Source organism: Anabrus simplex, chromosome 5, assembly GCF_040414725.1.
Source record: "Anabrus simplex isolate iqAnaSimp1 chromosome 5, ASM4041472v1, whole genome shotgun sequence".
NCBI classification, from domain to species: domain Eukaryota; kingdom Metazoa; phylum Arthropoda; class Insecta; order Orthoptera; family Tettigoniidae; genus Anabrus; species Anabrus simplex.
The window spans coordinates 183479612-183623790 of NC_090269.1; the positions used below are offsets into that span (position 1 = coordinate 183479612).

The window sequence follows — 144179 nt, forward strand, 5'->3', positions numbered from 1 at the left end:
ATTCAATAGGGTTTACACCATAGTCGTAGAAATGAAATTCTCAAACGCTGAACTCATTAGGCAACCCAATATACCGTACTAACCTTTATGTAAGTGATTCACTCTGTACATGCGTAATGTTGTATGTTTCATCACAACAAATGTTCAAGATAGTCCCCCTTGCTGTCCCACACACACTCACGCAATACTACTCCTCCCATTATGTTATTCTTATACCATGAGCAATGCAGAGGGTCCTCACCCGGCGTTTCAGCATATAAAATTCCCAATTAGTCTGTAGCCCCTGTAACATTCAGCAACTTCTCGACAGTACGTTGTTGCGGGTAGCCGCTTCGTGCATCACAATGAAAGCTCCTACAGCGCACCAAGTAGACCACCCATTATACTGCAGATTTTGTATCTGAAACGCCCGGTACTGTTTCCCCAGACAATATTTACAGGTATATTTACAATCATTTGACGGTAATTTGTCCACCAGAAATAAATTATCCCAACACAATTGAGCTAGTAGGGCCTACACCGTTGAGACACAAGTGCAAGCCTCCTTGGTGGCTATTTCTAGCCTAGTGAGCGGCGCTTGTCGTGTATAAAAGACTGCGTGGAAGGTTAGGTTTACCAGGTCTGCCTTATGTAAGGGATGACCCGTATATGAAGCTAGAAAAGCTTGCCCCTTATGGACCCCATACCGGATGGCCAATACATGTACTGGTGGATCAGTAATAAAATTAAACATTTTATTATTTGCTTTCCTTATTTGGTTAGAACCCTACTGTCGGAAGACTTGAAGATGGTTTTCCGTGATTTCCCATATTCACACCAAGCAAATGCTGTGGCTGTACCTTAATTAAGCCACGGCCGCTCTTCTTTCCACACTCCTAGCCCTTTCCTGTTCCATCGTCGCTGTAAGACCTATCTGTATCGGTGCGACTCAATGCCAATAATACTGTAAGTTTCCTCATTTCATTCATTTGAATCAAAATGACAGTGTTTAGTTGAAGGAGAGGATACTCCATTCCTCGAAATATTTCGATTTTAAATGTGAAAATTATAGCTCCAAAACATGCCATTAAAGGTGAGTCCTCCCGAAAATATGTTCAGCTAAAGCGCTGAAAATAAGAGATTCCCCTCCGCGTAAAACAAGGAGAATTATATAGAACCTACAATATACTTTTAGAGAAGTGGGATAAGATATATTCTTGGCTTGCACCCACCCAAGCGACTCAATCCCTATAAAGACTAATAATAATAATGTTATTTGCTTTACGTCCCACTAACTACTTTTTAAGGTCTTCGGAGACGCCGAGGTGCCGGAATTTAGTCCCGCAGGAGTTCTTTAACGTGCCAGTAAATCTACCAACACGGAGCTGTCGTATTTGAGCACCTTCAAATACCACCGGACTGAGCCAGGATCGAACCTGCCAAGTTGGGGTTAGAAGGCCAGAGCCTAAACTGTCTGAGCCACTCAGCCCGGCCCTATAAAGACTAATAATTAGTCTGTGACAAGGACTTTTTATTCTTCAGAGAGCAGCGAGATGAAACATCGTTTAACCTGTTCGCTGTTTAAACACAATACCTAGGACATATCATGAGAGGTGAGAGGTATCAGTTATTACAGCTTATTATCGAAGGAAAAATACAGGGGAAGAGATCTGTTGGGAGAAGAAGAAATTCATGGCTGAAAGACCTTCGATGATGGCACTGCTGTACTTCAGAAGTGGCATTCCATTCGGCGCTGTCAATATCAGATCGACAACCTCCGTGTTTTAAGAAGAAGAGTTTCAATCAGGGATTTTTCGGACATATTTAGATTTAGGATGGAGGATCAAGCACGTACCGTATTGTAGGCCTACACTTTAAAAGTTGTCAGTCCTGGAGGGTAATGTTCTAAGTGAGGTGTGGGAGTTGCAGGAATGTTGGAAACAATACAAATACCCAGTCCCTGAGCCAAGGAAATTAAGCACTTACGATTAAAGTCCCAAAACTCAACGTGATTATTACCCGGGATCTCGAGGCCTGAAAGCCAAGACGCTGACCAGTTAACCACGAAGTAGGACATCTCTGAATATGTACTTGAGAGTGAAGTAAGGAAGAAATATTCTCTTGGCCAAAGTCAAAGCCATATCCATTATCAATTGTTTTTATTGCTAGCTACTTTTGCCTTGTACTTATGCCCGTTGTTATATCTTGACGGATGCAGTATTTTTATAGCCGTCTCTTAGCACAGGCCCGAGCAAAAGTCTCAGTCTCATTTATGGCTGTCTCCGAAAACCGTAAAAGTAGTTAGTGGGACGTAAAACAAATAGCATTATTATTTATGGCTGTGACAGTATGGCAGTATGGAAGCTGTTAAGGTGTGGCTGAGCAATGGCAGTCGGAGCTCGACTAGTGCGTCTCAATTTATGACAGGTGCTACTTGGAGGGATTTTCTTTATAATTTATTTTACGACGCACCGACACAGACAGGTCTTAGGCAACGATGGGATAGGAAAGGGCTAGAAGAGTGAAAAAAGTGGCCGTGACCGTAACTAAGGACCGAGCTCGATAGCTGCAGTCGCTTACGTGCGGCCAGTATCCAGTATTCGGGAGATAGTAGGTTCGAACCCCACTGTCGGCAGCCCTGAAGATGGTTTTCCGTGGTTTCCCATTTTCACACCAGGCAAATGCTGGGGCTGTGCCTTAATTAAGACCACGGCTGCTTCCTTCCCACTCCTAGCTCCTCCCTGTCCCATCGTCGCCATAAGACTATATGTGTCGATGCGACGTAAAGCAAATAGCAAAGGCGTAATTAAGGTACAGACCCAGCATCTGCCTAATGTGAAAATGGGAAACCACGGAAAACCATCCTCAGGGCTTCCGACAGTGGGGTTCGAACCCACTACCTCGCGAATATAGGCTCACTTAAAGCTGTGTTCGTACTGTAATAGCACTTTCTGGCCCATAGAAGAAAGCAATGGCAAACTACCTCATTCCTCGTGTATTTCTCAATGTGACTCAGCCGTCAGTTTTTGCAGCTTTTCTATAACTTCTTAACCTTTGCTGGTTATATTTTAATGATTCAACAAACCTGTGTGCAGATGATTTAACCAACAGATGTTGTACTAACATAGATGATGCTACAGGAAGGCTTTCGACAACCCTGGGATAAAAGGGCTAGGTCTTCGATGGGACAATCTCAGCATTTACCTGGTGTAAAAGTGGATAAACTACAGAAAACTATTTCGAGGCAGCCGACCGAAGAATTCGAACTCACCTTACCCAAATGCAAGCTTGCAGCTATATGACCCGTATCACGAGAGCCAACTCATTCGGTATTATTATTTTGATTGATACGAGCATTGAACTTTCTTTGAATGTTAACCTTCAGGTCACTCTCTAAGGATCTAGTAAATAATAATAATAATAATAATAATAATAATAATAATAATAATAATAATAATAATAATAATAATAATAATAATAATAATAATAATAATAATAATAATTTATGACTCATTAAATTCTTTTCCGCTTTCCGGACACACGTAAGTATAGGGCAATTTGTCCCGCAAGTGTTGTTTTGTGTCTCGTACCGATAAATCTACTGACACGAGGCAGCCGTATCTGAGCACCTTCGAATTCCACGGGACTGAGCCGGGATCGAATCTGCCAATTTGACTCAGAAAGCCAGTACTCTACGTTCTGAACCACTCATCCTGGAAGAAAAATAGATTGTTATCGCGTGGTATATTACGAAAGAAAGTTTATTTTAAAATGTGACAAACTAATCATAGTACTTAGTAGATATAGGTAGTACCGAAACACCTAAGTTTGACCTTTGAGGGGAAGGGGATTTAAAAAAATAACCATTGTTAATGGAGTATATCCTACTGGAGTGTCTCAAAGCACCGTTGATCATTCCTCATCTCGAATGAGAACACGTCAGGCTAATGGGACGGAGGTGCAGGCCACGTCTTTACAAATAAAAGAGACGAACATGATTAAGCGAATCTAAGGCCTATTGTTGGGGAAGAAACAGCCTCACGGCGACCAATCTCTTGGCCGTACAGTTCTTACAGGACCAATAGCAGTTATGCTAATGGTTACTTACGGTCAATGTCCCTCATATATAGGAACGACCTAGACCTTAAGTTAAGTTCAGAAGTCTGAAGGAAGATCATCCGAGACACGCCAGGTAAGACAAGTAACATTCTGTGCGTTGATTAACGACTTTGATAATCGCTTTATTTCAATTTCCTCATCAATGAGTGTCCTTAATTTAGGGAGAAGAATTTCACCTTCATAGGTCCAAAAAAGTGCGTTTTTATTTATATATCTTTGTTTATAGAATATCAACAATAATACCATTTGTTTTTTACGTCGCACGGACACAGATGGATAGGATAGGAAGAGGCTAGAAGCGGGAAGGGAGCAAGCGACCATAGTTAAGGTATAGTCCCAGCATTTGACTGGCGTGTAAATGGGAAACTACGGAAAACCATCTTCAGGACTGCCGACAGTGGGGATCGAACCCGCTATCTCCGAATGCAAGCTGATAGCTAGCTGAGCCAAATCACGCAGGTACTCGCTCGGCCTTTATAGAATATGCTTTCTTCTATTTCGAAATGCAGTCAGACCTCTTTAAGCTGGCCAAATAAGTAAAGATCGATCTTTTAGAGGGGTGGCCTCCTTAAAGGGAATATCAAACTATCAACTATTAGTACTAATGTACTATATATCACAATATTCCGCAAGCTGTTCGCAAGATGGCAATTGTGTCGGAGACGAAATCTATCCAACCATCCGTTAATTGCGGAGAAACTGACTATACGGTACTTAGCTCAGAAGCAAATCTGAGGGCTTTTCCTTTCAACATAATTCGACTGGCATTGCCCACTTATTCAGATGGCTGCCACCGTCTTTTCTCAATGTCTTTATTCGCATTTTCTTCCTGTTCATGTTACAATTTGCAATACAATTCTGTTACATCCCACTCATCATAATATATATTTGTCACTCATTTTCCGTAACATCCACTTTTATAACAGAATAGAATAGAAAAAAAATCAGGGGCGTAACGTTAGGGCCGCAACGTCAGGGCCGCATTGCAGGCTAGGCTGGCCCGGGCCTTTAAAGGGCTTCTAAAACTCCTCGCAGTATATGTAACGCTTAATGTCACTCTGCACGAAAAGGATCAGGGCGGTTTTGTACATTCAGTCGAAAGAGTTTCCTTTTTTTCTTTTACATTTTGTAAGTAGAGGAATTGCCACTTGGTTGCACCTAGCTGCAGTTTATTGTACTGAGTGTAACACAGCACACGCCTGTCACCCGGCGGGCCCGGGTTCGATTGCCGGCCGGGTCAGGGTTTTTTATTGTAATGATTAATATCCCTGGCCTGGGGACTGGATGTTTGTGATGTCCTTAATCTTCCTTTCCTCACACACCACATTTCACACTACCGTAATTCCAATTACACGCAGGTTCATACAATTATGGTGCCAGTAGGGACAAAAGATCCACATGGGTCGACGCCGCGAAAAAAAAAAAAACACAGCACAACAGTAAACGAGCTTGCCATCTCTCGTAACATCGCAAAACACTCCTCACAAAAGAACTGTGCCAAATTATTAAAAAATAATTACAGCAATGAAAATTGATACCAAAATAACGTATTTTAGATTTTTAAAATGATATTTTCTTAATTTGTTGCGCATCTGAGTTCATATTATGCACAAATTTTGTTGGAGATTTCACTTTTACTACACACTAGCTGATGTACCCTTGCTTCGCTACGGGATCCTCAGAAAGAATGTCTGTGGTTTTCCTAACTGACGTCAACTTAGGTCATTAAAAATCGTCAGTAGGAATGTAGCGATTAAAAGCAATGTTATCATGTGAAATACTCGATCAAATGAAAAACCGCACACATTCTCACTTTTAACGAATGTTATTACGGTGCCGATCTAACAGTCCAAAGTTCCAGTGCTGGAATGACCAGGCCGCAGACAGCCGTGAACACTGCTCTGCCATTATTCCATTAAATATTCACACTGCTCATTCCAATCGGTACTTCAGAGTAGGGAGTGAATAGCTCGAATGCTATGATGAACCAGTTTGTTACGTACCAGTAGTATCAGAAAATTTATGAACCAGAGGAATGGCATGCTAAAGAAGATAGTTACCTAACTCCCCAGCTACTTCTCGCCAATATTCAGGCAAGCTGTTATACTCCGTACGACCGGGCGAGTTGGCCGTGCTGTTAGGGGCGCGCAGCTGTGAGCTTACATCCGAGGGTTAGTGGGTTCGAACCCCACTGTCGACAGCCCTGAAGATGGTTTTCCGTGGTTTCCCATTTTCACACCCGGCAAATGCTGGGGTTGTACCGTAATTAAGACCAGGGCCGCTTCCTTCCCACTCCTAGCCCTTTCTTATCCCGTCGTCGCCATAAGACCTATCTGTGTCGTTGCGACGTAAAGCAATTTTAAAAAAAAACGGTATACAGCAGCTATCCCATCCATCGGACATGAGTGGAAACAGAGACACAAAGCACATCACAACAATGGTCAATGTAATGTTATTGTTGATCAATGTTATGAGAGGCCTTCACATTTAGTTTTCTTTCGACTCTGTGATATTAGGGCGTCTTGCAATATTATTTATAGCGTAAAGTCGTAGACTGTAGTTCCTTATTCCTCGACTTTGCATACCGTACCGATTTTCATTAAATTTTGTATAGGGCCTACCCATTTTCTCGTGACTCGGCGCTTATATGGACTTAGCAACAAAAAATCAAATTCATGAATATCTCTGTTATCATAGTCGGCACGGAAAAAATGTATATCATAAATGATCGGAAATTTTATACTATATAACTTCAGTTATGTAGTATTTGTCGATAGGACCACTAATAACAGAAATATTTTAGAATTACATTTTAGGCCTTCCCCTAAACTACTATTTCACTCATCGTGAATAAGTATTCATGGCCTAGATTATAGCGACTTATTCTCCGGCTTGGCATACCGATTTTCATTAAGATAGGACCAATAATAACATAAAATATTTGAAAATTACATTTTAGGCCTTCCCCTAAACTACCATTTCTCTCAGCATGAATAAGATTATTTATGGCCTAGATTGTAGCAACTTATTCTCTGACGTGGCATACCGATTTTTATTACGATAGGATAGTAATAACATAAATATTAGATAAACAAACTTTAAAAACTTTTCACTAGGTGAGATAACAATATTATAGCAATTTAGAACCAAGACTCAGAAGGATCCAAGATTTCAAAATTTAAAGACTCTCGGGGCTACAAGCCCTAATTTTACAATAATTAGCTCCTAGCTCAACATTAACAAAGTACCAATTTATTCAAAGGGCAGAAAACCCCTAATACCTGGAGCACTTGCTCCCAAATTTACAATATCAAGCCTCCTAGAGACACTTTTCTAACACATGAAAAGAGCTGACACGCTCTCAGTTTTTTTTTTTTTTTTTAGCCTATTCCCGGCAATACCAGAACTTACAATTATTTGCCAACAAGGCACAACTTATGAAAAATGAAACAGGGGTATCTAGTACCCAACCTACAGGAGCCTTCATGTAAAAGAAATGACAGTTAAATAAATGGTCCGAATACAAAATGAAAGGAGGCGAATACTTGCACTGCTCTATTTAGCTTCTTAAAACCTAACAGGCACTAGGCCGATGAAACAGGGGCTATTCCCAAACTATGGAGGTGACCCGTATAAGAAGGAAATTTAAAACATTAAGGAAGAGAAGAAAATCAGTTACCAAAACATAGTCACCTCAAACCAAAGTGAAGGGGAGCTCGAAAGGGTGCATCACTCTCTATCCCTGAATTACGGTTACAAATTTTACAAAGTCTTTACATACACCGGCAGAAAATTACATGTTTAGAAAGGTAGGTTACATTGTAAAGGTTTCGGACCTTTCCCGCGGGTTAAACTGCTGAGCTAGCAAGAAATAAAGATGTTAAACGGCCATTACCTTGCTGAAGACCTGCTGCCTGATGAAAGAGGCGCTTCCCGTCTCCTGCTTCATGTCCACACACTTAGTTAGATGTTGATCAAGTGGCCAAGATACGTGAAAATCAGCAGTTTATAAACCCTCGGGGAAAGTTCGAGACCTTTCATGAAGAAAACAGCCACACCCACTCAATTTTATTGGGTAGCTTAAAGTTACACACCAAATCGAAGAAGAAGAAGAAGAAGAAGCCTGTGATTGGTAGGAAATTAATTACAGAAATTCTGGATTGGCTAAATTCAAAACTGGCGGAAGGAAAAGATAAATATTGCCAACCCCCAAAAGAATGAACGAAATTTAGTAAAGAAAAAACTTATGAATACAAAATTTCTTCAAAAAAACTCCTTCACTTCGCACCAGGGTGCATGATCATAGTTTTGTAGTGACATCTATGAGAGAATGTCCAAACTTCTTGATGAATGGAAAACAAAAACAAGTAGAATTTCATACAGCTCAGGAAACTTCACCATTTAAAAAATTACGGTAGTGACATCTTCTGAGTTGGTCCAGTTTCAAGTCCACTGTTTCTCCTGCAGAGGAGTTCTTTAAGGCGCAAGATTTAAATGTGCGGTGTACAGGTGTATCTCCTGGTACAACAATAATAATTATAATCACCTTTGTTGACTTCAAAAAGTTGTATGATTCCATAGATCGGCAGACCCTGTTCAACATACTAGAGGAATTTCAAGTTGACAGGAAAACGAGGGAATTGATTAAACAAACTCTGACCAACACAACATCAAAAGTTAAGTTCTTGGGAGAAATTTCTGAACTGTTCGAAATCAGAACTGGTGTCCGACAGGGAGATGGACTATCCCCACTACTATTCAATTTAGTTTTGGAAAAAGTGATTTGTGAATGGAGAAAAGAAATTAAAGGTATAAACATTGGCAGACTTCTTAAAGACAAAATTCACCTTGATTGCTTAGATTTCGCAGATGACCTTACGATCTTTTTGAACAACAGAAAAGAAGCAATCCACTCCATAGATAAATTGCATGAAATAGTCGCAAAAAACCGGACTTCAAATTTCATTTGAAAAGACACAGTTTACGGAAGGAACTAAATCAAGATTCGACAATCAACCATTAATCACCAGATGTGGAATAATTTCCCAAGTAGACAAATTCAAGTATCTAGGTGAAATTATTCAGCCAGCAGGGTTAAATCAGGAAGCTAACAAAGAAAGAACTGCTAAACTGCAAAGGGCTTACAAAATCACATGGAACAGACACAACAAAAGATGTATATCAAAAAATGCACAATTACGACACTACAATACAATCATCAAACCAGAGGCACTTTATGCATCTGAAACACTAATCGTTGGCGGCAGGTCACAAATGAAAAGCATTGAGAAACAAGAGAGGAAAATTCTCAGAAAAATCCTAGGACCAAAGTTCGAAAATGGAATTTGGGTGAAAAAGAAACCACACAAAATTTTTCAATTCACAGAAAAAAATCACAGATACCATCAGAAAGAGACGATTAAAACTACGGACACCTACACAGAATGGATAACAACAGGCTGACAAAGAAAATTCTAAATCTAGCTCTAACCCTGAAAATCCGCAACAATTGTTTAGCAGAAATTCATGAAGATCTACAAGAAATGGGTATTGAGGACGAAACCATTCAAGATAGAATGAAATTTAGAAGCTTAGTAAACAAACATAAATTTGCAGAGAAACCAACAAGAAAAAATACAGGCTGGACAGAAACATGCAGAAAGGAACACATTGAAAAAATGAAGAGATATTGGGAAGGAAAGAAGAAGAAGCATTGTGCATAATAAGTTCAAACGCGCTCCACAGTTGGGCACAATGAATCAAAAAAATAATAATAATAGAAAGACCTTAAAGACCTTCAAGGAATCAACTTAATGGACAGAGTTACATTGGGATAGGCCTGGGTTTAGAACATTGGCCAACAAACATCATTTTGCTGAAAAACCCAAGGTGAGAACCAACACTCCATAAACGGAAGAACGGAAGAAAAATCGCAGCAAGATGATGAAGATATTCTGGGAAGAGAGAAAGACAAATTAATCTAATCGTGCTCCTTAGTTTGGCACAATGTTGCGGCACTATTATGATAATATGACTACAGTTCTCACAAAATTATTATTAACTTAGTTTATTTCTATGATCCTTAATGGTAACTATTTGGGTACATACACAGCTTGAAGAAAGGCATAACGTACGATAGCAGCTTCAATAGCAATCCAGAACTGCTAGGCTAAACCTAAAATATATTGATGGCAATGTTGGAGGCCCCACTGACAGAGAGAGGCAGTGTATTCCACTGTCGTGCTTAAGACATTGTCTCACCATTGTAATTTTAAAAAAACATTGAAGATAACTGCATGGAATTTAACATGGCAGTGTTAATATGAGCACCATGCCTTGGACTCATTTATCTGATGCAAGTAATTTAATTTGTTTTAATAATGACTCCATGACACTTTAGCCTTGGTCTACTAAGTGACCGCTGCTAAGGCCTGTAGATTACGAGATGATGCATGGGCAGCGTGACGAATCCTCTCAGCCGTTACTCTTGGTTTTCTAGACCGAGGCCGCTATTTCACCATCTGATAACTCCTCACTCATTCGCACATAGGCTGAGTGGACCTCGCACTAACTCTCAATCCAGGTAAAAATCCATGGCTTGGTCGGTAATCGAACCCAGAGCCTCCGGGTAAGAGGTAGGATAGGCTTGTTGCACCTAGATCGCGAAGCCCCCTTTTAAATAGTGGTATTTATATGGAAGGTAACGATTAGGAAAAGTAATACACTTACTACACGAATGAATAACATACAAGAGACACTAGACAAACTGTACAGTCCGATTTTAATGAAACTAGTGTCACTGAAAATACTTTCAGAATGATTAACAGTGACATCTGTATTGTTGGCCATCATCAGTTTTCAAGTGAAAAGTGACACCTAAATTGTCTCATTATAATAAACGCCAAATTGAATAAAAATATTTGATTTCCTAACGTTACTCATCAATTAATATATCGTACGTTAAATTGATTAGTATCATACTGTTTATCTGAAATCTCAACACTAATCTTCAGAAAGCCTACCATACTTTTTCTAAGTTGTTATTATTTACAGCTATAACTGACATCTATATTGTGATCTAGACTTCAAAGATTAATAACGAGTCCATCGTCTAAAAGGCGAAATTTGTAACTGTAAAGATGGTTAAAATAAATCCTATTAATGTATTAACCATGGTCATCGATTTACAGTTCCATAATTCTCTGATCTTGGATATAAATCTAGCCCACTCATTCGTTTTTTATTGATTATCCATTCACTTGGCTTAAGAGAGCAAGACCAACAAGGCCAACTACAACACTACAGGTTGCAGTTGGTCTTAAAGAGAGCCCTAACTGAGACTATATCACTAGGATCACTAAGCAGGCTATATGGGTCAGGCGGTTATTAACTTACATCATCCACTCGCCCAGACCCACACTGTACACGAACCTGTTTTGATTCGTCGCTATGACGAAAATGAACGTTCAGCTAAACTGTTGAAATCTTGGGGTACGGTACACAAACACGAATGTAGGTAAACTTATGTCCACAAATGAGTAGACGTTACCTTATATACTGCACTTTAAATTTTTCAACAAATCAAAATGTATAAAACACGTGTTGATTGACTTTGAAGTAATATGATTGCGTCGTACAGTGAATATAAGAAAGTTACAAGTGTTAATTCAGCGATGTACATGACGTGACAATACAGTATGGTCTGACATCAAACATCAGTAGGCTATATGTATTTGAAGTTAACACATTCTTTAATTAACTGACAATTATTTGAGTAAAAGAAGTTTATCAAGACCGTGAATACTACATTTATAATTTTCCTACTTATGAGGTACCGGTACTGTACCGTACTAAAGAATCTTGATTTGAAAAGAAATTGCCACCCGGGCCACGGCCCATGTTGGCCCAAGCACAAATATGACCAGGGTGCCTGGTTTAAATGTTACTATATGAAAGAAATGCTTTTAAGTTTCGAAAATATAGTTCAGATCTGTTTCTCCAACAGATAAACTAAATGTCATGAACTCATGAGGGTAAGAATTTTCACTTCTTAATCTGCCATTGGTGTCAAAATTCTCTTTGATCCTCTCATTTCTATATTACTTATCATTATTGTCAACATAATGCAGATTGCCAGCTTCATCAGTTAATTATTAATCCATTTTCTTATGTTCCTTGGTATTTACTAGATTAAAACGAAAGTTCTAGCCTATATATTCGCAATTGAGCATTGATGATTGCTGACAAAATTGGTACCGGTATAGTTGTTCATCATTTTGAAAGTGTTTTCAGTGAAAACTAGTTTCATCAAAATCAGAGTGTAAACTTTGGGTACCGTACTGGTAATGTTCCTTGTCAGATATTCTTGACTTACTTGACTTGACTTATTTCCTGTGGCTCCTTCAGGAGCATAGGGCTTCGATGAATTTTCGCCAGCGAACTCTGCTGCGGGCCATTCGACGTAGTTCTCCCCAGGTTTTACCTGCCTCACTTGCCTCCTCCAATATGGATCTCTTCCAATTCTGCCATGGTCAACCCCGCTTTCACTGTCCCTGAGGATTCCATTCCAGGGCTTGCTTTGTCAGATATTCTGAAGTACCGGTATGTCGTTGACATAAGGGTTCAAATCATTTTGACATAATAATTAAGTAACCATTCAATGTGTTGTTGTAGTCAGGGCTGTACCCAGGAGGGGTTCAAACCCCTCCTCCCAAATATAGTGGAACTTGACAATAATGTAAACAGTGCATATGGTTTTTAAAAATTTAAGCCATTAAATTAATACTATAAGGAAGTCAAGCACTTGGAAAATAAAGCTGTTACAATGTTTTGTGGATTTGCAGAGGTGAAAGAAGGTGCTGGATGGAATAGGTCTCAACTTACGAAATTAAAGTTAATTTAAAACTTTAACCAAGGTTATATTTTCTTTTCAAAATCAACAGATAACAACAATAGAGTAACAGGTACCAAGTAGCAGGACAACAATTTAAGAAATTACAATAGTTACAAGGCTTGGGCTTCGAGCCCCAAGATTAATTTCTGAGCTCTCAGCTCACCACCACAATAGCTCAAGGGCAGAAAACCCCTAAGTACAAGGAGCACTTGCTCCTAATTACAACGTTAAGAAAAAAAGAGCAGACCCGCTCTCAATTTGACAAGCCTCTCAAAGACTACAACAAACTTCATTTCTATCTGCCCTTAAGGCACACCAAGAAACAGGGGTATTTGATACCCAACCTACAGGGCCTTTACATGAGGAAAATAAAACATCAGGTTAAGTTACTGGTCCATAATACAAAATAGAATGGAGGCGAAGCTTGCACTCCTAATACACTTTTGAAACCTACTTGGCACTAGGCTGCTTACGCAAGGGCTAATCCCATACTAAGGAGTTGACATGATAAGAAAACTTTATTACATTACGAAGAGAAGAAAAACGGTTATGAAAACGTAGTCACCTCAAAACAATATGAGTGGGAGCTTGAGAGGGTTAGGCACTCTCTATCCCAATTTATAGTTAAAGAGACGAAATTTTACCAAGTGTCTATTACATTTTAAAGATAGGTTACATGAGAAAAGTTTTCGAACCTGCCCCGAGAGTTAAACTGCTGAGCTAGCAAGAAATAAAGTTATTGAACGGTCATTACCTTGTGGATGAACTGCTGCCCGAAGAAAGAGGCGCTTCCCGCCCCCTGCTACATAATCACACACTAAGCAAGATGTCGATGAAGTGGCACCGAGACAAGAAAATCAACAGTTTATATACCCTCGTGGAACATTCGAGACCTTTCAAGAATGAGTACACACACACCCCCCCCTCAACTTTATTGGATAGCTTAAAGCAACATATCCATATCGGAGAAGACATACTTTATTGGTCAAAAATTAATTAGAGAAATTCGGGATTGGCTAAATTCAAAACAAGCGGAAAGAGAAGGGTTATACTGCCAACCCACAAACCACAGAACAAAATTTAGTAAAGACAAAACTTATGAATACAAAACTTCTTCAAAAAAAAAAAAAACAGTTCCTTCACTTCGCACTAGGGTGCACAATTATAGTTCTTAAGTAGTGCCATCTAGAAGAGAATGTCCACACTGCTTGCTACAGAGCAAACAAATACAAATCGAAACAGACATAGTTCAGAACACTTCAAAATTTACAGTAGAGACATCTTCCGAGAAACCTTTGATGTAATACAGATTTTAAAGTTCAGAGTTTCTCCTGTAGAGAGGTTTCAACTGGCGCAATATTTGAATTCGCGGCGTGGAGGTGTACCGCCCGGTACAAAAGCAATTGAATTTAACCTGTAAAAACTGTGCCGTCTATAAATATTTCTCTATGAAAGAAGTTAACAGTAACATTTTTACTGAAGAAAGTACTTTTTTAAACATTTTCATGAGAAATATGGACTGTTGAGTTTTCATCGCATTTCAGGTTCTCCTTGCAAGCCTTATTTTTATGCTTCTGAGTCAGGATTAAGTCTTAGGATTTGGCTGACTCTGGCAAGGGTTTTACATATGCAGTTCAAACCCCATGGCATTACAGCCCTTGAAGGGCCTTGGCCTGCCAAGCGATCGTTGCTCAGCCCAAAGGCCTGCAGATTACGAGGTGTCATGTGGTCACCACGACAAATCCTCTCGGTCATTATTCTTGGCTTTCTAGACCGCGGACGCCATCTCACCATCTGATAGCTCCTCAATTCTAATTGCATAGGCTGAGTGGACGTCAAACCAGCCCTCAGGTCCAGGTAAAAATCCCTGACCTGGCCGGGAATCGAACCCGGGTCCTCCGGGTAAGAGGCAGGCATGCTTCCCCTACACCACGGGGCCGGCACAAATCAGTTACTCAAAGGAAAATTCAAAATGATGACATAATTTGCTTTAGTGACCATAATAATAATAATAATAATAATAATAATAATAATAATAATAATAATCGTATGGCCTCAGCTACCGTGTGCAGACATTTCGATTTGACGCCATCTGGCTGTCTGCTCGTCAATTTCGACGTTCCGTTTTACTCTAGGTCCGCTAGATGGCAGACAGAGTAAACCGGATCTCTCTTGGGCGTCTATGGCTGAGATTTAATTAATTTTGTCGGGTAAATACCAAATGTATCACCAGAGATCTTTTACATGCCGACATCGTATGACATGGAGTGTCGAATGGACTTTTTTCCGCCCTTCAAAAATCCGACTACCTCTGCCGGGTTTGAACCCGCTATGTTGGGATTCGGAGGCCGACACTCTACCACGGATCCACAGAGGCAGCTTTTAGTGACCATCATGAATTATTAAAAACTAAACACGTGTGCGACAGCTATTTGGGACGACGTCCTGTAGGACACTGAAGAATTGGAGACTACAAACTGCATTACGGTACTGGGCAATACAAATGGAATTCAGAGATTTCTCAGCTTTACTATTTTTTAAGAGAGAGAGTTTTAAATATTGATTTCATTTAAATTCTCTTTTCATGACTTAGCGTAAATTAGTGATGGGAAAATCAAATACTTTTAATAATCGAATAACCTCTATCCAATTATTTATGTAATCAAATAAATAATTGAATGAAATAATCAGATGAGCTTCAAATATCATTCAGTTGTATCACATAGAATAATCAGATACGTCATGAGTAAAATTTTGGTTTAAGTGTGTCGGATGGATAATCAATTGAAATAAACAAATATATAAAATCTTACAAAAAATGAATGAATCTCTAATGAATCTCCAAATGTTGAAACTAAATGAGTGAATGAACTGTCGTAATCAGTGGTAGAGTGTCAGCTTCCGGATCCCAAGATAGCGGGTTCAAATCCAGCAGAGGTAGTTGGATTTTTGAAGGGCAGAAAAAAGTCTATTCGACTCCATGTCTTACGATGTTGGCATGTAAAAGATCTCAGGTGACAAATTTGGTATTTATCTGACAAAATTAATTAAAACTCAGCCATAGACGCCCAAGAGAGAGTCAGTTGACTCTGACATCAAGTAAGCCTAGAGTAAAACAGAACATCAAAATTGACGAGCAGACAGCCAGATGGTGCCGAATTAAAATATCCGCACACAGTAGCTGATGCCATATGATAATAATAATAATTATTATTATTATAATTGTTATTCAACTCTGTCTCATTCACCAACCATTATTTTCCCCTCTGGGTTGGGGCAGTAGATTAACATCCACGGTATCCGTTGCCTGTCGCAAGAGGCGACTAAAGGGGGCCCCAGGAGCTTTTAATTATAGAAGAAAAGTCAAGGTAAATACGTGATAGGTAATCTGCCACCTGAGTGACAGCCCTAAATGGATATTAGTAGCGATTTACTGATCGATTAAGTGAGTATGGGTTGGCGACCACAGGGTCCTTAGCTGAATCCAGGCATTGCTTCCACTCATTTGTGCCAGGTTCCTTACTTTCAGCTATCCTAACCCACCTTCTTTAGTCAACTCTTCTTCTTTTCTGAGCCTGACGGTATTAGATTTCCGAGGCCAAGGCAGTCTTCATTTTCACACTCTGCGTGGCCCTTGTCTTTCTTTGGCCAATACCTCCATTTTTTTAAGTATGTGACACCTTCCATTTTTTCCCTCTGATTAGTATTGTACTTGCTCTTAAAACATTAATCACCACTGCCACCTTTTCCTTTATGTTTTCAACCCTTATTGATTTGTATCGACCATTTACACATTTACTTGTCTGGGGAAAGAATCACTTTCTCAAAATCATCATCATCAGCAGCAGCAGCGTTGACACCTCTAATGATCTGGAGTCTTCTTGAAGTCATTTATTTCTGCCGTCATTGAGAGAACCGAAACTGATGTAAACAAAGAAATCATGTATCCATCTGTGGTCCCCATACTGATTGGCGAATCACCGGGCTACTTCCAAGCACATGGTAAGAGCCATATGCGATTGTCTAGGAACTGTCGTTACCTTGCCTGATTGCTGCGATTACATCAGACTGTTGCCTAATGTCACTGACGCCACTCAAAGATAGCAACTAGCAACTTCCCCATTTAGAGAAAATTCTGGTGAATTTTAACTTGATAAATTTGGTGAGCCAAGTAGTCAACACTAGCATTGAACTTTGTGTAATTGCATGGGCACGTGATGCAATATATTACATAGAGGAATATTGCCCAGATGTACGTCCTCTTAAAACAATAATCACCACCACCACCACCTGCAATATATTAATCTATGCATGTTAAGTAATGGCATCTGAGTGCATGATCATAGCTGCTTCTAGTCTAGAACATGAATTTGTATTATTTTTGGAAGGCTTATCGGAGACAGATCCTCCAACCACACACTTTCTGTAAGGGTATAAAGATGGGTAATTTTAATTACCCTCTGATAAGATTGATGACTTAAAATGACAACATTTAGAGTACTTTTCACTCATTTTTTTAAAAAGTATTTACTATTCGATTGCCTCATTCATTTGAATTGAGTTTTAAATGAATAATAGAAAAATAATCGAATGGAAAAATTAATCAAATAACAAAAAAAAAATTGAACAGAAAAAAATAATTGAATCATTGAATAAAATGAAATACTCAAATAAACAATTATTTTGTATTCTATTATCCCATCACTAGTGTGAATCAGTATATCTATTTTTAGACATCCACTTTTAGCACCAGGCCCCCTTAACCAATTCTAATCAATACAATATAAATACAATACAATACAAAATACTGGTGTGGTATATTACTTATTTTATTCATTTCACTTTCATCATAGTATTTACACAACAACAAGTTATTTGTTTACGCAGTACAGGCCGTGTAGCTGTAAGCATACATTGAGGAGATGGTAGGCTGTCAGCAGCTGCAAAAAATTGTTCCCTGTTTTTACACCAGGCAAAAGCGGGGGTGTATCCTAATTCCATGTCTCACTACTACAGCATTAATTTGATTTTAAAATGCCAGCTATAAAAAAGGAAAATCCTAACAAATAATTTTGAATTTAAGTTAGACACTTAAGCCTAATACTTTCTGTTACATTCTAAATGCAAATATTGTATGGACCACCATTCTTCATGTGACAAACAGGCAATTTTTATTGCAAAAAAAGAAGGTACACTAATTACCTAATAGAAGTCTCCTCCCTCAGTTTTTGAGAAAGTTATGGATAAATACATGTTGACCTTCTACCTTGCACATGTTTTCTTCAGGTTGTACTTCCACCCCTCTTATACTGCAGTGGTCTCAACTAACTGGCTATGGAACCAACAATAATATCATATCGGTATTTCAATGAGAGCTACAAGAAATCAAAGAATACAATATAGAGTAATATAGGAACAGATCCAAATTCACAAACCCGTAACTGCAGTGTAAATATTGCCTGCAACAATTTTACTGACAGGAGGTACAGCAAAGGATAATGAACACTCCTTATACCTATTTTAGCTTAAAATCACCTTTACTCATCGCACTTGGTACCTTAGAGAAGCAAGACCTATCTTTGCATGACTGCAGTTACTCCAGGGGCTCTCAGCACGGGAATGTGGTTTAGTTACCATGAGACCCTTACCTAAGTCTGGCTTTGCTTCTATTTACTTGTGCCAGCCTCCTCACTTTCATTTTTTCTATCCATCTTCCTTGGTCTCATTCTCTTCTGACCCCACTGGTTTTAGGTTTATGAAGCCTATTGAATCTTTCAATTTCTTGTCCTTTGTGGCACTTTTGTTTCTTTGTTCCTTTCTTTCATCAATACCTTAATTATTGAAGGGATGGAACTCTTCCTCTAATTAGTGTTAAGAGAGGGTGGTTGTACAATTCCTCTTAAAACACCACCACCACGGCATGACTCTAGTAAAACTAATAATATGGGCAACTTAAAAAAAAACTTGAAGAGTAAGTTGATGCATTCAAAGGAAAAGTGCTGAGTAAGATCTATGGTCTGACATACACTGCTGAGGCTGGGAGATGGGAAAGAAAATCTTTGCTTGCTGATGATGCTTGTTGTTTAAAGAGGCCTAACATCTAAGGTCATCAGCCCCAAGGAAATCTTTATCAATACTTTTGAAAACCTTCAAATACTACTGGACTCAGCCAGAAATGAAACCACCACCTCAGGCTCAGAAAACCTGTGCTCTACCATCCAAACCACTAACCCTGGCTCTATAGTATTCATCTGGGTACTGGCTCAAATTACATTTTAACAGTTTTTGGCAGTACAATAGTCAAACACCCAATATACACTCCAGTCCAAAGTTCATCAGTAATTGCTGGCAGACTGTTGTAATACTAGTATTTTTGCTCACACTGGGGCAGGTCTACTATCCATAAAAGTACAGGATGTTATAGGGAATGTTTTCTCAGTCCTGAATCCCAAAATAAGAATATCCTGGACATTATTATTGCTAGATATGAAAAATTTTTCAGCAACAATAATGCAGTACCAAATTTCAGTTTGATTAGAAATTATTCATAGTAGTAGTATCTATTTCATAGAATTTGTGATACTCATGAAACTGTTGTATAATACAGTACATCAATTAGCCATTTGAATAACTGCATGGTTAGGGGTGCGCATCTGTGAGCTTGCATTCGGGAGATAGTGGGTTCAAACTCTACTGTCAGCAGCCCTGAATATGGTTTTCTGTCATTTCCCATTTTCACCATGAGACCTATCTGTGTTGGTGCAACATAAAGCAACTTGTAAATTAATAATGATATAGTATTTCTTATTACAACCTGCTTGGCAGAAGTACCAGATTTCTCTAAACGAAGACAAAAGTGCTACAACAATGTCTGCCATTCTAAAATTGTCTGGAAGAATCAAATAACAGTCTAACAGTCTTCAGCAATACAATAGTCATACCCTCAGTATGCAGCTCACCATACACTCTTGAATTTTATTTTTATGTGTACGTAACATTTCTGTCATTACTATAATTTGTACTTCTATATATTAGGTCTTCATAATTCTTGAGGATACATTAATGTTGGCATTACACACATATAAAGTATAATCACTTTGTTTATAAATAAGTAAATTCAGTATCTTGGATTCAAAATTATTCTAACCATTTTCAGAATGCTGATTCACAGAATGCTGCTAATCCTGTACCTTGGTGTAGGTGTACTGGGAGCAGAGCTCATCAGTAATTCCACACAGAGGAAAGAGAAAAGTAAGTAATGCTTTATGACTGAAGGTTTTAAGCTGAATACAGAACGCTTTCTAACTTCAATCAATCAATACAATCAATCAATACTGATCTGCATTTAGGGCAGTCGCCCAGGTGGCAGATTCCCTATTTGTTGTTTTCCTAGCCTTTTCCTAAATGATTTCAAAGAAATTGGAAATTTATTGAACGTCTCCCTTGGTAAGTTATTCCAATCCCTAACTCCCCTTCCTATAAATGAATATTTGCCCCAATTTAACCTCTTGAATTCCAACTTTATCTTCATATTGTGATCTTTCCTACTTTTATTAACGCCACTCAAACTTATTCGTCTACTAATGTCATTCCACACCATCTCTCCACTGACAGCTCGGAACATACCACTTATTACATGTTATAAACCTCATTTTAGGTCCGTATTGAAAATTTACAGTTCAACAACAATAAAGGTGTTTTAATTTGTTCCACCTATTCAATACTTTTATTTTCACTTATAGTGGTTACATAAATAGACTCTTAGTTAAATGGGACATGTTTTGCCCTCAATTAAGGGCATCATCAGCCTAAAAACAATCATCAAGAATACAACTAATATTAAAAGTGAAAGCTAAAAGTTTAGCCAGTTAATAAAATTCAGAACATAAAAATGTGAAAAATGATACAATATATAAAGATGCTAATGGACAAATGTCTATGATTAAACTATAATCTTGTCAGAGACTAAAACTTCTTCCATTAAAATTCTAATTAAAAAGAGTTCATAAAAAACTAAGCCTCTGCAGCACAGTTACAACACCAGACTCAGAGCCAACAGACGGGCAGCAACCAACACAACAGTAGATAACAAATAACAACTTCCACTAACATAAAACATTATTTCTGCATCTACTGACATTTCCTGGCAAGGTTCCAGCCAATTGTATTACCTACCGGTGCTAAGGGCCACTTACAATTTTTCAACGGATGCTTCTATCTCACTTTATGCTGACGAATTTCATCAGCGGCCTTGGAAAGATTGTATTTATGACAATCATGCTTATGCTTGTGTTCACACCCTCATGTCATTGGCTTTATATTATTACCACTTTGGTTTTCCACTAAATTTTTAAATGAACTGTTTTTAATTAGAATTTTAATGGAAGAAGTTTTAGTCTCCGATAAGATTAATCATAGACATTTTTCCACTAGCATCTTTATATATTGTATCATTTTTCACATTTTTATGTTCTGAATTTTAATAACTGGCTAAACTTTTAGCTTTCACTTTTATTATTAGTTGTATTCTTGATGATTGTTTTTAGGCTGATGATGCCCTTAATTGAGGGCGAAAAATCTCCCATTTAACTAAGAGTCTATTTATGTAACCACTATAAGTGAAAATAAAAGTATTGAATAGGTGGAACAAATTAAAACACCTTTATTGTTGTCGAAACATACCACTTAGTCGAGCAGCTCTTCTTCTTTCTCTCAATTCCTCCCAACCGAAACTTTGCAACATTTTTGTAACGCTACTCTTTTGTCGGAAATCACCCAGAACAAATCGAGCTGCTTTTCTTTGGATTTTTTCCAGTTCTTGAATCAGGTAATCCTGGTGAGGGTCCCATACACTGGAACCATACTCTAGTGGGGGGTCTTACCAGAGACTTATATACCCTCTCCTTTACATCCTTACTACAACCCCTAAACACCCTCATAACCATGTGCAGAGATCTGTACCCTTTATTTACAATCCCATTTATGTGATTACCCCAATGAAGATCATTCCTTATATTAACACCTAGATACTTACAATGATCCCCAAAAGAAACTTTCACCCCATCAATGCAGTAATTAAAACTGAGAGGACTTTTCTTATTTGTGAAACTCACAACCTGACTTTTAACCCCGTTTATCAACACAACATTGCCTGCTGTCCATCTCACAACATTTTTGAGGTCACATTGCAGATGCTCACAATCTTGTAACTTATTTATTACTCTATAGAGAATAACATTCGCAAAAATCCTTACCTCCGATTCCACTCCTTTACTCATATCATTTATATATATAAGAAAACATAAAGGTCCGATAATACTGCCTTGAGGAATTCCTCTCTTAATTATTACAGGGTCAGATAAAGCTTCACCTACTCTAATTCTCTGAGATCTATTTTCTAGAAATATAGCAACCCATTCAGTCACTCTTTTGTCTAGTCCAATTGCACTAATTTTTGCCAGTAGTCTCCCATGATCCACCCTATCAAATGCTTTAGACAGGTCAATCGCGATACAGTCCATTTGACCTCCAGAATCCAAGATATCTGCTATATCTTGCTGGAATCCTACAAGTTGAGCTTCAGTGAAATAACCTTTCCTAAAACCGAACTTCCTTCTATCGAACCAGTTATTAATTTCACAAACATGTCTAATATAATCAGAAAGAATGCCTTCCCAAAGCTTACATACAATGCACATCAAACTTACTGGCCTGTAATTTTCAGCTTTATGTCTGTCACCCTTTCCTTTATACACAGGGCTTACTATAGCAACTCTCCATTCATCTGGTATAGCTCCTCTGACCAAACAATAATCAAATAAGTACCTCAGATACGGTACTATATCCCAACCCATTGTCTTTAGTATATCCCCAGAAATCTTATCTATTCCAGCTGCTTTTCTAGTTTTCAACTTTTGTATCTTATTGTAAATGTCATTGTTATCATATGTAAATTTTATTACTTCTTTGGCCTTAGTCTCCTCCTCTATCTTGACATTATCCTTGTAACCAACAATCTTTACATACTGCTGACTGAATACTTCTGCCTTTTGAAGATACTCACATACACACTCTCCTTGTTCATTAATTATTCCTGGAATGTCCTTTTTGGAACCTGTTTCTGCCTTAAAATACCTATACATACCCTTCCATTTTTCACTAAAATTTGTATGATTGCCAATTATGCTTGCCATCTTCTTATCCTTAGCTGCCTTCTTTGTTAGATTCAATTTTCTAGTAAGTTCCTTCAATTTCTCCTTACTTCCATAGCCATTTCTAACTCTATTTCTTTCCAGTCTGCACCTCCTTCTTAGTCTCTTTATTTCTCTATTATAATAAGGTGGGTCTTTACCATTCCTAACCACCCTTAAAGGTACAAACCTGTTTTCGCATTCCTCAACAATTTCTTTAAACCCATCCCAGAGTCTGCTTACATTTTTATTTACTGTTTTCCACCGATCATAGTAACTTTTTAGAAACTGCCTCATGCTTGCTTTATCAGCCATACGGTACTGCCTAATAGTCCTACTTTTAAGACCTTCCTTTCTATCACATTTATTTTTAACTACCACAAAAACAGCTTCATGTTCACTAATACCATCTATTACTTCAGTTTCCCTATAGAGCTCATCCGGTTTTATCAGCACCATGTCCAGGATATTTTTCCCTCTGGTTGGTTCCATCACTTTCTGAATCAGCTGTCCTTCCCATATTGACTTATTTGCCATTTGTTGGTCATGCTTCCTGTCGCTCGCATTTCCTTCCCAATTGACATCTGGAAAATTCAAATCTCCTGCTACAATCACATTTCTTTCCATGTCGTTTCCCACATAGCCGACTATCCCATCAAATAATTCCGAATCCGCATCAGTGCTACCCTTTCCCAGTCTGTACACTCCAAATATATCAAGTTGCCTATTATCTTTAGAAATGAGCCTTACATCTAGAATTTCATGTGTCTCATCTTTAACTTTTTCATAGCTTACAAATTCTCCTTTCACCAGAATGAACACTCCCCCTCCCACCATTCCTATCCTATCTCTACGATACACACTCCAGTGCCGTGAGAAAATTTCTGCATCCATTATATCATTTCTCAGCCATGATTCAACTCCTATTACAATATCTGGTAAATATATATCTATTAGTTTTTTTCCTTTCTTTACAACATGAAAAGCGATTAGCTGAAAATGTTTAAGTCCATGAATACAAGTATCAGTCACTACTGATCTGCATTTAGGGTAATTGCCCAGGTGGCAGATTCCTTATCTGCTGTTTTCCTAGCCTTTTCTTGAATGATTTCAAAGAAATTTGAAATTTATTGAATATCTCCCTTGGTAAGTTATTCCAATCCCTAACTCCCCTTCCTATAAACGAATATGTGTCCCAATTTGTCCTCTTGAATTCCAACTACTTTTAAAGACACCACCCAAACTTATTTGTCTACTAATGTCATGACTGAAGGAAAGAAGTAAATTCTCATACAGGTTTTTCTGTAATGAAAAAATGTATATTAAATAATGTTGATGTTGTTGCTCTTGTTCTTGTTTGGGTCGTTAGTCCATAGACAGGTTTGATGCAGCTCGCTATGCCACCCTAGCATATACTAACCCCTGTAACTACTACACTCTACATTACTCTAATGTGTTTGTCATATTCATGCCTCAGTCTACCCTGACCTGTTCTTACCAGATACACTTTCCTAAGAGATACTAACTGAACAAATCCTAGTGATCTCAAGATGTGTCCAGTCAATCTATCCCTTCTTCTGGTCAAATTTAGTCAACTCATTTTTCCTCTCACCAATTATATTCAGTATTACTTCATTCATGATCTGATCTATCTATCTATCTCACTTCCAGCATCCTTTTGAAACATCATATTTCAAGAACTTCTATTCTCCTTCTTCCTGCACTTGCTATTGTCCATGTTTCTCTTCTATATAATCCTACAAAACAAAACAAAACAAAACAAAACAAAACAAAACAAAACAAAAAATCTCCATGGCACTACAACCCTGATGGATGTTGGCCTACCAGTTGACCACTGCTCAGCCCAATAGCCTCCAAATTATGAGGATAAGCATGGCCAGCATGAAGAATCCTCTCAGCCATTGTTGTTGGCTCTTCAGACCGAGGCCACCATCAGATAGTTTCTCAATTTTAATCACATGAGTTGAGTGGACCTCAAACCAGCCCTCAGATCAAGGTAAAAAAATCTCCAACCTGGCCAAGAATCGAATCTAGAGCCCAATATCTGGTAGATATATATCTATTAAATTAGTTCTATTCCTTTCTTTACAACATGAAAAGCGATTAGCAGAAAATGTATCTTACTGCCTTGGGGACTCCTCTCTTTGTAATTAGAGGATCAGATAATGCTTCACCTATTCTAATTCTCTGAGATCTGTTCGCTAGAAATTTAGCCACCCATTCTACCACTCTTTTGTCTAGTCTAATAGCCCTCATTTTCACTAGTAGCCTCCCATGATCTACCCTATCAACAGCTCTGGATAGGTATATAGCAATGACTGAATCTAAAATATCTGCTATATCTTACTGGAATCCTGCTTATGAGGCAGCAGTTCACGTGAAGCAATCAGGGCAACATCAGCATTGGCCTTGGTCATATGCAAATTCGAGCAAAGCGAGCAAGGATGGGCCACTCTGTAGAAGGAGAGAAGTATTTCAATGTGTCCATATAAGCAGTGGAAGGGAACAAACAAGTGGCAAATCAAATCATACATAGAAAAAAAAATGGAACATGGGAAGAAATCCGTAAGAGGATAACACATATTATTAGACAATGACAGGTCAGTGTGGAAAGAGGCACCAGAAAGAGGAGACAAGAACAAACTAACATGGATAATCTCCATATCAGCATACACTGCTATTTTCAAATACAGGATCTGTCATACAAACTACGACCACAGAAGCAGTGTTTCTACTCTGCGGTATGTGAGCTGCAGTATTGGGAGGCACCCACATAGCTCTTGACTTTGCAAGCAGCCTGAACATGTTCAACCTGACAAGCATCAGTTGCCAGTCTCAATCTCAGCCGTTAACATGGTGAGACAGTTAGCATTGCAACACCGTATTTTCATATGTAAAAGTTCTGGTTTAATTTCAATGGTTGTATGAACAGTCATAACTCTTGTTATTGGTGTGCAGGAAATCCTAATGGTGTTTATGAAGTCTCTCATTATGATAGGAAGATTGGTGTTTGGTGTACTGTTAGTGCAAGACAAATAATTGGGTCTATTTTGTTCGAGACAATAGTAAATGCAGAGAGGTACCAAGATGACATTTTGATGCCATTCTTCCAGTTAACGGAAGAAGAAAAATTGCATTGGTGGTTTTGACAAGATTCAGCCCCTGCTCATACAGCAAAAGATTCACTTCTTACAATCTCAGAAGTGTTTGCAGACAGAGTGATTGGTGCTGGTCTACTTCTCCCTTGTTCCCCAGATCTAACAGTGTGTGATTTTTACTTGTGGGGTAAACTGGAAGAAAAAGTGTATCGAACTAATTTTCAAGAAAACTTTATGAATGAAATCAGAAACACTACAGTGACAGAACTCACTCGTGTCAGCCAGAATGTGGTTACCAGATACAATGCCTGTATAACCCAGGAGATGACATTTTCAACACCTTTTCTAAGGTAAGGTTTAAAGCAGGGCGGCCGCATGTGACGTAAGTTTGGCTGAGGCAGCTGCTGTAACTCAGAGTACAAACACTGCGTTCGGTCTTAGTTTATATTGGAGACCCTGTAAAAGGGTTCTTTTCTCATCAGTCCAAATTCCTCTACATGTATTTCTTCTCAGCCTCAGGTGAACTAATTTCTGCTTTGCAGTTCCATCAGGAGGCCAAACGTCAGCACTCATTTAGTTTGGTTAATGTAGTTTAATAAACAATAGCAATGAATTGAGTTATGTAAGAATTGCACCACGAGTGTGAAGTTGAACAATCCTGACTTCAATTCCCACTAATAATGCAAGAGGTATGTTTCAGATCTCATATTATACCAGTCGCTGTTCTCACCACCACAGAATGAGAAGACCAACAAGAACAATGTCAATTGGTCATCTCGCAATGACAATCTACTATGCGACTCTCCAGATGGTACCACAGGGCTATGTTACACGTCTCAAGAGTGTGAGGACCTGGGAGGAATGAGTCTTGCCTCATGTGCTGATGGTGAAGGAGTGTGTTGTTTGGGTAAGTATTTGACATAGCTTCCAGTGTAAATACTGTATTATAAGTATTGTTCTGTTACAGAAGCAACTCTAGAAGGTGAAGCATACAGTATTAAAAATATCTTTATGGATAATTTGCTACCATTCACCCCAGTAGGCCTTAAGGCAATATATCCGTGAAAATCCAAAAATCTATAATTTTCATCCTTTCACCTTAGAATTTTGAACATTTTATTTCAGCATCAGTATAACATCACATACAAAGTTTCAAGTTTCTATCAATAACAGTTTTTGAGATGTTCATAACTTTATCTAAATTTTTAAAACTTTTTGATGTATTTATAAAATGCTCCTCAGGCCAAATGGCTCAACAGATCTGGCTGAAAATTTTATCTCAGTTTAAAAATACTAATATAAAAGAAGTGATTTATGGGTTTTGAAAAATTTTAATTACACTAAAAGAAAATTATTTCACATAGCCATAACTCAATTTTTATATTTTATGATGATCATGATGAGAACAAAACAATTGCTCCTAAACTATTGCATATATTGTAAAATTTGAAAATCAGTTTGTTATTCTGTTGTATCTAAGACTATCTTAAGAGTTTCAAGCAGACTGGTTGAAAATTACACAATCCAGCATTTAAAATTATTTCTTTGCGGCAAGAGATGTGGTAGGTGATCTTAACTGATTTTGGGTCACTGAACACTAATCTGTTATCCGTTTCTATGTATCATGCCATGATTTTTCACGATAGGTTTATCAAAATAAGAGATAGACCTGAATATTGCATATAAAAAGTACAAAAGTTTTAGAGTTGTAAAAGTGCTGACCAATGTTGATAATTTTGTAAATATTTATAATTATTTATATTATTTATATTTTGAAATAATTGAATATTGTCTTGAACTATTATATACAATGAATAATTATGAGTATACAATTACAATGAAATATTTAACATCTATTGTAATATAATACTGATTTACACAAAAACAAACAACTCTGAGGCAATGATACTTCAGCAATTTATTTTGACAATTCAGTGTGATTTACAAGCAAAAAATATAACTTCTATTCAGTATTTTTATGAATTCATAAATGTAAAAAAATAATTAGCGGTCCTAGATGTCTCCTTGTTTATCACTTTGTAAATTACATCCTTCCCTTGTACATGCAGCCTTTTGCTTTTTATTTCGGAGTTCACAGGTGGTACTGTCTTAAATATAACTAAATCACCAAATCTATTCACCGAACCTGCACTAAATGACTGTACTTCTCACACTATCACTCATCGTAACATGATAACTTCATAGGTTGTCCAGGTTAGCTATACATAGGGGAATTTAACATTCTTTCAGCTGAAAATTAACCCTTTATCAACATCATCAGTAAAGCACGGTGAACAATTTTCAATTCCTCATCTCCTTGTGAATCAAATCACTTGAACAAAGCTACAATTACCAGGCACGGTGAAGTCGTTTGCTTGTCAACTAGCGCTGGCTCATTCTGGGATAAGAGTTTTGCTGTGTGATGAGAACGATGACAAAGTTAGCAGAGTGATCACTCAGAGATGTACTGCAGTAAGAAAGATAGTAACAGAGGTACTTTGCTGTTCCACGCATACACCGAATCTCTCTGTCTCCTTCTTCACTCAGTTGCCTACCTCGCACAATAACTGTCACGAGTTGCACAGTTACCTTGGCTCATCTTTACCAAAAGTGCCAACATATTACGCTGTCCGTGAACAGCAACTAGGCAGCAAGCAATGAGTGTGAAGGTCACTCAAAACCTTACCTTTTATCTGATTGCTCCTGGCATCTGGTGACTCTACCAGTAGCTACAGACTTCCAAGAAAATCGCAAAATATCATGAAGTTCAAACTCCTCCAGCAGTCTACCATAGGAAAACATAGAGAAGCTGAACAAACACTTGACTGTTACAGCAGTTCACCAGCCATGCAACATCACTCCCATACAATTGAATCGTTTATTGTCAAAAGGCACTAAGTCCACATTTTTGACAAATTCATTTTACAGCGATTTTGCATTCTAAGAAACAAGAAGCATGTTTTGGTGTTGAAAGGAACCATGTCCTGGCAGCGCTTGTGCCATTACCACAGCCATCAGGTTAGTTATTCCGTGTTGAAAGGAACTTAGTCCTGCAATTAGTGCGTTTCAACATGGAATGTCTACCAGCGCCAACCAACCTATGCAGAGAGTGCTGCTATGTCTTGGATGTCAAGATTGGCATGCTTGTTTCATTTGTTTACATAGATGTTGAATGTTGTCACTGACAATATACGCTACATGGTTTTTGTGCTCTGCATATTATTAATCTTTTTCTTGCTGTGTTCTTAATTTCATCATGGACAACGAAGTTATGGCAGGAAAGAAACATAAACGTAAAGAAGAAAATTATGCCAGGAATAAAGTAAAGCAATCAAGGGTACTGCATACACAAGCTATGCAGGAAAGGAAGTTCCTCAGAAAAGTATTGGACCTCCCTGCAGGTATGATGGAAGTTATCGTTTTTACCTAAATATTATCTGTTGAACCATTTCACTTCCATAAAAGGGATTCGAATGATTATTGATACTGAAGTTATGATTACTTAATGGATATCTGACAAAGATATTGCCTAGGTAACTTGTTTGTTTTAGGTGCAAGCATCAATGCTTCAATATATTGCAAGAAGAAGAGGGGCTGCTTTTTATGATTATGAAACCAAAAATGAACAGGAAATCCACTTACAGAGACTGATTGAATGGCATCCCATTAAATGGCGAAGACCTAGGGCTGTTAATAAAGACGGAGAATGATCAAAAGTGGAACGTGAATCACCATATACATATTTTGTTCTTAGAAATCAGGAGCATCTGCAGGTCAGTAGGAATGCATTCATTAGTTTACATGGAGTAACGCAGAAGTGTGTATTCAGGATTGCTAAGCTGGTGGCAAAAGGCAAAAGCCCAGTGGACAAGATAGGATTCAATAAGAAGACGCATGTTATATCACATGAAATCTGCACTGAAATTCGGGGCCACATTCTCAAGTTTCCAGTCAAAATGTCTCATCATAGGGGTAACGAAGTAAATTATTTGGATGCAAAGCTGAACCTTAAAAAAATGCATGATTTATTTTTGTGAGGAAGGTCCTAATCTTGAAGTAAAATATACATTTTATGTTGATTATTTCAATAAGAACTTCGGCTACAGATTTGATAGACCCCAAATAGATGTGTGCAGTATCTGCGAAGAACTTCAAGTCAAAATGAATTCTCTGCATTTGTCACAAAATGTTAAATCAACAGCAGCAAGTGAGCTAAATATTCACAAGCGCAAGGGTCACAAATTTTATTCTTCTATGAAATCATGCTCAGAATCCTGCCAGTCTGATGATACAATCTGTGTTGCCTTTGACTACATGCGAAATTTACCTGTAACTCATATACCTGTTCAGGAAATATTCTACCTAAGGCAGCTATGGGTACATGTAGTTACAATACACAACTTCCAAGACAATAGTTCCAAAGTATACATGTATCATGAGGGGCAGGCCAAGAAAGGGGCCAATGAAGTGTGCACATTCATATTGGACTATTTCACCAATGAGATTAAACCAGGCACGAAGAAACTTCACTTGTACTCGGATGTGTGTCCGGGCCAAAATAGGAATCATTCATTTATTCATTTCTGCATGGGCTTGGTCAAAGATAAATGATTAGAGGATTCACTGCTTCCCTATTAGAGGTCATTCCTTCCTGCCATGCGATTGGTATTTTGGTGTTTCAAGAAACAAATTAAGTGCTGCGACAGAATCTACACTCCAAAAGAATATTGTACAATTATTGCTAACACAAAAAAATGATGTTACAATAAAAATGGTAGAAGGAACTGACATCATTGATGTGGATGCGTGTTGGCCTAAGCATTATAGGAAAACAACTCTAAGTGATGAATCAACAGGGAAGGACGTTCCTAGAAGTGCGAAGGTGGTGTTTGCTCCTGTATCGTTTTCCAAGTTCCAGTATTCTGCAGATCATCCTGGCAGAGTGATTGCTCATCCCTTCATTGAGAGCATAGTCCATCACACATTCCATTTGTCCCAGCCTCGGCCAAGAAATGGTCCTCTTATGAATCAGTTGCTAAAGGCCTATGAGAAAGGATGAGTACCAATCAAATCAACAAAAAAAGGATGATCTCAAAAAGGTTCATCGTTATGTCATGACTTCTGAGGTGAGTAAAGCATTCTTTGATGAATTACTAGAATGGCCGTGTTAATGAAAAAGGTTTACCTGTCTTTTCTAACAGTATTATTTGTTTTACTAATATGCTTTTGTTTTTTAATGTCTGTAACTACAGTGCATGCCTTTGCTGGCGGGACCTAGTGTTTACAGTGCACTATGTCTTCTGGTATGGGCTAGAGCAATCTTGTTACTTTCATTGATCTGTCTCAGCTTTATCCTTGGCTTTGACAAAATGAAAGTGACTGAGGTATGAGTGATGCTAGTAATGCCATTCCTTCTGCAGCCAGTCCCTGCTATGAATGGTGTGAAAATATTGCTCATAGGGTCGGTTGGTGCGTGCATTTCATTGGGCTTGGCAGACTGATATGTAATAGCAACTTCTGGCTCAGTGAGGAAAGCAACGGGAAACTACCTCACTCCTCATTTCCCTAGTACGCCTCTTCAGTGATGCCTAGGCCATCTATGACAGCTGATGGCGGAGCTGTTGAGGATCCAACCAGCCTTCGGGCTGAGGACTAAACATACATACATACATACAACTACAGTGCAGCTGTTTTATTAATAATGGGGTTATATAAACATACCACATAACAAAATAATAAACAATTCCATGTGTTGTTTGAAGAAAATAGCTGTTATTCCATTTAAGTTACCTTTATTTTCATACTTGCATATACATAGATTCATTTAGAAATAAAGGAAATAAACCAAGAACGTAAATGTTATTACTCGTTTACAGGTTCTGTTCATTCCATGTTGAAAGGAACTAAGTCCAGTTACGTATTTTGTCAGTAAAAGTGTTAGTAAGATACAGAACAATACAATTTTTACTTTATTATAACAGTGTGTGTATGTGCGTGCGCGCACTTTACATGCACAGACAATTACATTATAAGAGCGGAAAAATAGTTTTTTGTGTTTATCTCAAAACTTTAAAAATTGGACTTAGTGCCTTTCAACAACAAGCTATTCAATTGCTGGAGCACTCCACTGGCTACCCAGCAAGGCTCTCTCCTGACTGCTAAAGCAGTGTGCTAGAGTGTAACGATTAAATAAGGGAAACATTAGGTTGTTCATACATAAATTACTGAACTAGTACACAATGTCCTCTCTGCCTCCTCTTGTGTGGGACAAATGGAACCATGATTAATAAAAACTGAAGGTCATTGTGCATTATGCAGTGAAGCTACAGGTGTCATAGGATGTCTTAAAGTGCTCTTTGCAATATATTGAGACAGCACGATTTTGCTACTTGAACATATGGCAAAATAAATGAATAGTAAGGTGTTAAATGTTAACTTCAGAATGACAGTGCATTGCTGATTTAAACAATAATTACTCTCATGCTGGGGACCAGATTTTCCATGATAAGGAAAGCAGAGGATACCCATCAAAAGTGGAAAACGGGTTTGAAGGTAGATCCACACATCACCGTTTGGAAACTTGTATGACAGTTAAATATTTCCAAACATTTACAGCAAATAAAGCTACCTAGTGAAAAAAAATAGACATTTGGATATTGCATGAACTGACTGAGTGTGATGAATATAGTGGACATCTGCAATAACCTATCTATTCATTACTAAAGCTGCAACTTGATTATATAGTTATTGGTGATGGAAGGTGGATCCTGCAAAAAATCACAAGCAAAGTGGGTAGTTGGCAAAACTCCCAAATCCTAAACCAAAGTTGATTTCACTGAAGTTTTTGTTGTCAGTGTGTTGCACAGCACTAGGTGTTGACCATTACAAGTCTTTCCTCTACTGCTCTCAAATACTGTGCATGAGCCAGTAGTTGAGGAAAGAGTAGCTGTTTAGGGATAATAGGAACGGACCTCATAAGGCAATCATAGCTACACAAAAAATTGAGTGATCTGAAGAATGCAGTACTCTCACATTGGCATAACACCAACAGACTACCACATGTTTATGCATTCAAGTCACTTCCTGAAAAATAGAGAAGGACACAGAGATTTTGCAGAAAGTGTCTTTCAGGACTGCAGTGCCTTGAAGGAGCCAGATTCTTTGAGGAATTGAGTTTCTAGTCTTGTGAAACATTGACAGAGATTGTACTGCCTGACAGAGAAACTGAAGCACCAAGAAGAAATGATCAGATGTCAATGTAACTTCGTACACGTACACGTCATTGGCAGGTATGTGAATGATTAGAGTTGCAATTCTCTGTGACAGGTAGAATGGCCATCAGAGTTCATTAGTGTTGTCCGTGTTTAGTGTTGTTACCATGCCTGGTAGGGTATATAAGGGGCACAATCAGCACTTGACAGAGTCGGAAATGAGCCTCAATGTGTCTTAATTTGGACAGCTGGTTGAATCATGTAATGTCCAGATTTGTGGGGCGTTCGGATGTGACAGCCAACGGCTGTAGCCATGTTGAAACACCGGATCCCATGAGATCTCTGAAGTTAAGCAACATTGGGCATGGTCAGGAGTTGGATAGGTTGCCATGCGCTATTGGTCGGGGTAATGTAATGGAGAAGTGGAAAGGAACTGGCCACCCTACCATACGTAAACTCCGGCTCAGGCACACCTCTACAGAGGCTCGGACCTGCCTTTGGGCAGAATACACCCTTACTTACCGGATGTAACAGTGGCCCAATGTTGGACTGTATGGGAACGTGAGGGCAGGCATACTTGTCATCAAGTTTCCAGTCGATTACAGTTGACCACCACAAGGGAGGACCGCTGTATCAAGGCCGCACTAGATAGACAGGCCACAAGGCTCGGACTGTGACGTCATGCTAGTGGCTGGCGTTCAGCATGGCAGTGTAGGGCCCGCTCTCACTTTCACCATGATATTGTTCATTTATTCAACCTTAACGATAAAATTGATCACTACTTCAATTGTGGCTTCACTTAGGCTTGTATACTACACGAGTTTTATGCGGGGAGAAAACTGGAAGGGCAGTACATGTACATTTCTTTACGTAAAATTATGATGACATCTGTCACTTGTAACTCAACACGGTATCTTTAAAAGATTAGAACGCATAATACGTATACAAAAAGTTTTAATGTTACTAGGAAAATGCATGATGGCAATTCACAACAAAAGTCTGAAACCTTTCTTAGAAATTAAGCTGCAACTTAAAACTTACCTAGGAATACCTAAGGTTTCAGTTTGTACATTTTTATTTTCCTGAGGATTTCTTCTTCTCAGCGATGAGTTTATCTACGGTAACTTTTCTATTGTTATTCAATAATATATTACAAAAGATGTATATACATCTGTCAACGAAATGTTTAAAACTATTTATTTAATCACAGCATGTTTAAACATTTTCGTTTTCCAGAACATTGTTGACAAGCGAAGTCAGAATTTTTCTCTGAGAATCCTCATGTAAAAACATTAGTATACAGGTTTACGTTTTGTAGCTCTAAAAGAGTCTGGTACACCTTTTGGTAACAGGGCAGGAGCAAGCCAAGGCCGCACTAGATAGACTCAGACATTTTTTTGTCTGACTCAGAGTTGTCAAAGTCAGGATAAGTTTTCAGCTTGATTAAGCCAGTTATTTATTAAGATTTTAAATAAATGACCAGTATCAAACAATTTTGTGTGTGTGTGTGTTTCGTCAAATGGATTTTGAAAAGTGGTTTGTAAATTGCTTTTGCACAGCTTTTCAAACATTTTCCTGTTATTATTAGAAATTATGCATGCTACCTTATAAGCTATAGGACTATCTGTTAATACTTTAAAGACTTGCAAAGTTAGTTCTTCTAAGAAATGTCACATTAGGTTCTTACATGGAAACAAATCAACAACGTCTTTATTTTTTTAAAGACTGGATGACAACATAAAAGTTTGTGCAGTTATAGCTAATGTAGTGTTATTTTCTCCGCTTTTACTACTAAAAGCAACTCCCTCTACCTTTCCTCCTAGCGGGCGATCTGGCCGTGCGGTTAAGGGCGTGCGGCTGTGAACGTGCATCGGGAGATAGTGGGTTCGAATCCCACTGTCGGCAGCCCTGAAGAAGGTTTTCCGTAGTTTCCCCATTTTCACACCAGGCAAATGCTGGGGCTGTACCTTAATTAAGGCCACGGCCGCTTCCCTTCAGCTGTTATGCCTCTCCTATCCCATCGTCGCCATAAGACCTATCTGTGTCGGTGCAACGTAAAGCCACTGGCAAAAACAAAAATAAAACCTTTCCTCCTTTATAGTTCAGCTCATGTTTTATGTAGACTCCATTCAACAAGTTACAAAATATTTCATGCTCCTTTAACAATTTTAGTTTCTTTTTTCAAGTAATTCCAATGTGAATCATCAATACCCGAATTTCCCGTGCCTAGTTTTGCAGTAAAAGACTGTGAATAACCAAGTGGGGCATTGTAAGAAACGTTGACTGTCTTATCTTCGTTTACGCCCCAGGAAATGCGAAAAATATTGAAGTGAACCATGTTATTAGAATACAGGAGTAAGATACTTTCTTTGCAAAGGCTATATTTAACTGTTCCTTAAAAAAAAAAAAAATATCAGTAATGATACACTCATTAACTTCACTTTCAATTTCATCGATTATTTTGTGTACAGATTCTATTTTGTCGTGGACAGTCACTTTTGAGTTACGAGCAGGTCTAAACAGGAAGTTATACATACTTTTCTAATTTGACCATTTTAATATCTTGCCCCCATCACCTAATGCACGTATATCAGGGTTATAACTCATGAAAATATCATGTTTAATGGATTTAAAATCAAGAGCCTCGTTTAATGTTAAGGAAGTACCAATTTTCGGAATATTTTCCTCAGTCACATACATTTTGAAAATACAGACTTTGGCTGTTAAAGTTGACGGAAACTTTGTCCAAATCTAATTTGCGTTTAATACTGAAATTACCCTGAACGTCGTCGAAGTCCTTGATCCTGTCATATTCTTCCTCAGCTTTCTTTCTTTCCTTCCTCTTCCCGTTTTTCAATTTCTTCTTGTCTTTGAATAGGATTTTTGCTCGTTGTTGGAAGATTTTTTATACAGATAGGCAGGCACATTTTAAAACTTAGGAATAGCATCGTTTGAGAGTTTTAAATGGTTAGGTTTTACAGTTAAAAGAGACTCATCAGGTCTTTTAACGGAATCGTCCCTAATTACGAAACTTCGTCGAAGTGTTTTATGCACACAACTGAGCTTGCTGAAGGGATGAATTCGGTTTGATGGATAGCTATGATCCACTTTTGTTTCCGAAACACGCCAGTAGGAAATTTAAACACTGAAATATTAGGCTGTTTTGAACTGTATTTTATTCTACAACCAGGTATACAACACGACGTGGCCATAATTCACAATGTTCACACACGTTTAAATCATTCAACACCATCAATAGCCTCACTGCTGCGAAGTTCAGATCAGCTTATAAGTCACTGGCGAGAAGTGAAGCGGCTGGCGACTAGTGTGACGTAGCGCCCGAAGTGGAGGGGGAGCCTTATGGCCTGTATATCTAGTTGGCCTTGGCTGTATTGTGCACCCCTTCATATCCGCACTTACCATCTGAGAACAACTAACGAACTCCCTGCAACATTCTGTATCATGTAATTAATTGTTGTTGTTTGAGTCATCAGTCCATAGACTGGTTTGATGCAGCTCTCCATGCCACCCTATCCTGTGCTAACCTTTTCATTTCTACTAACTACTGCATCCTACATCTGCTCTAATCTGCTTTTCATATTCATACCTTGGTCTACCCCTACCATTCATACCACCTACACTTCCTTCAAAAACCAACTGAACAAGTCCTGGGTGTCTTAAGATGTGTTCGATCATTCTATCCCTTCTTCTCGTCAAATTTAGCCAAATTGATCTCCTCTCGCCAATTTGATTCAGTATCTCTTAATTTGAAATTTGATCTATCCATCTCACCTTCAGCATTTTTCTGTAACACCACATTTCAAAAGCTTTATTCTCTTTCTTTCTGAGATAGTTATCGTCCATGTTTCACTTCCATACAATGCCATGCTCCACACGAAAGTCTTCAAAAACATCTTTCTAATTCCTATATCAATGTTTGAAGTGAGCAGATTTCTTTTCTTAAGAAAGCTCTTCCTTGCTTGTGCTAGTCTGCATTTGATGTCCTCCTTACTTCTGCCATTGTTAGTTATTTTACTACCCAAGTAACAATATTCATCTACTTCCTTTAAGGCTTCATTTCCTAATCTAATATTTCCTACATCACCTGCCTTCGTTCGACTGCACTCCATTACTTTTGTTTTGGACTTATTTATTTTCATCTTGTACTCCTTACCCAAGACTTCATCCATACCATTCCGCAACTTCTCGAGATCTTCCGCAGTCTCAGATAAAATAACAATATCATCGGCAAATCTCAAGGTTTTGATTTCCTCTCCTTGGACTGTGATTCCCTTTCCAAATTTTTCTTTGATTTACTTTACTGCCTGTTCTATGTAAACACTGAAAAGGAGAGGGGACAAACTGCAGCCTTGCCTCACTCCTTTCTGGATTACTGCTTCTTTTTCAAAGCCCTCGATTCTTATCACTGCAGGCTGATTTTTATACAGATTGTAGATAATTCTTCGTTCTCGGTATCTGATCCCTATCATCTTCAGAATCATAAATAGCTTGGTCCAATCAACATTATCGAATGCCTTTTCTAGATCTACGAATGCCATGTACGTGGGCTTGTCCTTCTTGATTCTATCCTCTAAGATCAGACGTAAAGTCAGGATTGCTTCACATGTTCCTACATTTCTTCTGAAGCCAAATTGATCTTCTCCCAACTCAACTTCAACTTGTTTTTCCATTCTTCTGTAAACAATATGTATTAAAATTTTGCAGGCATGAGATACTAAACTAATGGTGCAATAGTTTTCACACCTGTCAGCACCGGCTTTCTTGGGAATAAGTATAACAACTTTCTGCCGAAAATTGGATGGGATTTCTCCTGTCTCATATATCTTACACACTAAATGGAATAACCTTGCCATGCTGGTTTCTCCTAAGGCGGTCAGTAATTCAGAGGAAATGTCATCAATTCCAGGTGCCTTGGTCCTATTTGGGTCTCTCACTGCTCTGTCAAATTCTGACCTCAAAATTGGGTCTCCCATTTCATCAGCATCAACAGCCTCTTCTTGTTCCAGAACCAAATTATCTACATCTTCACCTTGATACAACTGTTGGATATGTTCCTGCCATCTTTCTGCTTTGTCTTCTTTCCCTAGAAGTGGCTTTCCATCTGAGCTCTTAATATTCATACACCTAGATTTCCTTTCTCCAAAGATTTCCTTGATTTTCCTGTATGCAGCATCTACCTTTCCTAGGACCATACAACCTTCGACATCCGTGCACTTCTCTTTCAGCCAGTCTTCCTTAGCTACCTTGCACTTTCTATCCACTTCATTCTTTAAATGCCTGTATTCTTTTCTGCCTTCTTCATTTCTAGCATTCTTGTATTTTCGTCGTTCATCAATCAGGTCTAGTATCTCCTGAGTTATCCACTGATTCTTAGTTGATCTTTTCTTCCTTCCTAAAATTTCTTCAGCAACCCTACTGACTTCATGACTCTCCACTCTTCCTCTATTGTGTTTCCTTCAGCCTTTTCGTTTAGTCCTTTTGCAACATGTTCTTTGAAACAATCCCTCACACTCTTTTCTTTCAACTTGTCTAGACCCTATCTTTTTGTATTCTTTCCTTTCTTCAATTTCTTCAGCTTCAGATGGCATTTCATGACCAACAAGTTGTGTTCAGAGTCCACGTCTGCTCCTGGGAAAGTTTTACAATCCAACACGTGGTTTCTGAATCTCTGCCTTAAACATAATGAAGTCTATTTGATACCTTCCAGTGTCTCCAGGTCTCGTCCACGTATAAAGCCATCGTTTGTGGTGTTTGAACCAAGTATTGGCAAGGACTAAATTATGATCAGTGCAGAATTCAACCAGCCAACTTCCTCTTTCGTTCCTTTGTCCCAATCCGAATTCTCGTACTGTATTACCTTCTCTTCCTTGGCCTACCACTCCATTCCAGTCTCCCATCACAATTAGATTCTCGTCACCTTTTACATATTATATTAAAGCTTCTATCTCTTCATATGTTCTTTCGATTTCCTCACCATCTGCTGAGCTAGTAGGCATATAGACCTGCACTATTATGGTGGGCATTGGTTTGGTGTCTATCTTGACGACAATAATTCTTTCACTATGCTGGTCATAGTAGCTTACCTGCTGTCCTATTCTCTTATTCATTATTAAACCAACTCCTGCATTTTCTCTGTTTGATTGTGTGTTGATAATTCAGAAGTCGTCTGACCAGAAATCCTGTTCTTCCTGGCAACGTACTTCACTTATACTAACTACATCTAACTTTAGTCTATCCATCTCCCTTTTCAGATTCTCCAATCTACCACAACGATTCAAACTTCTAACATTCCACGCTCAACATTCCACGCTCCTACTCGCAGAATGTTAGTATCCATCTTTCTGATTATCGCCCCCTCTCGTGTAGTCCCCACCCGGAGATCCAAATGGGGGACAAGTTTACCTCCCATCCCGTACCATTCGTTGGAGACTAGCAGCAGCCAGACTAGTGAATTACCATCCCATGCGTAGGCTGCCGTTAACATCACAACACAAACAGCTGTGTTTGGAGTGGTGCCATGATTGGGAAGTATCGACTGCTGATGAATGGCGTCACATTGTGTTCAGCGATGAATCGCGGTTCTGCACTATCCTGAATGACCATAATCTACATGTATTGCAGCAACCTGGGGAGAGGTCTCATTCTTCCAATGTTTTGGAGAGGCACAGCGGTGTTACTCGTGGCATCGTGGTGTGGGGAGCCATTGGGTATGACTTCAGGTCACAGCTGGTAGTGATTGAGGGAACTCTTGACGCCACATTGGTACATCATGAACATCCTGCGTCCTCATGTGTTACCTCTCATGCGACAATATCGTGGTGCCAATTCTCAATAGGTCAATGCTTGTCCACACACGGCAAATGTCTCTATAAACTCTCTGCATGATGTTAAGATACACCCGTGGCCAGAGAGATCCCCAGAACTGTCCCCAATAGAACATGTGCGGGGCCAGCTCCAAAGTCAACTCGTCCCAGTGCCAGTATCCAGGATATCAAGGACCAGTTACAACAGTTGTGGGCCAGTTTGCCTCAGGAGAGAATACAACTGCTTTATGGCAGCCTTCCCAACAGAATCAGTCCATGCATCCAGACCAGAAGGGGTGGAACATCATACTGATAAATGGGCTCATACTGCCAAATTCTTTGTAAAATCTGACTCGATTTTGCACTCACTGAAATAACATCACATACCCCCTCAACACTTGAAGTTTCATTTTGTTTGTTTCTCCCCTTCTGGCTGCTTCAATTTTTTGGTCAGGCAGTGTATATTGAATGAAATAGCTATACCTCCTCTACTCAATAATTCAGTAATAATAATAATAATAATAATAATAATAATAATAATAATAATAATAATAATAATAATAATAATAATAATAATAATAATAATAATAATAATAATAATAATAATAATAATAATAATAATACCGGGGGTACACCTTCTCCGTCCCGTTGAACTGTGCACCTTCTAGAAGGCCATCTGTGCTATGAACCTTGAACTAATGTAAGACAAGATACTTGGACCTTTAACCATTAGATGTCTCTACCATCGGCCTTTGTGCCCCCTCTGGCGGGATTAAAGATAATTAATTCTAAAGGGAATTTCATTTTTTTGTAGGTGGCAAAACTCAAGCTTTTGTAGATTGTATTTTTTTAATATATCAATGTTGTCAACACTCCTACGGCTTCCTTCTTCATTAAGTTATTAACCAATCAGGAATATTTGGAATATTTGCTCTAGCCAATTAAAATTGGAGGTGTGTACAGGCATCCAGGCTATCTATAAAGAGTTCTGGAACTTTCCCCTCTGAGATGCTATAAAACCTGGGTGCTTTAGGGCCATATTGTCATCTTCATCGCTCCGGTCTAGTGTGTGTGCGGCATAATTAGGAGACAGGCTGAAGGCCGGCATTCGGAAGGCCCAACAGCTCAAGGTAATGGCAGACATCTCTTAACATATGATAGATCCAGGCAGATAACTTTGGGGAAAGGTTTCAAGCTCCTTTTGTTAATGTAAAGTTCTAAAGTCATAGTTTAACTGTAAGATTTCAGGAAGTCTGAGGACTCCATTCAAATCCCTGCTGGGAAACATGTAAATTAAAGGAACAAAGAATGTTTATCCTCTGTTGATTCCCACTCAACTTGGTATGGGGTGACTAAAACGTTCTAGACTCTTAAATTCTTCACTCTACTTTAGGGTTTCAAAGCATTTTTCTAAAAGGAGTGCAAGAGTTTTGCCTCCTAGCCTTTTGTCCATAGCCTTTCATGTTAAACCTTTTATTTTTAATTTAAGGACATTTAGAATGGGCACTCATTGCCCCTGTTTATTTGGTAATTGTTCATAGACGAGTGTGTAACAGACTGTTGAGCAGAAGTGATTGTAACCAAAGTATTTGAAGTTTATAAGGCATAATTTTGGTAGAAGCTGGACTTTTTGGAGCTCAGTCTCCTAGAATATAAATGAGTGGAGCAAGCATGCTCTTGTAAAAGTGTCCCTGTGTAGAGCTATATTGCTCATCCCTTGTAAATTATTGTGTCAGTAATTTTCTCTATTTTACCTGATTTTGGACTTACAGTCTGCTGTTGTTAACAGAGCTGATGAGCTCTTTTGTTATCCTATTAAACTATTATTTATTCCAAATCACATTTTAAAATGAGAAAGAAAAGTAAAGAAAGAAATAAAATTTTAAAGATTTAGTGCTTTAACTAATGCTCTGGTCATTTCCTTGTTGACCCATTCACCCCAGCACCTTCTTAGACCTCTGCATTCCAGGAAATCACCAGAATAATATTATTGCTTTTATTGTAGCCTCCATAGCTCAGACAGCAGAGCGTCGGCCTCTCACCGCTGAGTTCCGTGGTTCAAATCCCAGTCACTCCATGTGAGATTTGTGGTGGACAAAGCAGAGGCAGGACAGGGTTTTCTCCGGGTACTCCAGTTTTCTCTGTCATCTTTCATTCCAGCAACACTCTCCAATATTGTTTCATTTCATCTGCCAGTCATTAATCATTGCCCTCGAGGAGTGTGACAGGCTTCGGCAGCCAGCACAATTCCTATTCTCGCCACAAGATGAGGGCTTCATTCATTCATTCCATCCCTGACCTGGTCACTGACTGGAAAACAGGTTGTAGGTTTTCATTTTCATTATATTATTATTGTTGTACCGGGGGTATACCAACTCCGTTCATTTAAAGTGAGCGCCTTTTAGAAGGCCAGCTGGAATGTGTACTTCAAACTGTGTAGTGGAAGAAGTTTGAACGTTTATCTTCAGATGTCTCTACTGTCAACTTATGTGCCCCCCTGGTAGGAGGATCGACAATTAATTTTCAAGAGAATTTTGGTATTCATAAGTTTTCTAAACTGAATTGTTTGTAGATTGTTTTTGGTGTTCTAAGGTTACTAGCACTTCTGTCTCTTTCCTCCTTCTTAAAACTGTAGCCAATCAAAATTTTGGGATATTTATTAAATTAACCAATAGAAATTGTGGGCGTGTACAGGGCTTCAGCCCAGAGACTTCTGAAACCTTCCTCTCCGCTATAAAAGCTGGGACCTTTTGCGACATGTTGTCTTTCTATCGCTCCAATCAAGCGGTTTAGAGTGTGTTCATAGAGGAAGCAGGGGGGCAAGTGTTGCCCATCACTGGAAGGCCCACCAGCTCAAGGTAATGGCAGACATCTCTTAATCATGTAATAGTTACAGAAAGCTAACTTGAGGGGAAGGTTTCAAAATTCTGTCTTAATGTAAAACTCAATCTTTCCATGTAAACTTTCAAACAAGTCTAAAGACTTTATTCTAACTTAGGAAATAAAGAGTGTGAACCCTCTTTTCATTCCCATTAACTTGGTATTGGGGTGACTATGATTTTGTAAACCTTAAAATGTATCTCTTCCGTTGGTAATTTTAAATTTTCTTTCCATCTAGTCACCTCTGAATATAGGCTTAGCCTCTGTAACTTCGGGCCATAAGCCCTCCTAGGGTTTTAAGAATTTTCAAGTGAACTTCAAAGGAGTGCAAGTGTTCGCCTCCTAACATTTTGATTTACAGCCAATAATTTTAACCTTTTCTTTTTCACTAAAGCCATGTAGAATGGGCACTTACTCCCTCTGTTAAACTATTATTTAATTTTCTATTTGATTGAAACTTAGACAGTCGAGCAAGTAAGACAGTGAAGACTGCTTATATTGAATCTAATGTAAAATAGAGAATTGAGCCTTGGAGAGGTTGGAATGTTGTAAATTTTGGAGCCCAGTCTCCTAACTTGTAATCAATTGGAGCATTAGTGCTCTTTGTAATAGTGTAACATTTGAGCTGCCATACTCATCTCTTAAAAATCATTGTCTATTGTACCTGATTATTCTTAGGTTTCAAATAATTATTGTTCTAGAGGTGACTAGCTCGCCTTTTGTCTATCCAAACTGTTATTTGGTGTTGTTCAATTAGATCTGAATTGGAAAAAAACAAGGAAAGAAATAAAATTTCTAATTTTAGAGTTTTAAATTAAGATTTGATCCTTTTTCCTGTCCACCCATTCACGTCCGCAACTTCTTACACCTCTGTGGTCTATGGAAAGTCCATAACAATTTTTTTTTTTTTTTTGATTCGTTATGCCCAACTAAGGAGAATGTGTGAACTTATTTAGCATAGCGTTTCTTCTTGTCTTCCCAAAAGCTCTTCATCCTTCTTCTTTTTATTATTATTATTTTGATTTGACATCATCTAGGCTGCCTGTGTATCAGTTTTTATGTTCTGTTTAACTCAAACAGATGGCAGAGTAAACTGGATCTCTTTGCCTGAGTTTTAATTAATTTTGTCAAGTAAACACAAGGTGTTTGTCCCATTTAAATATCTGTCTGCTTCTGCTGGGTTTGAACCCATAATTTTAAGATCTGGAGACTGAAAATTGACCACTGATCCACAGATGGAGCTTAACTCAATAATAGCATGTGGTAAAAAGTGGCATATATTTCATTGGAATCAGGAGAGTGGTCTTATTTTCTGACCTGTTGAAGAGAGGGAACAACATGTGCATAGTTATGTATTCTTAAGTGTTCTTCATTTTCAATTGTTGAGTTAATGGAAGTTATTTTATTGTGATATCATTGTACAGAAATTCTTTTCAAGTCAATATACTCATCATGAAAATTCATTTTTTTAAATGTTCTTAAAATCTATGAAAGTGTGCTATAGTGAATGGTATGGCTGAACAAGGCATTTATACACTTTACAGTAGGAGGAATCTTGACAAAAAAAAGTAAAGGTACATAGGAATAGACAAGTCAGATCGAGAAAATGTAATTGTTTACAAATTTGATTCCACTCATGGGCTATCAAATAGATATTTCATTTAAAATGTTTTGTAACGTATTGAAGTCTTTATGAGAATCATAGTATCATGTGCCCCATATTTGTTGCAGTTGAGAAAAGCTGCAGGAATATAACACAACAGATGGTGTCTTATTTTGTTAATCCAAGCTATCCAAATCAGGACACAGTGGGCTCATTTTGTGACTACCGCATCGATATCACAAATACAAACGTATGTCAGATCAGGTAAGTTTCTGTCTCCGAGAAGTAACAGTATAACCCCTAATCTCATAATATACTTCTTGACCCAAAAGCTGAATGGACTCTTGTTTGGATGAACAGGCACCAAGTTTTATATACTGTACCTCCTCCCCTGCTATGGTCTTTTATAAGTGTTTCTTATCAACAATTAAGTTACCAATAAGAAACCATAATTTAATATCAACAAGAATTGCTCTTTAGGCAGGTAATTTCATCTGGTATTCAAGACGACAGCATATATGAAAGCTATTGGAAGGCATTTTGAACATTTCATGTAAGAAAGAGTTTCACGTGGTATGCTGGTACATTCTGTTTCTGTGTGTTTCCTATTATTAATGTACTATTTACAGTTGTAGCAAATGAGTTCTAACATGGAAATGAAGCGTTGTGTTCTTGGCCTATCTTGTTGTTATATTTTTAAAATTTTGTTTTACAATTTTGCTTTACGTTGCACCGACACAAATAGACCTTGTGGGGACAATGCGATAGGAGAGGGCTACGAGTGGGAAGGAAGCGGCCGTGGCCTTAATTAAGGTTGGATGTCTCCGCCACTTGAATACCTTTTCAGCTGTATGTCAATATGTTGCTCTTGGATGCCTGCGTCCTCCCCTTGATTCTTCGATTGAAGGAGCTCTCTTAAAGGGATGATCTTCATTGGCATAGTGTGAAAATGGGAAACCATGGAAAATCATCTTCAGGGCTGCCGACAGTAGGGTTCGAACCCACTATCTCCCTAATGAAGGCTGATAGCTACTTGACCCAAACTGCACATCCACTTGCTTGGATTGTTGTTAAAACCTGCATTTCTAACTTTATTTTAATTTTATTTAGGTTAGTTTTAATATATTATCTTCTTTCCTGGCTGTATGTGTGCCCAATATGGATACCTCAAAGCACCATTCAGGGTCAGCTCTTCTGATCCTCAGAGAGTAATCCCTACAGTTGGATGTCTCCGCCACTTGAATACCTTTTCAGCTGTATGTCAATATGTTGCTCTTGGATGTCTGCGTCCTCCCCTTGGTTCTTCGATTGAAGGAGCTCTCTTAAAGGGATGATCTTCATCTGGACGTTGTACGTGTCTGTACCAGCGCAACTGCTGCTCCTCCAATTTCTCACTGAAAGGGACTGTATTAAATGATCCTCGTATATGCTTATTGTGCACTCGGTCCAAGAGGGTGACACCTGCTGACCATCACAGCATCCGCATTTTCGTTACATGCATTTGCTGATCATGCTTCTTTTGCCTTGTCTAACACTCAGAGCAATAAGTGAGGGCAGGCCTAACAACAGTCTTGTATATCTTGTCTTTCAGCTTTGTAGACATCCGCCTGTCACATAAGATGCCTGTCTGAAAGTGCCATTTGGTCCATCTAACGTTGATGCGATGCTTTTTTTGTTCGTTTTGCAAGTTGCTTTACGTTGCACCGACACAGATGGGTCTTATGCGATGATGGGACAGGAAAGGGATATGAGTGGGAAGGAAGTGGCCGTCGCCTTAATTAAGGTACAGCCCCAGCATTTGCCTGGTGTGAAAATGGAAAACCACGGAAAACCATCTTCAGGGCTGCCAACAGTGGGGTTCGAACCAACTATCTCTCGAATACTGGTTACTGGCTGCACTTAAGCGACTGCAGCTATCCAGCTTGGTGGTGCAATGTTTAACGTCATCAATCTTCATATCTGTGGTAATAACTGAGCCCAGTTACTTGAATTTATTTGTTACTGCCAATGGTTCACCCGCTAAGAAAATTGTATTGAATAGACCTTGAACTTCTGCCTTGGCGAAGTTACAGAACATATACTCTGTCTTCTTATGGCTTATTCTGGGTCCATTTGTCTCCAAAGCTTTAGTAAGTTTTAAGTTTTAATAATTACCTGTAGGAAAGTATTCTGTGTCCCCATTTTTTTTAGCATTTCATACCACCCTTCCCCCCCGATCCCCTGAGAGTTCCACCCCACAGATTGAAAACCACTCACTTTCATTTGAGTCACTTATACATCTGACTATAGAAGAAATTTAGCACCAGATACACAAATTGACACTTTCCATATAAAGTGAGTTCAAAAAGTAGAGCCATGATTAGTGGATGTGCAGACTGTACTTTTAAATTATAAGCAAATGTATTTTTACTTTAAAAATTGTAATTCAGCCAAATCCCAAGGAAATGATAGAGGCCTTCTGGATTTCAGATTGGATTTGGAGCAGTTTTCTCTGGTAGGACCACACCGCACAATGGGCATTTGTAGAAATGACCGTTTCATGGCAATGACCTCTCTACCAAATGGCATTGGATTATCTGACCTATGTGGTGAAAATAGTGGTCAACACAGTGAGTATCTTCAGTAATAATTTTCATTCTTTTTCCATGTCGGATACATCAACAGCCCATGTAAAATATATTTTGCAGCTGAATCACCTGCATATTTGCTAGACCATGGAACAGAGTATCCTCAATGGTCTGTCAATACACAAGTAATCATTCACTCATGGGTAGGGTGAAAGTTCCTTATGGTGATCATTGTAAGTACCTAGGTGTTAATATAAGGAAAGAACTTCACTGGGGTAATCATATAAATGGGATTGTAAATAAAGGGTATAGATCTCTGCATATGATTATGAAGGTATTTAGGGGTTGTAGTAAGGATGTAAAGGAGAGGGTATGAAAGTTTCTGGCAAGACCCCGACTAGAGTATGGTTCCAGTGTATGAGGTCCTCACCAGGATTACCTGATTCGAGAACTGGATAAAATGTTAAATACAAGCAGCCCAATTTGTTCTGGGTGATTCTGACAAAAGAGTAGTGTCACAAAAAAGTTGCAAAGTTTGGGCTGGGAAGACTCGGGAGAAAGAAGACAAACTATGTACTTGACTAAAAGGTATGTTTTGCAAGAAATCAGCTTCATTTCCCGTATCAAATCTTATTTACATTAAATCAATAAAAGTAAACTTCCATCTGTTTGATACTATGTATCTACTTTAAGCAAATTAATTATTTGTACAACATGTTTCATTCCTTAGGAATATTTTCAGCTACATAACATTGCTGAGGTGAAATTACAGAGAATTTTCTTCTTCTAAAAAAGTCTTAAAATAGTACCTTTGTTTGCTATTTGCTTTATGTTGCACCGACACAGATAGGTCTTATGGCGACGATGGGAGAGGAAAGGTTTAGGAATGGGAAGGAAGTGGGTTTCGAACCCACTATCTCCCGGATGCAAGCTCACAGCTGCGTGTCCCTAACCACACGGCCAACTTACTCAGTGGTAGTACCTTTGTTATGCTTAAAAAAACTAATTTAAAAAAAAGATTAATTAAAATATGTGGTGAGGGCTGAGTGAGGCGGTAAAATGAGAAGGGAAGATGAATCTTATGTTCTAATCTAATTTAAAACAATTTCCTATTCACTTAAATAGATGTTAAATATTTGTTAGTGTACAGCATTTTTGTTCATGTGTGATATGTATGTTTTTCCTAGTTATTCAGTTTTAATAAGCAGCTGAAGAGAACAGTTTTTTAATTAAGACGGATCATCGACATGAAACAGACCTTAAATGCGGTCCTGAGTATAGGCATTTCAGAAATATTTATAAAATCAATCCTTGCTATATATTCTAAAGGAGTTTTGCACAAGATTCTACCGTGTCATTTCTTTCCAGTCTATGTGCCAGTGGATGCAGCTGTGGGCAGTGCTTCTGTATCCCTCATGGTTATGACCTCAGGTACCAAACCATATCATTGGCGAATCCGTACCACACAGATTGACTGTAAGGAACAGCCAGAACTTGTAGGTGAGTTTGATTTTTAAAACATATATAATATTGCAGTTTTTCTACATCATTGTAAGTATAGGTACATGTCAAAATAGTCTGTTAATATGTACTAATGTTAAACCAGTTATATGAGTGCAAGTTTTCATTCCTATAAAATAAAATATGATGGTGGGTTGTGATTAAAGAGAGGAGGATGACGTGGTATGCACACATAATGCATCAAGAAGGTAAGATAATCAGGCAGGTGGTGATGGAAGAAAACATCCGAAGCAAAAGACCAAAGGGAAGACCATGACTGAAATGGATAGATGGGGTCAGAGAGGATATGAGCAGAATGGGACTAACCAAAGAAGAATACATGGATCAAAAATGGAGTAGGCTAATTGGCAAGGCCAAAAACTGACTAGGGTTTGTGTGGCCAACCTAGTAAGTAAGTAAGTGGGTTAATTTCCTGTGTACATCAAGTAGATAACATTTTTTTACATGTACTGCATAACAATGTTAATAGTATCGAGCTCTGTTTATATACATACTAGCTGATGTATCCGTGCTTCGCTATGGAATTCTACGCTAAGTATTCAGAATTCTAGGTTAAGTAGTGTACATGTTGTAAGATTGTATTAAACTGCATAGCTATTAACATTACCCCAGAAACATGGCAGGGAGACACAATACGTCTTTTCTCATGTGAAAACTGGGTTAGAGAATTTTCAGTGTAATGGCAGGCCCTCTTGCCTTCTCTGTCACAATCAAGTTGGAGTGTTTTCATTATGATGACAGGCCCACTTGCCTACTGCCAGTCAGAATCGAGTTGGGCATTTTTCATTATAACAGAAGACACTCACTCCCCACCTTCCTTTTTACATCCTCAGAAATGCTGTCATTGTGGTTTTCCCAACTGAAGTCAATATAGATCATTACAAAGGTCGCGATTAACAGCAATGCTATCGTATGAAATACTCAATCCAATGAAAAATCACACATTTTCTGACTTTTAACGAACAGTACTACACTGCTGATCTAACAGACCAAATTCCCAGATCTGGAATTACCAGGCCACGAACAGCCGTGAACACTCATCTGCTATTATTCCGTTAAGTGTGCACGCTGCTCATTCAAATCAGTGCCTCAGAGTAGGGATCGGATAGCTGGAATACTATGAAGAAAGAGTGTGTTATGTACCAGTCATTATCAGCAAATTTATGAACCAGAAGAATGGCATGCTAAAGAAGAGAGTTACAGTATCTAACTCCCCAGCTACTTTCTGCCAGTATTCAGGCACGCTGTTATACTCGGTACACAGAAGAAATCCCATCTATCTGAGATGAGTGGCAGCAGAAGACACAAAGCACATTACAACAAACAATGGTCAATATAATGTTATTTTTGATCAATTTTATGAGCTTTCTGTATTGTAGGCCTTCACATTTAGTTTTCTTCAGACTCTGTGATATTAGGGCATCTTTCAAAGTGTCGCACCCCTTCCACTTTTCTCTCTGATTAGTGTTATATAGAGGATGGTTGCCTAGCTGTACTTCTTCTTAAAACAACCACTACCACCAGTCTTATCATAGTCGGTACGGTAAAACAGAATAAGGCATAAATGATTGGAAATTGTATTCTTTATGACTTATGTTATGTAGTACTTGTCGATAGGATCAATAAGATAGGTATTTAAAAATTAAATTATCGGCGCCTTCCCCTAAACTACCATTTCAACCAAGGTGGATAAAATTATTTATAGCGTAGACTGGAGTTCCTTATTTCCTGACTTTGCATACCGATTTTCATTAAATTCTGTTTACCGGCGCCCATTTTTTTTGTGGCTCGGCGTTGATATGGACTTAGCAACAAAAATCCAAATTCATGAATATCTCTGTTATCATAACCAGTATGGTAAAAATATAGAAGACATAAAGATCGGAAATATAATACTATATAACTACAGTTATGTATTTATCGATAGGCCTCCAAGAAGGGCAGATGGGTGGGTATAGTGTAGGGCACTCTCTTGTCCTTGGAATAGGAAACTGCTCCTAATGGAGGATGAACCAGCATGATCAATGGTATAGGATGCAGAAGGCAAGAGGGAAAACACTCCATTAAAGATCCACAGGATATCCCTTGTTTTGCACCAATGATGGTGGGCTTCGGAACTAAATGTAATTCCGGAGGTAAAACAGTCCCCAGTTCAGAGTTCGTGAACCATAGGCAACAGCTGAGTGCCCTAGTAAGTGGTCCTGAGAGTTGGGATACCAGTTGCTATTGAATGGGAATCTCGGACATATTGTGAGTCATGCCCTCCTTGTGCTCAAGCATCTAGGACTATACAGTCCACTGTGATCCGTAACCCGTTAGAGGAGAGATCCTCACTTGGACTATGTGTAAGTAGGGTAGCATTCTGCTTCATGAATTTACTGAGCAAAAACATTTTAAGCAAGCCTCGGACCTATGGGAGTAACGGAGTCCCACTCTCATTTGACAGCCAAGGGACTCCTTGAAAACAACTTGGCGAATGAAATGGAATTCGATGGGGAGCTATCAATATTAATGGGGCTTATGGAAGAAAGAAAGTAGAACTGGCTGAGTCAGCAAAAAGAATGCATCTGGATGTACTAGGAGTAAGTGATATTTGGGTAAGGGAAGATAACGAGGAAGAGATAGGAGATTATAAATTGTACTTGATGGGTGTTAAAAAGGGAAGAGCAGAGTATGGGATAGGACTGTTTATCAGGAATACTATTGCATGCAACATAGTTTCTGTTAGACACGTAAATGAGTGAATGATGTGGGTAGATTTGGCAGTTGGAGGAATTAGGGCGAGAATTGTCTCAATGTATTCACCATGTGAGGGTGCAGATGGGGAAGAAGTTGACAAGTTTCATGAAGCATTGTGTGACATTGTAGTCAGGGTCAACAGCAAGGATAGGATAGTACTAATGGGCTATTTCAATGCGGAAATAGAACTGAAGGATACGAAAGTGTGATTGGTAAATGTGGGGAAGATAGGAAGCTAATGGGAATGGGAAGCATTTGCTGGACTTCTGGGCTAGTATGGGTTTAGCAATAACAAATACATTCTTCAAGCATAAGGCTATTCACCACTACACATGAGAGGCTAGGGGTACCAAATCTATAACAGACTATATCTTAACCGGCTTCGAATTCAGGAAGTCTGTTAGGAATGTACAGGTTTTTTGAGGAGTTTTTGATGATACAGACCACTATCTGATCTGTAATGAACTAAGTATCTCTAGGCCTAGGATAGAGAAAGTGAAATCTGTCTGCAAACGAATAAGGGTAGAAAATCTCCAGGACGAGTAAATTAGACAGAAGTACATGGATATGATTAGTAAGAAGTTTCGAACAGTGGACTGTAAGCAGGTTCAGTATATAGAAAGAGAACGAGTGGCATACAGAGATGCTGTAGTAGAAACAGCAAGGGAATGCCTAGGAACGACTGTGTGTAAAGATGGGGAAAAGTGAACATCTTGGTGGAATGATGAAGTGAGAGCACCTTGTAAATGTAAAACAAAGGCTTATCAGAAATGGCTCAAACAAGGGCTGATGCAGACAGGGAATTGTACGTAGACGAAACAAACACAGCGAAACAAATAATTGTTGAATCCAAAAAGAAGTCATAGGAAGATTTTGGTAATAACCTGGAAAGGCTAGGTCAAGTAGCAGGGAATCCTTTCTGGACAGTAATACAGAATCTTAGGAAGGGAGAGAAAAAAGAAATGAAGTGTTTTGGGTAATTCAGGTGAACTCATAATTGATCCCAGGGAAGCACTGAACAGGTGGAGGGAAGATTTTGAAAATCTTCTCAATGTAAAAGGAAGTCTTCCTGGCGGTGTCATGAACAACCAAGCTCATGGGGAGGAGGAAAATGATGTTGGTGAAATTACGCTTGAGGAAGTGGAAAGAATGGTAAATAAACTTCATTGACATAAAGCAGCAGGAATAGATGAAATTAGACCTGAAATGGTGAAGTATAGTGGGAGGGCTCTATGAAATGGCTTCATACAGGCCAGGTAGAATGGGCACTTATTGCTTCTGTTAAAGATAACTACTCTTATTTTATTTAAATGTAACTTAGACTGTTGAGTGGATAAGGCAGTAACTACTGTTTGTTTTTGTAAAAATTAGATTGTCCCTTAGAGAGGCTTGAATGTGGTAAATTTTGGAGGGTAGTCTCCTGATTAATTGTGTGGAGCAAAGATGCTCTTTCTAATGTAAATTTTGGATTTGATTTGAATAACTATTTGTATAAAGGCTGAAGAGCTCCCCTTCTGATTATCCAACTCTTATTTGTTTAACAAAGTTTAAAATCCAAAAAGAAACAAAAAAACAAGGAAAGAAATAAAATTTCAAATTTTAGGGTTTTAATTTATTTGATCTTTTCTCTGTCCACCCATTCATGCCCGCACCTTCTTACACTTCTGCGTTCCACAGAGTCCATGTAATAATAATAATAATAATAATAATAATAATAATAATAATAATAATAATAATAATAATAATAATAATAATAATAATAATAATAATAATAATAATAATAATAATAATTGTTCCGAGGTGTCTGTAGAACAGCAGAGGTGAAAGAAGGTGCTGGGTGGAACAGGTCTCAACTACGAAATTAAAGTTAATTTAAAATTTAACAAAGGTTATATTTTCTTTTCAAGATCAAGAAATAACAAGTATAACAGGTACTCAGTAGCGTATCAACAAATTAAGGATGTACAATTGCAACTGGTTAATGGATTTGGGCTTCGAGCCCCCAGACACGCAATCCTTGAGCAATGAACCCAACTTTACCTATGTACAAAGTTCAACAAAGGGGCAGAAAACCCCAATCATGCCAAGGAGCACTAGCTCCCAATAACCCAGTAAAGCCTGCTCGAGGCACACAGAAAACACATTTTTAAGAAAGAGCAAACCGCTCTCAAAGATCAAGCCAATTCAAAGGCCACACCAAACTCCACCTTTAAGCTGCCCTCCGGGCACACAACAACAGGGGTAATGATACCCAACCTACTGAGGCCTATTCAGAAAAAAAAAAAAAAAAAAAAAAAAAAAAAAAAAAAAAAAAAAAGGATAATTATATGGCCCAAAATTCCAACTTGACTGGAGGCATAACTTGCACTCCTAATACACTTTTACCTATTTGGCACTAGGCCGTATACACAAGGGCTAATCCCATACTAAAGAGGTGACTTGTATAAGAAGACTTTATTACATTAAGAAAGGAAGAAACGGTTGTGAAAACAAAGTCACCTCAAAACAATAGGAGTGGGAGCTCGAGAGGGTTTAGCACTCTCTATCCCAATTTATAGTTAAAGAGATGAAGTTTTACCAATAGTATATTACATTTTAAGGATAGGTTACATGAGAAAAGTTTTGAACCTGCCCCGAGGGTTAAACTGCTGAGCTAGCAAGAAATAAAGTTATTAAACGGCCATTACCTTGTGGATGAACTGCTGCCCGAAGAAAGAGGTGCTTCCCGCCCCCTGCTACATAATCACACTAGGAGAGATGTTACAGAAGTGACCAGGAGACCAGAAAATCAGCAGTTTATATACCCTCGTGGAAAATTCAAGACGTTTCATGAATGATTACAACCTGCCCACAAAATTGTATCGGATAATGGCAAAAACTAATACACCAGACGAAGAAGAAACACCTTATTGGTGGAAAATTAATTACAGAAATTCCTTATTGGTCAGATTCAAAACTGGCAGAAAGAGAAGGGTTATACTGCCAACCCAAACAATGACTGAAAGAAATTTAACAAAGAACAAACTTATGAATAGCAAATTTCTTCAAAAAAAAAGTTCCTTCACTTCGCACTAGGGTGCACAATAGTAGTTCTTAAGTAGTGCCATCTAGAAGAGAATGTTCACACTTCTTACTACAGAGAAAACAAAAACAAATTGAAACCGACATAGTTCAGAACACTTCAAAATTTACAGTAAAGACATCTTCTGAGAAACCTTAGAATTAATGTGGTTGTTAAAGTTCAGGCTTTCTCCAGTAGAGGAGTTTCAGTGGCGCAATGTTTGAATTAGCGGCGTGGAGGTGTACCGCCCAATACAATAATAATAATTGTTCCGAGGACTGTAAAGAAAACAGAGATGAAAGATGATGCGGGCATGAATGGGTGGATATAAGACGGTCAGAAGATAAATTTAAAACTTTAAAATTAGAGCTATATTTCTTTCTCTTCTTTTTTTTTTTTCTTTTCAAAAGTTAGACTTTACAAATTCAGGTACCAAAATTTAGCTCACAAGCTAGGTAACAACTTTTAAAATCAGAACAATCACCCAATAATAAATTAGCAAGCTTGAGCTTGCAGCTCCATAATTACCAATTTTACATAAGTACAACTTCTCCCACCAACAAACAGTCAAGGAGATGGGTCTCCCAATTTCTTTTACATCGACGGGAAGAGCATTATTACTCTATCAATTTACACTAGGAAATCATTTTCAAAAATTTCCAGGCCCATCAAAGGCACAACCTACATTTTACAAAATCAAACAGTATTCACTGTTTTAAATGCTCAACAGTCTGATATCTTTAACATGAAAAGAATGAAATAGAGTTTAACAGTGGTAGCGAGTACCCATTCTACAAGACCTTTGGTAAAAACAAAAGGTTAAAGTTGCTGGCCCAGAAATCAAAATGGTGAGGAGGCGGACACTTGCACTCCTTAAAATTTACATTTCTGGGCGAGTTGGCTGTGCGGTTAGAAGTGTGCAGCTGTGAGCTTGCATCCAGGAGATAGTGGGTTCGAATCCCACTATCGGCAGCCCTGAAGATGGTTTTCCATGGTTTCTCATTTTCACACCAGGGGCTGTACCTTAATAAAGACCATGGCCGCTTCCTTCCAACTCCTAGCCCTTTCCTATCCCATTGTCGCCATAAGACCTATCAGTGTCAGTGCAATGTAAAGCCACAAGCAAAAAAAAAAAAAATTGACATTAGGTGCATAAAATCGTATTTTGGCTTGTGGCCTGATGTTACAGAGGCTAAGCCTATACTACAGAGGTGATTAGATGGAGAAAAATATTTAAGTTGCAGAAATTACAAGACAGAAAATGTTACAAAGGCATACTCACCTCAAAATCAAGTTGAGAAGGAATACGAGAGGGTACCTCACTCTCTATTCCCTGATTTCGGATAAGTTCTTTTGACTAGTTTGAAATTACATGTAGAGTTTGAAATTTACATTTTAGAAAATAAATGTTACATCACTATAGATTTGAAACCTTCCCCTCGAGCTAGCTTTGAGTGACTACCAGATTTTAATCAGGTTCTGCCATTACCTTGAGCTGGTGGACCTCTTGAAGATGGACGAGGTGCCCCCGCCTCCTTTATAAACACACTCTAGACCGGAGCGATCACTAAGACAACCTGGTCTGAAAATGTGCCAGCTTTTATAGCCGAGGGGAAGTTCCGGAAAACTCTGGGCTATGGCCCTGACACACCCCCAATTCTCAGTGGATAATCAAATAAATACCAAACTTTTCTCATCTCTATATATATATATAAAATAAGAGCTTCGTCTGTACATTGCTCAGAATTCGAAAATAATGGTACTTCTGTATAGGTCATGTCCATAGCAACAAGGAAATGAACTTTTTACTTTTCCTTCATTTCTGCCTATTTGTCTGTATGTATGTATGTACATGCATCATAAGAAAATGGCTGAAGAGAATTGAATGAAAATTGGTATGTGAAGTCGAGGGATGAGCCACTACAATCTAGCCTATAAATCATTTTACTCATGCTGAGTGAAATAGTAGTTTAGCAGAAGGCCTACAATTTAATTCTCAAATATTTATATTATTAGCGGTCCTATCGATAAATACTACATAACAAAAGATATATATAATTAAATTTCCAATCATTTATGTCATACTTTGTTACCGTATCAGCTTTGATAACACAGATATTCACGAATTCGTATTTTTGTTGCCAAGTCCACATCAATGCCAAGCCACAAGAAAATGGGTTAACAGAATTTAATGAAAATTGGTATATACAGTCGGGGAATAAGAAACTACAGTCTAAGCTATTAACATTTTTATTCACCCTGGATGAAATTAGGGGAAGGCGCTTAAAATTCAATTTTTAAATACCCATGTTATTGATCCTGTTGAACAGTACTACATGACAAAAGTTATAGAGAATACAATTTCCGACCATGTATGTTTTATTCGGTTTTACCGTACCAACTATAAGAGTGGTATTTCAGAGTCGGAAGAAAACGAAATGTGAAGGCCTACAATACTGAAAGCGCATAACATTGATCAACAATAACATAACATTTGTCTCCTATTCTGCCGCTTAACTCAGATAGATGGGATTACTTCTGTGTACCGAGTATAACAGCCTGACTGAATATTGGCGGGAAATAGCTAGGGAGTTAGATAACTTTCTTCTTTAGCATGACATTCCTCAGGTTTATACATTTTCTGATACTGTTGATACATAATACACTGGTTCATCATAGTATTCCAGCTATCCAATCCCTACTCTGATGCGCTGTTTTGAATGAGCAGTGTGCACACTTCAGGCAGAGGCTCTCTTAGTAGTAGTAGTAGTAGTAGTAGTAGTAGTAGTAGTAGTATATACTGGTCTAGAATTACAATTTAGGCCTATTCCAAATTATAGCACCACAATTCTCTAAATAACTCAAAATTCAACCCTGAAAAGAGTTGTTTCTTAAGAAAAGCTTCTTTGTCTTCACTTTTATTAAATTCTACATTCATTTTATTCCAAATTAGCAGTGAAGTGGGGCTTTCTCCTCTGGCCTGGAGGGAAAATTTGTCTCCAAGTCTAGATTTTTTCAAGGCCTGTGTAGGGAACTGAGATTTTCCGACTCATCGGGTACTCCTAGGAAACAGATTTTTAAAAGGGCATAGCTTTTGCCCTGGGAGTCTCCACTATTCGGCACCTCCACACGGTGTGTGTTTACGGATCACAGCTCTCTGCAGCTTGGTCATTTCAGCTCTGGAAATTTGGACTGTCAGATCGGCAGCGTAGTACTTATAATACCAATATAAATGGTCCGTTATTGGACATTATAAATTTTCCAGCTAGCTCATTCTTGGTTGCCAGCGTTTCGCCCTCATGTGCTAAGGTGGGCTCATCAGTTGGTACCTAGCACACTTACCAATACGCTGGCTAGTGCATACCGTGGAGGCCACTACGTAGGCTAACTGGAGCCACCGGCAGTGCCAATGCACTAAGAGACTTTGTCTCATCACTAAAAATTGATGCCTGCTTGGCCATCAGATGATATAGATGTTGATTCCCATAGGGAATCTGAAATATTTGTCCTGAATGAGCAAATTTATAATACCAATATAAATGGTCCGTTATTGGACATTATAAATTTTCCAGCTAGCTCATTCTTGGTTGCCAGCGTTTCGCCCTCATGTGCTAGGGAGGGCTCATCAGTTGGTACCTAGCACACTTACCAATACGCTGGCTAGTGCATACCGTGGAGGCCACTACGTAGGCTAACTGGAGCCACCGGCAGTGCCAATGCACTAAGAGACTTTGTCTCATCACTAAAAATTGATGCCTGCTTGGCCATCAGATGATATAGATGTTGATTCCCATAGGGAATCTGAAATATTTGTCCTGAATGAGCAAATTTATAATACCAATATAAATGGTCCGTTATTGGACATTATAAATTTTCCAGCTAGCTCATTCTTGGTTGCCAGCGTTTCGCCCTCATGTGCTAGGGTGGGCTCATCAGTTGGTACCTAGCACACTTACCAATACGCTGGCTAGTGCATACCGTGGAGGCCACTACGTAGGCTAACTGGAGCCACCGGCAGTGCCAATGCACTAAGAGACTTTGTCTCATCACTAAAAATTGATGCCTGCTTGGCCATCAGATGATATAGATGTTGATTCCCATAGGGAATCTGAAATATTTGTCCTGAATGAGCAAATTTATAATACCAATATAAATGGTCCGTTATTGGACATTATAAATTTTCCAGCTAGCTCATTCTTGGTTGCCAGCGTTTCGCCCTCATGTGCTAGGGTGGGCTCATCAGTTGGTACCTAGCACACTTACCAATACGCTGGCTAGTGCATACCGTGGAGGCCACTACGTAGGCTAACTGGAGCCACCGGCAGTGCCAATGCACTAAGAGACTTTGTCTCATCACTAAAAATTGATGCCTGCTTGGCCATCAGATGATATAGATGTTGATTCCCATAGGGAATCTGAAATATTTGTCCTGAATGAGCAAATTTATAATACCAATATAAATGGTCCGTTATTGGACATTATAAATTTTCCAGCTAGCTCATTCTTGGTTGCCAGCGTTTCGCCCTCATGTGCTAGGTTGGGCTCATCAGTTGGTACCTAGCACACTTACCAATACGCTGGCTAGTGCATACCGTGGAGGCCACAACGTAGGCTAACTGGAGCCACCGGCAGTGCCAATGCACTAAGAGACTTTGTCTCATCACTAAAAATTGATGCCTGCTTGGCCATCAGATGATATAGATGTTGATTCCCATAGGGAATCTGAAATATTTGTCCTGAATGAGCAAATTTATAATACCAATATAAATGGTCCGTTATTGGACATTATAAATTTTCCAGCTAGCTCATTCTTGGTTGCCAGCGTTTCGCCCTCATGTGCTAGGGTGGGCTCATCAGTTGGTACCTAGCACACTTACCAATACGCTGGCTAGTGCATACCGTGGAGGCCACTACGTAGGCTAACTGGAGCCACCGGCAGTGCCAATGCACTAAGAGACTTTGTCTCATCACTAAAAATTGATGCCTGCTTGGCCATCAGATGATATAGATGTTGATTCCCATAGGGAATCTGAAATATTTGTCCTGAATGAGCAAATTTATAATACCAATATAAATGGTCCGTGATTGGACATTATAAATTTTCCAGCTAGCTCATTCTTGGTTGCCAGCGTTTCGCCCTCATGTGCTAGGGTGGGCTCATCAGTTGGTACCTAGCACACTTACCAATACGCTGGCTAGTGCATACCGTGGAGGCCACTACGTAGGCTAACTGGAGCCACCGGCAGTGCCAATGCACTAAGAGACTTTGTCTCATCACTAAAAATTGATGCCTGCTTGGCCATCAGATGATATAGATGTTGATTCCCATAGGGAATCTGAAATATTTGTCCTGAATGAGCAAATTTATAATACCAATATAAATGGTCCGTTATTGGACATTATAAATTTTCCAGCTAGCTCATTCTTGGTTGCCAGCATTTCGCCCTCATGTGCTAGGGTGGGCTCATCAGTTGGTACCTAGCACACTTACCAATACGCTGGCTAGTGCATACCGTGGAGGCCACTACGTAGGCTAACTGGAGCCACCGGCAGTGCCAATGCACTAAGAGACTTTGTCTCATCACTAAAAATTGATGCCTGCTTGGCCATCAGATGATATAGATGTTGATTCCCATAGGGAATCTGAAATATTTGTCCGGAATGAGCAAATTTATAATACCAATATAAATGGTCCGTTATTGGACATTATAAATTTTCCAGCTAGCTCATTCTTGGTTGCCAGCGTTTCGCCCTCATGTGCTAGGGTGGGCTCATCAGTTGGTACCTAGCACACTTACCAATACGCTGGCTAGTGCATACCGTGGAGGCCACTACGTAGGCTAACTGGAGCCACCGGCAGTGCCAATGCACTAAGAGACTTTGTCTCATCACTAAAAATTGATGCCTGCTTGGCCATCAGATGATATAGATGTTGATTCCCATAGGGAATCTGAAATATTTGTCCTGAATGAGCAAATTTATAATACCAATATAAATGGTCCGTTATTGGACATTATAAATTTCCCAGCTAGCTCACCACCTGGTACAGACCTCCCCCCCAAATGTCCTTCCAAGGAGTGACACAGAAGAATTTTTGAAAACAGTATTATTTAAATTTGAAGAAGAAAAAATTTTATTTTTTTTTTTTTTTTTTTTTTTTTTTTTTTTTTTTTTTTTTTTTTTTTTTTTTTTTTTTTAAGTAGTTGGGTAGCAACTAGTTAAACTTCAGAATTAGAGAGTCTTTGTTGCTGTATACTTTGAAATACATGCTGCTAATTTTGACGGCTAGACCTGCCGCCGCTGCCGTTATCCAGTTGAGTTTGCCCGGACCCCTCAAGTACCCTCAAGATACACCTCTCCCACTACTATGAGAGGGGTAGTTGTGGTGAAGGACGCCGCAGATCAAAGATATATGTACAGTCCCCAGTTGAGTTGGCGGTCGGTGCGCCGCCCTTCAGCCTTTGCCGGGAGATGGACTCCGGCTTGCTGTACACAAGTAGACATCACAGGAGTGGAGTGGGCCCGTACCCCACCTCGGAGGCGGTACGGCGATGAACGGCTGCGGGGACACTGAAACAGTAAGATCTCGGCGACAGAAAAGTGTCATTGGTGACTTGTGATTTTAGGGTACGATCTTTGTTGGTGAAGCTGTGGTCTGGGCGGCTTGGAAGGCTCTTTTTTATTCTTTTAGCCATTTGTGAGGATTTGCAGGAGACGGAGGCTTGGTAATGGCCACTCAGGAACAGACAGCAGGAAAACCAGAGGGAAAGATCGTAGAATTAGATAACCAATTACAATCAAAATGCAGAAAGCCTTAGATTTAGAAAAAATATAACTTTCAATGTTCCTGCTAAAGGTTAATGACTAAGTTACAATGACGTTACACAAGTTTCACCTGAGACAGGTGAACTCTAAATATCCTCTCTGTGGCTGGATTACTCACCAACAATGTTACTGGAGTCAGGAAATCCAAAATGGTGCACGGCCCATGAAATCTGGGGGCAAGCTTGCTCGTGGGAACAAAGTTTTTAACCATGACTTGATCTCCTACTTTTAAATTGGTGGGCCTCCGCCCACGATCATATCTTTCCCTAACCTTTTCATGAGAAACTTTAAGATTGGCCTTAGCCTTCTTCCATAGATCTCTAATATTATCGGGATCTATTGTCTCTGGTAGAATATCACTAAGTGACTAAAGGTTAGAGAGCGGCGTGTTAGGCACAAAGTTAAACATTAAAGAAGCTGGAGTGAACTTATGAGATTCATGAACCACCGAATTCAAAGCGAAGGCCAGCCAATGCAGGGACGTATCCCATCTAGAATGACCATCATGATGATAGGCAATTAGAGCCGATCTCAGATTATGATTGACCCGTTCAGCCAGAGATGGTTGAGGATAACACGCCAAAGTAGTTACATGAGAGATGGACAGATCAAAACAGAATTTGCGGAAAAGATTGGAGGTAAAGGCTTCAGCATTATCAGGAACAATATATTGACATGGACTAAAAGAAGCAAAGATGGTATTTAAACAAGCAATGGTGGACTGAGCGGTAGCCAGCTTAGTCGGAAATAACCAGGAAAATCTAGTGAAACCATTTACACACACAAGAATGAATTTGTTGGCATTCCCCTTTGATTGGGGGAAGGGTCCTATGTAGTCGATATAGAGGCGTTCCATGAGGCGCGACGCTTGATGAGAAGACAATAGCCCTTGCTTAGTGGACATGGTGGGTTTACTAAGCCAACAAGATTTACAAGCTTTTACTAATTCTCGAATTTCCCCGTCCATACCTTTCCAAATGAACATTTCTCGGATTTTTTCTCGGGTTTTGAAAGTGCCTAAATGCCCCCCTAATGGAGTCTCATGGTAGTACTTGAAGATCATGGGTACAAGAACAGCTGGAACCACAACTTTCATCTTCTTATCATGCCCTGACGGGCAACATAATACCCCATTCCTCAACACATAAGGGACGACATGTTCCCCAGAAGAAAGGGTTTCCATAATGGGAGCCAGCACTGGATCTTCACGTTGATATTTTTCAATATCTCTGAACAACATGGGGCCATCAGTAAGAATGGCATTTACACTAGGAGGCATGGCCTCGGGAAGAGAAGAACTATCTTCCAACTCGGAGGTCTCCACATCATGAGCAAACATGCGGCTTCATCCATCTGCAACTACATTTTCCGATCCTCTTATATGCCTAACATCGAACTGGAAGGCGGGCTATACGACCAGTATGACACGGCCTAGCTAAGACCCAACTTAAGGCTTGGTTATCTGTTTCCAAGTCGAATTTGACATGTTCCAGATAGAGGTGGAACTTTTCTAGTGAAAATAAGACTGCCAAACCTTCAAGTTCATAGCTGGAATACTTGGCTTCTTGAGCCGATAGTGTCCTAGATGCATAGGCGATGGGTCGCCTTCCAAGTTCAGTGTCTTGAAGAAGTACTGCAGCCACCGCTGACGACGCCGCGTCGGTTTGGACGATTAATTTCTTCGAGAAATCAGGCATAGCGAGGACAGGGGCATTACAGAGGGCTAAATTCAGGTCTTCGAAAGTGACTTGTTAAGAAGGCCCCCACTCAAATTTGACGCCTTTTCTGTGAAGTAAGTATAAGGACGCTGCTCTGTTAGCGAAGTTGGGAATAAATTTCCTGCAGAAATTCACCATGCCGATGAAACGGGCAATACCTTTGATGTCCTCAGAAGGTTTGAATTCACAGATGGCCTGTGTTCTGGAATGATCAATGGCAACACCATCGGGTGACACAATATGCCCTAGAAATGACATGGAAGGCTTAGCAAAAACGACCTTAGATAACTTTACTGTTAACCCTGCCTTAGGAAGGCGATTAAGGACCTCTTTTAGATGATCAAGGTGTTCACCATGCCGATGAACCGGGCAATACCTCTGATGTCCTCATGAGGTTTGAAATCACGGATGGCCTGTGTTCTGGAATGATCAATGGCAACACCATCGGGTGACACAATATGCCCTAGAAATGACATGGAAGGCTTAGCAAAAACGACCTTAGATAATTTTACAGTTAACCCTGCCTTACGAAGGCGATTAAGGACCTCTTTTAGATGATCAAGGTGTTCACCATGCCGATGAACCGGGCAATACCTTTGATTTCCTCATGAGGTTTGAAATCACGGATGGCCTGTGTTCTGGAATGATCAATGGCAACACCATCGGGTGACACAATATGCCCTAGAAATGACATGGAAGGCTTAGCAAAAACGACCTTAGATAACTTTACAGTTAACACTGCCTTACGAAGGCGATTAAGGACCTCTTTTAGATGATCAAGGTGTTCTTCAAATATGACGACATCATCAAGATAGTGGTATAATTATTCAAACTTGATGTCAGAGAAGACCCTATCTAGCAGTCTGGTAAGCACAGCTGCTCCCGTGGGGATCCCGAAAGGCAAGCGGTTGTACTCATACAAGTTCCAATCCGTGGCATAAGCTGTGAGATGTTTGGATTCCTCAGCTAGAGGGATTTGATTATATGCCTGATTAAGGTCTAAGATGGTAAAGAACTTAGCTTTACTAAACCACGAAAAACATGAGTATAGGTCGGGTAGAGGCACAGATTGTAACACCACCTTCCGATTTAAAGCCCTATAGTCAATCACAGGCCTGAAGCCACCTTGGGGTTTCGGAACCAAGAAAATAGGCGAGGAATGTGCCGACTTAGAGGGCCGAATTATACCATCCTTCAGCATCTGATCTATGATTTCCTTCAGAGCCTTCATTTTAGGTGGGGATAACCTATAAGGTAGAAACCGAACAGGGATAGAATCCGTAACCTCAATCTTGTATTCGATAAGGTCAGTAACACCAAGAGTATCGGAGAAAACATCTGGAAACGACTGACACAACTTACGAATACTCTCAGCCTGCTCCTCAGGTAGATGTCTAAGGTCTAACAACATCTCATCCTGGGTAGGCGAAACAGATGAACATGACACAGAACTACATTTAAGCACAGGAATTTTACAATTACTATCAAATTTGAAAGTGCACGACTTGCTCTGAATGTTGAGCACTAGACCAGTGTGAGACATGAAATCCGTTCCTAATATAATGGGGCAAGACAAGTGCTTAGCCACAAACAGTTTTGCTTTCCAAGTGAATTTCAAAATGCGAATTTTGGCATATAGGAAACCTAAAATTTCTAATGGAGAAAAGTTGGCCGAAATGCATTGAACCGAAAACGAACAATAATCAGAAAATTTACAGACAGTCTTTAATTTGGAATACCATTCAAGCCGAAATAATGGAACACACACTCCCAGAGTCTAATAGAGCAGTAATCGGTTCGTTATTCAACTCGATTTTCAGGAAAGTTACCAGTGCGGGGGTCTCTGCTGCAATCTTAAGACATTCTTTAGGGCATTCAAATGTGGGGTTGGAAGACTTTCTACCATGTTCCGAGCCTGAGATTTTGGATGGTTTAATAGGGGCTGAGCCTTGAAAAGATGAATTTGCCGACCCAGCCAAAGCCTCTAGTCACTTTTGATTATTTGCGTTGGTGGAAGTTGTACCAGGAGTTGAACAGGAGGGGGTGCTATTAGCATTAGGGCAATTTTTGGCAACGTGATTAAACGAGCCACACTTGAAACAGCCTTGGGATGACCCTGCTCCTTTCTTTGTCCCACTGGATTTAATCAAAGGACACTTGTTCCGGAGATGATCTGCCGACCCACAAGCATAACATTTGCAGGTTGGGAAAGTTCGGCGAGGTGGAGGCCGAAAATTACTCGAGGACGGAGGGGGCTCCTTAGTGACACGTAATGTGTCGGCATACCTAACTCCTTCAGCTGAGACAGCCATAGCTTCTAACTCAGCAAAAGTTTGCGGACACGACGCAAAACACAAGTATGACCTGTAGGTTGGTGAAATCCCTTCCACAATAGCCTGCACAATTTGATCTTCCGGGAAATGAAGAGCAAACACCCTAGTGTAGAATTTAATGTCTTGGATGAAGTTGGCAAGATTTTCATCCAGTCGCTGTACTCTGTAATAATACTTTTGAATTAGTGATGACCTAGCTCGAGCCGGAATGAAATTAGCTAGCAGATGGGCGTGGAAGTCTTCTATAGAGGATTGTTCAGCTATGGCTCTGACTATTTTGTCTGAGAGAACACCAATGGAGTAAGGGTAAATAAGCTGAAGAATATGAGAAGGGGAAAGCGAAAACAAGAGCGTGATCCTGAAACTCAACTAAAAATGAAATTACATCACTAGTAGAATTGATCAAGAATTTAGAAATTCCTCTAGGCAGCATAGCCAAAGGATGAGAAAAGCTACTAAAGCCAGGTGACATAACAGTAGCTTCAGACATAGCATTATTTAAAAAGAAAGTTGGAATGGAGGTACGACGATCAGACTCATTCCCAGATGGGGAAGATTTTGTTGAGTAGCTACCGGATTTCTACCTTCTTCACCCTTGGAAGAATCCTCCCCATTAGCTATGTTTACCACAGTAGGCTGGTCGGTTTTGGGAGTAGCAGACCCAGTTAACAATTGACTAACATTACGGGACATATTAAAAAGGTGTTCAGCAAGATTACTTGCCTCCTTACCCTGAACTTCATTTAACTTAAGAGACAATAGATCTCTCACCCTATTATAAAAATGGTACAACCTAGCCTGCACTCTTTTAAGTTGATTTGGAGATGGATCACTTACTTAAAAAAACTAACTACAGATGCTAGCTCAGTAGAATTTTCCGTGATCGTGGAGAGAGCCTCATCAATTTCTTTCTCTCCCAAAGTGGGGATACTAATAGGCAATTCTAATGACTCTTTCAGTTTGGTTGAATCTACCACAACCGTGACTCCAGATTGAACATTTCTGATAGCTAATTCATAAATCAATTCCTCCTTGCGCAAGTAGCCGGGATGGAGGACTTTGCGAGGGCTGGACATGATGACAGAACTTATAAATTTGGAAAATCCCAGCGATTGAGAAAATTCTTACAGTTCGAATCGAATCAAATGTTTAGCCGTCAAAACCGGCTTAATTGAGACCCATTCAACCACGCTCTGCTACCACTTGTTACCGAGGTTTGGTGGATCAGCAGAGGTGAAAGAAGGTGCCGGGGTAAATGGGTCTAACTACCAAATAAAAGTTAATTTAAAACTGTAACAAAGGTTAAATTTTTTCTTTCTCTTTAAAAAAAAATTGATAATCAACCAATAACAATATAACAGGTACCAGTAGCAAAAGATAAGTCTATATAAGACAAGATTGTTGGTATAAGCAGGACTTGTGCTTTAAGTCCTCACTTAAGAATTCCTGAGCTTCGCACTTATTTTTACAAAGATCACCATATTATGCAAGGGCAATACACCCCTCAATACATGGAGCACTAGCTCTGTAATTTACAATTTCAAGCCTTGAAAAGAGCAGATACCCTCTCAGTGTTTCAAGCCTAGTCAAGACAACACCAAAAATGTCTTACACTTTCTGGCCTTCCATGGCCCAGCTTACAAATTGAAACAGGGGTATCTCGTATCCAACCTACAGGGCCTTTGAGTAAAAGAAATAACCGTTAAATAAATGGCCCAAACAAAAGGAAGGAGGCGGATACTTGCACTTCTCTATGCAGCTTCTTAAATCCTAAAAGGCACTAGGCCGATGACACAGGGGCTATTCCCAAACTATGGAGGTGACCCGTATAAGAATTATTTTAAGACATTAAGGAAGAGAAGAAAATCAGTTACCAAAATGTAATCACCTAAAACCAAAATGAAGGGGAGCTCGAGAGGGTAAATCGCTCTCTATCACCGAAATACAGTTAGAGATTTGATTAAGATTTTACATAAGCCGGCAGAACATTACATGTTTAGAAAGATAGGTTACATGGTAAAGTTTTTGGACCTTTCCCGCGGGTTAAACTGCTGAGCTAGCAAGAAATAAAGATGTTAAATGGCCATTACCTTGCTGAAGACCTGCTGCCTGATCAAAGAGGCACCACCCGCCTCCTGCTTCACATCCACTCACTTAGATAGACGTTGATCAAAGGCCAAGAGACGAGAAAATCCACAGTTTATAAACCCTCGGGGAAAGTTTGAGACCTTTCATGAATAATCAAGCCACACCCTCTCACTTTTATTGGTAGATGAAAAAGTTACACACAAAATCGAAGAAGAAACCCATGATAGGCTGAAAATTAATTACAGAAATTCTGGATTGGTTAAATTCAAAACAGGCGGAATGAAAGGATAAATATTGCCAACCCAAAAATGAATGAACGAAATTTAGTAAAGGAAAAACTTAGGAGAACAATATTACTTCAGAAAGGTTCTTTCACTTCGCACCAGGGTGCATGATCATAGTTTTTGTAGTGACCTCTATGAGAGAATGTCCAAACTTCTTGATGAATGGAAAACAAAAACAATTAGAATTTCTCACAGTTCAGAAAACTTCACCATAAAAAAAAATTACGGTAGTGACATCTTCTGAGAAAATTTACAAGTGGGTCCAGTTTTAAGTTCAGAGTTTCTCCTGTAGAGGAGGTTTTATTGGCACAAGATTTAAAAGTGCAGCGTAGGATTGTACCACCCAGTACAATAATAATAATAATAATAATAATAATAATAATAATAATAATAATAATAATAATAATAATAATAATAATAATTGTACAGTGAGGTACACCTCAACTCCGCACATTCAAAATAAGTGCCTTTATGAACTCCTCTACCGACCAAAATGTGAAATTGCTACTACATAAATTTGAGGCTTTAATCAGAAAATGTCACTACTGAAATATTAAGTAGTTGTGTTATTGTGAAGTTTCCTAAACTGATTGGATTTCTCTTGGTTTTGTTTTTGCTGTACATCAAGAAGTTTGCACATTTTTCCACAGATGTCACTCCCAAAATACTCTGGTGCAAGGTGGAAGAATTTATAGCTTAAAGAAGTTTTGTATTTCTAGATTTTCGTAACTGAATCTATGTTCATTTATATTTTTGGGTTGGCAACACTTCTTTTTCTTTCCGCCAGTTTTGAATCTGGCCAATCATGAATTTTTGTAATTAATTTTCAACCAATCCTGCTTTTCTTGTTCACTTTGAATTAATCAATAAAAAATGAGAGGGTGTGTCCAGATTAGTCCTGAATTCTCTCGAACCTTCCCTGAGGGTATATAAGTTGCGGATTTTCGAGTTTCCTTGTCTCACTGATCGTCGTCTTTCTCAGTGTGTGTGTTAAGGCAGGAGGCAGGCAGAACGTCAGCCAGGTAATGGCCACATAAATTAAATTTTTCTTGCTGTTTCCGCAGACTTATCCGAGGGGAAGGTCTGAATTTTTAACTATGTAACCGTTTTAATGTAAATTTCATCCTTTTCATGTAAAGTTTCATAAAGTCTTTAATTGTAAATCGGGGATAGAGTGAGTTACCCTCTCGAGCTCCCCTTCATCTTGGTTTGAGGTGACTACGGTTTAGTAACTGTTTTCTTTCCTGTAATATATTAAACTTATTTCCATGCGAGCCACCTCAGTAGCTTAAGACTAGCCCCAGTTTCATCGGCCGAGAGGCCTGTAGGTTTTTAATATTTCATTATCTGAGAGCGCATTGTACGCCTCCATTCAGTTTGTCTTCAGGCCATTTATTTAACCTGTTCTTTTTCTGCAAGGCCCAGTAGGTTGGGTACTAGATACCCCTGCGTAAAACTACTTCCATTTGTAAATCATGCCTTTTGAAGCCATAGAGTGTAAAGTTTTGATGTAATGTTGCCATGAGTGGGCTGTAAGAAATAGAGAGCACGTAAGCTCTTTTCAAAGTTTTGTAATAGTAAGGGTGCCTCTGGAACGCTAAATATTGTAACTTCTGGAGCAAGTGCTCTTAAACCTGGATATTTCCATCCCTGTCTAACCATAGAGATTTTGTAAAATTTTGTAAACTGGATCCGGTATCTAAGAATTTGTAAACTAAGGGTCTGAAGCCCCAAAGCTGTAAAAATTCACTTCTTTCAAGATTGTTAATTGTTCCTATCATGTTGTTGTGTGCATTCAGTGGAAAATTGTTAAGTTTGTTGTTTTTGAAGAAATACAACCTTCAGTTCAAATTTTAAATGAATTTTGGTATTGTAGATAGACCCATTCACCCCAGCACCTTCTTTCACCTCTTTCTGCTCCACAGATATCTCCGTAACAATAACAATAATAATAATGGCTAGAGCACATGTAAATGAAACTGTTGTTGATGGTGCATCAACAAACTGAGGTGTTTTGAAAGAACTTGGGATAACGGGGAAGGAGGAATGTTTAAATAATTTCTTCATAAATCCAGCAGATGATAATAGGAGTATATTCATGTTTTCTGGTGTACCCCACCCCTTTGAATATATTTGAATCGTCCTACATAAAAATAACCAGTTTATTATTGAGGGAAACATTATGTAGTGGTGTCACTATGAAAGACTGTTTGCTGCTGACATAGTACATGCAACTCATCTTAGAATATGTCCAAAATTAACCCAGTCATATGTGAATCCTGAAATTCCACATGAAAAAGAGAGAATAACATAATATATATTACAATCATTTAGTACTTCAGCTGCAAGTGAATTTATATTTTATTCAAGACGACGGACTAAATGATTACAGAATACTGAGGGCACTGCTTTATTTACTTTGAAAATGAACAAATAGTTCGACATGTTAAACAGACATTATAGCTCACAAGCAATAAGAAAATACAGCACCGATTTTGAAGCAACTGAAGGAGGGTTAAAATGACTGGATTAACTTCGGAAAGAATCATAAGGGCAGTTTCTTAAACAATAGCATGGTAGAGAGAAACCTTAAAATCAATTATAGACATTTCAAAATTTTTGCTAGAATGGTGCGGTATTGAATGTATCTGCAAAATTCAATTCAGATTCTTCAGATAAGATTTTCAGAATTATAAGATCACTTGGTTTCTAAAATCACCTTCCAACAATGCCAACACTTTATATTTGGTACACATTACTTTCGATGTACATTTCATAAAACCACAAAAATTTGGGAATTGTGAGACACTGCAAGGTGGCGTGCTGTGTACCTGTTAGCTTGTATTTGAGAAACAGTGGGTTGGAGCTCGACTGTCGGCAGCTGTGAAGATGGTTTTCAATGTTTTCCTACTTTTACATCAGTCAAATGCTGGTACTGTACCATAATTAAGGCCACGGTTGTTTTCTATACCGTACTAATCCAGTCCTACCCTATCATTGCCATAAGGCCTGTCAGAGTCGATGTGACGTAAAACAAATACCAAAAAAAGAAACGTACATTACTTTCAACGACTACAAGTGTTTCTTGAGCTCACGAAGTCGTGTCACTTATAGATAATTTAAGGAGTAAACTGGACAGTCAGCTTTATGGAACCATGATGAAAGGATGAACATGATTATTGTATGGCTGAAGTAGTTGAATGTATAGTTTGTTATGTATGGAGATTTGTAAAGAAAAACTTTTCAACATATTTAGAGTGCTCTGTGTACAGATGCCATCTCCCACCTTGTGAACAATGCATTTTCTAATGCAAATTGATTAAAATCTAAAATGAGAGAAGACCTAATACATGTGATTGCATGTACCAAATTTTTTTCTGTAACTGAAACTGTCTTGAAGAGAAACATATGCGAAGTCGGCAAGTGTTTACGAAGAAACTGTGTCCCAGATTCTCCATAATTACACATTAAATACAAAGAGGAAATTGTTGTAGGAATAATTCACTACTGTACGTCCCCAAGTATGAGACAATGATAAAAACAGAGAAACTTTAAAAGGGAATTAAGACCAAACAAAAGCGGAAACTTTCCAGATTATATGCTGATTACCTTACGATATGCCATCCATTGTATTGTTAAAAATATCAGCAGTCACTGTCATATTGTATAACAAACAAACAGTGAAAAATATAATGAAACTTGAGAGGTAGCAGTACCTTATTGAAGGTCTATGTCATAGCGTTGCTTACATTCAGTTTGAAGCACCACAGTGGCACTCAAGGGAACTATGTGATATTAAAGTAACATGTTCCAAGCACTCACTTTATCACCTATCCTAACACTGTGCTTTAGGGCTATCAAGTTGGAAATCAGTTTAATTTAAATTCAAATAACAAACTGGAGTCAAATAAGTCTTATTCTTTTGTCACTATTAATATTGTATTTCTGAAAGAAAGAAAAGTAAGTGTCTGAATGGTGCATGTAGATGTGACAATGGAACAACTTACTAAAACAATTACTTTATATGTAATCATAACTATACTATTTAAATACTTCTTTATGTTGACACTGTATTGACATATTAAAGAAGTTTGAAGTTATGTCAGGTACATTTCCACTTAATGAACTTTTAAGCCAAAAGATGAAGAGAGATTGTTGTAAATATTCCATTCCAAAAAATATGCATTGCACTGCCATTTTCAGCTCCAACAGGGTGTCTCCAGTACCACACTGAGATGGCAGGTACGATCCAGAGCTTCAATTACCAGGATGGGCAAGGCCATTACCAGAGTAATTTAGACTACGCTATCTGCATTCAAAGATCTCCTAACACCTGCCGTGTGGAGTATCGTCAGACTGAGAATTCCCTATTCTGGATCAATTCTGCAGAAGGTTTGAGCATATAAGATCATATATCATAGTTTTATTTATTATTAACAAATGCATCGCAATTGGGAAGTTTGATGTAGATGTTGATTCCCATAGGGAACCTAAAATATTTGTCCTGAATGAGTAAATTTATAATACCAATGTAATGGTCCGTTATTGGACATTATAAATTTTCCAGCTAACTCATTCTTGGTTGCCTGCGTTTCGCCCTCATGTGCTAAGTTAGGCTCGTCAGTTGGGACTTAGCACACCACCCAAGACGCAAGGCTAGTGCATACCATGGAGGCCACTGCATAGGCTATTTGAAGCCACCAGCAGTGCCAATGCACTGAGAGAGCCATGTCTCACTTTCAAAAATAGATGCCTGCCTGGCATCTAACTTAGCACATGAGGGCAAAAGGCAGGCAACCAAGAATGAGTTAGCTGGAAAATTTATAATGTCCAATAACGGACCATTACATTGGTATTGGGAAGTATCCCGGTGGCAATGATCACTTACAGTATTGTGATAATAAGGTAAGGTTAAAACAACAAAGAATTACTACTAGTTTAACATTCTAAATCCAGCATCATTATATACAAATTCACATACAACTTAAGTATTTCCAGTGCTTAACACTACGGCTTACTATACTATAGGTTGAGCTTACTACTAGCTAAACATTCAAACACCGTCATATACACATTCACACGCACCTTGAGTGTTTCAAAATTTTACACTATGACTGACAGTAGATTGAGCGGACCAATTACTAACTATTATCTTAACATTGTAAATACACCACGTTCATATACAAATTCACATATACCTTAAATCATTCAAATGCTTTCATCCTCATCATCATCATTTCCCATTATCCAGATGTAGCCGGCTAGGGGCAAATATGGTTCCTCTCCACTTTCTTCAGTCTTTCCACCACTCCTCCTCCAACACTGTGTCCCAGTCCTAGTACTGCATTGGATTGTGTCCTTCCATCTCATTTGTGGTCGTCTGTGGCCTCTCTTTCCTTGCATTTGCATTTCCATCGCCTTTTCTGGCATTCTTTCATCACTTATTCGCTTTATGTGCCCAAACCATCTTAGTTGGCTCTTCTCTATTCTATCATTAATTTTTTCCACTCCAATTTCTTCCCGGATTTTCTTACTCCTTATTTTGTCTCTTCTACTCTTCTGTATCATACTCCTCAAGAACTTCATTTCAGCTGCCTGTATTTGACTCTCATCCTTTTTTGTCATTGTCTAAGTTTCTGCTCCGTAAGTTGTTATGGGTACATAATACATCTTGTACATAGTTTCCTTTGCTTTTATTGGCACATCTTTGTCCCGTAACATGTTTCTTACACTGTGATAGAAACAGCGTCCAGCTCGAATCCTCTTACTAATTTCAGCATCCAGTCAAGCATTCTCCATTAATTTACTCCTCAGGTATTTGAACGTCTCCACTATTTCCAGGGGCTTGTCTGAAAGTCTAATCTGAACTTCCCTTCTTTTTTCCCTCTAGTCATAACAAGAGTTTTAGTCTTTTCCACACTTATTTTCAATCACATTTTTTTTTTTTTTTTTTGTAGTTGTTTTACATCGCCTCATACCAACACATGTAGGTCTTATGGCGACGATGGGATAGGAAAGGGCTAGAGCTGGGAAGGAAGTGGCCGTGGCCTTCATTAAGGTACAGCCTGGTGTGAAAATGGGAAACCACGGAAAGTCATCTTCAGGGCTGCCGGCAGTGGGGTTCAAACCCACTATCTCCCAGATGCAAGCTCACAACTGCGCGGCCCTAACCGCACGGATGCAGTTTGTGATGCCATTTGGATGCAGGCTGGCACATCTGAACATGTGCGGCAGTCTTCTCTGTGTACGCTCACGACTTGAGGCCTTTGGGGGTCACACAGAGACCTAATGACAGCATGTCATGCACTATAATGTACTGTAGAGGAATGATGAACTAATAAAGTAAATGGTCTCTAGCATTTCCAGACATACAGTATGTCCATTTGACCCATTTTGTTCCTTATCCTCTCAGGGATTGTTTCCTGTAGTTTGTCTTCATTGCTCAAAATCACCCAGTATAAAATTCTCTGTCTGTGCATTTCAAATTTTTGGCCAGTGCAGTTTCATCTTGGACAAGATGTATCATGTTCAGTTCCACCTTCAGTTGCTTTTTCATCTGTTTGTGGAAGTATCACACCAAATTTATTGAGTAATTGACATGAAAGTAGGAATTTGAACAAAAGGAAAACTGAAATAAAAACTAGACTACAAATTTGTACAATATTCCTAAGTATAGGGGAGGTTTGCCCGCCCCGTGGTGTAGGAGTAGCGTGCCTGCCTCTTACCCGGAGGCCCCGATCAGGGATTTTTACTTGAATCTGAGGGCTGGTTCGAGGTCCACTCAGCCTACATGATTAGAATTGAGGAGCTACCTGACGGTGAGATAGCGGCTCCGGTTTAGAAAGGCAAGAATAACGGCCAAGAGGATTCGTCGTGCTGATCACACGACACCTCGTAATCTGCCGGTCCTTGGGCTGAGCAGCGATCGCTTGGTAGGCCCTTCAGAGCTGTAGCGCCATGGGGTTAGGTTAGATAGGGGAGGTTTGCACACATTCCAACACTGCATTTATTTTTATTTTTTGTAATGTACATACGAGGACAAGTCAATCAGTATCTGCAATTTTGCTTTATTTGTCTGGTGCTCACCAGCCACTAAATGGCACTGTTGTCTACATCTGTAGTAGGTTTTGGCATTTTCAGATCAGTACAGCTTGCACTGTTGCGATGTAAATATGGCCGCGGCACTCTCTATTTACACTAAGGAAGAACAGTGTTTCATAATCCTTTTTTTTTTTGTGGTCTGAGGGTGTACCAGGAGTAGAAACTGATAGAACACTAGAACACTCACTCGTCTGTTATTCAGGATCATTGTACCCACTTGTTCAATATTGGCATCAGTTACGGCTGCAGATGGACGCCCGGATCTTTCCTCATCCTTCACGCCCGTGCGACCCATTTTGAACTGTTCAATCCACTGATAAACACTTTGCTGTGGCAAAACATTATCCCCATATTGTGCTGAAAGTATTCTATGAATTTCTGTTCCAAGTACAACCTCAGACCACAAAAAACGGATTATGGAACACTGTTCTTCCTTGGTGCAAACTGGGCGTGGCATGGCCATCTTTACGTCACAACAGCGCAAGCTGTACTAATCTGATAATGCTGAAACCTACAACAGACGTAGACAACGGTGACATTCAGCGGCTGGTGAGCACACAATGCCATAGAGCTAACCTAAAAGACAATTAGAGCAAAATTCCAGATACTTAATGACTTACCTACATATAACAAAGTTGTATGAGAAGATACTTCAAACATTTTTTTAAAAATCCCAATTTCTAATAGGATGAATCATTAATGATATATCTGTGGAAAATTGTTCCTATTATTTCTAACATTGAAAAGGACAAATAATAATATATAATCCTTAATGCTGTGTATTCTACATTCTCCACAAAAATGCTGGGATAGTACCCTATTTCCAGTCCCAGAGCATCAACACAAATCCTAGGGCTCGCTAATATATATAATCACAGTAGACACACTACTATATTCACTGCAATAACATTGGTTATCAGACCTTCATAGTGCACTCAAATACACAGAGGTGTCCTAAGCCTTTTGAACCAATCAGCGACAATATTTCTCTGACTACTACTGTTAGTTGAGATCCTGTTATTTTCTCCTAGATGACTTTACCACTGCAATTCTGAAATTGTACAGATATTAACTCATCACAATCAGTACAACAGCTACTCCATTATATGAAATTGCTAGTACAGAGCTTTAGGATTTTGAAATTAATTTTAATCAAAATAAAAGTGTTTTTCGTACCTCTTCAGTTACAAACGATTATTTTTATAATTTCTGTCTTATTTATATTCTAAGAATCCTTTGTTTGTATCAGGATATAGTTTTATACAGTAAAATGTAGTATTCATCCCCCAGGGCCAGAGTTACAGGAGGGTGTCGGGAGAACAGGTATAGTAAGCTGTGATCTTACATCGCATGACTATCTGCACATCCCTGGTGGACGTGGAGGAAGTATTAATGAAGAAGGTGATGGAGCTACAGAGCAAACTGTCCTGTCTACTGCCAGTACTGATAAGTTCTGTGGACGCAGTCTCTCAGGACTTGCAGTTGAAGAATATGCTGAACGACTACGATCAGGATATGTGCTGGATCCACCTGAAAATATAACTACAGCATCTGTCGTCACAAGTAAGTAGACTTAAGTGTCAAATAGAAAGTTGTTTCTATCACAGTTGTTTTTATGTAGTAAAAGTATCTTGCCCTAGCGCAAGTGGTATTTAACACAGTGAAACTACCCACAGAGTGCAGTTCATCAAATGGGTGGAATAAGGCAACAGCATATCAGCCATTTGGTTGCACAAATCTGAGAAGCCTCTCAAGGCCATAACACTACTCATTTGATGCAGACTACAGATATTATTCTACAAAAATTGTGAGTTGCAGAGCCAGGTGCCTGAGCTCCATGGGATGTCTTTAGTAATTGTCTGGGACAAACAGAACCCCATATCAAACATTTCAGAAGAGAATATTCTGGAGTGAAATTATCTTGAGCACTTCTGCAGTGTTGCTTGAACTGTAGGCTGGGAGCAACTAGTGATAAACCTGAGGCTATGTTTATGCTGCAGCTTCACTCCTGGCACATGGATGCTTGCCCTAGCACCTCGCCGTTGGCCATAGACAGGCTGCTCACCATGGACCTTTTACCCTGCAGCTCTCAGTTGTAGTCAAAAATTCATCTTGTGAAGATGTTTTAGTCTTCTGAAAACGATGGTTCCGATTCAGCAGTGGCATGATTGTGTGGTATGTGACAAGAAGGAAGGGAATGAAATATGGAGTTCAGCTCTTAAATGCTTTAAAATCTAATATTTAATTCAAATTACAAGCTATGAAACATATTAAAATACACAAAGAAAGAAAAACAGTCAGTAGAATGAAAGCGTTGTTAACAATAACATTAAAAACAAATAGAAACTTTACTATAAAACAAGATAAAACAGGCCACTATCCCTCATAAAATGGATGACAAGGTCTACTGACAGCTCTTAATCTTGTCATTCCATAGATTACCCTGTTTGAACCTGTTATGATGATCCGCATGCCACTGATTCCAAATCACATTTCATTCGAAGATGGCTGGTATGAGCATCATTTTTGTTTAAAATCGTTGCCCATCACAGAAACAAAATGGCACAACACAAGACAGAATTCGGTTCAGATAGCTAGTGATCACAGAACATCTGCATGAAGTGCAGAGAGGGGAAGAGTGGGTGATCTTGAAAGAACTAATCACAGTCCAAGTTACATGATAGTCGGCAATGTGCCAGGCTCCAAAAGCAAACATGTTTGAGACCATTGATGTGGCGAGGATAGCAGCCAGCAGCGTAGCAGAAGCCAGGCTCCAGGGTAAAGGCACCCATGGAAAGCCATTGATTTGTTTCATCATTGCCTAACATCGAACAGCGAGGCATGGCGATGTGCCAGCAGCAAAGCTGCAGCATAAACGTACCCTAAGCCTCTTTTTATCATACTATTATGCGTTCATTTACAAAGGTTAGTTCAGTCTATAGACTGCTAGATTGTGAATTAAGGTGAAAGGGGTGTATAGTTATTTCACTGACTGTTGCTAGTACAGTTGATATACTATTCACTTTCTTTTTCAGTTTTACATTTCATTTGCAGGAACATTTTCAGATCACTATCTTTACTTCAGTGAATCAGTGGTAGGGTGTCCCAAACATGATCCCAAGTTTGTGAGTTCGATCCCAGTTGAAGTAGCTGATTTTTAAGTGTGGTCAAAAATCTCAGCACTCCACGTCCTTGTTGTAGGCATGTTAAAGATCTCTGTGTCAGCTGGCAAAATTAAATGAGCCATTTAACTACCAATTTTTTCCTTCTCTTTTAACTGTTTACAAGGTTTCTTAAAGAACCTAGTAACAGGGAAAAGTACACTAAGAAGACATTTTGAATAACTGTCATGCATCATGAGCCATAAGTGGGAATCTGTCTTAGAGTAACCTTAATGAGCTGTGAGAACAAAATTCTGTTAGATATAATCTATTGAATATAAGAAACAAAATAATATTCTGGAATTACAGATTGTCTGCACAATAATATGACTTCCAGATGAGGAGCCTGTGATATTCCTACAAGTACTATTTTACAACTGATGTGTTTTAAACAATTCAATGATCATCACTTAATGTACAGGCTTGAACAAGTTCTTGTCAACGAGAGAAGTAACAAATTGACAACCGCTAACTATAGGATTGCTTCAGTACTTGTGCAGCATTTTCCCAAATGGGGTTCATGGCAGTTAATGCATTAACTGAGCCACAGAAAATGTCCAGCAGAATTCTGCTTTCAGTGTGCTGCACAACAGCACAACTGGAATGTTGAAAATGGTTTGCAGCCCACCTAGGTGGTACCATTTGAGAAGTCTGCAGCTTAGTAGCTGAGGCTTTTTTATTGTTATTCATTATTATTATTATTATTATTATTATTATTATTATTATTATTATTATTATTATTATTATTATTATTATTGTGATTGTCTGGCTCCCTGGCTCAATGGTTAGCACAGTGGCATTAGATTCAGAGGGTCTCGGGTTTGATCTGTGACCAGATATGGGATTTTAATCTTTAATGGTTAATTCCCTTGGCTCGGGGTCTGGGTACTAGTGCTGTCCCCAACATCCCCAACTCTGCAACTTGTATACCATGCAAAACACTATCTTCCACCATAACCTGAAATTTCCCCATACAGCAGATTCTGCCCACTGTTATCAGAGGGTATGCCTAACAAGGGCTGAACTAGAGCACTCCAAATGCATGGCAAAGGTGCGTGCACTGTATGTGTCCCCGTCGCTCACCGTCCACTCAGGTATGGCTTTAAGCGGCCTCTTATTCACTCAATCATAATCACTTGGCGAGCAACTGTCAATTATGGCACAACAGATGCATGACGCTTTCACTCGACTGAGGGAAAATGACATCATGCCTGGTTATAGTGCAATAAGCACTGGTGGGCCAGTCATGTGCAGGAAAGCACACTAAACTGAGATTTGTTTTTAACGATGGGTGTTTACATGGTCTCTGTGGAGGATGCATATGTTGTGTCCAGCAAACTTTCTGTTAGGACAGGGAGTGAACATGCTTATGGATCATAAATATTAATAATATTATCGTCTTTATGTCCCACTAACTAATTTTACGGTTTTTGGAGACACCGAGGTGCCAGAATTTAGTCCTGCAGGAGTTCTCTTACATGTCACTAAATCTACCAACACGAGGCTGACGTATTTGAGCACTTTCAAATACCACCAGACTGAGCCAGGATCGAACCTGCCAAGTTGGGGTCAGAAGGCCAGCGCCTCAACCATCTGAAATACTCAGGCTGGCGCTCATAAATACTAAAGTGATCATTAAATTTAAAACATTCATAAGAAATGAAATAATGCTTGTTAATGTAGCTGTACTAGTTTACAAACTTTATAAATAAGTACTTGGAAATGATGGTCGTATTATATATTTGTAGCTACTCATTGGCTGTGTATGTCAGAAATGTTAAAATTAGACGAATTAAACATTATAAAAGAAAAGAACTGAAATACAAAGGTAAAATACACTGTCTTCTGACGTGGGACCATCATTCTTTGCCGCAGATGTGAGCAGAAACCTATGATGAATCTTCAGAATCAGCAGCTGAATAACAGGTCTGGCACAGCGGTTTTACGTGGCTTAGACAGATCGGTTCATGACAATTATGACACTCGTAATCTGTCATCCTTCTGAATCCTGTTTCAGCCATGCATGTACCACACTTGTGTCTTTTGGGAGGTATGGAGGAAGATGTTTCACGTTCTTTTTTGGGGCAAAAACCTTTTCAAGCGCAATTGCAGCTGAGCAGGTATTCCACTTGTGTTCAGACTTCGCCGGGCTAGATGTCCAATCACTAGTTGATGAGACAAAGTTTTGAGGAAGATTCTCCTTCTTAATGCTTCCAGTCCATTTCCAATCGAAATCACTTGGAAATTTATGCCGGCTATGTTCAGACAGGCAAAGAAAATGACCATCGGCCAGCATCTTGTGTTCCGGCTCACATTGAAAGTTGCAGACATTTGGTCAGCTGTGTCAACTCCACCTTTGGTTATATTGTAGAATGTAATCCCTTCTGGCTTCTTCTGCACTCCAGTAGATTGATCAATGGCATCAGTTTCACAAAGTGATGAAATGAGAATTACAATTTTCCCTTTCTTTGGTATGTATGAAATCAAAGTGTTACCATTGTTGAATCCGAACAAGCTGCTATATTGTTCCCTCCCTCTGACATTGACAAAACTGGGCGGCAACTGCTTTTTATTTTTTCTTACTGTCCCAACATATGATAGCTTCTTCTCTTTCAAATCATTTACCAGATCAATGTCTGAAAACCAATTGTCACAGGTTATGTTACGCCCTGTCTCAAAAATAGACTCAGCCAATCGTTTGACCACATCACTTGGCTTATTGCTTACTTTGTATGGCCCTTCAGGCTGTCTTCCTGCATAAATTTCCATATTGTATGTGTAGAACATTCTGGCATCAACAAGGAAAAATGTCTTTATCCCATAGTTGGTGGGTTTAGATCGTATGTATTGTCTGAAACCACACTTTCCACGAAATCCTGGCAACATCTCATCGATTGTGACATTTTCTCCCGGAATGTAGTTCTTTTGACAGTTGTGAACAAAACAATCAAACATTTCATGGATTGAGCAAAGTCGATCATATCGTTTCCGTTGTGAACGGCTGGTACGATCGTCAAAACGAATACAACGTATGAGGAACTTGAACCGTTTTATACTCATCACGAGGCCAAATTTTTCAATCCCATCTCCTTCTGTTCCCCATAATTCCTCCAGACTCTGACGGTTCGCTCTGTAAGCTCCAGCCAGGTACAATAGACCAATGAATGCCCTAATTTCTATGAGGTCTGTTTCCCTAGCATCTCTATCTCTGGCAAATTTGGCTTTGACTGAGTCAATATATCAGTTGATATATTTGACAATCATTTAAAAAATATCTGTATTGAACAAACATTCCCAACATTGTAATATGGTTTTACAATTTCTTGCATCTCCTTTTACACCTGGAAGGTGTGTAATGATGTTGTGACATTGTGCACGACGAACAGCAGCCAGAGATGGCATTTTGGTCCACTTTGTTTATTTTTTCCAAGAAAAAAGGCATCCAATATGTTCCCTTCTCCTTCGTCTTCCTCACCACTAGTCCCTCCTTCCTGTTCAGTTTCTGAGTCCACTTCACGTTCTTCAACCTCGTCCTCAGAAGCAGTGTCGCTTTCTTCACCCAAATCCTCAACTAAAGCAGGATCATCACCATTATCCTCAAGGAGCATGCTTCGTATTTCCGCAACATCCTTGGGGTTGGAGACATCATACAATTTTTGGGCCATTTCAGCAGGAAATCTGAAACTAAAGATATAAATACTTAAATTAGTTTTTGATGTAACGTTATCAGGCACACTCGGCCTGAGAGGCCAGGTTCAGAATAGCACTTATTTCTAAAGATATTGATGAATTTTCACACAGAACAAGCTTATTTTGAGTAAAATTAACCCTTGCAATAAAAATATACTGAAAAAACTCACCTTCAAAATTATGACGTAATTGGGCGCAGTCGGTCTCACAAGCCGCGGAAGTTACAGGCGTGCCGCATGGAGACTGGCAGTCAACTGAGGTACGGTGTCTTATGCACTGCCACGAGTCAGGAAACTATTCGTAGGGGCGGCCTGCTGGGGAGTGGGGTGGAAGGAGGGCATGCCAGAACGTGCTTTCCTGGCCTCTCAGGCCAGCTGCGCCGGACGGAGGGATAATGTTCCTATGTAATCAAATCATTGGTGTAAAATAAATTACAGTTCTAAAGGTAAATTTACTGTTCCTAAAGAAATTGCAATAACCTTCGATTGCCACCATTTAAGCAAAATTTGGCCTAAATTTCAGAGGTAATTGTTGTTACATGTGCGTGCACCTCTCCATTTAAACTTCTGCACTGGTGTCTTGACAGCCGTGTCAGACTTGAGCTTTTTTTAATATTTTTATAAGAAATCATGTAGAACACTGGGAAAAAAACCTATTTATTTGTTAGTGTTTTTCTCAAGTATGTCTCCAAATTTGGTCTAACCAGGCTAGTTATAATCCTGCCTGTTTTTGTTACCAAGATCCATTCACCAGATAGAATCTTTACTCGGGAATTTAATTTCATGTAGCCGGGCTGAGTGGCTCATATGGTTGAGGCGCTGGCCTTACACCAACTTGGCAGGTTCAATCTTGGCTCAGTCCAGTGGTATTTGAAGATGCTCAAATACGTCAGCCTCATGTCAGTAGATTTACTGGAATGTAAAAGAACTCCAGCAGGACTAAATTCTGGCACCTCGGCATCTCCTAAAATTGTAATTTTACAAGGTCGAAACCGGTACTGTAAAATAACAATACATAAATAAAGTATTGATTAGGTGGATGCTTCAAAACTTCATATCTGTGAATATCAAAAATCAATACGGACATAAAACTTATAGATTACGACAGTTCCAATTTCCCAGGTACTGTTAAAGAGCCTCTTCCACTTCTTCCTGTCCATATACAACTTGTCATGGAGATTAACCTTGATCATGTCCATCCATCGGGTTTTAGGTCTTCCTGCAGGTCTTTTTCCCTCCACCTGTTTTTCGAAATTTATTCTGACTGTTCATGTCGGCTCCATCCTCATCACATGCCCATACCACCTTAGTCTGGATGTGCTGATTCGGTCTATTAGGGATGTCTTTATTCCGGCTTTTTTCCTCACCTCTTCATTTCTTAAATTGTTCATCTTGGTCTTCTGGATGGTGGCTTTAAGAAATTTCATCTCTGATGCTTGCAGTCTTGATGAATCTCTTTTTGTTTTTTGTTTTTGTTTTTTACAACTTGCTTTACGTCACACCCACACAGGTAGGTCTTACGGCGATGATGGGGCAGCAAAGGGCTAGGAGTAGGAAGAAAGCGGCTATGGCCTTAATTAAGGTACAGCCCCAGCATTTGCCTGGTATGAAAATGGGAAACCATGGAAAACCATCTTCAGGGCTGCCGACAGTGGAGCTCGAACCCACTATCTCCCGAATACTGGATACTGGCTGCACTTAAGTGACTGCAGCTATCGAGCTTGGTTCTCTTTTTGTGAGGGTGCATGCTTCAATACCATAGGTCAATATTGGTATTGGTATGAAATAATTGTTAAACATCATCAGTTTGGCTCGTTTTGGAATCATGTCATCCCATAAAAGTGTTCTTACTTGCTGGTAGAATTCTGTTCCCTTTTGCACTCTGTTTGTAATTTCCTTTCTGACCAAATTATCACTGGAGATTACAATTTCAAGGTAAGGAAATCTTGGAAGTGTAATCTCCAGTGATAATTTGGTCAGAAAAGAAATTACAACGTTACAACTTTATTATTACAATATATATTTATTCATTGTTAGGGCCACTTAGGACCGCGAGGTCTCAACTGTTTGTCTTTTTGTGGGGCCATCAGGTTTTCATACTTTGGGACTGTGCTTTCTTCCACGCATCAAAATGAACATGCTTAGGTCGAGTTGGGACTTCTTCTTGGTGAACTTGTCTAAGTTTGTGTTAGAATGGTGCTCGGAGTTGAATGTCTGTTTCTGAGATTCCATACTTTAAAAGATCTTTATAGATCTCCACCAACCAAGGAGGAATCGTTTTGAGACTTCTGAAGCAGGACAACAAACATTTACAGATTCTTTCAGCTGGCAATCTGAAGAGGCAAGCGTAAAATGTTATCCTTCTTTTCTGGATTACGCTTGATATCTTTTCAGTGTGGGTGTATATTTCTAAGTTGCTCCGAAGTCTGTAAATACCATCTTTGAGACTGGGACCAAGAATTTTTTGGATAATCCTCCTTTCTTTAATTATCAGTTTTTAAAGTAGGCTATGCGTTCGAAGTGGTAAACATTGTGCTGCATATAGTGCTTCAGGTCTAATTACAGTCTGATAATGTCAAAGTTTTGCATTTCAAGAGATGGACTTTTTGTTATATATGTTTTGAGTGACTCGGAAGGCTGTTTCAAACTTGTTAAGACGGCGAACTTCTCAAAATTATTGGATTCAACCTATTCACCAAGGTACTTGAATCTATCATGGGTAGTCAGAAGATGTGGTGGAGCATGTATGATGTTAGATATGAACTGGATTTTGGTATAGGAGATTTTGAGACCAATCTTAACTGCATGTTCATGCAGGTAACTGATTTGTTGAATAGCTAGTTCAGGAGAGGAAGTAAGGAGAGCGAGGTCATCTGCAAAAGCAAGGCAGTCAATATTGATACCATTACGAGTTCGGCCTATTTGAACTTCATTAGGAATTCCTTTAGATTGAAGAAGATGTCTCCATTCCTGGATGACCCTCTCAAGAGCACAGTTGATAGTCTATCCCCCTGCCAAACTCCTGTTTGGATTTGAAAGGCTTCAGAAATCCTAGATCTGAATTTTACTATGGAAGACGTACCAGTGAGTGTATTTTGAATGATCTGTCGGATCTTGTTGTCTGGGCCAAATTTTTGGAGAACTTCAAAAAGGGCTGTGCGGTCAATCGAGTCATACGCCTTCTGGAAATCTACAAAAGTGATGACAAATGGTCTAGCCCTGAGTTTCAGGTAGCCAACAGTCATTTCTAGATTCTTGATCTGTTCTGCACAGGATCTGGACTTTCGGAAGCTGGCTAAGTATTCACTTATTTGTGAGTCATGTTGTTCTATGGCTCTACTGAGTAAGGTTTTGGAAAGGATTTTATAACAGGACAAAGAGAGATGCTGCGATAATTACTGACATCTGATTTATCACCTTTTTTATGAAGGGGACAAATAAGAGCTCTGACCCATTTGGATGGTATCTGAGTCATCTTCCAAATCTGTTGTATAGTTTGAAGGAGGGGTTGTAGCATATTGTCATCCAGTAATTTCCAGTATTCTGTGATCACTGAGTCTTCACCTGAAGCTTTATTGAGGAAAGTGATGATGTCTCGAAGTTCAGAAATGTCTGGTGGGGAAGAATCAGGGTTGGTTGCAACTGGATTCAAGTTAGGGATAAAAGTCGATTGTGGTGGATCACAGTTGAGAAGAGACTCAAAGTATTTTGCTAAGATCTGACAGTTTTGTCCATCATTGTGGGCGACTTGGTTAGTGGCTGGGTCACGGAAACATAGGTTTGGAGGGTTGTATTTGGCTAGGTTCCATTTGAATGTGCGGTAGAAATTTCTCAAATTACTCTTCTGAAAATTGGATTCAATGTTGGCCAGTTCGTTCTTGTAGAAAGTTCTTTTGGTATTCCTAATAATTCGGGCAGTATTCTTGTGGGTTTCGAGGAACTTCTGACATTTAAAAAATAGGAGAGGATTTCCACCAATCAATACTTATTTATTGTATATATTAAACTACAGGACCAGTTTTGACCTCATATTCAAGATCATCTTCAGCTGAACCATACATACATATTTATATAATGAAGCTTTGATTAAGATTGTGTTGTTAAAGGAATGCTATATGACAATGATGTACATTTAGTCATATACAAATGGGGCACGTCTTAGCATGAACTGGCGTATATGTCATTCTGTACATTATTGCAACTGTATGTCTAAAATGTTGAAGGTCTTAAAATTAGTGTATAAAATATGTCTTTACTTAAACTAACTTATATATATATATATATATATATATATATATATATATATATATATATATGTACAAGATAAATACCATATATAAAAACACTTCATGCATATGAACATTCGTTCTTGCTTGTTGGTCAATACATCAACTAACTTCCATATTTAAGTCTTATTTACAGTTGTACACTTCAGCTGCTATTCTTGGAGTTTGTAAAATTGCATGGGTAAAAAGTTTTGTCTTCCTGTGTATATGTGGGACAAAACACTTTCAATTTTAAAAAGGTGCCAAATGTATGGATGAAATTCAACTAAAATATGTTCAGCTCTGCTGTGTGTGTTGCCCTTTTATTAGAACCAATTCATGTTGTCCTTTGGCGTCCGTAAATTTGGATGACATTGGGTTCAAAGTAGTGGCTCCTTTCCCATTTGTAGCTGTGCAATGATGTTATGTTTATCTGTGGAAGATAAGATTGAATTATAAGTGATATCGTGTTGGAGGAATGTCTAAGGGTTATGTGTGTGAATTGGAATATGTACTTACTGTTGTTGGTGTAGCTGAGTTGTGTTTGACGTGCAAGCCTGTAATGTACTACTTCATGTTCTTCTTGGGCTTATACTAGCTGCTGTGAGGGGAAGGGAAGGAGGGGTAGGGAGAGTTGTTGTTGTGGGGGTAGGGGTGGAGCTGGGTGTGTTGTTTGGTGTTTTTCTGTTGCGTGTACAACTGTAAATAAGACTTAAATACGGAAGTTAGTCGATGTATTGACCAACAAGCAAGAATGAATGTTCATATGCATGAAGTGTTTTTATATATTGTATTTATCTTGTACATATATATATATATGTTAGTTTAAGTATAGACATATTTTATACATTAATTTTAAGACCTTCAACATTTTAAACATACAGTTGCAATAATGTACAGAATGACATATACGCCAGTTCACGCTAAGACGTGCCCCATTTGTATGTGACTAAATGTACATCATCATCATATAGCATTCCTTTAACAACACAATCTTAATCAAAGTTTCATTATATAAATATGTATGTATGGTTCAGCTGAAGATGATCTTGAATATGAGGTCGAAACCGGTCCTGTAGTTTAATATATACAATAAATAAGTATTGATTGGTGGAAATCCTCTCCTATTTTTAATTGTGCAATTCGTCAATACGGAAATGAAGATTATAGATTACGAACTTCTGACATGTCCGCTGTATCTTATACAATTTCCAAAGTAGCCAGGCTTGCTGTCTGCCATTGAGGGCTACATCACATTGCGAATTCCACCAAGAGCGTCTGGGTTTCCTTGTTTGAGGTGCAATTTTAAGAGCTGTATCAACAAGAGAACATTCCAATCGTTTGAGGTCTGGCGATGAAAGAGAGGAGATTTGTTCTAACAATTCGGTTTGAAGTACTTTTAAGTTTTTCGGTGTCAGATCAAAGGATTCGTCAAGGCCGTTTTTCATGTGTTTCTCGGGATGAACTTGATCTTTAATGGAGGGGTAATAGTCAGAGTCGAGGTTAATGCCTCAAAGCACTTTGACGTTCTGAATTTCTTTGGAGGAACCTGCAGAGATGTTGACATGGTCAAGTTGGAATTCCCCGAGTAATGGGTTTGGAGATGTGCAGGTCTTCTGTTCCGTGGAAGGTGTTTAAAAAATGTGGATTTCAGTAGAAGATCAGGATTTGGGAATTGGAGGAGGATAAAAGAATGGCATTCCAAAACTGTATAAAAACGAAGTTGCCTAACATGGAAATACAAAGTGGAGAAGAAGAGTGGGACAAATTATGATGGACATTTGTGGAAGCAGCAATTGATGTACGCAGGAAAACAAAAGCAAATGTTAGGGAAAGGAGACACGGTGGTGGACAGACAAAATTTAAAAAAATAAAAGAAAGGAACAAGATAAAGAAAGAAATGGATAAGGAAAAGCAAAAAATATATCAGAGGGATGAGAATAAGATACTAAGGTTACATGTGGAATATAAAAGATTGAAATTACAAGTAAAGAGGAGTATCAAGGAAGAAAAGGAGAAAATTATAGAGGTATAACCCTATTATCATATGGGCTAAAAATAATGGAGAAAGTCATACACAAAAGATTGAGGGATATAATAGAAACACAGTTAGAGGAAGAACAAAATTGAGCAAGATAGTCGAGGATCTCAGAAACTATTATACAGAGTAATAAAATCGAAAAGAATAAATCACGAAAAAATCAAGGCATTAGAGAGAGAAGATGGATCCACAGCACAAGACAAAAAGGGTCTTCAGAAGCTGATGGCAAAGTATTTTCAAAAATTTTATAATGAGTAGACTGCTCAGAGGAAGGAGATAAGAAAATGGAAATAATAGATGGAGAAAAACAAGAGAGCCTGATAACACGGTTGGAATTTGAAAGGGCATTGAAAGCAATGACCAAAGGTAAAGCAAGTGGAAAAGACGAATTCAATGCTGATATGATTAAGGCAGCAGGAATCATTGGACTACAGTGGCTATACAGAGCCCTCAATGCCATATGGAAGGATGAAGGGATACCTGAAGATTGGCGACAAGGAAGCATTGTACCATTGTTCAAAAAAGAAATACGAAGAAATATGAAAATTATAGAGATATAATCCTATTATAACATGGACTAAAAATAATAGAGAAAGTCATAGACAAAAGACTGAGGGACATAATAGAAACACAGTTAGAGGAAGAAAAATATGGATTCAGACTGAATAGGTCAACAATAGACTTGATATGTACCGTGTAAACGATAATGGAAAAACACCTGGAAAGGAACATGGAAATCATCTTCATATTTTTGTATTTGGAAAAAGCTTATGATAAAGTTAAGAGAAAACATTTATAGGAATGCCGAAAGAAAAGGAATGTACCAAAATCATTAATTAACAAGTAAAAATTAACAAGAGTAAAAGCAGCATGCAAGTAGGGATTGGTGACTCTGAAACATTTTATACAAAAGAAGGTCTCAAGCAAGGAAGTGCACTGTTGCCATTGTTGTTTATTATATTGATGGATGAAATCATAACATGCAAAACAGAGTATCATTAGTGATGAAGTGAGTGCTTTGGTATTTGCAGATGATGTGGTGATTTGGGGAAGGGAGAAAAGGAAGTACAAAGGAGACTGGACATTTGGAATGAAAATCTGACGGAGATTGGAATGGTAATTAGAAAAAAGAAAACTGTAGTCATGCACTGTGGAAAAGAGAAAAAGAGAAGCCAAGTGAACATAGACAGAGAATGGTTAGAGAATGTAGAACAGTTTACATATCTCAGTAGCATTATTAATGGAAGTAATGAAATCAACCCTGAAATTAATAACAGACTAAGTAAAGGTACATTTTATCAAGTCAGAGAGTTTTTATGGGATGACAAAGTGCCCAAGAGAATGAAATTAACATTATATAAACAGTAGTTCATACCAATTTTCACATATGGACCAGAAATGCTGATAACTAATAAGAGACAAGATCCCAGCAGTAGAAATGAAATGTTTAAGAAGGGAATTGCAATACTGTGGAATACTCTGTAGGATGGATACTGACTGGAGGGTGATTGGGGATTTAAATGAGACTATGGAGTGGGTATGTGGGAAACTGGGAGTGAAATTTCTAGATCCTAATGGGTGGATAGGAGATAGGGATCTGCGCTCAGATGGCCTTCACTTAAACCGTGGTAGTACGTATAATTTAGGAAATTTGTTAGGACGGGTAATAGGGAGGTACATTCAGGGAAACGGGGTGGCCTAGGGAGCGGTGATAAGGGAACAGCGAACTGGAAATCAAGTAGTGATGACATAAAAATGTTAGTGTTGAACTGTAGAAGTACTGTAAAGAAAGGAATAGAATTAAGTAATTTAATAGATATATATTTACCAGATACTGTAATAGGAGTTGAATCATGGCTGAGAAATGATATAATGGATGCAGAAATTCTCTCACAGAACAGGAGTGTGTATCGTAGAGATAGGATAGCAATGGTGGGAGGGGGAGTATTCATTCTGGTGAAAGAAGAATTTGTAAGCTATGAAAAAGTTAAAGATGACAAACATGAAATTCTAGGTGTAAGGCTCATTTCTAAAGATAATAGGCAACTTGATATCTTTGGAGTGTACAGACTGAGAAAGGGTAGTGCTGACACGGATTCAGAATTATTTGAAAAGATAATCAGGTATGTGGGAAACGAAATGGAAGGAATGTGATTGTAGCAGGAGATTTGAATGCACCAGATGTCAATTGGGAAGGAAATGCGAACAACAGGAAGCATGACAAATAAATGGAGAAAAAGTTAATACGGGAAGGACAGCTGATTCAGATAGTGATGGAGCCAACCAGAGGGAAAAATATCCTGGATGTGGTGCTCTTAAAAGCAGATGAGCTCTATAGAGAAACCGAAGTAATAGATGGTATTAGTGATCATGAGGCTGATTTTGTCATAGTCAAAAATAAATGTGATAGAAAGGAAAGTATTAAAACTAGGACTATTAGGCAGTACCATATGGCTGATAAGGCAGGCAAGATGCAGTTTCTAAAAAGTAACTATAATCGGTGGAAAACAGTAAATAAAAATGTAAACAGACTCTGGGATGGGTTTAAAGAAATTGATGAGGAATGTGAAAACAGGTTTGTACCATTAAGGGTGGTAAGGAATGGTAAAGATCCACCTTATTATAATAAAGAAATAAAGAGACTAAGAAGGAGGTGCAGACTGGAAAGAAATAGAGTTAGAAATGGCTATGGAAGTAAGGAGAAATTGAAGGAACTTACTAGAAAATTGAATCTAACAAAGAAGGCAGCTAAGGATAAGAAGATGGCAAGCATAATTGGCAGTCATACAAATTTTAGTGAAAAATGGAAGGGTATGTATAGGTATTTTAATGCAGAAACAGGTTCCAAAAAGGACATTCCAGGAATAATTAATGAACAAGGAGAGTGTGTATGTGAGGATCTTCAAAAGGCAGAAGTATTCAGTCAGCAGTATGTAAAGATTGTTGGTTACAAGGATAATGTCGAGATAGAGGAGGAGACTAAGGCCAAAGAAGTATTAAAATTTACATATGATAACAATGACATTTACAATAAGATACAAAAGTTGAAAACTAGAAAAGCAGCTGGAATAGATAAGATTTCTGGGGATATATTAAAGACAATGGGTTGGGATACAGTACCATATCTGAAGTACTTATTTGATTATTGTTTGGTTGAAGGAGCTATACCAAATGAATGGAGAGTTGCTATAGTAGCCCCTGTATATCAAGGAAAGGGTGATAAACATAAAGCTGAAAATTACAGGCCAGTAAGTTTGACATGCATTGCAGGTAAGCTTTGGGAAGGCATTCTTTCTGGTTATATTAGACATGTTTGCAAAATTAATAACTGGTTCAATAGAAGGCAGTTCAGTTTTAGGAAAGGTTATTCCACTGAAGCTCAACTTGTAGAATTCAAGCAAGATATACCAGATATCTTGGATTCAGGAGATCAAATAGACTCTTTTGCAATTGACCTGTCTAAAGCATTTGATAGGGTGAATCATGGGAGACTACTGGCAAAAATGAGTGCAACTGGACTAGACAAAAGAGTGACTGAATGGGTTGCTATATTTCTAGAAAATAGATCTCAGAGAATTAGAGTAGGCGAAGCTTTATCTGACCCTGTAATAATTAAGAGGGAATTCCTAAAAGCAGTATTATTGGACCTTTATGTTTTCTTCTGTATATAAATGATATGGGTAGAGAAGTGGAATCACAGGTAAGGTTTTTGCGGATGATGTATTTCTGTATAGAGTAATAAATAAGTTAGAAGATTGTGAGCAACTGCAACGTGACCTCGATAATGTTGTGAGATGGACAGCAGGCAATGGTACGTTGATAAACAGGGTTAAAAGTCAGGTTGAGAGTTCCACAAATAGGAAAAGTCCTCTCAATTTTAATTACTGCGTTGATGGGGTGAAAGTTCCTTTTGGGGATCATTGTAAGTGTTATGGGGATACCCGTGGAGCAGAAAGAGGTTAAAGAAGGTGCCGGGGTGAATGGGTCTAACTACAATGTCAAGAATAGAATTTGAAACTTATACTGAAGGTTATGTTTTTAGAACTTCAAACATAACAATTTTTTCATGAAAATATTACAGGTACAAGTAGCAATCATTAAACAAGATGGGGAAAAATCCAAGATTCAGAACCTTAACTCTTTGGGCTTTAAGCCCCTAGCTTTACATTTCGTGAGCTACAAGCTCAAATTTACAAAAGAGCACAATTTTATACCAGGGCAGAAATCCCCTAATTCAAACAGAATTAGGACTGAAATATACACATACGAAGAAATGTTAAAATTAATTAACTCCTATAACGAAACAGAAACTGTTATAGAAAATAAAAACACTGAAAATGTAACCTGGACGCAAAAGTTAAGATTCAGGTTATGTATTTATTTATTTTTGTCTAGTACTATTTACGAGTATGCGTGTTATGGCGAAAGCAAAGTTTATATTCGTGATTAATGCCACTGATCCAGCGTAGGATCGTTAATTTTATCATTAATTCAATTTATTCTTTGCTCACTGAATAAGTAGTTAGTTTCTTTCTTTTCAATACAATGTGAGAATAGTAACTGGCAAGCATTTATCTCACTTTAGCGTAAATACATTTGTAGCAAGTTGTTATGAACATCCTCATTCAACTTACAATTTGAAAAATTATTATATACAGGGGTATTTAATACCCAACCTATGGGGCCTTCATGGAAAAGAACACGTTAAATAACTGGCCCAACCACAAAAGGAATGGAGGCGTACACTGTGCTCCAAGATAATGAAAACTTGAAAACCTAAAGGGCGCTAGACTGATGAAACAGTGGCTATTCCCAAACTACTGAGGGGACTCATGTAGAAATTACTTTAACACATTACAGAAGGAAAAACAGTTACAAAATTTAGTCACCTCAAACCAAGATGAAAGGGATCCCGAGAGGGTAATTCACTCTCTATCCCAGATTTATAATTAAAGATCTTATGAAGCCAAAAGAGAAGTTACATTTTAGGAAAGTAGGTTACATAGCAAAGATTCAGACCTTCCCCTTCGGAATAATTTGCGGAGGTAGCAAGAAAGAATTAAGTTATCTGGCCATTACCTTGTAGATGTTTTAGCTGCCGATGAAAGAGGTTACCCGCCTCCTGCTTAAACACACACACTCTGAAAGACGACGATCGTGGCCAAGAAACGTAAAAAGCCGCAGTTTATAAACCCTCAGGGAAGGTTTGAGATCATTTAAGACTAAACCAGCCACACCCTTTCAATTTTATTGGTTGCGTTCAAAGTAACACTCAAAATCGAACAAGTAGCCTGTGATAGGTTGAAAATTAATTACAGAAATTTTTCATTGACCAGATTCAAAACTGGCAGAAAGAAAAAGGAAATATTGCCAACCCAAAAATAAATGAACATCAATTAGTTACAACAACCTAGAAATATAAAACTTCTTTAAATTATAAGTTCTTTCACTTTGCACCAGAGTGCATGATCATAAATTTTTAGTGGTGTCATCTGTAGGAAAATGTCCAAACTTCTTGATGTATATCAAAACAAAACCAGGAGAAATTCAGACAGCCTAGGAAACTTCACAACAAAACAATTACTTAATTTTTCAGTGGTGACTTTTTCTGATTAAAGTTCCAACTTGTTGTGTTATCAGTTTCACTATTGACCAATAGAGAAGTTCTTTTAGGCACTAGTTTTAAATGCACGGCATTGAGGTGTACCTCCCAGTACAATAATGATGACTCGGACGTATGGAAATAGAAGCAGAAGGGCTTTCCTCCGGGTTAACAGAATCAACCTCGCCAGAAAACATTTGGCTGAACCCATCAGTGCCCACATTCTCAGAAATTACTAAATAAATTAGATGTGAACGCCTTGGCGTTATCAGAAACTATATATTGAAAAGTTCCAAAAGTTGCAAAAATAGTATTAAGGCAAGAAATAGTGTTGCACGTCAATCTGAAATGCAGAGATTCGAATAGCCCAAAGGGCGATTCATCCTGTACGACAGGGCCTAGCCAAAACCCAGCTCAGAGCCCGGTTGTCGGTTGCTAATTGAAACTTAACATGTTCAAGATAAAGAAGGAATTTTTCCAAGGCAAATAGGAGGGCCAGTCCTTCTATGGAGTACTTGGCTTCTTGAGATGATAAAGTCCTAGACTCATAGGCAAATGGCCGCCTTCCAAGTTCTGTTTTTGACCTGAATTTCCACATTATATCTAGTAATACGATTTCAAAAGGAATAGAGCTAAACAAACGAAAACACCAGGGAACACGCATACCACCACGCTAAATTTCACTATATTTTCAGTAACCTTATTACCAACCCAATAAAAATGTTACTACATCTTCCACATTACAATACCGTCGTTAAAATCCGTTGGTAGTACGCAAGAAAATATTTAACTTCTAGTTTGCAAAACTGCAGCCTATGTATCTGGCTGTTTACCTGACAGTCGTAGCACAGGCCCTTAAAGTAAAAAATCAGGTACACTGAAGATTTCAATACAATAGGCTACAAATGAATGAGCATGTTAGCTCTAAAGGTACATCATTTCAAAGAGCATTTTTCCTCCACTCATTTACACTTTAGGAGACTGAGCTCCAAAATTTACACAGTCCAGGCTTTCAAAGGCACAAGTTTCTTATCTGAATTCTATACTAGATAAGCTTCAAAACAGTGTTTACTGTCATTTCAGCTTGACAGTCTATTACACACTCGTCCATTATTAATGATACTTAAAACAGGCAATAAGTGCCCATTCCAAATGATCTTAGTGTACAAAAGAAAAGGTTTAAGAAATCAGCCATGAACAAAATGCTAAGAGGCTAAACACTTGCACTCTTTTTGAAATACACTTAAAATCCTACATGAGCTTATAGCCTGAAGTTACAGAGGCTAAGCCTATACTACAGAGGGTGACTATATGGCAAAATATGAAGTTCCAAAATGGTTTGAAGAATTTAGAGTTTTAGAAAATCATATTCACCTCCATATCAAGTTGAATGGGAATTAAATAGAGGGTGAACACTCTTTATTCCCTAAGTTTCATATTTCCCAGCAGGGATTTGAATAGAGTCCTTAGACTTGCCTGAAAATTTACATTTAAAAGGTGATATTAAACTTTAGAAATTTACATTAAGAAAGAATTTTGAAACCTTCTCCTCAAGTTAACTTTCTGGAGCTACCACATATTTAAAAGATGTCTGCCATTATCTTGAGCTGATGGGCCTTCCAACGATGGACAAGGCTGCCTCTGCCCGCACTTACACCACATGCACTCTAAGACCGGAGCGACAAAGGTGTCAAAATGACCCAAAAGCACCCAGCTTATATAGCAACTCAGGGGGAAGGTTCTCGAACTCTCCTGACCTAGGCAGAATGCCTGTACACACCCCCAATTTTAATTGGCTACAAAAATGTATACAAAAGTTCCTGATTGGTCCATAACATAAGGAAGAAGGAAGCTGTAGAAGTGCTGACAACTTTAACACATAAAAAAATCTACAAACACTTAAGGATTACCACAATAGAATTTTTAAACTTCCCTTAAAAATTAACTATCCATCCACCCACCAGAGTGGGCACATAAGTCGATAGTAGAGACATCTGAAAATTAAAGGTCAAAACTTCTTCAAATACACAGTTCAGGATACACCGCACAGACGGTCTTCTAGGAGGTGAGCAGTTCAAATTGACGGTGAAGGTATACCTCCGGTACAATAATAATAATAATAATAATAATAATAATAATTGTTCCAAGATATCTGTGGAACAGCAGAGGTGAAAGAAGGTGCGGGGGTGAACAGGTCTCAGAATATGAAATTAAAGTTAAGATAAAATTTAACAAGGTTATATTTTCTTAGCAAAATCAAGAAATAACAAGAATGGCAGGTACAGACTAGCAAGGTAACAAATGTACAATTACAGTATTCACAGGATTTGGGCTTCGAGCCCCGAACTCACAATTCTTGAGCAATTAGCCCAACTTTACGATATACACATTTCAACAAAGGGGCAGAAGACCCCTATCATGCACAGGAACACTTGCTCCCAATTACACAGTAAAGCCTCCTCGAGGCGCGCAGGAAACAAAATTTTTTGAAAGAGCAATCTGCTCTTAAGTAACGAGCCTATCCAAGGCCACACCAAACTCCACATTCAAGTTGTCCTCCAAGGACATGAAAACAGGGGTAAAATACCCAACCTACTGAGGCCTATTAAGTAAGGAAAGGTTAATTACGTGGCCTCTAAAATACCAACTTGAAAGGAGGCGTTCTTGCACTCCTAACACATTTTATATAAAACCTACTTGGCACTAGGCCGTTACTGCAAGGGCTAATCCCATACTAAAGAGGTGACTTTTAGAAGGAAACAGTTTACATTACGTTAAGGAAGAAACGGTTGTGAAAAATAAGTTCACCTCAATGCAATATGAGTGGGAGCTCGAGAGGGTTAAGCACTCTCTATCCCAATATGTAGTTAAAACAGAAAGAATTGACACCGAGTGTCTTTACATTTTTAAAGGAAAGTTACATGGAAAAGGCTTCGGACCTGCCCCGAGAGTTAAACTGCTGAGCTAGCAAGAAGAGAAGTTATTAAAAGGCCATTACCTTGTGGTTGACCTGCTGCCCGAAGAAAGAGGCGCTTCCCGCCCCCTGCTACGTACTTTACACACTGAAAGATGTTACTGGAGTGGCCCGGAGACCCAAAAATCAGCAGTTTATATACTCTCGCGGAAAGTTCGAGGCGTTTCAGGAATGAGAACACCCTCCCACAAGAATTTTATTGGCTAGGGTTAAGCAACATACCCAATTTGGAGAAGATACACCTGATTGGTCATAAATTAATTGAAGAAATTCGGGATTGGCTAAATTCAAAACAAGGGGAAAGAAAGGGTTATACAGCCAACTTAAACAATAACAGAAAGAAATTTAACAAGAAACAAACTTTTGAAATCAAAATTTCTCCAAAAAACAGTTCTTTCACTTCGCACTAGGGTGCACCATTGTAGTTCTTCAGTAGTGTCCTCTAGAAGAGAATGTTCACACTTCTTACTACAGGCAAAACAAAAATACCTCGAAAACGACACAGTTCAGAAACTTCAAAATTTACAAGTAGGGACATCTTCTGAGAAACTAAAAAATTAACACATTAGATAAAGTTCAGACTTCCTCCAGTAGGGGAGTTTCAACTGGCGCAAGGTTTGAATTAGCGGCATGGAGGTGTACCACCCGGTACAGACCTCCCCCCCCCCCCAAAAAGTCCCTCCAAGGGGTAACACAGAAGAACGTAACTTTTTGTTTCAACATAAGGTCCAAGTAATGATGTTGATATGGAAGTTAATTGCAGAAGTATTTACCAACAAATTTTCTTAAAATGATTGGATCCAGTTTCATAATTCTTTGATTACTATTGATGTAATGTCTTTGTGCTTGTAGAGGTTGAAATCAGAAGGGAACTTTTAGTTTTTAAAGTTGCGGAAAAATTTTCTAAGTCCACCAGATATTGTAGTTGGATTCAAAACTGTAGTAATTGTTGATGTTAAATGTCCATGTAGCTGATTACATATATCCAAGGTTGATTAAGTTAGATGGCCAGACCGGCCGCTGCTGCTTGTGTCCAGAAGAGGCCGCTCGGACCCCTCAAGTACCCTGAGATACCGCTCGCCCGCACTATGAGAGGAGCCGTGGAGTTGAAGCACGCCGCGCCCGCGGCGAACAAGCAGGTCGCGGGCCAGTTACAGGTTGTGCGCCGCACATCAGCCTTGGCCGGGAGGAGGACTCCGGCTCGCCGTACACAGGTTGGCCTCACTGGAGAAGGGCGGGCCCTTACCCTGCCTCAGTAGCGGTACGGCGCCACGCTGCTGCGGGGACACTGAAACATTAAAGCTCAGCGGCAGAATTTTGTTGGACCATCATCATTTTTTGAGGGCACAGGCTTTGTGGAGAGGTTGAGGGGCCAGCGGCGTGAAGATATTCATTTTATATATAAGCCACTGTGTGTTATGTTAGCAGGAGACGGGAGCGTGGTAATGGCCATGGTAAGGACAGGATGGCAGTTTAACTGATCGGGGGAGGTTTACAATAAATAATTACACACAAAGGAAACAGATTCCAAGGGCAGAAGGCCTTAAAAGTGAAACCCCTCAAACAAAATATAACCTTCATATTTCTTTCAAAATTATATGAAGCAAGTTAACACAGAAATTACACAGGTTTCACCTGTGACAGGTGAACCCTAAATATCCTCTCGGTGGCAGGATTACTTAATAACAACGTAACCGGCGTAAGGAAATCTAGAATGGTACACGGCCCATGAAATCTGGGGGCAAGCTTGCCCGCGGGAACAAAATTCTTGACCATCACCTGGTCACCTACCTTCAAATTGGTGGGTCTCTGTCCACGATCATATCTTTCCCTAACCTTTTCATGAGACACTTTAAGATTGGCTTTAGCCTTCTTCCAAAGATCATTAATGTTATCTGGGTCTATTCTCTCAGGTAGAATGTCATTCAGAGACCAGAGGTTAGAGAGCGGCGTGTTGGGAACAAACTTGAACATCAGCGAAGCCGGCGTAAACTTATGAGATTCATGAACCGCCGAGTTCAAAGCAAAGGCTAACCAATGGAGGGAAGTGTCCCACCTAGAATGATCTTCATGATGATAGGCAATAAGCGCGGACCTGAGATTACGATTAACCCGTTCAACCAGAGATGGTTGAGGGTAATAAGCAGAAGTTGTCAGATGAGAGATGGACAGGTCAAAGCAGAATTTACGAAACAGATTAGATGTAAAAGCCTTAGCATTATCAGACACAATATATTGACAGGGACCAGAAGAAGCAAAGATAGAATTTAGACAAGTAATGGTGGACTGAGCGGTAGCCAGCTTAGTCGGAAATAACCAGGAAAATCTAGTAAAACCATCTACACATACAAAGATGAATTTGTTGGCATTTCCCTTTGACCGGGGGAAGGGTCCTACATAATCAATATACAGGCGTTCCATAGGGCGCGACGCTTGATGAGAAGACAACAGGCCTACCTTGGTGGACATGGTTGGTTTACTAATCAAACAGGATTTACAAGCCTTTACTAGTTCACGGATTTCACCGTCCATACTCTTCCAGATGAACCTTTCACGAATCTTTTCACGAGTTTTAAAGATGCCTAGATGCCCCCCTAACGGGGTCTCATGATAGTACTTAAAGATCATAGGTACAAGAACAGCTGGAACGACAACTTTCATAATCTTAATATGCCTCGATGGGCAACATAAAACACCATTCCTCAGTACATAAGGGACGACATGTTCCCCAGAAGAAAGGGTTTCCATTATCGGAGCCAGCGTCGGATCTTCACGTTGGTATTTCTCGATATCCCTAAAGAGCATGGGAGCATCTGTTAAGATGGCATTAACCTCAGATAGCATGGACTCGGGAGGTGATGAACTATCGACCGGTTCATGGGTCTCGACGTCGTTGGAAAACATACGGCTGAGTCCGTCTGCGACAACATTTTCGGTACCTCTGATATGCCTGACATCGAATTGGAAGGCAGAAATGCGGATGGCCCAACGGGCTATACGACTAGTACGACGCGGCCTACCTAAGACCCAGCTTAAGGCTTGATTATCTGTCTCCAGGTCGAATTTGACATGTTCCAGATAGAGACGGAACTTTTCTAAGGCAAATAAGACTGCCAAACCTTCGAGCTCATAGATGGAATACTTGGCTTCTTGAGCCGACAGAGTCCTAGATGCATAGGCGATGGGTCGCCTCCCTAGTTCAGTCTCTTGAAGAAGGACTGCAGCTACCGCCGACGATGACGCGTCGGTTTGGACGATGAATTTCTTCGAGAAATCGGGCATAGCAAGGACAGGGGCATTACAGAGAGCTAATCTAAGATCTTCAAAAGCGGCTTGTTGAGAAGGTCCCCACTCGAATTTGATGCTTTTCCTACGAAGAAGGTTTAAGGGCGCCGCTCTATTAGCAAAGTTAGGAATAAACTTCCTGAAGAAATTCACTATACCAATGAACCTGGCGATACCTTTGATGTCCTTAGAAGGTTTAAAATCACGGATGGCCTGTGTTCTAGAATGATCGACTGCAACACCATCAGGTGACACAATATGCCCTAGGAATGACATGGAAGGCTTAGCGAAGGCAACCTTGGACAACTTAACAGTTAACCCAGCCTTACGAAGGCGATTGAGAACTTCTCGCAGATGATCTAGATGTTCTTCAAAAGTCTCCGAAAATACGACGACATCATCAAGATAGTGATACAAGTACTCGAATTTGATGTCGGAGAAAACCCTATCTAGCAGTCTAGTGAGTACAGCTGCTCCCGTGGGGAGCCCGAAAGGCACCCGGTTGTATTCATACAAATTCCAATGCGTGGCAAACGCTGTAAGGTGTTTAGACTCTTCGGCTAGGGGAATTTGATTGTAGGCCTGATTCAGGTCCAAGATGGTGAAGAACTTGGCCTTACGAAACCATGAAAAACAAGAATGAAGGTCAGGAAGGGGCACAGATTGTAACACCACCTTCCGATTGAGAGCCCTATAATCAATGACAGGCCTGAAGCCACCTTGGGGTTTCGGGACTAGAAAAATAGGTGAAGAATACGCCGACTTAGAGGGCCGAATAATACCATCCTTCAACATTTGATCAATGATTTCCTTCAGAGCCTTCATTTTAGGTGGAGACAGCCTATATGGTGGAAAACGGACAGGAATCGAATCCGTGACCTCAATTTTGTATTCGATCAGGTCAGTAACACCAAGAGTATCAGAGAACACCTCTGGAAACGACTGACACAACTTGCGAATACTATCAGCCTGCTCCTCAAGTAGATGTCTAAGGTCTAACAACATCTCATCCTGGGTAGGCGAAATAGAGGAACATGATACAGAATTACACTTTAACAAGGGGATTTTACAATTGGAAGCAAATTTGAATGTGCACGACTTACTCTGAAGGTCGAGCACTAGACCGGAGTGAGAAATGAAGTCAGCTCCCAATATTATGGGGCAAGACAAGTGCTTGGCCACAAACAATTTAATTTTCCATGTAAATTTAAAAATACGAATTTTGACATTTAAAGAACCTAGAATTTCTAATGGAGATGAATTAGCCGAAACATATTGAACAGGAGATGAGCCATAGTCAGGTAGTTTACAAATAGATTTCAATTTTGAATACCATTGATCCGAAATAATTGAACAAACACTGCCTGAATCTAAAAGAGCTGTTACAGGTTCATTATTTAATTCAATCTTAAGAAAAGGAACAGGTGCGGGGGTATCCGCCGCAATCCTAAGACATTCTTTGGGGCATTCAAAAGATAACTCTGAAGATTGAGTTTTCCCTGAATTTTCGACCTGTTTACCAGGGGCTGAGCCTTGGGAAGCAGAATTAGTCGACTCAGCCGAAACCGCTAGTCACTTATTATTAGTGACATTGGTGGAAGTTGCACTAGAAGTTGAGCAGGAGGGGGTGCTATTTGAATTTGGACAATTCTTGGCGATATGTGAGAAAGCCCCACATTTAAAACAGCCTTGTGATGAGCCAGCTCCATTATTTGCCCTACTAGATTTGATCAATGGGCACTTGTTCCGAAGATGGTCAGGCGACCCGCAAGCATAACATTTACGAGGTGTGACTGGTCGGCGAGGTGGAGGCCGAGGATTACTAAAAGAAGGAGGGGGTTCTTTCGCGACACGCAAGGAATCGGCGTATCTAACTCCTTCCGCTGAGACGGCCAATGCTTCAAGTTCCGAGAAGGTTTGCGGGCACGCCGCGAAACACAAGTATGACCTATAAGGTGGTGAAATACCTTCCACAATAGCTTGTACAATCTGCTTCCCAGGGAAGTGAAGAGCAAACACCCTAGTATAGAATTTAATATCTTGGATGAAATCTGCCAAGTTTTCATCCAACCGTTGTACACGATAATAGTACTTCTGAATAAGTGAGGACCTTGCCCTAGCCGGAAAGAAGTTAGCTAGCAAGTGGGCGTGGAAGTCTTCAATAGATGATTGCTCGGCAATGGCTCTTACTATTTTGTCTGAGAGAATACCAATTGCATAGGGATAGATGATTTGCAAAATCTGACATGGAGAAAGAGAAAAAACAAGGGCATGATCCTGAAATTCAACTAAAAACCTTAAGAATGAAATAACTTCACTGGTAGTGTTAACAGAAAACTTAGAGACACCTCTGAGCAACATAGCTAATGGATGAGGCAAGCTGCTGCACCCCGGTAACATAGTAGGTAAAGGTTTAAGTGGCAAGGAAGTAAATTCAGAACGTACATTATTCAACGAGATACGACGTTCAGACTCGTTGTCCAATGGGGCAGAGGTTGTTTGAGCTCCAACGGTTTCCCTATTGGCGTCTCCCTTAGGAGGCTCTTCCTCGCTATCTACATTCACCGTGGTGGGTTGATCAGTTTTGGGAGGAACTTTCCCAGTTAACAATTGGGTAACCTTACTGGACAATTCAGAAAGATTTTCAAGAACCATACTAGCTTCCTTCCTTTGAACGTCATTCAACTTCAGAGACAACAGATCGTTAACTATATTAGAAAAATGAAATAACCTGGCTTGCACACGTTTAATTTGATTAGGAGAAGGATCATTTTCTTCAAAAAAACTAACTACAGATGCTAGCTCAGTAGTATTGTCACTGATCGTGGAAAGAGAGTCGTCAATTTCTTTCTCTCCCAAAGTGGGGATGGAAATGGGCAAATCAAGGGACTCTCTAAGCTTATTTGTGTCTACCGCAACCGTGCCTCCAGATTGCACATTTCTAATAGTTCATTCATAGATCAACTCCTCCTTGCGCATTAGTTAAGATGGAGAACATTGCGAGGGCCGGGCATGATGACAGAACAATTTTGAAAAAAGAAAAATCAAAAACTTCCAGCAACTGAGAAAATTGTTAGAGTTCGGATCAAAGCAATGTTTAGCCGTCAAAAGGGGCTAAATTGAGACCCATTCAACCACGCTCTTCTACCACTTGTTCTGAGGTATCTGTGGAACAGCAGAGGTGAAAGAAGGTGCGGGGGTGAACAGGTCTCAGAATACGAAATTAAAGTTAAGATAAAATTTAACAAGGTTATATTTTCTTAGCAAAATCAAGAAATAACAAGAATGGCAGGTACAGAGTAGCAAGGTAACAAATGTACAATTACAGTATTCACAGCATTTGGGCTTCGAGCCCCGGACTCACAATTCTTGAGCAATTAGCCCAACTTTACGATATACAATTTCAACAAAGGGGCAGAAGACCCCTATCATGCCCAGGAGCACTTGCTCCCAATTACACAGTAAAGCCTCCTCGAGGCGCGCAGGAAACAAAATTTTTTGAAAGAGCAATCTGCTCTTAAGTACGAGCCTATCCAAGGCCACACCAAACTCCACATTCAAGTTGTCCTCCAAGGACATGAAAACAGGGGTAAAATACCCAACCTACTGAGGCCTATTAAGTAAGGAAAGGTTAATTACGTGGCCTCTAAAATACCAACTTGAAAGGAGGCGTTCTTGCACTCCTAACACATTTTATATAAAACCTACTTGGCACTAGGCCGTTACTGCAAGGGCTAATCCCATACTAAAGAGGTGACTTTTAGAAGGAAACAATTTACATTACGTTAAGGAAGAAACGGTTGTGAAAAATAAGTTCACCTCAATGCAATATGAGTGGGAGCTCGAGAGGGTTAAGCACTCTCTATCCCAATATGTAGTTAAAACAGAAAGAATTGACACCGAGTGTCTTTACATTTTTAAAGGAAAGTTACATGGAAAAGGCTTCGGACCTGCCCCGAGAGTTAAACTGCTGAGCTAGCAAGAAGAGAAGTTATTAAAAGGCCATTACCTTGTGGTTGACCTGCTGCTCGAAGAAAGAGGCGCTTCCCGCCCCCTGCTACGTACTTTACACACTGAAAGATGTTACTGAAGTGGCCCGGAGACCCAAAAATCAGCAGTTTATATACTCTCGCGGAAAGTTCGAGGCGTTTCAGGAATGAGAACACCCTCCCACAAGAATTTTATTGGCTAGGGTTAAGCAACATATCCAGTTTGGAGAAGATACACCTGATTGGTCATAAATTAATTGAAGAAATTCGGGATTGGCTAAATTCAAAACAAGGGGAAAGAAAGGGTTATACAGCCAACTTAAACAATAACAGAAAGAAATTTAACAAGAAACAAACTTTTGAAATCAAAATTTCTCCAAAAAACAGTTCTTTCACTTCGCACTAGGGTGCACCATTGTAGTTCTTCAGTAGTGTCCTCTAGAAGAGAATGTTCACACTTCTTACTACAGGCAAAACAAAAATACCTCGAAAACAACACAGTTCAGAAACTTCAAAATTTACAAGTAGGGACATCTTCTGAGAAACTTGAAAATTAACACATTAGATAAAGTTCAGACTTCCTCCAGTAGGGGAGTTTCAACTGGCGCAAGGTTTGAATTAGCGGCATGGAGGTGTACCACCCGGTACAATAATAATAATAATAATAATAATAATAATAATAATAATAATAATAATAATAATAATAATAATAATAATAATAATAATAATAATAATAATAATAATTGTACCGGGAGGTACACCCCAACGCCGCGCATTTAAATCTAGTGCCTAAAAGAACTCTACTGGTGAAACAGTGAAACTGAAACTAGACCAATTTATAAATTTACTCAGAAGATGTCACCACAGAAATCTGATGTAATTTTGTTATTGCGAAGTTTCCTGTACTGTGTGAATTTCTACTTGTTTTGTTTGCCATTCATCAAGAAGTTTGGTCATTCTTCCATAGATGTCACTGCTAAAAAGCTATGATCATGCACCCTGGTGCGAAGTGAAAGAACTTTTGATTTAATGAAGTTTTGTATTCATAAGTTTTTTTACTAATTATGTTCATTTATTTTTGGGTTGGCAATATTTATCTTTTCTTTCTGCCAGTTTTGAATCCAGCCAATCCCTAATTTCTGTAATTAATTTTCTACCAATCACAGTCTTCTTCTTCTTCTTCGATTTTGAGTCTAACATTTAAAGTACCCAATAAACGTGAGAGGGTGTGGCTAGTTTAATCGTGAATGGTCTCGAACTTTCCCCGAGGGTTTATAAACTGCGGATTTTCACGTCTCTTGGCCAATTGATCGTCATCTGACTTAGTGTGTGTGTCAAAGCAGGGGGCGGGCGGCGCCTCTTTCATCAGGCAGCAGTACACCGACAAGGTAAATGGCCACATAACATCTTTATTTCTTGCTAGCTCCGCAGTTTAACCTGAGAAAAAAGTCTGAATCATTAACTATGTAACCTAGTTTTCCTAAAAATGTAACTTTCTGCCGGCTAATGTAAAAACTTCATATAATCTTCAACTGTAAATTGGGGATAGAGAGTGATGTACCCTCTCGAGCTCCCCTTCATATTGGTGTGAGGTGACTACATTTTGTAACTGGCTCTCTTCCTTTCCGTAACGTCTTAATTTATTCTTTTACGAGTCACCTTCATATTTGGGAATAGCCCCTGTTTCATCGGCCTAGTGCCCTTTAGGTTTTAAGAATTCATATCTAGGAGTGCAAGTTCACGCCTCCATTCAATTTGTGTTTCAGGCCATTTTCTTAACCTGTTCTTTTCCGCAAAGGCCCAATAGGTTGGGTACTAGATACCCCTGTTTCAAATTTTGTACCTTGATGGCGAGTGATTGTAATTTTCTGATATTGCCTTGAATAGGCTTGGAAAACTGAGAGCACGTCAACTCTTTACAAGTGTTGTAAAAGTGCCTCTGGGAGGCTTGATATTGTAAGTTGGGAGCAAGTGCTCCATGTATTGAGGGATTTCTGCCCTTGAGTAAATTTGTGCTCTTTTGTAAATTTGAGCTAGGAGCTGAAGAATTGTAAAGCAAGGGGCTTGAAGCCCAAATTTTTAAACTGTCACTAAATTTGAATTTTCTTGTCTTGTCTAAAATTTGCCATTGTATACCTGACGTTTCATTGTTATGAAAATTTGCTAAGGTTGAATTTAAGAAAATATAATCTTCAGTTTACGTTTTAAATTCTTTTCTTGACATTGTAGTTAGACCCATTCATCCCGGCATCTTCTTTCTCCTCTGGGGTCCACAATAAACCCTGGAACAATAATAATAATAATAATAATAATAATAATAATAATAATAATAATAATAATAATAATAATAATAATAATAATAAAAATGGCATGTGGCCTCCAACGAGGCCTGATGCAGGTTTTTCGAGTTGACACCTTATAAGTGACATGTGTGTCTATGAGGATGGGGCCCTACCTATGATGAATTCTGATGATGAAGACGTCCGACTCGTTGGCTGAATGGTCAGCGTACTGGCCTTCGGTTCAGAGAGTCCCTGGTTCGATTCCCGGCCGGGTCGGGGATTTTAACCTTCATTGGTTAATTCCAATGGCTCGGGGGCTGGGTGTTTGTGCTGTTCCCAACATCCCTGCAACTCACACACCACACATAACACTATCCTCCACCACAATAACACGCAGTTCCCTACACATGGCAGCTGCCGCCCACCCTCACCGGAGGGTCTGCCTTACAAGGGCTGCACTCGGCGAGAAATAGCCACACGAAATTATTATTATTATGATGAAGACAGCACACACGCCCAGCCCCCAAGCTATCGGAAATAACCAATGAAGGTTAACATCCACGACCCAGCCAGGAATCGAACCCGGGAGCCCTGGACCAAAGGCCAGCATGCTAACCATTTAGCCATGGAGCCGGATTATGTAGTTAATGCTAGTACTTGATCTGTACAGTTTGCTCTACTGGGGCCATGCTATTAATCATGGGGATGATCCTGTTATAAATGAGCCTCTCGAGGACTTTATACCAGCAATCCATCAAGACAACTGGGTAGTAGGTGTCAGCTCGGTAAATTTGTTTCCTGAGTTTCAGTGTAACAATTATCTTAGTTTTTTGGATTTAGGTTTTCAAGATATAGAATTCAGTCCAGTATTAGGGCTGCTGTTTGTAAGGAACTCTGAAATGGTGTAGGGGTAGCATGCCTGCCTCTTACCCGGAGGGCCCAGGTTCGATTCCCGGCCAGGTGAGCAATTTTTACCTGGACCTGAGGGCTGGTTCGAGGTCCACTCAGCCTACGTGATTAGAATTTGAGGAGCTATCTGATGGTGAGATAGCAGCCCCGGTCTAGAAAGCCAAGAATTACAGCCGAGAGGATTCATAGTGCTGACCACACGACACCTCGTAATCTGCAGGCCTTTGGGCTGAGCAGTGGTCACTTCGTAGGCCAAGGCCCTTTAAGGGCTGTTGTGCAATGGGGTTTTGGGGGAGTTCTGAAAATATTCCCACGAATCAATTTAATTTTCCTTTTTGACATCTCTAAGGGTAAAGTCTACTTCAAGCTTTGTAAATGTATTTGAGAAGGATGAGGTCTTTGGAGATGAGATTTTCTGTTGTTTAACAGCTTCTTTAATTGTATGATATGCTTCTTTTCAGCTGGGATTATATGATGTGTTTAACAATCTGGTTGGGGATGATACAATCCCTACCCCTTTTGCACCTAGCATTAACCTAGTTTCCTGAGAAGACTATAAACCACTCTGCTGGAGTGTGCAAAGTTCATATTCTCAACCATGCCATTCCATTTCTGTCACCTGGAGTCATCCAAGCTGTCATCAGCTATTTCAGGGCCACAGTTATTTAGGAATACAGTAGATCATAAATTTCTTCATTTGTTTCATTTTACCCAGGGATGTACTACATACAAAAGCCATATGGAATATGTTTCTGTGCAATAGTGATCACAGCACCAACAAAATGAGCATAGTTTGATAAAACTGGTGGGATGAAGTGTGCACATTGAGAAATGGTTCCATTTGACTTTAGTGAAATTTCAGCACAGTTGAGGTGTGGATCTGACTAGCAGTATTTGAGTTCCAATAACTGTCAAGATGGGTCTGTGTTGGCTGTGTGGAAAATCTCCTATTAATTTTCTTGAGGCTGGAAAGGAATTGCCTCTTTCATCCCTTGTGACAAAGCAGACAATGTTGTGAGAAGGACAGCAGGCAATAGTATGATTATAAATAGGGTTACAAGTCAGATTGTGAGGTTCACTAATAGGAAAAGTCCTCTCCATTTTAATTACTGCATTTAGAGGGTGAAAATTCCTTATGGGGATCACTGTAAGTACCTAGGTGTTGATATAAGGGAAGATCTTCATCAGGGTGATCACATAAACAGGATTGTAAATAAAGGGTGCAGATTTCTGCACAGGGTTATGAGGGTATTTAGGGGTTGTAGTGAGGATGGAAAGGAGAGGGCATATAAGTCTCTGGTAAGAACCCAACTAGAGTATGGTTCCAATGTACGGGACCCTCACAAGGATTAATTGATTCGAGAACTGGAAAACATCCAAAGAAAAGCAGCTTGATTTGTTCTGGGTGATTTCCGACAAGAGAATAGCATTACGACAATGTTGCCAAGTTTGAGCAGGGAAGACTTGTGAGAAAGGAGATGAGCTGCTCGACTAAGTGGTATGTTCCAAGCTGTCAGGAGAGAGATGGCGTGGAATGAAATTAGTAGATGAATAAGTCTGAGTGGTATTTTTAAGATTACAATATTAAGATAAAGTTAGAAGTCAAGAGACAAATTGGGGCAAATATTTGTTTGTAGGAGAAGGAGGAGTTAGGAATTGGAATAATTTACCAAGGGAGATTTAATAAACTTCCAAATTCTTTGCAAATATTTAAGAAAAGACTAGATAAACAACAGATAGAGAATCTACCACCTGGGTAACTGTCCTAAATACAGATCAGTGGCAAGTGATTGAAATCCAGATTGTATTCATGTTTTCAGCAAGTTAACCAAAATATAGCTTTGGCTTTAGTATTAAATTCCAGACGCAGGTTATTAGCTTCTGGCCATTTGACAAGTAGATTCGCACATTTGTCCTCAGTCTCCTATTTCCAGTAGAGGTGATGGCTGTTGAAGTCACCTATGAGTACAGATGAATAGTTCCAGGTGGGAAGCACTATGTCTGGCCACAGTATTCATGGTGGTTTGTACATACTCATCACCTTAATACTTCCTGTATCTACATTTATTGTGCTTTCATTACCTACTGTAGTAGATATTGGACATCTGGTGCATATGTACAGCGGTACATTGTGCCTATCAATTCAAAACTTGGTAAATTCCCTCTTGCCCTCAATTGACCTTAATCAGCGGCATGCATCTCTTGTATGGTGAACAGATCAATCATGGTCAAGGAGTGGTTTTTAAAGATGTTGTCATTTTGATCCAGAAATGCCTTCAGTGTTAACCTAGCAAATCTTTAAACAGGGTCCCAACAACCTTGTTGAGAAGGACCTAGATTGTTTCTGTTTCAAGATGTACAAGGAGATCAATAATTGTTGATAGTTTGGCCATTGAAATGTTGTTGCTCGCTTAGCACCATCTGGTGGGGAATACGTGCAAAGTAATAAGGAGGTGAGTAACATTCATTTCCCTTCATGGGAATAATTGTGTGGTTTCATGACGAAAAAATCAACCATCATAATTGTCTTTATAAGTCTCCAGGAAATTCACATTATCATGTGGAAAATGCAGTGAATTTACCAGGTATTAATGTCTGGTGTGGACTGGCATCCAGGGTATTAATTGGACCATTCTATTTTAGAGCTTTGTATACCTCAGCATGCTGTGTGTATCCACTTTACTGGCCATCCATGAGCTTTATGCACAATTTTACTTCTACCTTGATGGTAGACCACTTACACTACAAACTATCACATGAGAGACTATGTCGACAACATGCTACCAGGATGTTTGATGGGGTGAGGAGGTGCAGTTGAATTTCTGCCATGTTCTCCTGACTTAACAACCTTTGAATTCTACCTGTGAGGAAACTTGAAGGCTGACAAAAAGGAACCACACTGCCTACACAAAGAGAGATATTGAGACAATCTGTAGAACAATTCCTGTGAAAATTTTGGCCAGTGTTGATGGTGCAGTGGTTAACAAAAGTTAGAAGTGTTTGTATGCTAATGGTGTACTTACAGTGAGTGATTGCAGTAATCAGATATACCTTGAATAACTACATAAATCTAGTACTATAAAATTCATACTGATACTGTGGATTCTTCATGTGAAGTGTACATACATACATACATACATACATACATACATACATACATACATACATACATACATACATACATACATACATACATACATACATACATACATACATACATACATACATACATACATACATACATACATACATACATACATACATACATACATACATACATACATACATACATACATACATACATACATACATACATACATACATACATACATACATACATACATACATACATACATACATACATACATACATACATACATACATACATACATACATACATACATACATACATACATACATACATACATACATACATACATACATACATACATACATACATACATACATACATACATACATACATACATACATACATACATACATACATACATACATACATACATACATACATACATACATACATACATACATACATACATACATACATACATACATACATACATACATACATACATACATACATACATACATACATACATACATACATACATACATACATACATACATACATACATACATACATACATACATACATACATACATACATACATACATACATACATACATACATACATACATACATACATACATACATACATACATACATACATACATACATACATACATACATACATACATACATACATACATACATACATACATACATACATACATACATACATACATACATACATACATACATACATACATACATACATACATACATACATACATACATACATACATACATACATACATACATACATACATACATACATACATACATACATACATACATACATACATACATACATACATACATACATACATACATACATACATACATACATACATACATACATACATACATACATACATACATACATACATACATACATACATACATACATACATACATACATACATACATACATACATACATACATACATACATACATACATACATACATACATACATACATACATACATACATACATACATACATACATACATACATACATACATACATACATACATACATACATACATACATACATACATACATACATACATACATACATACATACATACATACATACATACATACATACATACATACATACATACATACATACATACATACATACATACATACATACATACATACATACATACATACATACATACATACATACATACATACATACATACATACATACATACATACATACATACATACATACATACATACATACATACATACATACATACATACATACATACATACATACATACATACATACATACATACATACATACATACATACATACATACATACATACATACATACATACATACATACATACATACATACATACATACATACATACATACATACATACATACATACATACATACATACATACATACATACATACATACATACATACATACATACATACATACATACATACATACATACATACATACATACATACATACATACATACATACATACATACATACATACATACATACATACATACATACATACATACATACATACATACATACATACATTAGCGAGGTAAGCAAAATGCAAACATAATCAAAATTAGCATTGAGCCATATACTAACTTACACTGCCCTATACCAGCAGACACACCTCTAATCATAGCCTTTACAGAGATTCCCATACCTGGAATGTTGCTATTCTGAACACAGAAAGGTCATTTTGCCTTTAAGGCAGTGAAAATAGTAATTCAATAACTACTTGTGCTTGCAGGTTTTGCATCTGGTCCCATGGTGCTTCGTTTCCACTCAGATGAGGTGTCTGAGCCAGATCAAGAAATTGGGTTCAGCATAACCTACCAGCAGCTTGGAACAGGCTGCATAAGGCCATAACATATGACAACAACATTTATTGTAATTTAATTACCACTTTACTTTATGAAAAATATCCAAAAGTCAGCAGGTAATAATTATTTTTCAAATGATACAAAGCCAGAAGTGAAAGATAATGAAAAAAAAGGTCATGTTATAAAGAAGTTTTCAAAGACAGGTAACACTAATCACACTGAGACTCCAGTAAAATATCACAAGCTGGATTCAAGTAAAAAAAGAAGCACCATATTGTCCATCTTAACAAGAATCTCTATCTGTTGGTAATTAACGTTAGGAGGTGGTTGTGATTTAAGTTTCCTGTAATATTTATTTATTTATTTATTTATTTATTTATTTATTTATTTATTTATTTATTTATTTATTTATTTATTTATTTATTTATTTATCACTCATTCAGTTACAAAATTCTGTGTTTTACTTTTGATTTAGTTTTTCCTACCTCTCTCCCCAGCCCCTTCACTTAAAAGAAATATAAAACCATCATATGTATATAGGCTATATTTACTACGAAGGTAATCCCAAAAATAAGGTCTCCTATTTTTTATTTTATTTTATAAAATAGTCATAATGCAACCATAAGGGTGGATGGTGAATGCTCAGAATTTTTCAATATGACAAATGGAGTCAGACAAAGTTGCATACTGTCACCCCAACTCTACAATATCTATGCAGAGTATGTAATGAGAAGAGCACTGGATGGCTAGGATAGTGGAATTTCAATCGGTGGTAGGAAACACAACAATTTACCCTTCGCTGATGATACTACACTCATTGCAGGAAGTGGACAAGGATGAATTGCTCTCTAGAGTGACAATCATTAGTTCGGATTTTGGTCTAGAAATTAACATGAAAAAGACCAAACTAATGGTTATCAACCAACAAAGTCAAATCCCAATCCAAATAACAGGATGCCTGAAAGATCTGGAGTTGGTGAATGATTGTGTATATCTAGGCTCCATAATCAATAACACGGGAAATTGTGATAAAGAAATAAAATGACGGATTGTCCTAGGTCGTGCTGCAATGGTTAAACTCACAAAGATCTGGCAGAACCGGGCATCATCCAAAACAGTGAAAATAAGATTGGTGGAATCACTGGTGTTCTCCGTTTTCCTGTATGGTTGTGAGACCTGGACTGTGAAGGCTAGTGACAAGAACCGAATAGATGCCTTTGAGATGTGGTGTTGGCGGAGAATGCTCCGTATACCATGGACAGAAAGAACAAATGCCTCCATTATAGAAGAACTGAGCATCACAAAACGTATATCTTCCTGCGTTCGTGAAAGTTACCTCCAGTTCCTGGGAAACATTTTGAGGAGAGGAGACAATTTAGAAAAGGCCATTCTGCAAGGCAAAATTGAAGGCACCAGACCAAAAGGCAGAACAAGTAGATGGTTAGACCAAGCAAAGAAGATCACCGGTCTACTTCTTCACAATATCTTAAGAGAGCTGAAGACCGCTCGGGATGGAAAAATCTTGTTAAAAATGCAGTTACTAATGAAGTAACATCCAAAGGGAGCTCCATTCTCAACGGCTGCCAAGCCAAGACCGAGTGCCTCAGCGCAGCGTGCACGTGTTTATATGCGAGCGCGGGAAACACTCTTCACAATATTGTGACCAACAGCCACACGAACAGAGTTCTGTAATTATAAAAAATAGGAGACCTTACTTTTGGGATTAAATAAGCATCTAACAATTAATTATGCAACAGGCTCATATTTGTATTGTTTTCTCAACCACAAGATAATAACATTGAAAATACAGCAATCGATCTTTATTAAATGATATTTTTAAGCAAGACAATAAGCATTAAACTGACAACATTATTTCGATCTCTTCTGAGATATTAGATCTTCTTGACACCGTATCAAAGTTTCAACTATTATTGAGTAGCCCATGTCAGGATGAAATGTCACAGGCAGGGTGGGCAGCCAAACATTTAAATCAACAATGAGGCTGGGTGATGGTGCCAGTATTGGTTTGCCTTTCTCTCAGATTTGTGTTTCAGGGCCCTTGACAAGTGTGACAAATTTGGTAGATCTGGTACATTTGTCGATGACAGTTTCCTGTTTCATAAATATTACAAGTTTCCCTTACATGTAAAATGTAAATTGTCAAACTTAAAAAACTTGTTTCATAAACACGACAATTTTTCATTGAACCTGAGGTTTACTGTATTACACTCTAGATGGCTCTGAGGTGCAATGTTAACTGTTCTGGGGTATTTGTGGACCGCAGAGGTGAAAGAAGGTGCCGGGGTGAATGGGTCTAACTACAATGTCAAAATTAATTAAAACTTAAACTAAAGGTTATATTTTCAAAATTCAAAATTTCACAATTTACAGGTACAAGTAGCCAACATTAAACAAGTCTAGAAACGACAAAATTGGTGGTATAAACAGATCGTGGGCTTCAAGCCCTCACTTAACTTTTCCTGAGCTCCTAGCTCAAATTTACAAAAGAGCACAAATTTTATACAAGAGCAGAACTTCCCTAATACATGGAGCACTTGCTCCATAAATTACAATTACAAGCCTCCCAGAGGCACTTTACAACACTTGAAAAAGAGCTAACGTGCTCTCCATTTTCCAAGCCTACTCAAGGCAACATAAGATGAAAATCTAATAATCACTGGCCTTAGAAGGCATTATTTACAAACAGAAATCTTATTACACAGAGGTATCTAGTACCCAACCTAGAGGGCCTTAGTGAAAAAGAACAGGTTAAATAAATGGCCCGAGTACAATCTGAATGGAGTCGAAGACTGAGCTCCAAAAATTTAAAACTTATGAGGCGCTTGGCTGACGAAACAGGGGCTATTTCCGAACTAGTGAGGTTGCTCAGATGGAAATAACTTTAATACATTGCAGAAACGAAAGATTACAAAAATGTTGCACCTCAAACCAAAATGAAGGGGAGCTCGCGAGGATACTTCACTCTCTATCCCCAATTTACAGTTAAAGATTTTATGAGGTTTTTACATTAGCTGGCAGAAGTTACATTTTTAGAAAAGAAGGTTATATGGTTAATGATTTCGGACCTTTCCCTCGGGTTAAACTGCGGAGCTAGCAAGAAAGAAAGAAAGTTGTTATGTGGCCATTACCTTGTAGGAGCTCCAGCCACTGACGAAGAGGCCTCCCGCCTCCTGCTTGACACACACACTCAGTAAGATGACGATCAATTGGCCAAGAGACGTGAAAATCCGCAGTTTATAAACCCTCGGGGAAAGTTCAAGACCATCAAGATTAAATTAGCCACACCCTCTCATTTTTATTGGGTAATGTAAAAGTTACACTCAAAATTGAAGAAGAAGGCTGTAATAGGTTGAAAATTAATTACAGAAATTTGGGATTGGCTAGATTCAAAACTGGCGGAAAGAAAAGATAAATATTGCCAACCCAAAAATAAATGAACATCAATTAGTTAAAAAAACCTTATGAATACCAAACTTCTTTAAATCAAAAGTTCTTTTACTTCGCACCAGGGTGCATGATCATAGTTCTTTTTGGTAGTGACATCTATGGAAGAATGTCCAAACTTCTTGATGAATGGCAAACAAAACAAGTAGAAATACAGTCAGTTCAGGAAACTTGTGTAGTTTCAATTTCACAGTTTCTTCAGTAGAGGAGTTCTTTTAGGCGCTAGAATTAAATGCACGGCGTTGGGGTGTACCTCCCGGTACATTAACCATGGAATGCAATGCAGCCCAGAGGCTGGATGGATCCTGCAAACTGTCATGCACTCATAGGAGAAAAACTAAAAACTGATGGCAGCACTATAATGGAGCATGAAAGGCATGATGAGGAGTGAGGTAGTTTACTCAGCCAGGATGTCCTACTGCAGCATGACTAGCCCTATCCAGGCACTCTGGTTGTGCTCTTAACATACACCACTCACACCTCAACAGCTTCTACAATGTTATAGCCATAAAATGAGATTGAGACTTTTGTGGAAACTACATTTTGTTCTGGCATATGTCAAGAGTTAGATGAAAAAAATAATCTATCCTTCAAGAAACGGCAACAGACAGGATGAAGTGTTATTGCATAAAGTTGTAAAAGTTGTATTCACTCTGGCAGAAAGACAAGTACGTTTGATAAGATTATGATATTTATCTCGATTCAAGCGAAAAACTATGTTCATTTCAGTAGACACTACAGAGAAAGCAACAGCCATCAGAGCAGTATATTCAGAATTAATCAATAAACAGTATATTCAAGCAGGGGCAGATCCAGAGAGGGGCTAAGGAGGGCTTTAGCCCCCCTCTCTAGTTACATTTAAAAGCTGAAAGTTTAAAAGTTTAATTGAACTTTAAAGATTTTCAGGCTCGAGGTTTATCTCATCAGTGACAACGTTTGTCTCTGTTCTGCGAAAAGAATGTTTGCCTGATATCAGCGAGTCAAAAAAGACCAAATAAAAAGGCATTTTGTCATACTCATTGTATTTCAGGAACTAATATTACATGTAAGGCTTCTTGAACAAATAGAAGAAGATCCAGAAAGTGAGACATTAATTGAAGCTGTCACCTTTGGTGTGGCTTTGAGAAAAAGTGAATTTAACATTGGTTTTGAAACAGCTGTGTCGTCTTACATTGGCACCATAATAGGAAGGTTGAATATAATGAGCTCTACATACATAATGAAGACTTCTTTCCCAATAACAGACTATTGCTACCCAGCCCGTCATAACAGCCCCTGCAGAGAAAATTTTTTCGGCCTCAAAAAAGCTAAAAACCTACTATTGCAGTGGGGAAGAACTGGCTAAATAGTCTTGCATTAGCAAACGTCCATAAGGAAAGAGCAATAAATGTTGACCATGAAGGCTGGATAGTTCTAACTGGTCAAATGTTGATTGATGTAAACTATTAATATGTAACTGTACAATGTAAAGTTGATGTACTTTAAAAAATATTTAATGGAATTTTGTGGTGAAATAAATATCAATAAATAATGTTAACTAGCATTTACTATACTGTAACAAATTCCTTAAAATATAAACTTGGGAAATTTCATCACTATAGAAGTAAAATTTCACAAGTACTCGCTTTTTCTTTGTGATGTGGTATTCTTTTTTTTAAGTTAGCCCCTCCCTTTGGGGAATCCTGGATTTGCCTCTGTATTCAGCTGTTGTCTTACTAATAAAAATTTCTCTTTGAATGAAAAGGCACAGAAATTGAAGGTTAGGTTAATCTATTACCTAAAGCAGGAATTCTCAAACTGGTGCTTGCGAGCACCAACATGCTTGCATTAACTCTGTAGAAAGGTGCTCATGAACACCAGTAGATCTTACTCAAACATTCCATGTATTTGCACTCTATCAATATCAGTGAGGTGGGATGCTAAAGGATTCACTGCCGTCAGCTTCGACTTTGCTTGTGGAGAGTTAGTTTGTTTAAACAGTAAATGGATAAATTTGTGATATAGAACTGTTGTATAGAAGGCGTGTTACCTCCTTCATTATCGAAAGGTTACAGTAAAGGCTGCAAGCTAAGAAAAGAAAGAAAATATACTGTTTCCAAGGTGAGTGGAAAGAAGAACTTCTAGTTGTGAAAAATGGTGATAGTACAGAAGTAAATTGTATTTTGTGAAATGCCTTATAACTAGGGCCCGGATTTTTAGGTTTTAAACTATTTTATTCCTTGCTAGCTAACTGTAGTATTTTAACTTACTTATCCATTTCATTACCATTGGAGTAAATTACTCGAATCTTATAAAACCTAAAAATAACTAAATAAGACGTTAAAACCTTGAAAAAACTAAATGGGCTATTCAAGACAGTATTACGTTATTTTGAAATAGAAGTACCAAATATTAATGAAATTGAATGAGTTTTTAAAAATAAACATTATGCACGACTTTTTGAAATGACTTCATGGTTTGGAACTGGAAGTGGTTTGCAAGTATAACTAGTGAGAGCGAAACAACGTGATACGATACTATTCCACTAGGGTACAGCACAAATCAAGAGACAACCCCCTGGCGTTCACTGACCTGTATCTAGCAGGTACAAGCCCGCCTAACTTGCCAGCTTCAGTGCATCTCTCATTGTGTACGGTCGACTACCGCCAGCTACGACTGTTTAGCTCTATACACACTATTATGCGACACACTAAAATTAATTTTCCCTATAAATCAAGTTATTATTCAAGGCAGTTTAAGAAGCTTGGGCATCTCAGAAGTAGCGATGCCTAAAGGCAAGTCATCATTTGCTTTACGTCGCAATGACACAGATAGGTCTTATGTCGACGATGGGACAGGAAAAGGCTAGGACTGGGAAGGAAGCGGCCGTGGCCTTAATTAAGGTACAGCCCCAGCATTTGCCTGGTGTGAAAATGGGAACGCACGGAAAACTATCTTCAGGGCTGCCGACAGTGGGGTTCGAACCCAATATCTCCCGATTACTGGATACTGGCCGCACTTAAGCGACTACAAAAAAAAAGTTTGACCGGGCGAGTTGGCCGTGCGTGTAGAGGCGCGCGGCTGTCAGCTTGCATCCGGGAGATAGTAGGTTCGAATCCCATTATCGGCAGCCCTGAAAATGGTTTTCCGTGGTTTCCCATTTTCACACCAGGCAAATGCTGGGGCTGTACCTTAATTAAGGCCATGGCCGCTTCCTTCCAATTCCTAGGTCTTTCCTATCCCATCGTCGCCATAAGACCTATCTGTGTCGGTGCGACGTAAAGCCCCTAGCAAAACAAAAGTTTGAATGAATAGTATAACTTTAGTAATGATTGAAATGATCATTAAAACTATTTCAGGAGGATAAAAAACTAAAAAAAACTATTTTGAGCTATTAAAAAACTAAAACGTTGTTTTTAGGAACCTAAAAATCCGGGCCCTATTTAAAACCAGGTTTTAGGAAAGAAAATTGTCTTAGAGACTACGTTACTCTAATTTATAACTGTTAGGTTCTTCAGTCTGCCAAAACTAGCTTTTGAGTAAATACACTTATAAACTACCTGAAAAAAGAACACATTTTACAACTAAGTGGTTTGAGATCTCAAAATATTTGTGATAAGGGAATAATTCATCAGATCAGAAAATTTTACGACATGGAGCTCAAAAGCTCAAGGTAAATTACAAAATACTCAAAAGCTTTACAGTTTAAAGAAGGAGGAGAGGAAACTCCCCTTTCAATATTTCTCGAAACATGTATATTCTTCTATGAATAAACTAGCTGTCACCCATGGCTTTGCTGACATGGATTTCATCATTTGATAAAAGTAATTGTTTCTAGCTACTGTACTAAGATATTTTCTGAAAATTCCACAGTATAAAGTCTCACTGAAAAGTTGAGTTTCATTTACCACAGCACTCTTTGCAAACCTCTGCCAGGCTGAGTCGCTCAGACAGTTGTGGCGCTGGCCTTCTGACCCCAACTTGGCAGGTTCAATCCTGGCATAGTCTGGTAGTATTTAAAGGTGCTCAAATATGACAGCCTCATGTCAGTAGATTTACTGGCAAGTAAAAGAACTCCTGCGGGACTAAATTTTGGCACCTCGGCGTTTCCAAATACCGTAAAGGTAGTTAGTGGGACGTAAAGCCAATAATATTGTTATTCTTTGCAAACAACGTCTATTATATTGCCTTTTGGGGTTAAGATGACTAAGATGAATCATGCGACATAGAGCAGTCCATGTGAGAAACAGCCCCCTCTCAAGTCAAAAACAAAAAATAAGTATGTTTCCTTTTTTTAAGGAGATTCCAAATACCAATTTTCACATCTGTAACATCTTTAATTTTTGAAATATTTCCTCATAAAAGTAATTGGTTCCTTTCTTTTACTTCTTTTTATCCCCTTAAGTGGATATTCCAAAAACTAAAAAAATACATTCATGTTCATAAAAAACAGAACACCTTGAAAGACTAGAGATAGGAAGTTCATATTCACAGGATATGTTCATTAGTATATTCTGCAGAAATGATTATCATTTCAGTCACCTATGTTCAGCATGTGTCCTGTTGCCTAGTAGGCACTGGGTCCTCCATGGGCACTGATAACTTATTCCATGCGCGATTGCATTGACGTGTATAAGGCGCGAATGGCATCCTGGGATATAGCCATCCATGCTGCATTCACCTGGTTCCACAGTTCATCTTTAGTGGTTGGCATTGGGTCACAGCACCGCACCCATCGTTTCATCAAATCCCACACATTTTCGGTTGACAACAAGTCCAGTGATCAGGTGGGCTAGGGCAACAGTCTGACATTCTGTGACAAAAAGAAGGTACATGTCCGTGCAGCAACATGTGGTCGCACATCGTCCTGCTGAAATATGGTGTCTGGAGTGTCGTGCAGAAAGGGTATGGCTACGTGTCGCAGGATGTCATTCACGTAGGTCAAACTGGTCACAGTGCCCTGGATACGCACCAACTGCAATTTGTGGTTGTACCCAGTAGCACCCCACACTATAAGGCCTTGAGTTGGTGCTGTATCTCTTGTGTGAATGCAGTCAATGTGATAACTCTCCCCCCTGTCTGCAGCAAACAAAAATGCGGCCATTATTTTCAAACAAACAGAATCTGGATTCGTCTGAAAACACTATCTGCTGCCATTCCTGTCCCCAGTGACGTTGTTCCATATATCACTGCAGTCTAGCATGTTTATGCACATTAGTTGAAGGTAAGCGGAGAAGTGGACGATGCGCCGGTAACCCAGACCATAATAAATGGCAATGGACTGTCACTCCTGATAGTGTACGATCCACTGTTGCGCCAGAGCCGAGGAGGACGTAGATCTGTCCTGCAATGCGATTCGTATGAGGTGTCGATTTTCTAGGGGGGTGATCTCGTCGTGTTCTACGGCCTTCTGTGACTCATTCTGTACACACCCGTTGTACTGTTGACACACTTCGTTCCATACATGCACCTTTCCACTGCAATAATATATTTGTTCAATTCATATTTTAATTAGGACATTCTTTGCATATATGCTCAAGTCTACATCTCATCAAGATTATAAATTATTTAAAGTGTAAAAGTGTATCTACGTGATACGAAGAATATCAAAAGACTTCTTCTCTACTACAACAACATAATGCATATGTGCCCAATTCCATACCTCATCAAGATTATGAATTTCGACTTGTATCTACGTTCTTGAATACTAAAAGACTTCTTCTCATATATTTCCACAGTTAAGTGAACAAAAGTGTTTTAAGGAAATTCTAAAAACAATTTATTCATAGCGTCAAACTTCTGTTTTAAGACCATCTTTAAAACAACTGTGTTTCAAATACGTTGTTCTACATGCGATATGGCTGAAGATGACCTTTAAACAGGTCAAAATTAGTCCCATTAAATGCTTATTTAATAAACCCTATTTAATTTGCACTGAAAAGGTGGATTTAACTCACTTATTTTAATTTTGTTTAATTCTTGTCTGTCGCATCCACGTTGTGGGGATGGGTATCTTCTACATCAGTAGGCCGGTGTGAAGGAGAGCTAAGTTCATTGCAGGTTATAAACTTCATTTTCCTTGTCCGTATTGATGATCTACTTGTGATACAATTCCTTTAGGTTTGCCAATTGCCACCTTTTCAATAGAATAAAAATATATTACAAACTTACATATTTATTATGATGTTTACATGGTACATGTTTCGCTCCTTTTCATGAGCATCATCAGCCAAACTATCATTAATCTAAGATTGTGTAAGATCATAAAACAATTCTATTGGTTCAAGATTACTCTTATAAAACTAATTGACAATCTTATAACATTTTAAAAGTCATACAACAATAAAATTATGTCTTAAGTTAACACTTTTTGTCTAAAATCTTCTTCAGTCCAAACATTTTATCGCCGAAACTCATCTGGTGAACATCTTTTAAAATTGTTTAAAAAATAAGAATAAAATAAAAAACTTTGAAATCTGGCTAGTTGTGTTGGTTCCCATTGCGTAACTTGTATAATTATCATTAAAACTTCATAACAGTATTGAATATTTTCTGCAGTTGATAATTGTCATTATGGTCGATAGATTTGTTCTCGTTGCTGGAGTAACATTTATAAAATGTATTGATATTAATTTATATTATCAGTGGGGTAAAATTGTTCGTGAACAAACTTGTTGATAAAACACTTTTTGGATTTTAAACATTTTAAATCCAATATCACATCAAAAAGTGTTTTATCAACAAGTTTGTTCACGAACAATTTTACCCCACTGATAATATAAATTAATATCAATACATTTTATAAATGTTACTCCAGCAACGAGAACAAATCTATCGACCATAATGACAATTATCAACTGCAGAAAATATTCAATACTGTTATGAAGTTTTAATGATAATTATACAAGTTACGCAATGGGAACCAACACAACTAGCCAGATTTCAAAGTTTTTTATTTTATTCTTATTTTTTAAACAATTTTAAAAGATGTTCACCGGATGAGTTTCGGCGATAAAATGTTTGGACTGAAGAAGATTTTAGACAAAAAGTGTTAACTTAAGACATAATTTTATTGTTGTATGACTTTTAAAATGTTATAAGATTGTCAATTAGTTTTATAAGAGTAATCTTGAACCAATAGAATTGTTTTATGATCTTACACAATCTTAGATTAATGATAGTTTGGCTGATGATGCTCACGAAAAGGAGTGAAACATGTACCATGTAAACATCATAATAAATATGTAAGTTTGTAGTATATTTTTATTGTATTGAATAGGTGGCAATTGGCACACCTAAAGGAATTGTATCACGAGCTAAGTTCAGGCAGAGACCCAGTCTCACGGGGTATAACGTGGGACCCATGCCCAAGGTTACAGGTAAAAACCTTAACAGCATCTGAGGCAGAGAATGAAACCTCCGGAATGGCGAAGATGGTGGTTGAAGCAACCCATCCTCTCTGGGGACAATTAGAAGAGGAAACCACTGCCTTCTGAAGAAAAGGGATCTTTAAAGGCTAAGGGAGTAAACCCCGAAAGAAAATCCTTAGATGCGTTAGGCTTAGCAGGTCAGCAGATGAGTAAATTTGTACTTGCTTGCAAGCTTCAGATGGAAGTTGAAAAATGGAAATGGAATTGACAAGTCTCTGACTACAGTTGCACAGTCTGATGGTAATGCTGATGTTCGTGCAAGTGTTAGATCAGAGAACAAAACCCGATTTGGAACAATAAATATTTTAACAATGAATGGGAAGGAAAATGAATTGATTGACCTAATGGAGAGACAAACTCAACATCCTGGGATTAAGTGAAGTAAAATGGAAAGGGAAAGGAATGAAGAAACTAAGAAAGGGATAGACCTTGTACTGGATGGGTAACAGTAGAGAGAAAAGAAATGGAGTGAGATTTATAGTGAATCAGAATGTTGAATCAATAGCTGAAGTTGAGTAGGTAAATGAAAGAATTATAATAATGTACATACATATAAACAAGGAACTACTGAAGATAGTACACATGTATGCTACACAGACAGGATATAGCGTGGAAGAAAGAGAAGAGTTCCTCAATGAACTGGAAACACATATTGTTGGAGATGGGATCATGATAATGGGAGATCTGAATGCTCATGTGGGAACTGAAATGGGGTATGAGAATGTTCTGGGCCCACATGGGTATGGCAATAGAAATGAAGATGGAGAGAAACTGTTGGACTTTTCTATCAGAAATAACCTGATAATAAAGAACACATGGCTTATGAAGAGGAATAGCCATAAGATCAGCCAATATACTTAGGATGGACAGTATGGAACACTCATCGATTTTAATAATAACACACCGAGAATGGGGAAGATACATCATGAATATGAAGATAAACCCCAGTGAAAGTATGGAAGGTGATCATAGATTATTAATTGTGGAATTATAACAAGTAAAAATCCCTAAAATTGTATTGAAGAAGGAACCAAGGATCAGGATTAGGGAATTGGAGGAGGAGGATAAAAGAATAGCATTCCAAGATTGTATAAAAAGGAAGTTGCCTAACATGGAAATACGAAGTGGAGAAGAAGAGTGGAACAATTTAAGATAGACATTTGTGGAAGCAGCAATTGATGTATGTGGGAAAACAAACGCAAAGGTTAAGAAAAAAGAGACACGGTGGTGGACAGACAAAAAAATAAAAGAAAGGAACAAGGTGAAGAAAGAAATGGATAAAGAAAAGCAAAAAACATATCAGAGGGATGAGAATAAGATAGAAAGGTTACATGTTGTAACAGTAAGTGTAGGTTATATCGGCTAACAACGCATGAGACTAGACACAGGGGTGTCTGGTCTCTATCTGAATCGTTACAGAAGAGAGGGTAGCAAGAAATAAGTATAATGGAGTTTTTCTAAGATTGTTGAAGAGTATATTCATAAAGTAAAGGTCAAAATTCAACATCACCTCATTACAGTGGTTACAGTAAGTGTCTCTTCTTGGCTTGGGCTGGAACTGGTACACTGCGGGTTCGCAATATTCATTTACAGATGCACCATCTTCCTAGAAGGTCTGAAATATCTCAAATTTCTGGAATATCTTGAATTTCTGGAAGATCTTGATGATTTAAGAGCACTTGTAGAAATGGGAACGACACTGCACTAGTGTTCAAACGAACACGTAAGGTATTCAATCTCTGCATAAACAAAGTTATTATTATTATTATTATTAACGATTTCAAACAGATCACAGGTAACCATAGACTGTCCATAAAGCTTGATCGAACTAGATGATTATAATATAATGCCACTGACGTCGAAGTTGACACAATCCATAAAATAAAAAATCAAATTGAACTTGTAATGTTAATTGAGATTGAATCTGTGATGTATCAGCCAAGAAAGAAAGAAAATAAACAAGTCACTTTATCACAGTCAAATATGAATAACTCAGAAAAGAAAGTATTTCACTTGTTATCACTTTCAAATTCACACAGTTCTATTACGAATTGATCCTTGAAATAAACGGTAACTAAAGAATCTTATTCTGTGAATTTAGTTCCGTTCACAATTAAATAATGTTGAAATGAAAATAGTACTTGTTTTAGAATTGTCCTGAGTTTTACACAAGTCCTATCTTAATAATTAATAAATGTCTTATGCACGTTGACTACACCAGTTCATTTAATCACAGATTTGAGACTAAGTTCTACCAAGACTCTGATCACTTGGAAAAAAATCTAAGTTCGTTGGCACTGTTAGACTCAATTAATTATGTCAGTAACTTGGTAAAGTAAACGTACAGTTCAAAGAAATATTCTGTCACCTTGGTAAATTTGAATACTAAATTGACGTTCCACTGTCAGAAAAGTTCTAACACTTGTTAAATTTAAATACTGAATTATGTAGAAATCGATATTTCACTGTCAGGAAAGTTTTATCACTTTTAGAATTCAAATACGGGGTTATGTTAAATCACTTTGTCCAGAAACATACAGTCTGATGTTTCTATCACCTCACGAAATTCAAACATCAAATTATGTTCAAGTACTTGGTAAAGTAGAATCGTACTTATGAGAAAAAATATAAGTTCGAACCACACTGTTCACGTAAATAATTAATCACTTGAAATGTACACGTCTTGTAGTGGAACTTCTATTGTCACACGTAACATGATGCTAAAATATTCTAAGTTTGATCGAAGCATTGCAGAGTTAGAGTTCCATAACGCAGACTTAAACTTTCGTTGAGGTCGAACTGGAGATTCACTTTACAGTAGCAAAGAATGACTAACAGCCGACCGACCGGCCTCGACTGTGGCAAAATGTAAACTGGTTTAACAAGTGAAATGCCCGCCTTTTTATACAGGATCTCGGAGAATTGGAGCTATTTTATCTTATTCAAGATTTCCCTTAATATTTGACATATTTCTTCCAAATTCGAGGATAATGATCACAAAAACATTGGGCTACACGATGATGTAGTTCACTTTCCCGTATGGTAATCCAATCAAAAGATGAAATAATATTTAGTTTTACAATATTTACATGTTGCCTCTGTTTTACCATCAACTTGTCTTAAATCGAATGGGTTCCACACCTTTGATCGAGGACGCATTCCACTAACTAAACTATTCAGTTTGATTGAGTAAGATAGCTCAGCCTCAGATTAATGTAAACTGAGGCGTGTCAGCACTGTCTGGCTTTACATAGACCTGTGACATTGTTTCTTGATGTTTCTGGATTCATTCCGTTCATTCCAGTATGATAGCCCCTGATGCTTATGCAGGATATGCTGTTGTATGGTATAGCAGGTTGCGTGAATGTATAGAATTTTCTATCGGCTGACGTAATTTGGCCTTGACCATGTTCCTCAGGTCATGACAACACAACTCCACTTCACTCTCAGCTGGCTGGCTAGCAGGCTGCCAGATGTCATCGCTTGGCGCGGAATATAACTTTATACATGATTCCTGGTATAATGTGGAATATAAAAGATTGAAACTACAAGTAAAGAGGAGTATCAAGGAAGAAAAAGAGAAATGTTGGGGAGAGTTTACCAACAAAATTGAGCAAGATAGTCAAGGAAATCAGAAACTATTATACAGAGTAATAAAATCGAAAAGATTAAATCAAGAAAAATCAAGGCATTAGATTGAGAAGATGAATCCTCAGTACAAGACGAAAAGGGTCTTCAGAAGGTGATGACAAAGTATTTTCAAAAACTTTATAATGAGGATGACTGCTTGGAGGAAGAAGGAGATACGAAAATGGAAATAATAGACGGAGAAAAAGAAGAGAACCCGATAACATGGTTGGAACTTGAAAGGGCAGTGAAAACAATGACCAAAGGAAAAGCAAGTGGAAAAGACAAATTCAACGCTGATATGATTAAGGCAGCAGGAAGCATTGGACTACAGTGGCTATACAGAGCCCTCAATGCAATATAGAAGGATGAAATGGAGAAAGTCAAAGACAAAAGACTGAGGGATATAATAGAAACCCAGTTAGAGGAAGAACAATATGGCTTTCGACCAAATAGATCAACAAACAACAGACTTGATATTTACAGTGCGAATAATAATGGAAAAACATCCAGAAAGGAACAAGGAAATTATCTTCACATTTTTGGATTTGGAAAAAGCTTATGATACAGTTAAGAGAAAACATAAATGGGAATGCCTAATGGAAAAGTAAGCACCAAAATCATTTTATACAAAAAAAAAAAAAAAAGTCTCAAGCAATGAAGTGCACTATTGCCATTATTGATGGATGAAATCATAAAACGTGTAAAACAGAGTATGAGTAGTGATGAAGCGAATGCTTTGGTATTTGCAGACGATGTGGTGATTTGGGAAAAGGGAGAAAAGGAAGTACAACAAAGGAGACTGGACATTTGGAATGAAAATCTGAAGGAGTTTGGAATGGTAATTAGTAAAAAGAAAACTGTAGTCATGCACTGTGGAAAAGAGAAAAAGAGAAGCCAAGTGAACATAGACGGAGAACGGTTAAAGAATGTAGAACAGTTTACATATCTGGGTAGCATTATTAATGGAAGTAATGAAATCAACCTTGAAATTAATAACAGACCAAGTAAAGGTACAAGATTTTATCATCAAGTCAGAGAGCTTTTACGGTATGACATAGTACTCAAAGGAACGAAATTAACATTATGTACACAGTATTTCATACCAGTTGTAACATACGGACTAGAGACGCTAGTAACTAATAAGAGACAAGATAGTAAGATCCAAGCAGTTGAAATGAAATTTTTAAGAACATCGGTTAAAAAGACAAGAAGAGATAGAATTCATAATATTAAAATCAGAGAAGAGCAAAATACAGAACCATTAGTACAGAAGATACAGAAAGCAAGACAGAGATGGTTCAGACATGTAAAATGAATGGGAAAGGAACGGGTAGCAAGAAGGGAATTGGAAAGAGAAGTTAAGGTAAAGAGACCAGTTGGAAAACCGAGAAGGTGGATGGATCAGATTTGGAAGGACATTAGAGAAGCTGAATTGAATGTGGCGGAAATAATGGAGCAGGAAAAGTGGAAGGACAGAAAGGAGTGGAGGAGGCTTGTTAACCACACCCCGGCAACTGGGGTGGGACATTAATGATGATGATTATGGTGGTGCGCCGAGATATCAATGTGGACCTTGAACCTGAGGGCCGACATGGATCAAATGCTAATTATTTCTTCAGAACTTATATACTATTGTACATATCCTGTGAATATGAACTTCCTATCTCTAATCTTTCAAGGTGTTCTGGCTTTTATGAACATGAGTGTACGTGTTCCTTCAATTTTAAAGGAGATTCCAAATGCCTACCAATATTCATGTGTGTAACATCTTCATTTATTAAGATATTTGTATCCTCATAAAAAGGAATTCAATCTTCTTCACTTCTTTTCACCCCTCCACCTTTAAGTGGATTTTCCAAAAACAAAAAAGTGTTTATTTTTATTTCATGACCAAAGCATCTTCAGTTTTTGAGACAAAAGTGTCCTCATTGAAATCTGTTTAAATAATAATAATAATAATAATAATAATAATAATAATAATAATAATAATAATAATAATAATAATAATAATAATAATAATAATAATAATAATTCTACCGGGAGGTACACCTCAACCCCATGCATTTAAATGAAGCACCTTGAAGAACGCCATCTAACACACGGACTTTTCTCCATAGGTGTCTGTATAAAAAAAACTGATGTCATGCACTCTGGTGTAATGTGGAATGACTAAAAATTTAAAGAAATTTTGTATTTATAGGTTTTCTAAACTGAATTGAATTTTCTTTGTTTTTGATACTTCAAAGTTTGCAACACTTCTAACTCATTCCGCCAGATTTGGAGTCTGGCCAATCAGAAGTTTGGTTTATTTATTTTTCAACCAATTATATTTATCTTGTACCTATTTTATCTACCAATAAGGAGAGGGGGTGTGTCTGATTTTAGCTAAGAACCCTCTCGAAACTTCCTCTCGAGTATAAAATCTGAAGCTTTTTTGAGCTAACTTGTCTTATTGATCGCCAAGCTTTCTGAGAGAGTGCGTGTGTGTTTATTGAGGAGGCAGGGACCTCGCTCATCAGCAAGCAGTACATCAGCTTAAGGTATGGCCACCATTTTTCTATAACCTTCTTAGAGTACTTGCAAGCTAACTCGAGGGAAAGTGTTCCAATCTTTAATAATGTAACTGTAAAATTTCGAAAATGAGAATTTTTCTTTCTTCTCGTGTAAAAGTTCAACAAGTCTACAGCACTTAACTAAAAACCGGGGATAGAGAGTGCCTTACCCTCTCAAATTCCCCTTCAATTTAATCTTCAGATGACTACGATTTTGTAACTGTTTTCACTATTGTAATGTGTAACTTAACTGGTCCATCTAGCCACCTCAGTAGTTTGGGATTAGCCTCTACATCGTCGGGCCACAAGCCCAAAGAGGGTTTTAATCTTTAATGTTGCCGCCTCCATACATTTTTGATTTTTGGGCCAGTAATTGTACCTATTGTTTTCCACAAAGGCCCAGTAGAATGGGTGCTCGATACCCCTGTGTTATTTCTTCCATGTAAACTTAAAAGACAACTAATATGGTCTTGTAAATTGTAGGTTGTGCCTTAAAAGACAACTAGTATGGTCTTGTAAATTGCAGGTTGTGCCTAGAGAGGCCTGAAGGTGTAAATATTATTGAGCAAAGATGCTCTGGGCACAAATGTAAAAGTTCAAGGTTATAAAGGTTTGGAACGCAGTTTCCTAGGTAAAAATTCTAGAGCAAAGATGCTCTCCCTATTAATATAATAGATGTGTATGTAAACATGGAATGGTGCCTCTGGAAGGCCGTAACTTGTAACGTTCGGAGCAAAAGGTGCTCTGGAAAATGGTGATTTTGAATATCCGGCAACAGAAATTGGGAGGTTCGTCTCCTTAACTATTGGGTGAATGAAACCCTAGCACTTCAGAATCATTGTTAAGATGACACCTTTAAGCTCTGCGTATTAAGAGACTATTTGCTGTTTTTTCTGGGTTTTTCTACCTTGTATCTAAGCTAACAAGCTAGTTTTGTTCCTGATATCTTGTTCTGTCGCCAAGCGAGTTGTTGTGTTAAAAGAAATATAACCTTTAAAGTTTTATAATAATCTTTGACTGTTGTAGATAGAGCCATTCATGCCCACACCTTCTTTCACCTCTCTGTTCCATGTAATAATAATAATAATAATAATAATAATAATAATAATAATAATAATAATAATTTTTTTTTTTTTTGCGAGGGAGTGTGGAAAATCTTTCATAAGACGCTTGTGAGGGTCCGCACTCAACAAGTGTGTGGAGATTCTTACCCACTAAAAACCACACTCCCTTTTCCCACGACGTTTATCTCCGCCCCGGAAACCGCTCTCGCATTACTTCAGGACGGATGTCGTGCTTAATGCACCTTGTGCTTCATCTTCCTTCTTCTGCTTTACTGTCTGTCGTAATCATCCAGGTCCTTCTTCTTCTGACGCAGAATATTTTCTACGTAAACTGCCACCTGTACCCAAGATTCTTGACTTTGTAGCATTAATGACACGATCCCTTCTGGCATCATTTCTCCCTGCATAACTTCTAAGCATCTTCTTTGTGGCAGCCAATGAACACACACAAAAAAAGTATGTAATACGTCATCGATATCACCGCAGTATATGCACGCCGGACTAGTTGCTAGCCCTAGTCTATGAAGAAATTTTCGGAAGTATCCATGAACTGTCAAGAACTGTGGTAGATAGTAGTTCACCTCACCATGATTTCGGCCAACCCATACGCCCAGAGAAGGTATCAGTCTTTTAGTCCATTTCCCTCTAGAATCATCTTCCCATCTTGTTTGCCATCGTTGCATTCTGCGACTAAGAGCCAAAGCCTTTGCCCTTTTCCTTCCTAGCTCTTCTTGTGTGAGCCAAATTTGTCTTTCGAAGGCCAACAAGTCAATAGGAGCTACTGCTGCTACTACTAGAATCGCAGCTTCTGATACTGTACGATATGCACAAGCAAATTCACAATTAAGTATTTATTTTCCACCTAGTCGATACAAAAAATAAATACTTAATTGTGAATCTATTGAAGTGCGATACGGACCATGAAGCTGATTTTATGTAATGCACAAGCAATTCGTAAAGCTGCTCTCCGTTGTACAGCCGCAATTCTTTTCCGATATTTTGCAATTTTTAATGATTCAGCCCAAATTTCCAAACCGTATAGCAGTATCGATTGAACAGTCGACATGAGAAGCCGCCTTTTACTAGATTTCGGCCCCTTGATATTTCCCATGAGTCTACTAAGTGCAGTCATGGTTTTTGCTGCCTTATCTGTTACCCGTTGGATGTGGTCCCAATATGTAAGCTTAGTATCAAGCGTTACACTAAGATATTTTGTGCTCCTAGTTGTTTCAATGGCTATCTGCCTGATCTGCATCGGTACAACAGTATTAATCCTTTTCCTCATCAGAAGGATAATTTCCATTTTATGATCTGCGAGTTCTAACTTGTGATTTATCATCCATTCTTTGACACGTCGTATCACCTGATTCAATTTAAATTGAGCCAGCTCTAGATTACGAGTTACTATCACAGCAGCCACATCATCAGCATAACCCACAAGTTTTACATCTTCTGGCATCTCCAGCCGTAACAAGCCATCATACATGATATTCCAAAGGTGTGGTCTGAGAATTGAGCCTTGCGCTGCACCAGCTGTGAACCGTTTTCTTCTCTGACCATCTTCCGTGTCGTATAACAATGTACGGTCTTTCAAATAGTCTCGCAGTATGTTGTTGTTTAAGTCATCAGTCCATAGACTGGTTTGATGCAGCTCTCCATACCACCCTATCCTGTGCTAACCTTTTCATTTCTACGTAACTACTGCATCCTACATCTGCTCTAATCTGCTTGTCATATTCATATCTTGGTCTACCCCTACCGTTCTTACCCCCTACACTTCCTTCAAAAACCAACTGAACAGGTCCTGGGTGTCTTAAGATGTGTCCTATCATTCCATCTCTTCTTCTCGTCAAATTTAGCCAAATCGATCTCCTCTCACCAATTCGATTCAGTATCTCTTCATTCGTGATTCGATCTATCCATCTCACCTTCAGCATTCTTCTGTAACACCACATTTCAAAAGCTTCTATTCTCTTTCTTTCTGAGCCAGTTATCGTCCATGTTTCACTTCCATACAATGCCACGCTCCACACAAAAGTATTCAAAAACATCTTTCTAATTCCGATATCAATGTTTGAAGTGAGCAAATTTCTTTTCTTAAGAAAGCTCTTCCTTGCTCGGGCTAGTCTGCATTTTATGTCCTCCTTACTTCTGCCATCGTTAGTTATTTTACTACCCAAGTAACAATATTCATCTACTTCCTTTAAGACTTCATTTCCTAATCTAATATTTCCTGCATCACCTGCCTTCGTTCAACTGCACTCCATTACTTTTGTTTTGGACTTATTTATTTTCATCTTGTACTCCTTACCCAAGACTTCATCCATACCATTCAGCAACTTCTCGAGATCTTCTGCAGTCTCAGATAAAATAACAATATCATCCGCAAATCTCAAGGTTTTGATTTCCTCTCCTTGGACTGTGATTCCCTTTCCAAATTTCTCTTTGATTTCCTTTACTGCCTGTTCCGTGTAAACATTGAAAAGGAGAGAGGACAAACTGCAACCTTGCCTCACTCCTTTCTGGATTGCTGCTTCTTTTTCAAAGCCCTCGATTCTTATCACTGCAGACTGATTTTTATACAGATTGTAGATAATTCTTCGTTCTCGGTATCTGATCCCTATCATCTTCAGAATCATAAATAGCTTGGTCCAATCAACATTATCGAATGCCTTTTCTAGATCTACGAATGCCATGTACGTGGGCTTGTCCTTCTTGATTCGATCCTCTAAGATCAGACGTAAAGTCAGGATAGCTTCACGTGTTCCTACATTTCTTCTGAAGCCAAATTGATCTTCTCCCAACTCAGCTTCAACTTGTTTTTCCATTCTTCTGTAAATAATACGTGTTAAAATTTTGCAGGCATGAGATACTAAACTAATGGTGCGGTAGTTTTCACACCTGTCAGCACCGGCTTTCTTGGGAATAGGTATAACAACATTCTGCTGAAAATCGGATGGGACTTCTCCTGTCTCATACATCTTGCACACTAAATGAAATAACCTTGCCATGCTGGTTTCTCCTAAGGCAGTCAGTAATTCAGAGGGAATGTCATCAATTCCAGGTGCCTTGTTCCTATTGAGGTCACTCAGAGCTCTGTCAAACTCTGACCTCAAAATTGGGACTCCCTTTTCATCAGCATCAACAGCCTCTTCATGTTCCAGAAACAAATTATCTACATCGTTACCTTGATACAACTGTTGGATATGCTCCTGCCATCTTTCTGCTTTGTCTTCTTTCCCTAGAAGTGGTTTTCCATCTGAGCTCTTAATATTCATACACCTAGATTTCCTTTCTCCAAAGGTTTCCTTGATTTTCCTGTATGCAGCATCTACCTTTCCCAGGACCATACAGCCTTCGACATCCTTGCATTTCTCCTTCAGCCATTCTTCCTTAGCTGCCTTGCACTTTCTATCCACTTCATTCTTTAATTGCCTGTATTCTTTTCTGCCCTCTTCATATCTAGCATTCTTGTATTTTCGTCGTTCATCAATCAGGTCTAGTATCTCCTGAGTTATCCACTGATTCTTAGTTGATCTTTTCTTCCTTCCTAACATTTCTTCAGCAGCCCTACTGACTTCATTTTTCATGACTCTCCACTTTTCCTCTATAGTGTTTCCTTCAGCCTTTTCATTTAGTCCTTGTGCAACATGTTCCTTGAAACAATCCCTCACATTCTTTTCTTTCAACTTGTCTAGATCCCATCTTTTTGCATTCTTTCCTTTCCTCAATTTCTTCAACTTCAGATGGCATTTCATGACCAACAAGTTGTGGTCAGAGTCCACGTCTGCTCCTGGGAAAGTTTTGCAATCCAACACCTGGTTTCTGAATCTCTGCCTAATCATAATGAAGTCTATTTGATACCTTCCAGTGTCTCCAGGTCTCGTCCACGTATACAGCCGTCGTTTGTGGTGTTTGAACCAAGTATTGGCAAGGACTAAATTATGATCAGTGCACAATTCAACCAGACGACTTCCTCGTTCGTTCCTTCGTCCCAATCCAAATTCTCCTACTGTACTACCTTCTCTTCCTTGGCCTACCACTGCATTCCAGTCTCCCATCACAATTAGATTCTCGTTACCTTTTACATATTGTATTAAATCTTCTATCTCCTCATATATTCTTTCGATTTCTTCATCATCCGCTGAACTAGTAGGCATATAGACCTGCACTATTGTGGTGGGCATTGGTTTGGTGTCTATCTTGATGACAATAATTCTTTCACTATGCTGGTCGTAGTAGCTTACCCGCTGCCCTATTTTCTTATTCATTATTAAACCAACTCCTGCATTTCCTCTGTTTGATTTTGTGTTGATAATTCGGTAGTCGCCTGACCAAAAATCTTGTTCTTCCTGCCAACGTACTTCACTTATGAGAACTACATCTAACTTTAGCCTATCCATCTCCCTTTTCAGATTCTCTAACCTACCACAACGATTCAAACTTCTAACATTCCACGCTCCGACTCGCAGAATGTCAGTATCCATCTTCCTGATGATCGCCCCCTCTCGTGTAGTCCCCACCCGGAGATCCGAATGGGGGACTAGTTTACCTCTGGAATATTTTACCCGGGAGGAAGCCATCATCAGTACATCATTCATACAGAGAGAGCTGCATGTCCTCGGGAGTTAGTTACGGCTGTAGTTTCCCGTTGCTTTCAGCCGTGTAGCAGTATCAACACAGCTAAGCCATGTTGAGTATTATTACAAGGCCGTATCAGTCAATCATCCAGACTGCCGCCCTTGCAACTACCGAAAGGCTGCTACCGCCCTTTCGATGAACCATTCGTTAGTCTGGTCTCTCAACAGATACCCATCCGATATGGTTGCACCTGCGGCTCGGCTATCTGCATCATTGGGACACGCAAGCCTCCCCACCGCGGCAAGGTCACGTGGTTCGCAGTATATACATGAGATATTCTGATAGCTTGAAAGTTTCTTTTAGAGCTTCCAAAATATCAGTCCATCTTGCCGAGTTGAAAGCATTTTTAACATCTAGAGTCACAAGAAGCGTCAGCTTTCTAGAGTAATGATTACCTATTTGAGCTTGTTCTGCTGTCTTCACCACTTCTTTCACGGCATCTAAAGTTGAGTGACCTCTGCGAAATCCATGTTGTTGGTCTGACAGGTCGCCAGCTAATCGGACTGCTGCTAGTATTCTCGGTTGTAATAGCTTCTCTAAACATTTCCCAGCAGTGTCCAGCATACATAGAGGTCTGTAACCCCCAGTTTTCCCTTTACTGATCAGAACCAGTCTAGTTATCTTCCAACGAGAGCTAAAAATTCCCGCTTTCAAACAATGGTTATACATTCTCAACAGCAGTTGAGGACATAATTCGACTGCCACCTTTAGTACTTCTGCTGGAATACCATCTGATCCAGGGGTTTCTTATTTCTAAGGGAATTAATTGCTGTTATCAGTTCTTCAGTTGTAAAAGGTGGTACATTAACTAGTTCTTTCTCGGCCTCATCATCAATCCTCTCTTCATGATCAGGGAATAGTGTGTGTACTATTTCTTCCATTGTGCGTGGATCCATGATAGGGCTTGACAGCATCCCAAATTTCTTCTTAACAATTTTATACCCTAATCCCCATGGATTTTCATCCACTTCTTTAGACATTTCCCACCACTTGTCGGCTTTACTCTTTTTAATTGTATTTCGCAGTCTTTTCTTCATAGTCTTATACTCTACTGAGAGAGCTTCATCGTTATGTCATGCTCTTTGTGTCCTTCGTCTGAGTCGCAGGCACTGTTTCCTCAACTCAGCAATTTCTTCATTCCACCAATATGCTGGACGCTTGCCTCTCCGTTGTTTGATTCTGGTCATTGATGCGCCACATGCTTGCTGAAGGAGTCTCATGGTGTGTTCCACGCATTTGTTAGCAATTATACTTCTATTGCCTCCGTGACATGTATCCGGCATAGAGTCCATTCCATTCAGTATTACTTCATGAAATTTTTCTCTATCCATAGTAGCTGTGTTCCATCTTTCTGGCTTGCGCGTGGTAATCCTTAGATGCGGAGTCTCTTGAAGTACACAAAAAGTGATATACTGGTGATCGCTCCCAGTATATTCTTCAATTACTCGCCATTCAGTTATCCTAGACGCAATGTTTTCAAAAGCGAAGGTTACGTCTGGTACAGTTTCCAGACATCCTGGTCGCCGAAAGGTTGTCACATTACCAACGTTGATAACCATTAATCCCAATCTGGCGGCCATCTCCATTGTATGTCTCCCTCTAGAATCTGTTTGAGGCATGTTCCATTCAACTGCTTGAGCATTAAAATCACCAGCAACAACTAGGTTAGTAGTGTTCATCCCTTGCAGAGTATCTTCAAGCCCATCTAGTTTTGTCTGGAAGTCAGAAATAGCCTCATTCGGGGTAAAATAACAGCTGACAAAAATTACCTTCTCAACTTGGACCCAGACAAACCCATCCCCGCATCCTTGATTTATAAAGAGACTAAGAAGGAGGTGCAGACTGGAAAGAAATAGAGTTAGAAATGGCTGTGGAAGTAAGGAGAAATTGAAGGAACTTACTAGAAAATTGAATCTAGCAAAGGAGGCAGCTAAGGATAACATGATGGCAAGCATAATTGGCAGTCATACAAATTTTAGTGAAAAATGGAAGGGTATGTATAGGTATTTTAAGGCAGAAACAGGTTCCAAGAAGGACATTCCAGGAATAATTAATGAACAAGGGGAGTGTGTACGTGAAGATCTTCAAAAGGCAGAAGTATTCAGTCAGCAGTATGTAAAGATTGTTGGTTTCAAGGAAAATGTTGAGATAGAAGAGGAGACTAAGGCCAAAGAAGTAATAAAATTTACATATGATAACAATGACATTTACAATAAGATACAAAAGTTGAAAACTAGAAAAGCAGCTGGAATTGATCACATTTCTGGGGATATACTAAAGACAATGGGTTGGGATATAGTACCATATCTGAAGTACTTATTTGATTATTGTTTGGTAGGAGGAGCTATACCAGATGAATGGAGAGTTGCTATAGTAGCCCCTGTGTATAAAGGAAAGGGTGATAGACATAAAGCTGAAAATTACAGGCCAGTAAGTTTGACATGCATTGTATGTAAGCTTTGGGAAGGCATTCTTTCTGATTATATTAGACATGTTTGTGTAATTAATAACTGGTTTGATAGAAGGCAATTCGGTTTTAGGAAAGATTATTCCACTGAAGCTCACCTTGTACGATTCCAGCAAGATATAGCAGATATCTTGGATTCTGGAGGTCAAATGGACTGTATCGCGATTGACCTGTCTAAAGCATTTGATAGGGTGGATCATGGGAGACTACTGGCAAAAATGAGTGCAATTGGACTAGACAAAAGAGTGACTGAATGGGTTGCTATATTTCTAGACAATAGATCTCAGAGAGTTAGAGTAGGTGAAGTTTTGTCTGACCCTGTAATAGTTGAGAGGGGAGTTCCTCAGGGCAGTGTTATCGGACCTTTATGTTTTCTTATATATATAAATGATATGAGTAAAGGAGTGGAATCGGAGGTAAGGCTTTTTGCGGATGATGTTATTCTCTATAGAGTGATAAATAAGTTACAAGATTGTGAGCATTTTTTTTGCTACGGGCTTTACGTCGCACCGACACAGATAGGTCTTACGGCGACGATGGGATAGGAAGGGCCTAGGAGTTGGAAGGAAACGGCCGTGGCCTTAATTAAGGTACAGCCCCAGCATTTGCCTGGTGTGAAAATGGGAAACCACGGAAAAACCATCTTCAAGGCTGCCGACAGTGGGATTCGAACCCACGATCTCCCGGATGCAAGCTCACAGCCGCACGCCTCTACGCGCACGGCCAACTCGCCCGGTAGATTGTGAGCAACTGCAACGTGATCTCGAAAATGTTGTGAGATGGACAGCAGGCAATGGTATGTTGATAAACGGGGCTAAAAGTCAGGTTGTGAGTTTCACAAATAGGAAAAGTCCTCTCAGTTTTAATTACTGCGTTGATGGGGTGAAAGTTCCTTTTGGGGATCATTGTAAGTATCTAGGTGTTAATATAAGGAAAGATCTTCATTGGGGTAATCACATAAATGGGATTGTAAATAAAGGGTACCGATCTCTGCACATGGTTATGAGGGTGTTTAGGGGTTGTAGTAAGGATGTAAAGGAGAGGGCATATAAGTCTCTGGTAAGACCCCAACTAGAGTATGGTTCCAGTGTATGGGACCCTCACCAGGATTACCTGATTCAAGAACTGGAAAAAATCCAAAGAAAAGCAGCTCGATTTGTTCTGAGTGATTTCCGACAAAAGAGTAGCGTTACAAAAATGTTGCAATGTTTGGGTTGGGAAGAATTGAGAGAAAGAAGAAGAGCTGCTCGACTAAGTGGTATGATACATGTAACTAATCTCATTTTTAGGCCCGTATTGAACTATGCTATGGTATATTAACAATTTGTTGGTTATTTTGATCCACCTTTTCAATACAAATTACTATTGTAATTACTATTGTAATTTGTATTGAAAAGGTGGATCAAAATAACCAACAAATTGTTAATATATCATAAGTGGTATGTTCCGAGCTGTCAGCGGAGAAATGGCGTGGAATGACATTAGTAGACGAATAAGTTTGAAAGGCGTTTATAAAAGTAGGAAAGATCACAATATGAAGATAAAGTTGGAATTCAAGAGGACAAACTGGGGCAAATATTCATTTATAGGAAGGGGAGTTAGGGATTAGAATAACTTACCAAGGGAGATGTTCAGTAAATTTCCAATTTCTTTGAAATCATTTCGGAAAAGGCTAGGAAAGCAATAGATAGGGAATCTGCCACCTGGGCGACTGCCCTAAATGCAGATCAGTATTGATTGATTGATTGAATTGAATATTTTCCAAGGTCTGGCACCCATATCGCAGCTGTCCCTAGATTGTCTGAAAACCAGCCTGGTTGATCTCTGTCTTGATATTGTTCGCTAAGAATCAAGATGTCTGCTCCTATCTCATAGGTCATCTGTGTCAATAGATCATTGGCAGTTAGACTCCTGTGTATATTGGCTTGAAGGATCTGTACCATTCACCACTGCTCTTTGGCCTTTTCTAGTGCTTCACGAAACACAATACACTTTCCTGAGCCAAGAGTGTGATGTCGTTTTGACTCTTCAACGCCCACATCTGTGCAAATTATGCATCATGGACTCGTTTCGCATCCTACTGCCTTGTGACCAGCTTCCCCGCACTTAAAGCAGAGTTTACTTCTGTCCAATCCTTTACAGTTTTGTGCTTGATGCCCATATGACAGACATCTAAAGCATCGAGGAACTACGGCCCACCGTCTTACTCCGCAGTATAGCCAGCCTACTTTAATTTTGCCTATGTCTAACAGCTTTCGTGCCTCGCTATCTTCTATCTCCACAATAATAATAATAATAATAATTGTTACGGGGTTTTGTGGTTTTGCAGAGGTGAAAGAAGGTGCGGGCTGGAATTCGTCTCAACTACAGAAGCACGAAAGATGAGTTAAAATTTTAACAAGGTTATATTTTCAAAACTTAACAATGGTAGCATAGAATTTAGAGCATACAACAAATAACAAGTTAAATCAGGTACACAATTTAGAGAATATTTAACCGGTTCCCACTAGGGGAAATAACAAAGACAATCAGGTATACAGCCGCTGTACCAAAAACCAGTTAAGTGATTTTTACATATATTGGGCTACGGCCCGAATTCATTAACTCTTGAGCTCTCAGCTCACAATCACAAAAGCTACAAGGCAGAAAACCCCTAAGTACAAGGAGCACTTGCTCCTAATTACAATGTTAAAGAAAAGAGCAGAACCGCTCTCAATATTACAAGCCTATCAAAGGCTACAACCTTCACTTCAGACTGCCCTCAAGGCACATTAAGAAACAGGGGTATTTGATACCCAACCTACAGGGCCTTAACATGAGGAAAACAAAACATCAGGTCAAATTACTGGCCCATAATACAAGATTGAATGGAGGCAATAACTAGCACTCCTACACAAAGTTTTTGTCTAAAAACCTATGTGGCGCTAGGCCAATCAGGCAGGGGCTAATCCCAAGCTAGGGAGGTGACTAGTATGGAAAACATTAATATATTAAGGAAGAGAAGAAACGGTTACGAAAACGTAGTCACCTCAATTTCTAAATGAAGGGGAGCTCGAGAGGGTGAAGCACTCTCTATCCCCACTTTCAAGTTCAAGAAAAATCAAGTTTACCAGGAGAAAGGATTTACAGGTTGTATGGTTTTCATATTAAAGGCTTCGAACCTTCCCCGAGAATTAAACTGCTGAGCTACCAAGAAATAAAGATGTTAAAAGGCCATTACCTTGATGAAGAACTGCTGCCTGAAGAACGAGGCGCTTCCCGCCCCCTGCTACATATCCACACACTTAGAAAGATGTAATATGAATGGCCCAGAGATAGGAAAATCAGCAGTTTATATATCCTCGTGGAACGTTCGAGACCTTTCAGAAATGATTAGACACACCCCTTTCGCTTTTATTGGATCACTTAGAGCAACATACCTATGTCGAAGAAGATGTACATGATTGGTTGAAAATAAATTAAAGAAATTTGGGATTGGCTAAATTCAAAACAGGCGGAAAGAAAGGATTGATGTTGCCAACCCAAAAATAACAGAACAAAATATAGTAAAAGCAAAACTTATGAATACTAAATTTCTTCAAAAACAGTTCGTTCACTTCGCACCAGAGTGCGTAATCATAGTTTTTAGTAGAGACACCTGGTAGAGAATGTCCACACTTCTTGATACATGAAAAACAGAAACACCTCGAAATTCACATAGAGCCATCTTCGGAGAACCTGTTGAGGTAATACAGTTTGTTAAAGTTCAAGCTTTCTCCTGTAGAGGAGTTTTCAAAAGGCGCAATATTTAAATTCACAGCGTGGAGGTGTACCGCCCGGTACAGACCTCCCCCCCCCCCTCCCACAAAAGTCCTACCAAGGGGTGACACAGAAGAAAACAAAAAATTTGTTTTTAAAAAAAGGTCCAAGTTTTTGCTGAGGAGTTGAAGAATTTAGAAGAGAAAAATATAACTTTTCAATAGTCGAAGGTCTCAGAAGTTAGCTTGATATAAGTGGGATTAAATAAAATCCAGTTTTGGAATTTCTTTGTAGTAGTTTTTGATGAAAGGTCTCTATGGTTGTAGTAGTTGAATTCCAAAGGAAAACTTTAATTCTTGGAAAAAGAAACAAAAAATTTTTTTCTAAGTCCACCAGATGTTGATGCTGAATCCAAAAACGCAGTAATTGTGAATATGGAATGTCCATGTAGCTGAATAAGTACATTAGTTGTTGATTAAGTTTGACGGCCAGACTAGCCGCCGCTGCTAGTGTCCAGAGGAGGCCGCTCGGACCCCTCAAGTACTCTGAGATACACCTCTCCCGCTACTATGAGAGGGGTAGTGGTGGTGAAGGACGCCACACACGCGACGATTGTTTACAGTCCGCGGGCAGTTTGCAGGTGGTGCACCGCACATCAGCATTGGCGGGAAGGAGGACTCCGACTCGCCGTACACTGGTTGACCTCACTGGAGTGGAGTGGGCCCGTACCCCACCTCAGTGGTGGTACGGCGCCGCATGGCTGCGGGGGCACTGAAACATTAAGATCTCGGCGGCAGAATTTTGTTGAACCATAATGGTTTTAGAGTACAGTCTTTGTGGTGAGGCTGAGGGGCCAGCGGCATGGAGGTTTTTCTTTCATTTTAATTAGCCACTAGTGTGATTTAGCAGGAGACGGGAGCGTGGTAATGGCCGTATGGAGAGGACAGCAGAGTAACCTCAAGGAGGGTTTTACAATATTTATACAAAGCAGATTCAACCAAATGTAAAACTATAAGAGGCAGAAGGCCTTAAAATGAAACTAAAAATATAACCTTCAGGATTCTTACAAAGTTATAAAGACAAGGTTAGCACGGAAATTATACAGGTTTCACCTGCGACAGGTGAACCCTAAATATCCTCTCGGTGGCTGGATTGCTTAGTAACAACATCAACGGGGTAAGGAAATCTAAAATGATGCACGGCCCATGAAATCTGGGGGCAAGCTTGCCCGCGGGAACAAAATTCTTGACCATAACTTGGTCTCCTACCTTTAAGTTGGTGGGCCTCCGTCCACGATCATATCCTTCCCTAACCTTTTCATGAGACACTTTAAGATTGGCCTTAGCCTTCTTCCAAAGCTCTTTAATGTTATTAGGATCTATTGTCTCAGGTAGAATATCACTCAGAGACCAAAGGTTAGAAAGCGGCGTGTTTGGAACAAACTTGAACATCAAAGCAGCTGGAGTAAATTTATGAGATTCATGAACCGCCAAATTCAAAGCAAAAGCTAACCAATGCAGGGATGTGTCCCACCTAGAATGATCTTCATGATGATAGGCAATAAGAGCCGACCTCAAGTTACGATTGACCCGTTCAGCTAAAGATGGTTGAGGATAGTAAGCAGAAGTAGTTACGTGCGAGATGGCTAGATCAAAACAGAATTTACGGAAAAGATTGGAAGTGAAAGCTTTAGCATTGTCGGACACAATATATTGACACGGACCAAAAGAAGCAAAAATGGAATTTAAACAGGAAATAGTGGACTGAGCGGTAGCCAGCTTAGTCGGAAATAACCAAGAAAATCTTGTGAAACCGTCTACACACACAAAAATGAATTTGTTGGCGTTCCCCTTTGACTGGGGGAAGGGTCCTACGTAGTCGATATAAAGACGTTCCATGGGGTGCGACGCCTCATGAGAAGACAATAGGCCTACCTTGGTGGACATGGTGGGTTTACTAAGCAAGCAAGATTTACAAGCCTTTACTAGTTCACGAATTTCACCGTCCATACCTTTCCAGATGAACATTTCACGGATCTTTTCACGAGTTTTGAAGATGCCTAAATGCCCCCCCCCATGGGGTCTCATGATAGTACTTGAAGATCATGGGCACAAGAACGGCTGGAACCACCACCTTCATCTTATTATCATGCCTCGACGGGCAACATAAAACACCATTCCTCAGCACATAAGGGACAACATGTTCCTCAGAAGAAAGGGTTTCCATAATAGGGGCCAGCGTCGGATCTTCACGCTGATATTTCTCAAGATCCCTAAACAACATAGGAGCATCAGTTAAAATGGCATTAACGTCAGGTCGTATGGACTCGGGAGGTGAAGAACTATCATCCAGTTCATGGGTCTCTACATCATTGGAAGAAATGCGGCTTAGTCCATCTGCCACAACATTTTCAGTACCTCTGATATGCCTAAAGTCAAATTGGAAGGCAGAAATTCGGATGGCCCACCGGGCTATACGACCAGTACGACGCAGCCTACCTAAGACCCAACTTAAGGCTTGGTTATCAGTCTCCAAGTCGAACTTGACATGTTCCAGATAAAGGCGGAACTTTTCTAGCGCAAACAAGACAGCCAAACCCTCAAGTTCATAGATGGAATACTTGGCTTCTTGAGCCGAAAGAGTCCTAGATGCATAGGCGATGGGTTGCCTCCCTAGTTCGGTCTCTTGAAGAAGGACCACAGCCACTGCCGACGACGATGCGTCGGTTTGTACGATGAATTTCTTCGAGAAATCAGGGATGGCGAGAACAGGGGCATTACACAGAGCTAATTTGAGATCTTCAAAAGCGGCTTGTTGAGAAGGTCCCCACTCAAATTTGACACCTTTCCTACGTAATAAGTTCAAGGGCGCCGCTCTACTGGTGAAATTTGGAATAAATTTCCTGAAGAAATTCACCATACCAATGAACCTGGCAATACCTTTGATGTCTTTGGGAGGT

The 144179-nt window shown here is 38.9% G+C and overlaps 1 protein-coding gene across 1 annotated transcript; it reads left to right on the top strand.

Moving 5' to 3' along the window:
• The first annotated feature begins 16932 nt into the window (after positions 1 to 16932).
• On the top strand, positions 16933 to 112551 carry LOC136874425 (uncharacterized). The gene is made up of 8 exons (XM_067148059.2): positions 16933 to 16993; positions 27001 to 27207; positions 44947 to 45082; positions 47288 to 47427; positions 48754 to 48885; positions 72158 to 72346; positions 76346 to 76618; positions 112182 to 112551. The coding sequence occupies exons 1-8, from the start codon at positions 16933 to 16935 to the stop codon at positions 112298 to 112300; spliced, it is 1257 nt and encodes a 418-aa protein (XP_067004160.2). The 3' UTR covers positions 112301 to 112551.
• The last annotated feature ends 31628 nt before the right edge of the window (positions 112552 to 144179 follow it).

Excerpts from the sequence above, each read along its gene's own strand:
- LOC136874425 (XM_067148059.2), top strand. The coding sequence starts at position 16,933 with ATGTATCCATCTGTGGTCCCCATACTGATTGGCGAATCACCGGGCTAC. Across the intron at positions 27,208-44,946 it reads TGAAGGAGTGTGTTGTTTGG|TTGAGAAAAGCTGCAGGAAT; the intron begins GTAAGTATTTGA and ends TATTTGTTGCAG. Across the intron at positions 72,347-76,345 it reads CTGGATCAATTCTGCAGAAG|GGCCAGAGTTACAGGAGGGT; the intron begins GTTTGAGCATAT and ends TTCATCCCCCAG.